We start from the raw sequence: 114,781 nt of genomic DNA, 5'->3' as shown, positions 1-114,781 counted from the left end.
TCCCAGATGACTAACGTTACCTCCTGGTGTTAAGAGCTTCCCTGCTGCATTAAGTCCTACCACGAGGCTGGTCTTCCGTATCCGCTTGAGATGATTATGGCTAGTATTGGAACACTCCCTCCTAATTAATGGGAGGGTTGATGATCTCATGTGTTTACCTGCAAGCAGTTTTGTTACTTTTTAATAAGTGGAGGCCTAGAGTGATGCAAAGCCACGGCGTCAAATGACTGCGGCTCTTCGTCACCTCCAACGGAGGACTGGGCTGTGGCCTGGGGACAGGCAGAGAGGGACAGCCGTGCTTGGCCGTGCTGCTGGTAACGTACACAGCCAGTTAACAACTCCTGGAGCCAGGTCCAGCAAGTCCCTTTGAAAGACAAACAATCAAGTAGCAGCTTTTCTCATGACACGCCTATAGGCAACCCTTCTTCATTCCCAAGATGCTGGCAGATTACCACAGTGATTCTTGCTGGCTTTCTTTGTTAGCAATTATGAACTTCTGTTCTTTTCTTTAACAACAGAAAATTTTCTGTTTTGCTAACGTGAAGCATCCCATGAACATCTTTAGATTTCAATTTCTGCTCATCTTTATCGCAATGGGGATGTGAGTGGAAAAAAAAGAGGAGAGGAGAGGAGAGGAGAGGAGAGGAGAGGAGAGGAGAGGAGAGGAGAGGAGAGGAGAGGAGAGGAGAGGAGAGGAGAGGAGAGGAGAGGAGAGGAGAGGAGAGGAGAGGAGAGGAGAGGAGAGGAGAGGAGAGGAGAGGAGAGGAGAGGAGAGGAGAGGAGAGGAGAGGAGAGGAGAGGAGAGGAGAGGAGAGGAGAGGAGAGGAGAGGAGAGGAGAGGAGAGGAGAGGAGAGGAGAGGAGAGGAGAGGAGAGGAGAGGAGAGGAGAGACATGGCAAACATCTCCCCTTTTGCATTACTCAGTCGTGGTGTCTGAAAAGACATACATCAAGCCCAGAAGTACAGCAGACTGGCCTCGGTACGGAAGCTGGAGCATCCTTGTAGAAATCTGTGAACTAGAAACTATGCACTTCCTTGTTTTGTTTTCTTTTGGGATTGCTAAGTAGTTTGCCTCGTGCATTATGGTGCCAATGAGGCAGATAATTCTCTCTCTGGTTAAGCCCCATGCAGAGGGTTGTTAATGCAACCAGACAAAACATCACGTGGCCCAACCTGGCTGATCCTAAGAAGCAGCCCATGCCCACAAAAGCCTTCAGGAGGCTTGAACCCTCCTACAGCAGCAGAGCGCACCAGAGCTGGCTCTGAACTACTGGCCTTACAGCTCTCCTAGCATCATTACTAGGCAGTTTCTCTGTCCAGAAAGTCCCCAAACCACCAAGGTCGGGAAACCCTGTGGGAGAAGTGAAACAAGCCCAAGCCGTACTATTTGCCCTAAGTGGTCCCTATGGGCAGCACCTGTGCAGGTGCCTTGCCACTTCTTCCTGCCCTGCCGACCCCAAAGATGCTCAGCCTCGTCCGTGGGGCTGGCCTTGCAGAGGAGGCTCAGCCTCTTTTTTGCGTGGGAGGAATGCTGTCTGTCCGGAGAAGATGCCTCCATTTATAGATCTCAGAAAGCATGTTTTCTTCATCAGTAAACAAACTGTGAGTCACTGGCAGTCACATGGGAGAAGATGAGATTACAAAGAATGTATAAGTAAATAAATTAGCTCCCTTTAGTCATGGCAACAACTCAGTGTTTCCACCCAAATGTTTTATTCCGATTCATCTTTCTGGCTTTATTTTTGTAACACTGTTGCCCTCGTACTTTGGGAAAACAAAATTCTAATAAAGATTGTGCAGAAATATATGTTTCAAAATGTGGTTCTTGTGTTTGACCACATTTGAAGGCCCGGTCTTTATTTTTTGACACCTATGTGCTGGGGGGACCTATAGGGGAAGGAACAGGGCTGTGACTCCCTCTTCCCTGGAAGTGCTGTGGGTGTTGCATGGGGCATTTGTCACTTGACCTTGGAAAGGACCTTTTACCCTATGGATATCTCTTGTTCAGTGTCCCCCTCCCCTCCAAAAAAAAGTGGGTGTATGAAGCTCTTTTTTACAGATACCACCCATAAGAACAGCTTTTGAGGTTTGCTGACCCCTGCCCCCAAGCACAGATGCCAGAATATTGCAGTCCCAAGAACCATGTATCTCTGGGGACATCTCCATCTATTTAAAAACACTCTTCTGTTCCAATCCATGTCCACTACATCTGAATTTTAGACTAGTAGATGCAAAGTACTTGGTTTTCCACAAATCCTGCAAAGATGGAAATCATGTGGGAGAGCTGGGTTTCTCTCCTTGTTTTAAGTTCACTTCTTTGAAAGGTTCTGCTACTAGGTAGCAAATAGTCTAAAAACTATGTAAGCTCTTGAATAAATTGAATATTTATTACACCTCCTATAACCTCAATCCATGTCAGAAGTGCTGTCTGAGGCATGGGAAGCTGGAAATTGTTGGAATCACATCCTGATTTAAATGTCTCTTAGTACAGTCCTCATCTATAGGCTGCTACAAGTGGATGTTACATTTTTCACTATGATGGGGAAAAGACTTCAGAGACCATTCTAGAGAACTGAATTATTTAAATATTACTTTTATTCATACATTTTCCCAAAGTGATTTTCCCATCAATTTTGTCCCTCTTTATGTGAGATTGAAGAAATTTAGGTAGATTGAAGAAATTTGGGGAGATGCACAGCCACTTACTCTAGTACGCTCTCCAATGTTTCCAGTAAAAGTAATGCCTCGTTATAAAGTAATAATATTTTTTTTTTACTACAACTGCTTTCATATCTGAGTGAAGTTATTGCGTATGCGTCTTCTTACCACAGAATTCACTTGATGCTATTCCAAGCAGTTGAAGTGATGGTGTTTTCTTGGTAAGAGAGACTGCAGAAGTATGCATGCAGCCAGCACAAATAACATAAATCTCTTCGTACTATAAATGAATCAGTTCGATTTGGTTTGAGTTTTCAGGTCAGTGCACTAAAAATACACTTTCACCTTTCGTTCCGCTGTATTTCCCTTATTTCCGATGGCAGTGTTTTATTGAAAATATTGTTTTCAGCCACCGAGAAGAGATGATAGGAAGGGAGGAGAGGGAAAACAGCAGCATGGAAGGGGCTTTAGCCCCTGTGAGTATCATCAGCTAGCGCAGAATTTGCAAACGTAGCAGGTAATGGGCCTGCAGCTGTCTCTTCCCTGCCATTTAGACAAGGAGTCTTGTTTTTCCCGGTCTTGTAAAGATCTTTAGGCTGCAATAAATTAAAACTACCCTGTCAAACTCTGAAAGCTCTCAAAACTGGGAGACAATGTTAGTAAAGGTTTAAACTAGGCACATAAGAGATTATTCATGCAGGAAACTTAAAAGGCTGTGGGATTTGTTCCAGTACGGTAGATAACTTTTTTCATTATTGGTGGTAGCAATAATCATCATCTTAGTTCCGTGGTTCAGTTTATGGCGGTCATAATTTATGATGAAAGAGTTTACTTTGAACAATAAAAGTGAGGGGACAGCAAAATTCTGCTAAAGGTAATTAACTCCAGCCATGCAGAGCTGAAGGCCACACTGCAGAGCGCAGTATGAGTAGCGAAGGGAAAAAATCTATATGGATGATGGGTTTTATCCTCTTTCTGCTGAGGAGGTTAACTTTAAAGTGTCTTTTTTTAAAAAAAAAAAAATTATTGACAGTCTGGATGAAACAATTTAAATACTACAAAACCATGTTTAGTTCCTGTTGTTGTTGATGACAAGGACATCTGACAACGAAATCTGAACAAGAACAGGTCAGGCGGAGCGATGTGTGGGTGAAAGCACTTCCTCTACCCAGAGCAGAGTAAGACAGACTGTGTGTAAACAAGTGATGATTCATTGTCTTTTCTTTGAATGAAAGGAGCTAATTTGGCTCTAAATTCTCTGTGCTTCAGTTTTGAGTGAAGAACTGATTCTCCAGCACCGTGAGATGCCTTCCTGGCAGACTGCAGCTGTTTGGACCCTCGGAAGGGACCAGACTGAATAAATCACAGATCCTGCCTTGATGCTTGTTGTTTGCTTTTATTTAGATTTTTTTTTTTCCTTTTTTTCTTTCAGGGATGGAAAATAGATCTTTATAAAGGAGTCTCATGGAGGAAAAAATAAATTAATACGTTTAAGGCAATCCATCTGATTTGAACTGTTCATTTAATAGAGAGGAAAGGGATTAAAAATAAACTCTCCAAAGGCTGGCTGTGGTAGATCAAGGAGGTAAGACTTTATCCATCTCTGCTTGTCAAGAGCTGATGCTGTTAGACTCCATGCTGCTGCATAAGACATATGTGGCATTAGTGGTTAAGGGATGGCTATTATCATTCATTCAGATTACAGATCAGGTAAGAAATTGATGACTAAGTTTATTTTTTAGAATATTTCTGAACTGAGAAAATCACTTGTAGCAAAAATAATTTTAATTCTCATTTTATAAATGCAGAATTATTTATCTTCCTGTTCAGACAATGGATGGGAGCAGTGGAATCAGGAGCTTTGCGGTGAATTTCATCTCTAATAATGAACTGCTTTCTGATCAAAGGCAACTCTCCTAACTGCTGTATGCCACAATTTCTTTGTCCTAAATGGAGCTCTATATAAAGTACACCTGCCTCGTGGGAAACTCCAGGAGAGAGCAGAACTGTATATACTGAAAATACTGCATTAGTGCTATTATAGCTGATATTCAGGTTGGTATTTTCTAGCCTAGGCATCTGAAACATTTTCCTCATTATTTTCTTTTGTCCTTATATGTGGCCTGTCCAGGCAGAATCAGTCAAGCATTGACACTGAAAGAAACAGAGGTGTTTGTGGTACAGTCACCAAAAAGACCAAGGTTCTTCTTCTATATATATTTAAAATCATTTGTAAATTTCATTTTTTATAAGGCTCTGGTATTTGCAGAATGTCTGGAAGAATTTTGTGCTTCCCTTTATTTTGTCTATCTCAAGGTGTTATATAGGATGCAAATGTACAAGCTATTTTCTGAGATTCCTGGACAGTCACAACATAGGGCAAAGGCCACCGTTAGTTACACTGGAAATGTAAAAACTTGTCAGCCTCAAAGTATTTGTTTAAGTACAGAAAGTTTATGCAGCTTATGGAAGCATAACTCTGCAAGGAAATTCAATTTCTGTAGCTTTTTTATCTCATTTCCTCAGTTACCCTGTCCTCCCCTGAGTTCTACCCTTTCTTTAGAAGCCCAGAGCAAACAGGGAAAAATGTATTGAATTTAATGGTTGACTTGGGAAATTTTTCCAAAAAGGAATGTTTGTCCATTATAACCGGCTGCGTGCTGCATTTATTTTATTTTATTTTGTTTTACTGGCTGGAAGGACGTGGGTACTTAAATATCCTCTCTTTCTCAAAATATTGTGGTTTGGCTGAGTGTTTCAGACTAAACTGAGGGGTTATATTGGTACTACAGATGAGTGTTTGCTTTGGTCCTTTCACCTGGGTGTTTCAGGCTGGTTAACGTGAGTGCTGGGGCTCACTGCCTGTTCCTCTGCCCAGACCCAAAATCATCCACAAAAGCTGTCATGGGTGGAAATTTGGAGATTGGTATTTCCGTGCTGCTTCTGCATTGTGCCTGGTGATCTCGTTTCCCCCCTCCCCAAGTTTTAACGTGCACGTGTTCATCCTATGCAATAGGTTTAACATTTTATACCTGGCCCATCATCCTAACATCTGAACTAGTGAGCACTTATTCCTGAAGCAAAATTTTCCTAGGTGTGAATAAGAGATGCATAGTTCCAGGATATATATCAAACGTAGAGGTGTCTTCTCTCTCTACCTGCCTGAGCTGTATGAGATGTATCTGAAGTTTATGGTCCTGTTTTATAGCAGATATATTTTATCTCCTCAGATTCAGTAAAAATGAATACAGCAATCAGTAATCATATTTGATTAATCATTTATATTCCAAATGGCAGCACTGCATCATATGGAATAGGAGGCAACATAACTAAAAAAAAGAAAAGCCAAAGTAAATTGCTTCTTGTGTATATACTATTTCTTCTAAGTCTGTCCTAGTGCGAACATCCCTCTTGAACGCTTTCCTTTATCAGACATACTGATTACATTGTTCATTCAGCAAGCAGTAAATGAATGGAAGTGTTATTAAACTCATTTGTTATATCAAAGCATTTGGATGGGGATATATGTTCTCTAAAAAATGAACCCTGGGAAGAACATTTTTTGAGTAGCAGCGAACAGATGAATTTTGCAGGAGAAGTTTGACTTTCCAGCTGGACACAGACACGATGCTCTGGCACTCTGGGGCTCCCTAAATACCTGGGACGAGGCTGGGATGCCTGCTTGGCGGGGTCAGGGCATTGCAGGGGCAAAGCAAGCCGCAAGCAAGCAGATGGGTAGGGTTACTGCCTGCTTCCCCTCATTCCCAGAATTAGGGTCAGCCACGTTCCACTGACTTATTTGTAGGAGAGGAGTTAGGGAAATTCATTTGCTAATCCTGCCCTCAGCCTCCCTCTTCTCTGGCTGCAATCTTCCCATAATTTCCAGATATAGGCTCTACCTCCCTCTCTACAGCTGTTTTTTGTATTTTTTATTTTTGCTAACAAAATGCTGCTCCCAAAGGCTAATGCTCAGACTTTTGTTTCTTCATTAGATCCACTTCCACCTGAAGTAGATAAAGAATTTGTTCCTAATACACGAGAATCTGTAAAATAAGACACTTGTGCTAGATTTTTCCTTGTCTAAATACAACTGTCAATTTAATCTGAAGAAATTAGACAGCTGCTCAAATAGCACACCAAATGTTCGAGAAGACTAGGGGGAATAGGAAGGTTGATTCTCCAGTTGCTCGTGAATCACAGACATGCACCTTAACTTCCAGTTGCTGTGAAACAGTTGGCAGAAGTCATTTTTGGACAGGATGGCTCACCATGCCCTCACAGGTAATCACGAGGGACAAGGTGGGGGCAGTGACTCTACAGGACATTGCTTTGGCTTCCTGATTGCATGAATGGAGCTTAATGACATGCTTAGGGCTTGACCCAATGAAAGGCTTAAGTGACTAACAAAAGACTCGTGTGTTATTAAGGTGCCTACACTCAGCATCCAAATCCACGCCTTGCTGTCTGACTCCAGGACACCGCCAGCTCCATGCCCAGGATGTCCCTGATGCTTTGTCTCTGAAGGCAAATACAAGATTTATGGGGCCAGAGTATGGGTGTGTGGTGTCATCGTTTAATGTACCAGGCCCTCACGTGGAAAAGAGTCAAATGCATGTGAAACCAAAGATGGATCCTAAGATGCCCATCTGTTTGTCTCCCTTCATTTTGGCTGGAGGAGCAGTGGTGGGATCTCCAGGAGATCCCCATGCCTCCAGGAGCTTCCTGCAGACAGTGCTGGCTGAGGACATCCTTATTGTCACCCTTTTTCCCAAGGATTTGCTTTCTCAAGTCCTGGAGAGCCAAAAAACTGCTTGGTGACCCCAAAGCTGGAGGTCCCACCCATGGCCACCGTACGGTCCCACTCTGCATCATGCAGTGACGCTGGCACTCATGTGTCGGCTCTGCACTTGAACCACTTGAGTTCAACAGCCTGGAAGAAAACAAAACAAACAGCAGCAAATCCCGTGCAGAATTATGCCTTGCAAGTGAGTTAACGAGGAAGGGTTAGGATGATGAACCAGAGGGACGGAGATGCCAGTCCTCTCCCCTCTCTCCCAAGCTAAGCATTTTGGTGGCAGCATCCACAGGCTCGCACGAGGCTCTAACGAGTGACGAATGTTGGTATAACTTTATTAAAAAAAGATGAACGAGCATTTTCCTGAATGTAGGCAGCTGTCCAAGGAGTGACATACGGCCTAGATGGTGGCTGCTGGGGGATATGTCCGTACTGGATACGTTCCCTCCTAGCTTCAAATAAACTTTTCATCCCAGAGTATAAACATTTATGATTTAATCTAGGAATTAGCCCTAGGGAAACCACAAATGTCTAGTGTAAAGTCTGCATTTGTTTCAAATAATCAATTGTTGTTGGTCAGCAAGTAATTAATCTGAATTAAAGAGGACTCGGTCTATTTGGGCCAAATGCATAGCTTTGCACTGCTGCAGGAAAAGGATTAGGACCAAAATACAGCTCTGAACAGGTCAGGCTGTTTGAAAAAAAGAAAAAGAAAAAGAAAAAGAAAAAGAAAAAGAAAAAGAAAAAGAAAAAGAAAAAGAAAAAGAAAAAGAAAAAGAAAAAGAAAAAGAAAAAGAAAAAGAAAAAGAAAAAGAAAAAGAAAAAGAAAAAGAAAAAGAAAAAAGAAAAAAGAAGAAGAAAAAGAGAAAAAAGTCAGTTGTGAGTTAATTCTTCAGCCATTTTCCTCTCTTTCTGAGCTGGCACTCCGTGATAGCATTTCCATTATGTGCTGTCCCTGGTGTATTGCTATCAAAGCACACAGAATTTTCCCATTGAGTGGAAAACTGGCAAGGCTTTCTTGTTTACAACTGCAAAGGTAACAACTCTGATAAAGTAATGGTCGTAGTTAGGCCACTTTTAGCCAAATTGTGGGAAAAATAACTTACCCTTCTGTTAGCCTGGCCAGTGGAGCTGAATGTGTTGTTCTCGAAACCGGGATGGATTTTGCTTTTCAGAGGCATCACCGCTCAGAGGGCTGCTCTCACTTAGTGACTTCCTGGCTCCTGCATATCAAAAAGCAAAAGGGGTCCCCCCGCAAGCATAGTTCAAGTTTTTCACTGTAATCGGTGCTCTCCGTAGGCTCAGCTTTGGCAAAAGAGCATGAGGCTGACTTCATTTCTGCACCACATGTTGAGGCAGAAAGTGAAACTCTGGGCTAGAGGGTGGCCAGGTGGTGGTAAAGATCTCAGAAGACTCCCACCACAGTCCCTGCTGGCCCTGCTTTCTGTTCCTTCTTCAGACCCAGGCTATTCAGAAGCCTAAGAAGAAACACAGAATTACCTACCAAAGCTTTCCCTTGGTGGGTGTCAAAGTGCTTCACATTTGTCGAGCCTCAAAACCCTGCTGCAAGGGGTTAAAACATCAGTGCTCTAATGATGAGCTAATGCAGTTTCTGAGTCTCCACATGGAGATACTTGGAAATTTCTGAGCAGCCAAACACCCAGACTGTCAACCACCACTATTCGGAGCTCATGACCCCAAATAAGCACTGTTCAAAGTGTGATAGGGGACTTATTTTTACTTATCTCCCAGTAAGAAAAAACAAAAACAAAAACAAAGTGCCAGTGATGGCCTGCACCGGGCAAAGAACAGCGTGGGGGCCAGCTGTTTAGGTCTCCATGAACAAAAACATCGAGACCCAAGGCACAATTCATTCCCTCCAGCCTGGCTACCTCCCAGGAATTCCTCTCCCGTGGGTATTTTGGTGGGGAGGGCCCGGTGACTGGGAAGTTTGGGGCAGGAATGGGGAGAATGCAGCCACTCCCCGTTATCGTTTTGCCTGCCCGCCCTCCCACAGCGTGAAGCCTTCCTCCCACAGGAACTCCAGCACTGGCAGCTGGCTACGGCCGTGCTGACAGGGATTTGGGGGATTTGGGGGGGGCTGCAGAGGCAGAGGACCTCCAGCTCTCTGTGGGCTTCCCTGTGGCCTACAGAGAAACTCCTGTGGTCAATGAACCTACTGCTTTGTGGGGCACGGGGAAAGGACATGGGCTGTTGGCTGATTGATCTGAGAAAGAACCATCAAGGCTTATTGGTATTGATATAAAGTAAACGAGCTGCAATTAAAGTTGCTTCACAATTTGCCCTGCCAGCTAAGGACCTCACCAACCTCGGCTAAAACCCCAGGAGAGCAGAAGGATACTGTGGTGGTGAGCTCTGCAGAAACCCCTCCAGCAGGCCAAGAGGAGAACACCACGTGGATGCTTGTGAGAAACAACTCATTTCACATACATTTAAATGTTAATGGGTTGGTGATTGAAAACTGAGAATAGGCCCAGTCATTAGTATTAGGTCAAATAGATCCTAAATGCATCGGACCATTGCATTTTCTTTCTGGTGTTTTGAGTAGTGCAGCACCTGCTCCGTGTCCCTCCTGCCTGATGGCAGAACCCGCGGTCTCTGCTGAAGAGGATTTGGCACTGAAAGAGTCGTGATATGTCAAATCAGGAATCTGCAGAACCATGTGCACCATTTGCCCAGAGTTGCCTATTTCTTGCCAGCAGCAGGATTTGTTCTCAGCAGTGCTGTCAGCTTCTCCTCCTCCTTTGGGAGATGGCACTGGCTCAGATGCACGTCCAGATTCTTGTTTCAGGTGCCCATCTAAGTTCACACAGTATGGTTCAACACAGCTTGACTTATATTAATATGACAAAACTATCTGCCTAATGAGTGTCAAAATTATAAATTCAGAAGATCCACCCCACCATATTTTTTTAAAAAAGCACATGATACACATCAGCTGAGTGCAGAAATTTTCAGCTAAATCAGAATTGACTGAGCTGCTGCAAGTCATAACACTAAAATATACTACCTGTATACAACACCCGCCGTGCTTTACATCTACAAATTAGCCCTCCATCATCCCAGTGAACTATAATCATATAAAAGAGCGCTCATATATATAATCATATAGGAGGGCTAAACTGCCAAAGCCTTACTGACTAAGCTAAAGCTATACAGCAGTTTGGTGACAGTGACAGATAGAAAACAAAGCCCAAGAACACTGATTTCTGAATTATTTCTCTTGTCTCTAGACAATACCTGTGTGTAATAGAGATCAGCTAAAAGAATTGTAGTGGAGCAGATCTGAGGTTAGATATGCTCAACCATTTGCTGTAGCCAGGTTGCTGTCTTTGCTATAGCTGTTGAAAAATGGATTGGTTTAAAGCTAAAAAAAAACAAAACACCCACAAACAACAACAGCAAAAAAAAAAGAAGAAACCTGTAACCATATTTTGCAACCTGATTATTTTTTCCAGCTCTTTTGTGACAACTAAAAAATAAATTTGTTCCTTAAAATTAACCATACAGCGCATGAGTTCCATTTAAAATGCAATCAGCATTTAAAATAAATCTTACTTTGTCTTGATTTCAGTTAACAACCTATATTTATCATTTTGTATAGCTTAAAAGTCTCACCATAGCCAATTTAACAATTCAATGTTTCCAGATTCTTTTATATAATATTTGTATTTGACCAGTGATTTTTACACTGCTGTCTTGTATTCAGTTTTCCTATTATGTATAATCAGTCAGCAATTTAAATTATAACTGATGGAGTCACAGGACAATTTCTCCTTCAATCGCGTTAGTTCCTTATACTATTTTTCTTTCAGCTAATTCTAATTTTAATTAGTTACAGCAGCAATTGATTGTGCTGATGTACTATTCAATTAATTCCGCAGTGGTGACTGAGGTTATTTGCTGAGTGACAGCAAAATACCAGAGTACACAGTATTTTACAATAATTATGTACCAGTTCTACTGGAAACAGCAGTATATCATCTTGTATATCCAAATGATGATTTTAAAGTCACACCTAGTTACACTCACTTCCAATGTTTCCCTGAGTAACAAGCCTTGCTTAAAAACATCCTTGACAAAAGATGTGACAGACGTTACATTTGTCACACATTGTCTTCCTCCAATCTTTTAAAACAATTTTCTCATTAGAAAACAAGGATGACTTCATTTGTTAAGTGTGGGAAGCGTAAGCTCTGTAAGATTAAGAAATAACTTTAAAAACTGGCCAAGCAATTCATCTTCAAGTCAAATTTTTCATCAGAGGCAGGTGCAGTCTTGGTTTGTTACTGCATATCCCTGGTGTTTTAGCTCTTATTACTGTAGATCTTGCAGATGCAGGGAAAATCATTCTTTCCACGATCACCTTACAGTTATGGGCTTTTTGTCTTTTCATCCTAGATTGAAATGTAGAATACAGATTGCAGTTTCCGATTGCCTGAATCAGACAAAGCAGAAATGGCTATGACCTGTGCAGCCCCTAGATGATGTTTGATCTGTGTGGATCGCAGACTAAAACACTGTGTGCCATTCAGTAACAGCCCACATTACATGCTCAGATACAAAACGTTGCATGAAGCTAAATTTCATAGCCAGCCTGTAACAGGAGAAAAACACTTTCAGTATCTGACCTGATTCAGAACCGCCAACCTCAAATATTCAGAAATGCAGTCAGGACACCAACCACGAGACCAACGTGAAGTCCTCATTTAAAAGCCCATTGATTTTTCTTTTATCTACAGGTTTCTAAGTTCATAGGGGTATCAGGCTTCCAGACTTACCCTGTCAGTCATGGAGGGTGAAAAAATTTTTTAAAGTTGAGTTTGTTGCATACCCTTATGCTTCTTGGAGCTGGGGCTCGAAGAGACACCAAATATTATGTATAGCGAAGGCAATACCACAATTGGTGATACAGTTTTCAAAGGCAGGGGCCTTAATTTTTTATAAAAGACATAGGACGGCTAAGAAAGAGTATTGGTTTCCTTCTCTGCAGTCTAAAGGTCGTGTCACCTCATGGGACTGCCGAGTTGCCTTCACTCACGACCTGCAGCTGCTTTTCCAACCTCTCGGCCCACACCACTGCCACCATCCCTTTGCTCCGTGTGCTGTGCAATCTCTAAATCAGTCAGGCAGCCTGCTGGGGCTCCGTGTGAGGTGTGACCTGCTCTGTTTCTCTTCCGTTGCTTCTCCCTGCCTGTTTTTCCCCTGGAGAAGGGACTACCAGCCTCCGGCCCCAAGAAAAGTCCAGCATGGGTCCGGCATCTCACCAACATCACCCACCTTGGTGGCAGGGCTCCACGTCCCGCGCAGCTCGCTCTCAACTCTTGCAAGGTGCTGCCAGGTGTCGTGGTTGTTCTTCTCCCTTGAGAGGTGGCTGGAAGATGCAGCACCCAGGTCGCTGCAGCCCGCTGAGCAGCCAGCTCCGGATAGGACTCGGTATTTAAATGCAAAGCGGAGATTACGCTGCAGAGTCAAACCATTTAGCAGCAGTATTTTGAATTTCAGAGCTATATGAAAGATCAGTTTTAACCTTTGAGAGGAGTTCAAAAGGCGTCCCTCAGCGCGCTTCCACTTTTAAATAAACAGCGGAATCAAGGGCCCTGACATTTCCAAAGCCCACAACACGGGTTTGTTTTCCTTGCAGAAATACACTGAATCTTAGCAACTGTCTACAAAAGATAACGACAGAATTTGTCATAATAAAATGTGATCCGCTGATAGATTTAGCTTGCAGTTTTACAGCACCTTTGGGTAGCTCTGGTCCATTGAATAGAAGAATTTGGATGTATGTGGAGCTCTGAGGACGCGTTCTCCCCCTCAATGTTTTTTGTAAATGTCATTGAAGATGCAGCAGTCATGCAGCAACTGCGAAAAGCAGCCGTGTTACTGTCAGGCTGAATTAGAATCATTGTGCAAATATACTTAAGTGACTCAGCAGTAACTAATTGAGTATTTGGGATCTATTCTCCCTTGGTAGTGGTCTTGTAATTCCTCATCATGTACAGGGGAATCAAGCAGATGCTTCAAGTAGAAACTATATGATGTGTAGCAATGCAAACCCTTTAAGGAGATTTTTTTTTTTTTTTGAGGGAGGGAAAACACACTGACACTGCTTTCAGTGTTTTAAAATTTACTTAATCATAAGCTGGTATTTTTTCTCAAAGGTGTTATTAAAATTAACCTTTTTTTTTCTTTTCAGAATAAAGAGAATTAGAAGCCACCCTGTGCTTTTTTTTTTTCCTTTTTTTTTTTTTTTTTTTTTTTCCAGAGTACCTTCTGTTCCTTCACCTCTCCATCATAGTATTACAACACTGCATGCATATATGGAGTTTACTAAAATATTGTTGCCTTTAAAAGGCAGTTTTGAAAAGCAGGAGTAACAGTTTTTAAAAGAGGTATACTTGGATTTAGGTATATTTTCCCTGCAGTGAACTAACACAGAGGGGCAAAATGCCTTTGCTGTCCATATCTGATCTGGGCTATGCCGTTTTCCAGATTTTAACAGAAAGATCTTCCTTCTGACATCCTCGCAGGAACTTCTCACATCACCCTTCAGGTACCTGTATTACCTCAGAGTCTAGATTGGGCAGCTGAGAACTGAAGTATCCGGGTAAAGGTGAGCGACTTGTGCAGAATGAGGAAGGAGACTTATCTCGGAGATGGCAATCCCATTCATGTCGCTCTGAATTGTAAACGTATGACATCTGCAGGACTGGAGTTTGTGGCAGAGATTACAGCTGCGTCACAGTCCTGGGGAACTTGCTCTGCTGGGCAATACACCACAGGTGGCATTACACAGGGAATGCAAACGGGTGGTCAAAAAGATAACAAAGGTAAAGAAAAAATAAAGAAATAAAAACAAAAAGATAAGAACATAGTTCTCCAGTGTTTTGTGCAAATCACTGCCATTAAGTAGTCACCTTTAGATTTGTAGTTTGCATGTAACCCTATTCTGAGTAGTGTGAGGCAGACTGCTTCTTTACCAAGATGGAGAGATATCTTCCTATTGCTTAACCACTTTTTCTTTTATTTTTACTATACAGTTATAGCCTTAGGCTGGGAGAAATATTCATGCTGTTCTCTCCTGTGTATATAGTTTCTAAGGACTGCGCCACTCTTATGCATATGCAAAAGTATATGCTTTGCATATTTACTTTCTTTATACAAAATAGCATGCCCACCGCATCATGCACTGCTTTCACTTCTGTGCACATTCCCCCAAATTTATCATCTTCTCATATATAGAACATAATTCTCATTCGAATCACAAGCAGTCAGATCTTTTTAATAACAGTTATTCCAGAGATAACAGCTAATTATGATATTTCAAAAAGTGTACATTAATATTTCAGTAGGCTCAACATTTTGAAATACTACTCAAAGCAACATTATGGTCTTTTTTGTTGGCGAAACAAAAGGATACTTCCAGCAGGCAATCTGAGCACCCTTCAACATATCACTCCAATCCCTTTCTATGGTGTCCTGTTTGTTACAAGACACAGTATGGCAAAACCAGCTTTAATGGATCATTTCTTAATGTAATTAGATATATTTAACAACAGTATGCTTCAGAGTCCTCAAATTAGTCCTTCGCCTGAAGACAATGTCTTCATTCAAATCCTGTCTCAGAACATTTTTCGTCCATAAATCCTATTAGCATTAATCTGCCTGAGCTAGGTGTGCTTCATCATTTTTATTTTTTATTTTTTTTCCTTCGGGTACCTGAGAAGCTTTGAGCTCTGCTGCCCATTTGGTGTGTTATGCTGGTAACATTTTTGGAGGTCTCTTTTGGACTGGAGACTTGGCACTGTCCTGCCACCCTCCCCTGCACAGCCTCAGCCCAGCAGCGTTGTAGAAAAAAAAAAAAGACAAGAAAAGAGATTCTTGCATGATGAAATTAGCAAGTTGTGGTAAGGAGGGACAAAACCTTAAAAAAAAAAAAAAAAAACACAAAACGGATTGTGCATTATAAATGTGAACTAGAGCTGGGTTATTCACCTCTCTACTATTGCCCCTACACTATATTTTATTCCAGGAACAAAAGACTTGTTTCCAAAAGTTGTTCAGCAGCCAGTCTCATCTAAATTTGGTGTAATCCTTCGCAGTTTGAAACCTGGAGGGAGGCTGAAGCGAGGCCTCACCTTGCGGTGAGGTGGAGGCTATGGAGCAGGGTGCTATTCCCCTTCCTGGGACCCCAAATATTTCCCAGCTGTGAAAAAGCAGAGTGAGATTATTGTTCAGAGGGGGAGCTTAACAACCCTCTGAGTCAGTCAAATCTGTGCACACAAGGACTTGAGTCTTTCTGTTCCTCCCTGAGGTGCTCACTAAGTCTTGGAAGAAACAAGAGGCCGCGCTTTTCTTTCGGTTTTATCTAGCAGGCATGTGAAAGGCAACTGGGGCTGCCGAAACCGTCAATTAAACGCTGTAAGAACACATAAAAGTTAAGAAGGGGAAGAGGGAATTATTCAAAGACTTCTGAACTATTTCAAACAGAAACACAGGCCAGTCTCGGGACATGTGTTTCTGTAACTGGTATGTGTAAAGAGTTGAAAACCTGCGTGAGGTTATCCCCAGTTTTTTCCCTCAGTTGGGGAAAGCAGGACAGCAGTTTCTCGGCACTGATGAGTTTATTTTGGATTTGCATGTGCCTTTCTACCTACTGGACCCTGTTGTCGATTCCACAAGGCCAAACCTTTTGTAGCTCACCACCTCAGCGAGCCACCCAGGGGTGGAGGTGCCCCATCTTGGAGGTGTCCAAGGCCAGGCTGGATGGGGCTCTGGGCAACCTGGTGTGGTGGGAGGTGTCCCTACAGAGGCAGAGGGTTGGAGTTGGGGTATTTTGGGGTCCCTTCGAACCCAAACTACGCATCTGTGGGGGTGGGATGGGGCTGGCAGTATGACAGAGGCACCACCACCTCATCCCTCCCCACCACCCTTTGGACATCCCACGCTGGGCCACGGGTGGCTGACCCACCGCGCGGCGTGGGGCAGCTTTTGGGACAAAAGCCTGCGGCTGGGGCTTTTATTTATTTATTATTTTTTGTGACTCTACTTCGAGGGGGGCGTCGGGGCGACAACTTCAACACAACGAGGGGACGGCTGAGGGGGGGGAGGGTACCGAGGTGCCCCCCTCAACTCGAGCACCGCCGAGGGGGGCACGGAGCCGCCCTGCCCGGCTCGGCACGGCTCAGCTCGGCTCGGCTCGGCCGGGCCTTCCTGCGGGGGGAGGAAGGGCGGCGCTCCCGCAGCGCCAGGGGGAGCCCGGGGAGCTCCTCCCGCGCCATCCCGGCAGCGGCAGCGGCAGGAAGGGCCGGGCGGGGGCGGGGGCTGGGGCCGGGGCCGTGCCTCTGCCGGGGCTGGAGGAGGAGGAGGAGGAGGAGGAGGAGGAGAAGGGGGGGGGGGGCGGCTGCCGGAGGAGGGGCCGGGGCTGGGGCCGCCGCCGCTGCCGCCGCCGGGCGCTGCGGGCTGAGGGCGGGCGGGGAGCGGAGGAGCCGCCGAGGCCTTGGACGCGTCCGGAGGAGGAAGAAGAAGGGAAAGGAGGGGGGAGGGAGCCGGCCCCCAGCCGAGCACGCAGCCCGCATCCGCTCCGGGGAAGGGAAGAGGGAAGCGGAGGAAAGAGGAGGAGAAGGAGGGGGGGGAGCGAGCGGGCACCGCCGCCGCCGAGGAGACAAAGAAGCGGAGCCCGCCCGGGCTGGGAGCCTCCTCCCCGCCCCGCTCCGCTCCGCTCCGCTCCCCGCCGGCCCGGCCGAGGTAAGCGCGGTGGCGGCGCTGCGGGACGGGCCCCGCGCCGCAAACTTGTGGCCAACGGGGTATGGGGGGGTGGGGGGGGGGGGGGGGGGTGTCTCCTGGGGGGGGGGGGGGCACCGCCCTCTTGCCCCCTCCCCCCCAACCTAATCCCAGTCCCAATCTTAATCGCAATCCCGGTCTGCATCCGGCGGCAGCCGCCGCTTTGTGCCCGCGGAGGGGTGTGGGGGGTCCGTGGGGTGCGGGGTCCCCAAAAGTTGCCGTGAGGGGGGACCCCGCTGGGGCCGCGTCCCCGTCCCACAAGGGGTGAAAGGCGGCGGGGTGCGGGGAATATTCTGGTACACCCCCCCCCCTCCCCCCCAAACACCATAGCCCTCTCTCCATCCCTGAGCTCCCACTTCAGAAGCCCGAAAAAGCGATGAGCAGGACCACGTCAGACCCCGAACCGCGAGGTTTCGCCGTCAGCAGGACGACAGAAAGCTTCAAAACCCCAAAAGTTAACAGCCCCCCCCCCCTCAAACACACACTCAGGGCAAGGGTGCCCACCACCTCGCTGGGTTTCGGGGTGCCTCCACAGACTAAATGTGGCCCCCGCTCGCCGCCCTCCTGTTCTTTTGTTAGTTTCCAACTTGGTCGCGTCCCAGCCTGCCTCCCCGAGCCGGACCCCGCTCCTTTTGTGTGCCGGGAGGCAACGCTTGCTCCCCAGGATCACACTGCTGCCGTCGTGGCCAGCCAACGGAGGAGAGCTGGGCTCATCGGAGGAGAGCTGGGCTTGGAGGAGAGCCGGGCTCATCGTCCACCAGCGTCCTCGACAGCCACGGAGCTCCCCGGCCTAGCCACGCGTGCCTGGTGTCACGGAGAGCCGGGGCCGGGAGCTTAACATGGAGGAGTTGGGAAGGGCTGGCAGGGCAGGAGCGCGGCAGGAATGTCTCCCGAGAGCGCTGCTCGCTTCTCTTCTCCTCCTGCTTTTGAGGAATCCTCAGCAGCCGGCACCGTGGCAGTGGCACCGTGTGAGCCCGAGGGGGGATCGTGGCTTCTGCTGGAAAATTGCTTTGTAGCTTCTCAGAAATAGCCAGGTTTACAGCTGGGGAAATTGGAAGTCTCAGGGTTGGCAGCCTCAAGCAGCCTCGTCCTCATAGCTGACTTTCTTGAAACTTTGACAGAAGATGTCGCTTTTGGGAGCAGTGAGTAGAGACAGAAGGCACCTGTACTGCTAAGATCAAGCCTGTAATTAGCAAATATTTTAATATAGGCCATGAAACAGATATAGACTCATTGCAACGTTAGCTCTCCTTGCAGCTTTTCTGTCGCTGTGCTGCTGTCTTTCATAGTAGCCTTTTACCTCTGCTAGATGGTATTTCTGATGTCTGTTGTGGTACAGTGGGACTCAGGATCTCTTGTGCTGTTTTTCTCCAAAACCAACAGCAGAGTTAGTCACTGATGGTTGCTTATATTGTGTCCTTGCTGCTGAATATATGATAAATCCCAAACTTCAGCCTTTGCCTAGCTGCTGCGATGGAAAGGGAACTTATCCCTTTTCTGTCCTTCCTCTCTTTTCTCTATAGTTTCCTGCCTAGCTGTGTGGGAGCATTGAGGAAAGGTGTTTGCTCTCTTATGTGTCACGTCACATCTACTGTGTGCTAAAGAAGAGGGACAAGGTCAGCAGCATCTGCTTTGTTTCCAGCCTTTGTATTTTATTTTTTTAGCGTGGTGTTGCTGTTGACATTTGTAATTCCTTTGCTCGTGGTTCTCATGGCTTTCCTTAGCAGTTACAGTAGTGACTCAAAAGTGATGTTTGGGCAGTATTGTTTGCCGGTCATAGCCTCAAGCAGCAGCAGCAGAACTACCTGAAGTGTCCTTCTTTTTCATGCCATACAAGCATAAAACCTGCTCCAGCCTCACAGAGGCAGGTGCTCTATCAATTTACCTGCTGCAGGATTGAAATGAAAACCAAGATGCCTTTGAATCTGATGCTTACGGATGTTCTAGAAAATGATTTCTGCTCGTGTTGAGGGCTTGCGGTTTCTGAACCATGGCTTTTCCCGTCCCCCGTGCTCTCCGAAAGGGGGGTTACTGGCAGGAGTTAGCAGAGGTGTTTGAAGGAAGGCACCACCAAACCCCAGATGCTGCCGCATTTTGGTTAGTGTGGTCAGACCTGAGGTGAGGTGCTGGACACACCGCTGAGCTGAAGTAGGTCATCGCACGTGGTCTGCTCTGCCAGTGCTGGGAGCGGAGGTGCGCTGCAGGCAAGCTGCTTTCTACTTCTGCTGAAATAATAAACTTCCAGGCAATACCCTTTAGCCTTCTATTTACCAGGAATACAGGAATGTTGCAAAACGATAGCTCCCACAGAGCCGGAGAGTCAAGGATCCCTGGTAGCTCCTGGATTGGAAGGCCTTCACAGGCAACAGGGATGGCGTTTGTCATGTGGCAGATAGGCAGATTGCATTGTTTCTTCCTCCTAAAGCACACAAGTGAGGCCTATATGATGAATTTAACTAGCATACTCTCATATGGTCTTTTGAAATAGGTGCTGGATGAGATCTGGTGACTTCTGCCTTCCGAAAAACAGCTTTCCTGTTTGTTTTGCTTTGTGAGTGCATAAAGGTTGGCCAGCCCAGGTATCCTAAGCTATTTCCTGTTTTAGGGCGCTCCATTTAGTTTTTTCTTCCCGATTCAATTAGATCCACTAGTTTCCTCATCGTAACTTAGCCATCGGTGTTCTGCCCAGTTAAACTGTTGCTCTGTTTCATGGTGGGTACAGTGATTCTTTCAATTGTTTTTTTTTTTTTTTTTCCCTAGAGTAATCATTTTTCCTCCGTCGTGAGGATTCTTAATTATTTCATAAATGCTAATGAAGTGAGTAAATTGGAAGTGCATTGAGATATGAAATACATACTTTTATATCCCATTAAATATATATGACACAACAAATGAATTTGTCTCCCACCGTTAACAAGCCGAGTTCCTGTTTTAAAACCAGCGTAAATAACTTGGTGTGCAGTGAGGTGCCTTGGCGGCGTACGTTCCTAAGCTTTGGGTAGAGTATTGTAAATTTGGGGAGTTCATATGGAGAGAAATAAATCCTGATTAGAGAACAGCAACCCGTTGCATTTTACATTATTACAGGTATTGCACAATAAACCGCTGTCGGTGAAGTTTTAGAAATACTCCTGTTGAGAAAAACGTCTGTTAGAGTGGAAGCTCGGACGTGGCAGCGTGCCCAATATCTGTTCGAAGGGGTAGAAACGCGCTGCGTGGCTTAGAGGCTTTTTCCCTCTATAGGTTGGTTGCCCTGCTTTTGGTCCTGATCTCATTAACAAACGTTAATATGGTGACATGTAACTAATAGTCACTAGTCTGTGAAGCACAGTGGAGTGAACATGCTGGGACTCCTGACAGATACCTGAATGCTGAAAAATGTTGCATCTCTCTTAGTCGTGAGAATACAGATGCAAAATGAACGCAATACAGGTGCACTTTTGATCTGAGCTGACGAAACTTGATCCAGTTTTACTCAACCTTGACTCATTTAAGTTATTGTCTGCAGACAGCTCACAGCTATATAAATAGCTATGGAAATGTGAAAACAGGTGTTGAGAGATACCACAGGTAGAGTGTAGCTGAAACTTTACTATGAAAACCTGCTATATTTAGGACATTCACCAAATCTGATAGTAACGAGAAGCAAAAGTCAAATGAAATACATTTTTAAAATTAAAAATGATTTTGAAATGAAAGTGGTAGCTCATTACCATAGTGTTTCATCAGGTTTCAGAAACATGTTTGATAGGTAAGGCATTTTCTTTGTCTGTCGCTTAGCAGGGACCTAAAGCATCATCTCTGGAGGAGTGTGGATAGTGTTTGCTGTGTCAGGGCTGGAGCGTTTAGCCAAGATGGATTAATAACCAAAAATAAATGAGCAGGCCTGCAGATTTCTTATCCCTTTTGTGGGAAGTCAAATTTTAGCCTTAACCCTGTTACGGTTCTTGAGGTCTAGAGTGTTGAGAGCATTTGTGGGGACTTTGATAAGGAGAAATGTCAGGGATATGGAAGCAGACAGCCCAGTTCACGAGAGGAGGATGCTGAGGCCCCTTGGTGAAGCAGGGGCGCTGAGGCGTGTCCCGTTAGGGTGCGAGGAGCTGCTCCCAGCTGCTCTCAGCCTGCTCGGCTGCCTTTTTCTATGGGTTACGCTAGGTCAGCTTGGTGCACATCTGGGGAAGCAGTCCAACTGCAGGACACAGGGAGCAGGGTTAGCAAAAAGGTCTGGTCTGCGTGGTGGTTTGGCCTTCTTTGTGTGCTTTTTTATTTAAAGAATATAAAAGCTGTTAAAAGCGAGCACAGTTCTCTTATGATTTAACTTCACTGTCCTTATATTAAAGAGTAGTCGCTGAGCAGAGTTTTAGAACTTGCCCTTCAGATTGGGAATAGATCACTGCAGGTTGGGAGTGTTTCAGAAGGGAATTGCATTTATTACATATGCAAAAGATAGGTTAAATCTATGGTTGTAAACATAGGATTCTCAAACTTGTCCAATTTAGGTTGACCAAAGTAATCCTTTTTTGTATACTGTTCAAGTTACTTCACTATGTAGGAATATAGCAGTCCCTTCTCAGGTTTAGGACAGAAGAGGAAAGGAAGAGAAGGACAGAAGAGGAACACTAAATCCAGCCAAAACTTACTGTACACACAGGGAGTTAAATTGTATAACTCCGAATTTCTTTAGGGCATTCTGGACTGAGCAAACATTTCAAGGAACAGCAATAAATTAAGCCTCCTGTTTAGCAAAGCCTGGCACTGATAACAGCAGGGAGGGATCCCAGGTATCGATCGGCGCGACCTCCTGCCTGTAATGAACGGGGGAGCACCCTCAGCACGGTGAGGTGTGGCTGTTTTTCCTTCCTGCCCTTGCAGTAGCCGTGTGTTGATTACCTTCCTTTTCTCCCATGCCCACTGTGGGTCCTGACGTGCTTCCAGTGCCACCTTGGGCTGCTGCCGCTTGTGATGAAGTTACTTCTGAGCTGACACCCCAACGCTGCTGCGGACGGAGGCGAGGGAATTATTTTGAACTTTGTAACGTGGAAGGAAAGATAGGCGGCTGCACGATAAGATAGATTCTTGTGGCGGATTGTGAGAGCTGTCACGACAACAAATCGCATGCTCGTTTCTCTGAATGGATGGTGCGCCTCCAAACATACGAAGGGTGTTGCCCAATTTGACAGGTCTGGAAGGATGACGTGCCGGGGATCCTGGAGGCTGGGGCTGGATGAATGTCTGGCTTCACAAAACTTATTGCAGGTTTTCCTTGGTTTCGAGCTCAGGTAGAAAAACGAGTGCCCTTTGGGTTTGTTTGTTTGTTTTGCCTTTTTTTTTTTTTTAATAGATTTAGTATTTGTTGAAAAGTTACTTAGTAATTTTAGTTTGAAAGTTTGCCAGATTAAGAGAAGAGAAAACACATTTGTACCTCATCTGGTCACTTTAAAGATCAGTATGTTTCAAATGCTTTCAGTGTTTTTATTAAGAACTTCAACAAAACCAGAAGGACAAGCGTTGAGTCCAGAGCAAGCACCTTATTTAATTATCTTTATTTTTTATTTATTTATTTTTTCAGGTAGTGTTCCTGCTGTCTTGCCAGGGAGTGTGCAAACACCCCTGTTAGGTGTGCTGCAGAGAGCAGGGCAGGGAGCTCACACTTGTATAGATGGAGCAGGGACGGTGGCACAGACGTTTGGTTTGGTTTATTTTTGGCCTCGGCTGTTGTTTATTCATAACGTTGCACTTTCAGTTAGACAGCTGGTTTTGGTTTAACCCGACTCCAGAAGTCTTGTAAAGCTCAATACAAACCTGTAAATACTGATGCTGTGGATTTCGGATGGGAATGTTATGCTGGGTTATAATCATGAAGGATCTGGCACTCTGGGGTAGCCCTGACTCAACTGATAGGCAAACAGCAGTTTTTAATGACTAGTATTTGACTTTTTTATTATTATTATTATTTTATTTTGAGTAGTGCTTTGTGTTTTTTTTTAGCAACACCGTCTGTGCCTGTACCACAAAAGAATTAAAAATAGGCACTATTTAGCTGCTGAAAAAAGTACCTTTTTTGTATCTTTAGTCTTTCCTACCAGAACTGCGTGGAACCCTGTTGATGCAGTAACTTTGGTACTGTAAGCGAAGGCACAGCATTTTTCCCAGTGAGTATTGAAATTTTGTGAAAGTCCTTGCTATTTTTGGAGCTTTGTGGTTTTAATTAAGAATGTTTTTGTTCCAGTCATAAAAGAAATTGGCTTCGGTATATCTTGCTTAAATTTGTTTTCCTTTAATCATTACATCTTGAATAAAAAAATATGTAGATGGTGTTTGTAGGTATAAAGGCTGAAATTTTTTACATCAAAAGAGAGTGTAAGCCTTTCAGAGCATAAACATATTGAGCTTCACCGTGTCTGTCTTTTAAAAAGGAAAAAAAAACAGGTTGAAAGAAGAACGATGATCAATATCCTTCCTTTATGTTTTCAGTTTGTAGGCACTCTTCCTGCTAGTGCTGTGGGGATAACAGAAATAATTATATTGTGGGCTATTCATAAATTCACACTGTTTTGAATTCCATTTAATTCAAATAGAGAAAGAAGTTAATGCTAATATCCCAAATAATTAATGCTATAATAAAGGATCTGCCTTCCACTTGACACTGAATGACTTATGTTCCATTACATCAAAAGGCTTGAATCATTTTGAGCATTCAATATTAAAAATCTAGTTCATGAATATTAGAAATTTAATCAGATAGCTCAGTGAGGACTGTGCGGATTGTATTGGGTTTAAACACGGGTAATAATAAAGCTTGTGTTTAGCACGAGTATCAAAATATGACACATCGTTTTTATGAGCTCGGAGGCTCTTAAGGGATGCGCGGGGAATCGTAATGAACTGTTACAGGCCTCCTATGACAGGAAACTATTGAAGTCTGCGCAATGTTGTTCTTGGGGCTTTGTGAGCCTTCTGCCGCCAGTACTACCTTGTCATCCTGACGGCTGTACTCCGCTAGGGTCTTTTCCATTTCTGCTGATCAGAGGTCCTGGCTGTTTATTTTGTTCAGATATTCCCTTTGTCGGCCCGGAATACCAGGAAGACAAGTTGTTAGAGCTTAGTCACAATGTTCTTGTTTTTTTTTTTTTTTTTTTTGTATTTTTTTTTTTGTATTTTTTGTATCCCAACTTTTCCTGTTGTTACTGCGGCCCTGTGAAAACGGAGGCATGTGCTTAGCTACCGCTAGTGGTCCTATTGAAATGCCTCCCTGTGTTTACAAAACACGAAGCTAAGCCCGTATGTCTTCTCAAGTCAAGAACCAAAATTGCACTGCTGGTCAACTATTTTTTTTTTCTTTTAAGCTATACATTCTTTAACTTGCCAAGACACGTATGCTAAATTATGTGCTGAACTTCTGTCGGCCGTGTCACACAGCCAGGCTCAATGCCTATCCACTAACTAATGACATAATCCTAAGCATTTCCATAAAATTAGTGGGGCTGCTGGTAGTTTATCCTTATTTAATGAACAATACAGTATTGAGATAGAAAAACAAGGAGGGATCAGGCAGTGGTTGATGGAGCGCCTGCTGAAGGTGATGGACAAAGAAAACTACTCATTGGGAAGGACAAGGACAAGGAATAGTTTAGCTTGGTGTTTAATTTCAAAATACGTAAACCTAGAATTTAAAACAGAAAAGCAGATGGTATGAAAGCAACTCAAAAAAAAAAAAGGTAAAAAGCACAGTACGAGAAAAGCCCTGAAAGGCTTTGAGAATCCTCTCTTCTGGAGGAATTGAGATGTGTGTTAATGCTGATTGGGGAAAGTTTTAAAAACTGGTTATTTCAACATGTTTTAACTATAATATGTTGTTTAATAGTGTAACTAGGCATAGTTGATAAGTCTTTTCATGTTGTCCTTGTGATTTATCTGCTTTGTTCTTTGTTTTTTGTACTTCTGGATGGATAATTTTAGTGGTCAAGTAGTTGGGCATCTGGATTCCTTGGAGGTAATACAAGCTACGTGCTCATGTTATGGTATCTGGCTGAATGGATATTGTCTTACTCTTCTGCAGAAATGGCATTCGTGTGTTAGTAAGTGTGTGTAGCAACAGAAGCAGCTTAGTATCCAGTAGTTGTGCTGTGCTTGCTAAGTAGCTAGTGTCATCTTAAATGCTGCATTCCTCAAAGATGGAAATCCTGAGTCTGATGCCAGAAAATCGTGAACGCAGGTAGTCAAGGTGGAGTTTTACCAGACTGGGTTATTTTTCTGGTAGTTCAGGCTGAGCACCTGTTGCTGTATTACCAAGTCCCTTCAGTTACAAAGAAATGGAGTAGGGGGTTGGTGTGCTGTGGCAAGTGCAGCCATAAAAAGTGGTGCATTCATTCAAACTGGCTTGTGGTTTTCAGTGTGTACGTGTCAAAATACTTCAGCATTGCAAAATAAAATCACTTGAATAGATAAATATAAGGTCAGAATATGGGTACTACAGGTTAACTTTGTTAATACAAATTCTGTAGTCTTTATTAAGCTTTTGTAAAAATTTGAAATCGTGTTTTACAGCCAGTCATAAACTGTTTCCATAACTGCCCTATTTAACAGGTAATACCTAAAGATGGGAATAGAGTGCATTTTAGATGCAACTCCTCAAGGTCTTGGCTAGAATCGTGCTTGTGTATTTAAAGAGTCATCTTTCTTTACCTCCACTTTCTGCTTGTGTCTTTAGCTAACTGTAGAAAGAGCACATTTTTGAGATGCCAGTACCAGCCTGGGAAGGAGCGTGCTCTTCAGCAAAATAATTGCTGGCTACCCGGCGGTTGTAAAGTCTCTTTTGCCACTGACTACATAAAGACCAGGTCGGCATTTCGAGTTCCAGCTGCAGCTGGCGGTTTAATGGTTGTTTTCCAGTGTACAAACTGGATGTGTTTGACAAAGGAGGGGTTAGGAATCAGTAACCGTGGGACTGCTGCGTGTCACCTCTGGTCTTCTCTGCTCGTGTGGGAGGTGCCTGTAAAGGTCCAGGTCAGGGCTCGTGAGCTGCCAGCACTTCAGAAACCAAGATCATGAAACGTAGCATCACACAGCTTCAGTCACATCCCCCAGCCAGCTGCCACCCAGCAGCTCTCAGCCCAGCTGGCTTGGGCCGGGGGGAAATAAATCCTATTTTGCCTTTCAGTCTGGGGAGTTTGTGAGTCTCTTCTTTCCTGCTTTTTTTTTTTTTGCGGTGTTTTTGTACGTAGCTGTGAGTGGGAATAGACTTGACAGCGAGTGCATGTATTTGGGGGTTGCCTATAATCCATTCGTATGGCAGAAATATTTTAGCAATTAAAAAAATCATTAAATGAAACTAAAAACCAACCAACCAAAAAAACCCCCTTTCTATCTAGTGTAGCATATTTCTGCTCATTTAAGAAGTAAATCAGCGCGAGCTGACTCAAACGCCACAGTTAAGATTTGTTAAAAATGCAGTGGGTGAGGTTTCTGAACTGAGCACAGCTCATCCACACTTTTGAACCCTCGTTTGCAACATTTCTGTAGAATTGTTTTAAGCTGGCTCCTTCTCCCCTTAATGCCTTCTGGCACTGCAGCAGGACGGTGGGATGGGCTCAGCTGGAAGGTGAGTCCCCACGTGCTTCAGTCCATAAGTGGCTTTCACCAAAGGAAAAGCAGTGCTTTCACACGGAGGAAGAATCGTGAGGTTTTATGTCGGGTTTGTATCGTTTTCAGCGCAGTTGTTTTAAAATGGCAGTAAATTTGCAGAAGGCTGAATCGGGGAGTGCTGTGTTTTTGTAGCAGTCCCGGGGAGCAGGCTGTGCGGCTCTGCAGCTGCGGTGCGAGCGCCGTGGCAGGACATTGTCTTTCCTCCCACCCCCTGCGGAAATCCCGCAGCTCCGTGCCCTAACCCCTCTTTCAGAGCATCCGTGTGTGCCTCCTGCCCCCAGCCTCCCTTCTGTTTCCTCCGCAGTCCCGTGTGGGCGCTGGGCATCGCCTTAGAAATGCACGTGTTGGGATTAATTCACTTTCCGAGTGGCTGTCGAGGAGCTGAATGGCATCCTGCTGGCGTGTCAGAAGCCCCTTGTCCAACAGCCCCTCGTAAAGCTTCTGTAGAGGCTGTTACTCGTATATCCTTCACGTCCAGGGAGTCATTCCTTGAAATTAACAGCTGCAAAGGGGATTTGGTTGGAGATATTTTTGTTCTTGCTGTGGTGGCTCACTATGCTGAGCATGTAGTGCCACACCAGCCACAGAAGCATGGTCGGCTGCTTGCTTCATCTGTTTGGGAGGAAAGTAAGCTAGATGTTCATTTTTTAGTAATATTCCTCTAGAACATTGTTATTATGAAAAGTCTGAAACATAGCCTTAGGTTTTCAGCTTGTAGATGGGCTTTAATATACTTCATGCCAGTCTCTGAGGCTCCTTAGTGCACTCTGAAACTTTACTTCTAAGGGTAGGTACAGGAAAGCGAGTTGGAAAATATAAAACTTGAGCTTAAAGAGACTGAAAAGAGGGATTCATGGTTTACGCTCATTAGTATTAAATCTTTTTGTAGCTTCAAAAAAATTTGAGCGTATTTTTAAGGTTGTTTTCTTCTATATTTATAAAAGGTGATTCTTGGTGTCTGCCATCTTTCACTGCAAAGTAGGCACAATGCAGGTGGCTAAGCTGTTGACCCATATAACCAACAACTTATATATCTTCAGCTAGTTTAGCTTCACGAGAAGAAGCAGCAGCAAAGTGATTTTTATATGAAGTCACTAGGTGAATAAACTTGTTCGTGAAGGAAGGGCTTTAATTTTTCTCTGGTATGTCTAATTTTTTATCATTATGTGTGGACTTACAGAATGTGCTCAGCTGAGATTGATCACTGGTGTGTGAAATGACCAAATTATAACAATGGAGAGTTTTCTGAGGTGGGTAATATATTTTCATATGTAGCTTCCAGCAATGAGTTTAATACACCGAAGGCCACATTTTCAGTGCTTCTGTTATTGAAATGTAGTGCTCTGATCGTTTTTCTACTGAACTTCAATTTAGAGCTTGATCTGGAAAACATCCAAGGAGAAAAGCATCAAAGGAAAATAATAATTGTCTCAGAATGCAGGAAGATCTTTAAGTATAAAATTAAAATATGCAGAAAGCTTTAAAAAAAATTTGCACAGAACACCTTAAAGGCTAAATCTGTAAGTGAGAAAGGAAAATAGCTTTACTGGCTTATACCTTGAAGTTGTAATAGTTTGCTAACCTTGGGTTCAGGAAGTGAACTTCTACGCTCTTACTGTTTATACCTTCGTTTCCCATCTTGAATCTTCTGGCTTTGCTTCAGCTCAGGGATTGTTACCATTTTAATGAGAGATCTCCAAGGAGTATATTATTACTTGCAGAGCTCTGGTTTGGTTCTCTGCTTCAGTTCAAAGCCACCAGTTGAACTCTTCCAAAAATGTAATAAACCGAGTTAGGATACTTAAACCACTTACGCATGAATATATTTAGTTAACTTTGCAGAGACTTAGATTTGGGATTTTGGGAAGAAAAAACACGTGAAGAAGAAAACGGTGGTTAAAAGAAGAGTATGCATAGCTGAGAATCAGTTCTGTCTTTTTAACCTTTTAGTTGTGGCATCGTAAGAATTGCTTTTCTAGATACTCCTGTCTAGGAGAGGTCCTTAGGACCCTGGTAGGTCCTGTATTGCTGTCCCAAATGTAGCCAGGCTGGTATCCTGTCACTGACAGCGGCTGCTAGCTTTTGCTTCAAAGGAAGGAAATCCTACAGACCAAAACCCCATTGTAAAGGGAAGACAATAATCTGCCTGCTGCAGAGGGGTATGATACTCCTGTATTTATTACATCTTAATTCTGCACTCAAAACTGTTGTCTTGCATCTTGTTTTATAAAACTTTGTCGTCCTATCCTCTTGTAGTTACTCTGGAGAGCCTAAGGACAGGCAGCTACCGCAGGCTTGTAGCCACTCGCGTGGCCAGGAGCCAGCCTAGGTGACGGCAGGGTTAAAATTTGGGTCCAGCTGCGTGCCCGTGCCCGTACGGGCAGCTGTAGTTGGAGCAATTCCGCCAACGGTGTGGAAACAGCAGTGGGAGGACGGCAGCGCCTGTGCAGCTTCATTATCTGGCTTCTCTTCTGCTTCCCACGCCGAGGGTTACGGAATATGATGGATGGTGAATTTCAAACCCATGGCCACCATGTCTTGCCATAAGAAGATATCCAGTAGGAATTTCTTCTGTCTTATCCAGAAACACCTCTGTGTATCGCACTGAAGTCTCTTTCATTTCAGCTTCCCGAGTGGGATTTTCCTTTCTTTGCAGCAGGTCTGGACGTGTCAGACGCAGTCTTGGGCTCTTCTTGAGTTGTTCTGGCAGCACCAGCAGGTGGTTTCCGTGCAACCTGCAAAACACATAGAAAGTGCTCTAAAGTGCAGGGGGTTTGTTTGTTTTTATTCCACCTTGCAACGAATCTTAAAGTCTTCAGGAAATCCAGCATACTTCACTTGTCTGCTGGGCACAGTAAAACTTTGCTGTAGCATGTGGAAACTGCTTTTCATCCCACCCACAGGCTCAGTATGCCTAAAAAGCCCAGATACTGGCTGAGGGGGAGAGGTCTGCTCATCAACCTAAATCTCAGCAGGCACGGTGACTTTTTTTTTTTTCACTTCTTCTTTTATTACAGAGGACTTGTCTGCCTGCTTTAGTTTCAACATTGTCTTTGCAGCTCAGCCCACACCTTTTTCCTGCTTTTCTAGGAATAGGTTCCCTAGATGGCAACATCAGCAGCTGGCAGCTCTGTGCTCATTACGCCTGGGGAAAAAAGCACCAGCTTTCTCAAACCCCACTGCCTCCAGCAGCAGCGAGTAGATGCGCTGTCATGGGGAGGAGATGCAAGTGGCAGCCACGCGGTAACCTCGTCTCTGGGGAGCTGGAGCAGCTGCGTGGATCCTGCTTTGGGACAGACGGGATTGATGAGGGTACGGCAACAGTGGGTGAGCAGTGGTAAATATCCCAGTCGCTGCTGCCATAAGGTGCTTTAGGTGCTCACGAGTGGTTTCTTTGGATAGAATAGAAGCGGTCTGCTTCCAAAACAAATGTTGCTGTGGAATATGCACACAGGAAGCTCTTCAAAGACTAGGATCCACCTGTCTGCAGTAAGATTTTCCTTAATTCAGGTGTGTGTGTTTCAAAAAACTAAGTACCACCCCATAGTACTTCTTGTCAGCAGAGTAACTACTTGCTGTTCATTTTCATCCTTGGGGTAAAAAGGTATTTATTTGCTAAGATAACTTAGTTTCAAAAGGTGACATAAGGAGAAAAAAGAAGGTAAAACTGAATGTGCCAGCAAAAAAAAATAAATAAATAAATCTTCATTTATGTCTGTTGGAAAATACCATGATTTGTGATTTTGAATTTGCTAAAGAAAGTGAGGAAGAAAGTCATTCCAGTCATGGAATGGGATTTGAATGCAGCTTGCTAATCTATATTTTTTTTTATTTTTTGAAAAAGGATCGTTTAATCACAGATTGCCAATACTGGAAGGCAGGCGTCCCTGCAAAGCAGAAGTTGTAGTACAAGGATGAACTAGTTGCTTCGTACCTACGGCGCAGGACTTGCTCATTTTGGCAACAGCAAGATGTTTAGTTCAGCTCAGCCAATTTTTGGAAACCTCACCCTAAATTGCTTAGCTCGGAGACTATGTGGTTCTTTCAGCCAGCAGGAGATCTTATTTCTTTCTCGGCTTAAAAAAATAAATAAAAATAATCAAAATTATATCTGTTTGCTAATTGTTCTGTAATTTTTGAGTGTTACTTCATAACGTGCACCATTAAACTTTGTATGCAGGAAGGGTGAGAAGTAATTATTTCTTCTTCAGTTGCTTCACGCTGAAATAGCCATAAAACTCTTGATCCCAATTCTCCACTCTTCTGTGGCGTGTAAATCATTTACTTGGTGGCACGAGTGCAACGCATTTGTATAATTTGGGTACCAATGTTTATGTATTATTTCTGCTTCAGTCTCACTTAAGGAAAGTGTAAATAACTTCACATCGTTGTAAAACAGTAGGGAAATGAGCCTCCACGAGGTAAGGCATTAGATTTATTTTCTGGGGCGAATGAAGAGGTGCTTTGAAGCCTGATCAAAGCCCGAGCTCTCCGGTTGTGTGCGGGATGAAGTCGCTGGCATTTGGGTAGAATCTGTTGGCTTCGGGAGTTGTGGGCTTTTTTATTATTATTATTGTATTTTTATTTTTTTTATAGGGATTTTATATTTCTGGAACCGCTACTCAACATATTTCTGGAAATGACAAATGCGCTGCCATATGGCACACCAGATTTCAAGCCACTCGGAGGTGCATGTGCGAATTTTAGAGTGCCTGGAAGAAATGAATGAAAACCACATTCTCAATTTTTATCTGTTGCGGAGCTCTGTAGGCAGATGATGGGGGAGGCTTTGAAGTAAATTCAGCTTGAGGGATTGCATGCTTATTTCTGAGCTGCAGCCCTAATGCAGCAAGGTGTAGATGTAATTTATGTGCCAAAATGCACGCTAATTTCGGGAGGGCTGTCGGCTCATGCGAGGCTGTGTTTATTCTCACAGATGCTGAGGAATAGGGAGCCCGTGCCCCGTGCTTCTTTTTGCTCCTGGCAGCTCCGTTACCATTTTCAGTCATTAATTTTCAGCCATTTCCATGGGTTAACCTTTCTTTCAGGCTTTAATGACTGAACTTAACTCTTACATATGGTCGAACTGTTATTTTTATATCCGCGTCTCCTTCAAAAGTACCCTATTGATTGTTTTTTCCTGAGTCGCTTTCTTAAGCTCTCGTTGGTTAGCAAAAGCTGAGGAAGTTCGTCCGGAGATCTTTGTCCCAGGGTTATTTTTAATCCTGGAGACTCTGTGAAAGCTTCTGAAATGTAGAAAAGATGTTTGGGGAATTTGGTTTAGGTTAGAAAAAGCACCTCAGTTGTATGAAGAGGAAACTAATAAGGGAGTTCATTATTAAGATGAGTTGCACACGTTTTTGACAGAGTTAAAGATGATGAATTTTAACATTTCATTTCTGTGTGAGGAGGGGGAAATCTCGTGGCATACGTAATTTGAATGATTAGTATTTTGCTTCAGAAGTCACTTAGCTGGTAGAATTTAATTCTGTCTTCCTTCAGCAGTAAGAGACGGTTCATTGGGGAAATGGTTCCTCTACTAAATCCTCTCCCCCCATTTTTTTTAGAGCTGTTTTACCTTGCCATGGTGGTTGTTCCTACCAGCTTCCAGCCCTGCTTGTAAGCTCACCGTTGTGTGTTCGACCACCTCCGTAGCTGGGTTCAGCGCCGTGTGCTCGTTCACTGCTGTTTCTGACCTTGGGAAGGAAATGTGGTTGTGCATTCCCACCGCAGAAGCAGCATCCACGTGGAGGGGTGCTGTAAAGTGATGCAGGGCAGTAACCGTGCACGTGTGTGGAGGTACCAGCAGTTCTTCCTTCCGTCGTGTCCCAGGGGAAAAATGTTTTTCTTATTCCTGGGAAATAATCGATTCGTTAAGCCTATGTTAATTAATACACCCGTTTGGCAAGGATGAAGCTTCTGCTCAGGACTGAGAAGCAGGAAGGTGTGGTGCCTGTAGGAGCACCAGGAGCCTCTTTGGGGCGTACACTGAAAGTTCCCCTAGTGCACCCCAGGGTGCCTTTCCCCACGTACAGGTACAGGTCACTGTTGTCCTTGCTCAGGGCACCTTATTCAGGATGGGCTGCCACTCAGCGTGCTGTTCCTGATGCTATAAGCAGGTCCCTTTGTGAGATGCAGCTCTCAGGCTTCCCTTTGTGCAGAAAAGCTGGTTGTAAAATAGCTTAAGGGCAATGTTAATACACCATGGGTTCGTTAGGAAGGCGTTTTTCTTTGTATCCTCATCCGAAAACTCTTCTCTCACTTTTTGTAGGAAAGCTGGGCATGTTAACCTTTTAAAAGAAACTCTTAAAATTGCCAAGTGAACATGGATTCAGCCATTGTATGCTGAACCTTTTCATCTTGTACCTTTGACTTGGATCAAAATTAACAACAAAAATCTCCACAGCTGTCTTCTGAAAGGCTGGCTTGAATACATTAATATCTTAGTTTGTGTTTCAGGATTAAATTTTAAGCTGTCAAATACAAAACTTCAGCTGAAACCTGTGTTATTTGGGTGCAGTATTCAGTGTAGGTGGTCTGCATTTTCTGTATTGTTTATAAATGTCTCTAAATTTATTGACTCTTAAACTTAGATGCATCAGAAAGGATGTCCTTCTCTAGGCTCTTACCTTTATTTTCTGTCAGATTGTTCTGAATACTTTTAAAAATTGGTTATAAATAGCATTTAAATGTCATCAGCTTAATTATCAAAACAAAACTGCACAGTGCTTCTGTATGTGCTTTCCTTTCCCTTGTCTGTACAAAGAATTACTAATTGCATAAAATCTTCCTGCATTTTTTTCAATGTCTTTTGGCTTACATTTTGACTGTTTTTGTCCTTTTTCTTCCTTAGTTTTTGCACCCCTCGACCTTGTTATTTATTTTCACACCACTATATTTTACGCCAGTCTCTCGCTTCGTACCTTATGCGAGGCGTGGGATCTTTACCAGTCGCTTATTAAAAGCCTAAATCTGCTATCTAAGCACTCATTTCAAAGACATCAGCGAGAAGCAATTTGGCAGATCTCTCTGCAATAAAATTAAGAAATGATTGCATGCCCATTCAAGCTTTAATCTAGATATTGCAGGTAATGACAGTAATGAAGATGGGAGAGTATGGTCTAGCAACCAGAATAGATCCCCTGTAGATTTGGTACTCTGCTTTACTCTTTGGTGCTGTTTGGAAAAGCCCTGGAGACCTGAAGCAGAACTCAGGCTGCCTTCGGGCAATCGATGTACAAATACTTTTAGTTCTGTAAGTTTTCTTTGAAGCAATAGTGTGTGTGTTGTTTTTTTTTTTAATTATCATTTGGTCGTAATTAGCCTGAGTCAGTCTCCCAGATTTTGGGGGAAATTGTACCCGACTGAGACCTACAGAAGTTCTGTAGTTTTTTGGGTGAGACTCTACAGTCTGTGTTTTTCAGTAATGTATTTATATAGGCATGCAGGATAACTTCAGAGTTTGCAGACGTGTTCCTTAGTCTGGTGGCTCCCTCCTTCAGTTGACTTCGTAAATTTGAGCAATAGGTGCCAAGAACTTTTTAAAGCTTGTGTTTGTCAGCTTGCATACTCCATTTACTCGTTAGCAGCTCTATTCTTTCAGCAGAAGGCCCAGCAGTTCTCTGAAAGTCATGGGAAATAATTTTTCTGCTTGTGGATATATTAAAAGGATTGATGGCGAAGCAACGCTGCCCTCCTTTGTGGTGATCCTTCCTTCGAGAATCTGAAGCTTTATTTTGCTGGAAGGAATTTTCTTACTTTCCTTTTAGAGGAAGCCTGCCAGCTTCTAGGTGGCAAATCTGAAATTGGCTTCAGAAACATAATTTATGCCAAGTGTTTAAGGCTTTGCTATATGTTTTATAATTGTAACACAGCTTTCTTCAAAACTACAGCGCTGATCAGTAATAGCCATACACATCCATGGTAGGAGATTTTGGTGGATATGCACTCCTGAGGGTTGCTTTTTTCCTGGTCTCCTATTTCCTTTGTGTTTCACAAAATGAGACTGTAATCTGGCTGTAGTAAAAGTCAGTAATCCGGAATTGGTCTGTTCCAGCTGTATTTTGAAATGCTGAATATGGTCTTACTCTTCTTGAGGTCATTAATATACTTCACCAGCAGGAGGGTTAAGGTAATTGTAGTTGAACAAATAAGTTTGCGCACGTAATTGTACTACAACTTAGTAAAATGTAAGGTGAGAATTGTTTTTTGGCAAAGCAACAAATTAATGGCATACCTCAAAAGGAGGCAGCATTAGGAAAGGTTGGACCTGGTGCTTAGGGACATGGTTTAGTGGATGATGTGGGTTGTAGGGTGATGGTTGGACCAGATGATCGTGGAGGTCTTTTCCAACCTTAATTTTTCTGTGATTCTGTGATGTATCATTCATTTTACGCTATTACTTTGTGGTGCTGTGTTTGGCTCTGATTTTTGGACCATCACCAGAATTTTGAATCCCGTTTGCGCAGGGTGTCTGTTCCTGAACTGATATCTTTTATAGTTCTTTGATACCATATGTCAGACGTGTTAAGAACTTGAAGCTTGTTTCACTGCTTTCTTGAGGTATCTGATGCTTCCAAAAATACAGGAACTATAATTTAAGCACTTAGAGCCTAAATACAGACTACAGTGTTACTGTCTTTGAAACTCCCTCAGTTTTACTGGGAACTGTTCATGTTTGTCAAGAGGAAAAACACTTGTGGCGTCTGTGATATTACTGATTTAAATGGAAGGCTCCTCCGATTGATTTTTGAGAACCAATTTTTTCTCGAGAGAGAAAGCTCTTGTTACAGGGTCAGTATTTACCAGCATAGGCTACTGAAGGAATGGTAAAATAAAATGAATGCAGCCGTGATGAACGTTCTCTAGAAACGAGGGGAAATCATTCCGCTTCCTTAGAAGGAAACCAGAATTTTCCCAGTCATTTAAATATGCAACTACCTTAAACTTAACGTTTTCGGTTCCTTATGAGATTTTAAAACTGGGAGATACCCTTAGCTGTGCTTTCAGGCAAGACGTTTGAGTCAGGAAGTTGACACCTCCGTATTTTTGTAGGCAAAGCCTACGTTCCTCAAGGGCTGTTACTTGGCCTTTCTGTTTTACTAAGTGTCCAGATTTGGGCACCGCTTTGGAAAGCAGACAGAATATGTTTACCTGGTGTTCGTGTTTTAACAACAGATTGTGTGTGTAAATGTCAGTGTGACATTTTTATTTCTAGCCCACACGACAAAGACGATTTAGTCAGGTCAGCTGCTAAAGAGTGAGCTGTTCAACAGGGCTCTTAGGCATCCTTCAGAGAGAGCTCCGAGTGTGGCAAGTGCTTACTGGTAAATGATGTTGAGATGTTTTTTTGTTTGTTTTTCCCCACTGAATTCCTGAAAAAAAAAGGGTATAGCTCTGAACATGTCTACCTAGTAGTTTGCTGGGTAGTGAGATAAGTTTGGAATGCTGTAATGAAAGTAGAGGGGCACGTGGTAGTAATATATCCATAAAGTAACTCCACTGAAGTGGCAAAATGTTCAGAGCTTCTGAAATTTCTGCAGATTTACTTTGCAATATTCAGCAATGAGAGATTTTCTTTTTTTTTTTTTTTTTTTTACAGCCGGACAGGGTAAGAGCTTACCTTAAAAAAAAAAAAAATTAAAATTAAAAAATCATATTACCTTTTTCTATGGGGTTTTGGCTTGCTCTCCCCTTTTCTACTTCCCAACCTGACGTTTCCCTGCATCGACGTGATTGCTTACCCAGGGGAGTTGAAAAGTAAATGACAAGCAAAAAACCAACCAATCGAAACCAAAGCATGATGCCTTTGAAATACAAGTTGAATTCAGTGGGTTGTGGTTGGTAGGTGTTCTTGAATTCTCCCTGGAACACGTGGCAGACAGAGACAATTTGGAGCTGCCTTTGTTATAAATTAAATTTTATTAAGCTGTGATTGCCACCTATATCATACTGTAAAGATGGCTGAAAAGCATGCTGGCGTTCGTTTTGTGCAGTTTATTGTCGCGCCGTATGGGACTTAAATGAGATCTAATAGAGCAGTAATTGGATTTGCAGTGCATGTATGACAGAGCAGGATTCATGATAGTGCTGCTCTGTGTGCTATGGAGAGCAAACGCAAAAATGAAATCTCTTGTAATAAAGAAGTGGCAACAAATAGATTCCTTGAGTATATTCTTGCTCCCTTAATAAATAAATTGGAAGCTGAAGAAATTTGTTCTCTAGGCTTTGCCTAAATGTGTCTGACAGGCTACCTGGCTGTATGGTTCACTTGGAAGGTATTTTTTGAGTAAACCGTATGGTGGGGTTTTTCCATTGTAAATGAGAATTAAGTAAATAATATTATCAGCAATTTTAGTTGAAATTAAAGTCTGATATTCCACATTAGGCTGTGGTATCAGAAAATGTGGCAAGTTTCTGATTTGAGTTTGGTCCAAGCTGGTAATACCCCAAATTGTTGGCTTGGAAAGGGCACTCTGCACATGCCTGTAGAAGTCACTTTGAGATTAAACATACTGAGCAGGTGAGGACCATAGCTGGTCTTTACAGGCACTGAGCTCAATTCAAACTGTCTGGAGTTGTATAGCACAACCCAGTGTTTGTGCGTTACCCATTTCTTTGCATTATTTTTTTTAAATTAGCTTCCCTTTCTCCTGAACTTGGTATCATGTTGATAGCAGAAGCACTCACCGTATATACGTAGTGAATTATGTTCTTACCTTTCAAAGTGTTTATTCTGGTGATCCGGGATCAGGGTTAGAAATGTGGTCTCAATCAACCTGGTGTATTTCATCATCATTCACTTTATTTATTTAAATATTCACTTATCTATTTGTAATTAAGATAAAGGTTTCTGGTTACTTTTTAGTTAGTAACAATTTATATTCCTTCAGTTGTTTGTCACCTGCATTTTTGTTAGTTTAGCAGCCAATCTGTTGGATAGCTTCATTTGAAACACTGATAAACTTGTACTTACCTATATTTTCAGAAGCAGTTACTTTAATACGCAAAAAAAAAAAAAGAAAAAGAAAAAAATCCTTCCCTTTTCTTTATCGAATTAAAAGGCTATTTGATAGTTGTGTGCTATAAAACCGCAAATAAACAGAACTCTGTGGTGAAGTTCAGCAAGCTGCAAATGCCACATAATTAAGCAGTAGCAGACACTTCCAAAGGTAGAAGGGAAATCAGTGGCTGGAATATTTAAAGGGGAAGAATATTACTGTTGTTTTGACTGCGTAAGCTTTAGATCAATGTAGTTGGTGTTTTTGGGAAGGTAATTCCAGTAGTCAGACATGCAGCCCTGCTGTACCAGAGCTCTCGGTTACTGCCTACCAGTAGCTTTCTAAAAGCCTATGGAAAATGTTGACAATCACTTGTAATTGTGGTTTGTAATAACAGCCTGAAATTGGAGTCTAGAAAAATACATTGGGAGGGGAAAAGAAGTTCTGGAAAAAAATACAGTGATACTGGAGGATGTAGAAGTAAGCAGAAATCTTTGAATTCCTGGAGTCAGTACACCTTATTTCTAAGAAACAAACCTGGAAGCTATTATCGTGGGGGGCAGATTTGGACACCGTAATTGGCTTTGACCTTTTGCCAGCTGTCTAGTGGTTCTTTTTGCCTCTCCCTTGTGTCCAGATAAATGTCATGCGTTCAGGTTTCTGTTCCCTTGTTCTGGTTTCGAGTGTGGAGCTGCTTATGTAGCTAATCTGTGCTTACGATTATTTCCACTTCTAACCCCAGTAGGACTCTCTTTTGGGGTATTCAGACAGAAATGACATAATTGGATTTCTGCCCAGATACTGTATATAGATAGCTTTGGAGATGTCGTTCATTTGACAGCTGCCATAGGAAATCTTGGGGTTTTGGCTATTGTTACAAGGCCTGCAAAATTCTCACTGCATTTTCATTTGTTGCCTTTTTTCACTGAAGTGGTGTGAATAAAATGAGTGGAACAAGACACCATCAGATGTGGGCAAGACAAGAAAGGGAGAAAATCAATGCTGAAAACATCAGAAGCAAAGCTGTTGCCAAATTTTATTTGGATATTATGAGATTTGGGAATATCTAGTTATCATTCAAACACCAGTAATAGCAGTGCCCGTGCTGCAGTAGTATCAGAGCTACGTGAAGGATTCTGTTCTTCCTGTCCACCCAAAGTGAAATTTCTCAGTAAGTTCAGAAAAAAAATGGTTCAACGGTTTCCGATCACAAATTTGGAAGAATAGAGGTGGTTTTAGGATCTCTGTTCTTGTGAAATAACTAAAAACTCAAGTTTTTGTTTCTTTTCTTGGATCTGATGAACCTCACAGTTTGGTTTTGATCTGCAAATTCGAGGTGCTGACTTTGGTGACTGCCATTCTGCAACGTCCAGAAAACCACAGAATCACAGAAAGGTTTGGGTTGGAAGGGACCTTAAAGCCCACCCAGTTTCATCCCCCTGCTATGGGCAGGGACACCTCCCACCAGACCAGGTTGCTCCAAGCCCCATCCAGCCTGGCCTTGAGCACCTCCAGGGATGGGGCAGCCACAGCTTCTCTGGGCAGCCTGTGCCAGGGCCTCACCACACTTAAAAGGAAGAATTTCTTCCTGATATCTGATCTAAACCTACCCTCTTTCAGTTGAGAACAAGGCCTGGTCTCAGCACTTCCCCCTTGCTATTAAAGCAGTTGATTGCCTCTTTGCTGGGGTTGTTTGGTTTTTGGCTCTCTCCCATATCCTCCAGGTGCACAGTGACTGTGTGTACAGGGATGCTGGAGGCATTGCTGCCAGAGATCTTTTTTTGAAGAGTATGCAAGCTCTGCCCTAGTCTATTCAGGCAAACTGAATAAAAATAAAAAGTGCAAGGGTGTAGGACTCGCATCAACAGACAGTAAATGGGAACCTGTTAATGAAACTGGGGAGAGCGGGATCCCATAATTAAATTGTAATATGTTCAAATAGCACCTGGTGGTAAAATCCAGCAATGCACTGATCAAAAGGATCTTTCTTGGGAGGTGCAGGACATTTTTGTCCCAACACAGTCATATATCCAAGGCTGGGAAACACTGACATTCCAGATTTAATATTTTTCCAAATGTCCTTTGATGGCTCAACTGAAGGAAAATTAAAAGCACAAAATCTGCTCTGTGCACTTCCTCTGACTCCCTTCATCTCCCTGGAGGCTTCAAAGACAACCACCGAGCTTGCTGTAGCCCTTCTAACATCGCTGTGTCTGTAGCTGTGGCACGGAGAGAGCCATGGCGCTGCTGTCCAAAGGCAGGCAGCTCTGCCATGGCCAGACAAGTGATGTCATTGAAAGCACGCATACAGAAAAAGGAAAGGTTTTCTTTCTGACTAAGAAATAATGAGTAATTTAGCAGAACAGGAGCTCTAATAAGGCTTACAGTTGGACTTTATCATTGAATTGCCACTGAGATGAGCATGCCTTGCTCTGTTCCACCATAATAGTCACCTGAAGGCTCTCTGGAGCCCCTCTTACAGTCCATTTTCTGTTACGTCTCACCCCAGAGCAAATCTTAATCTAATTGCCTAGATGGGAGATATCTTCGCTTACTTCAAACACGTGTCCCTAGCCAAGAGTGGTAACCAGGAGTGTCTGCTTCGTGTTGCTCTGATAATCTGCCAGTGACTAAGTGTTGCATCCTCCCGTGGTAGCTAATTCATCAGAATCTGTGGTTTTTCACTTCTCCAGAAGGCATCTGTGAATGCCTTTTTTTCAGTGGAGGCAAGCATTTTTACTCAGATGTGCAGATCACTAGATTACCGTAAAGACAATATCGACGTGCTCTTTGTAGACATCTTCCGCAAACCTGAAATCTGTGAGTATTGAATTAAAAGCTTGAATAGAGGCATTGGGAAGAATTGGTAGATTCAGTCGGTTCTGTATGTATGTTGGTGTATAGAACATTAAATGGTAAAGTTACCATAGAAAAAGTAGATTTGCTGGGGAGCTGCTTGGGCTGATCACCTATTAATCACCATGCAAGTCCTGAAATGATCTTCATGGAAAAGACTGTCCTTGTGTGGTTTTTACAAGCAATAAATTAAAATATCATCCAAAAAGAGGCTGAAGTTCCCACAGAGTAAATTGTTATGCCGTAAGTAGAAATACTGCCTTTTAGATTATAAGGTGCTAAAGAAAGTTAGTTTATCTAACTATAAATTCAAAGATGTTTATTAAAAATCAAATCCATAGCTTGAATAAAAAGGTATCCAGGTAAGGTAAGGAATCCAGGTAAGGTATCAAGGAAAGCAAATAATTACCTAGTGTTCAAACCACGGCCTGAGAACCTTGCTAAGCTAAGCACTACGTAAGGTTTGAAGCCTGATCCTTTCCTTCCTCAAAGATCCTGTGATACAGCGTTTAAGAACATCCTTGATAGGTGTTGTTGGGTTTCTGCTTATCTATCTGCAGCTCTAAGTGATGATTCAGGTCTTTCAGCGCACCTTTGTAAGGGTTTATGAGACGCCTAGAGCTGCCCTAAGCATTAATGGAGACCTTTGTTGCTTCTGTGGGCTTCAGGGATATGGATACGTGCACTTACACAGCAAGACTGCAAACTCTTAAATAAGGAAAATGAGAAAGGTTCTGAGCTCATATTTCATGGTAGAAAAGAGTAAGTAGCTGGATGGAGATAAAACGGAGTTGGAATTTTTTTTCCTTCCACCGATTGCTTTTGAATGGGAATGCTCAGCAAAACCCGGGCTGTTTTGGTGGCAAGCTGCCTTGCTTGTGTTCTTGCCGTGTGTCCTCTCAAAGCATTTGCACCCAAAGTGGGATGAGGCTCTCTGCCCTTGCTTCCGTGAGCTCTCCACTTCTGCTTTGTGGGTTTTTCTTTTTCTTGTGCAAGGACTGTACTGGAAGATTGCAGCTGAGCACAATCAAATTTGAATAAGTTCAATATCAATAAGTATCAAGGTGGAAAATCCTGCTTAAACCAGGATTTTTTTCTTTCTTGTAAAGGTTTGCATATTGTAGCGAGTTTGGGTAGTAATTTGATATCAGTATTAGGTTATTTAATAGCTCAAACTTTTGAGGGAAACTACTGGCTGAGATAAACACAAGAAATGCATGGTTCCCTTAGTAAAACAATGTGATTCGGTATGCTGTGTATGGTAGACTTGGCAGATAGTCAGTAATAGGCAGATGCATCATTCCTCATCATTTCTAGCAAAATTAGAAAGATGCGATTTATGCATGCACTTTGGATTGCAGCTTCAGAGGAAGCTGATAATGGAAGTTGTTTTTTGAAATATATTTAAAATAAATGTCAATATTATTTAGAAAACGAACTGCCTGTGTTTCAGTAGGGGTGTAGGAGTTGGTGGTTGTGCAAGTAGATGTAAAATATTTTTTTTGGTTTGGTTTGGTTATTGTTTTTGGAAACATACCATATCTGTGCCAGAATCTGCAGAGGGTACGGATTTGACTGCAGGATTTAAATGAGAATATAGGTCACTGCAGCCTCTTTGCTTGTGGTGGGGTCAGGTGTGACCCCACTGCATGCTTTCATTGTCTGTGTTCCTCCCCACACACACCAAAAAAGAAGAAAAAGTACAGGTATATTATGGTGAAAAAATAATGCTTGAGTGACCAGTGATACTTAAATTGCTGCTTCTTCACCACTGAGGGCAAGGACAGGAGGGGTACCACAGCTCCTACACCCCAGAGAGAGGTACAAAGATGCACAACCTACTGTCTGTGCCCTGTTTGGGAGATAAGCGTGTTTCTTAAGCTTACTGTCACGGCCTTTGGTAGTAGCTTCAAACCAGGACCATTAAGAAGACACATTTAAACGCTGAAGCTTGCCTTTGCTTCAAGGGCTAGTCTCATTTTTGCAGCTGGCATACAGGCTTAAATCTTTTCCAGCGTTTTAAGTACCTGGCAATCTTGTCTGCGTGCAAAGCATTGAATCTGTTCTTTTGTCTCATTTTACTTCCTTACATGCATTTTAAGGAGCCACAGTCTTAGAAAAGAAAAGCTTAGCCACACAGAAGACACTAGATTTTGTTTGTTTGCTTGCTTCAGGATGTCTTTGACATTGTTGTGTAACATAGAAACTTATGACATGAATCCAGTCTTGTTTTCTCTCTGTTGTATACCTGATGTAGTGCTCACTGCTTGCATTCACTTATCTGAGTTAAAGAATAGTTGCATATTTTAACTTTTACCATTATCTTAGTTTCGGAAGGTAATATTAACTGTGTTTTGTGAGGTAGGTTGTTATGTGTTATATATTATTATATTTATTATGTATTATATAAGTAGGTTGTTAGAATACTAAGAATATACCGGAATGTTGAATACATTTTATGGCTTCCTTTCCCTTCAGTCAAATTCAGGCACTGAGCTTTTGAGTGCTTATTGCTGATCTGTCTGCTCCTGCATGGCACTGGGTTGTGCTTGCCCAATTGTCTGTACAGTTAAAATATTTTGAGCATAGCATATTTTGATGTAACTTCAGTTGAAATATCTGCCTAATGGAGAAGTCTTAATGGAATACTTTAATAGCCCAAAGTGGTTACCTGCAATTGCTCTAGTGTATTTGAGTCAATTACAAAGGAAGGCAATATTTAATGTTGAAGTGGAGCTAGATGGTGTAATGAACTGGCAGATTGCCAGTATGATCTTCTCTGCAGGAGAATTTGTATTAATGTGGTGCTTTTCATTTGTTCTCCAGAAGGTCACCAGCAATACGTCAATTGTTGAATTTTATCATAGTTATCAGAGTCACTTGAATGACTTATCATTTGAGTTAAAATTCCCAGTCTGTGCAGTACAGGTTTATGGTCAGGTCATTTTTGTGTATTAGCATATTAAGTATCAAAGAGATTATTTTAGCTATTTCATGTCAGAATTTAAATAGAAGGTGGCCGGGTATTGGGAAAAGAGCCTGAGAGAATTGTCATTGAAATAGTTATTGTAAGGCTGAATCTGGATTTTAGCCATGGGGATAAAGAAAATGGGGCACATTATAGCACATTAGTGAAAGGAAAGGTGGTTAATAACTTTGGAGGTTGCTTTTAAAATAATCATTATGAGAGTACTAATTTATTCTTAGAGTTGTAATCTTCAAAGATTACACAGATATAAGGTGCTTATTTCATTAGATGCTACTAATTCTTATCTTTTGATCCTTGTTTGGAAGTACTGTCTTCAAACCCATTTTTGACTATTCAGAAGCGCTTCTAACTGTGGGACTTGAATAGTTCATGTGTTTGGAAGATTTTGGTCTAGCAAACAAATGAGTGACTGAGATTGCAGTTCATATCTAGACAGCTTTGGTTTTCTACCTTGTGTCTGTAACCACACCTGGCTCCTCTACTCTGCAGTTCCTGTTCTTAATGTTCATCTTCTGTACCTCTGTTGTGGACCTCACAGTAAGTGTAGGATGTTGACTGAGTCGTGACCTGTAAGGGACCTTGGTATATTGCTTGTGTGAGTGTTGACAGTCTTGTGATAGTACTGCCATTAGAGAACCACAGCACCATAGGATGGCAGAGGCTGTCAGGGCCCTGTGGAGGCCACCAGGCCCCAGCCCTGCCCCAGCAGGGCCACCCAGCGCAGGCTGCCCAGGCCCATCTCCAGGCGGCTTTGGAAGGCCTCCAAGGAGGAGACCCCACAGCCTCTCTGGGCAGCCTGTGCCAGGGCTCCTCACCCACACAGCACGGAGCTCCTGGGGCTCAGGGGGAGCCTCCTGGGGGCCAGGTTGTGCCCAGGACCTCTGGTCCTGGCACTGGGCACCTCTGACAAGAGCCTGGCTCCGTCCCCTCTGCAGCCTCCCCTCGGGTATTTACAGACATGGATGAGATCCCCTGAGCCTCCTCTTCCCCAGGCTGGGCAGTCCCAGCTCTCAGCCTCTCCTCACAGGAGAGCTGCTCCAGGCCCTCCATCACCTTGGTGGCCTCCCTTGGACTCTCTCCAGTAGGTCCAAGTCTCTCTTGTACTGGGGGGGGGAGGCAAAACTGGACCCAGCATTCCAGGCATGTCTTAGAGTTGAACTGAGATAAGACATATGGATGTGGCACACAGATGTGATACCAAAAGGTAGAGAAGAAAGACACTGATGATGTCTATAGAGAAGCCCACCCAGCTCTGTTGGGCAGCTGTGGCGGTGGCTGTCTGCCGTGCATTCATTTCCAAAGTTTCCTCGTGATTCACCAGTATGTCTTGTGGGCGGACGGTGACTTTTCCACATATATTCAAAATCTTTTTGAGTTTTGGGGAGTTTATGTTGTGTTCTCTAAGCTTAAATATTCCCAGTCCACCCTGGCTTTATCAGCAGATACAGCCTTCTGTAGTTTGGCTGCTGGAGCACCACCAACCAAACAAAAATCCCTACTCATGCTGCAAAGCCTGTGGTTCGGGGGCGAGCCGTCTCAAACCGTAACCATTGTTTCCATTCACTGTATGTGAGAACGAAGATCTCAAACATCTCTAACTGAAATGCTGTTTCAAGGAACATATTTGGTGTATAAGTGAATTCTCTGTGGTGCAGGTTTCCACCCTTAGTTTGAGTCACTTGGCAAGCTGCAGTGTTGCCGATGTAGCTTTCGGCAGGGGAGGTGTGATGGCAATAGATTCGTGTTTTGCGGGAAATGACTTAACAAGAGTCAGAGCAGAAATTTTCCTCTGGCTATTCTGTAATAAAATGAAGATTTTTACCGGGAGAAAACCAGAAAGAGAGGTCAAAATGCAATGGAATTGAGCCCTGAGAGGACAGACCAGTCTGCATCTTCTGTCTGTGCATCCAAATGTTAGTTCAGTCAAAGTGTCAGTAGGAGTGATTTTTTTGGTGTATTTTTCTCCTTTGACTCTTTGTGCTACTGCCATTAATGTGCTGAGGTACTTCTAATGTATGTTAATTGAGCTGTGAAAGTGGAGCCTTTCTTGCTGTAGAAAATAGCTGTTGTATTGAAATACAATCACGACTCTTTTTTCCTTATGTGTTTAGATAAGATTTGAACTTTTATTTTCACCAACTGTACTGCTTTTCCAGTTAACTAATAAATACAAGATTAATTTTTCAGGTATTGGTGATTATCAATCCTGGTTTTTCTGCTCACTTTCAGAGGCAAGCTCTGTACACTGACGTGTATTTGTGAAGTTGGAAGCAGTAATTGAGAAATATTGAGGTTTTTCTTCAGTGAATAGAACCCCAAACCAAGTCAGAAGCCTGGCACAGTATTTTATTTGTACATGTTGATGAGCAGTAGATGATTTGTGAGGTGGGAGGGGAAGAAAATGATCTTGTAACAGAATGATGTGATTTTTATTTTCTCTCTTTCTTCCCTTGTTATTAATGCTGTTCTTGCCTTATTGGCAGGAAAGGAAACATACTACAAAACATTTAGCCAGCAGGAAAACAGATTTACCCTGCCTCAGGGTTTTAATGATGCTTCATTTATTAAAGTATCTTTTCCCTTTACAATACATCTTGAGATCTGTCCTGTAATTTAGAATATAGGGCAAGTTCTCATGGAGAATAAGAAAACTGTAAGTGGGGAGGAAAATTGATTTGATAAAGTGTAGTTGTCTGTGTCTACTGAGAACTCGGTGAAAGCGCCATGCTGCAGCATACAAGGCATTTCAGCTCACACTAGTGCACAAAGGAAGAAGGGAGGGCAGGTGGTAGGTCATTCTCTTCTCCCATCTGCTCTCTGCTGTCACAGGTGTATTTTCATTCATGCAGTGAACAGAACTTCATCGCAAATTGGCCTCCTGCATTTTTTTTCCCTTGCATGTCAGGAGGGCGAGCAGCATCCTGCTTGCCTTGCAGCTGCAGTGGAGCTGGAGAGCAGGGACTCTCCTTTTATTCTTCACCCCGTAACAATTCTGACTTCAATGTTTATCAAACTGGGGTTCAGTGGTTCTCTTGCTCCCTTTGTTAAAGGGTGGAAGTCTGAATCTTGCTTTTAAATGTCTGTGGAAGGTATTTATAATACTTCATCAATACTTTTTTTTACCCCTCTTCCATTATGGTGCACTCACGAATTAGATTAATTCAAAACACAAGAAGAATTTCTGCTTTTAATTGAATTTCTTTATAGGATGCTTTTGTAGTGTGGCAACTGATTTGAATCTGTTCAGGGAAGATTTTGAACACAAACATTTGTGCATGCGCAGCCTCCAAGTGAGTCAGAGTTGTAACAGTGTGTCCTTACAAGCCAAGGGTTGAAGCACAGGAAGACATTCAGAATTTTTTCCTTCAGTTTGATTTGGATCTTCATGGATTTCCACAGCCTGAATTGGTCAGACATCCTATGGAGTTAGAAGTCTCATTAGAAAATAGAAACAAACCGTTTAAATACTTTGAAGTCTCTCGTGAAATGCTATATTTATGGCTAGAAATAGTTAAAAGAGCAGTCTGGGCCGGAGGGGACCTCTGGAAGTCGTGTGGTCCAGCCTGTGGCTCATTGGGGTTGCCAGAGCTGTGGCTCCATCGAGGTGAACTTTGAACCTCTCCAGGCAGAAGCTTCCAGAACACCTTGGATTACACACCATGTAATCAGTGGGGAAACCCTTCTTCTTCATGTCCAGCCAGGGCGTCCCTTAAGGGACTTCTCCACCGTCTGGCCAGCTTCCTGACCTCCCTCAGAGCTCGCTCGCTCTTGTCCTGGAGGGCCCCAAAGCATGCAGCCTAGCCCAGGCGCCATCTTGCAGGCGTCCCTTGGCTGGAGGCAGTCCATCCCTCAGGCCGCTGCCTGTGCTCGTGTCCCCTTACTTCGTAATCTCTTAACAGATTTGGATAGTTTGAAAATGAAATAGCCTTGATAATGATCTTCTAAGTTCAGTGCTAAAACTAAGATACGTGTTTGTTGTTTCAGATCCTTGCGTACGTAACTTTGTTGGAGAGTCCTGCCTTTCCCTGCCTGAATCCTTTTAACAGTGTGCCAAAGGTGAGTGATTCAGCTCTTATTTTTGTAACTAAAGATAAGGAGTTAACTAGATGTATTGCTTGGTTGTGCTTTCATGTGGTGTGGTACTTGTAATTTTTTTTCAAACTGCTGGATCATTTATTAAATAGCAGGTCTTTTTTCTTTCAGCAATCTGAGATAAGTCTTATTTAGCTCTTGCTTTTTTTTTTTTTTAAAGCAAGATGATTAGAAGATTTTTTTAAAAAAAGATTAGATTATTAATTAAGCACTAGATATTATTACAGCTGTTTTTGGCTCCTATGTCCTGTTACCTACTAGTTTGACTTCAGAGAGTTTTCCTCTAGAGGAGCTGTAGATGAAATATATTGGTGTGGTCAGTCCTAGCCTATTGCATATAGGCTCGGGCAGTATATAGATTGGTATTTCATTTCTTAAAACTAAGTAATAAATTATATAATACTGAAATGTTTGTATACCCCTGGTAGGCTTTTTGTCCTCTTTTTATGGTAAGAGTAGATCAGAACTGCATTTAAGATATAGAAAGTACCTTCTGGGCAGGCTCTGAGGACCTGAAGTAATGCTATGAAGCTGATATTTTCCATAGGATTCATTTCTGGGGCAATGTCTGGCTTCCTTTTGCTAATTCATGTACCTTGTTATCTGTTTCTAGTAACTGTAGTTGATCTCTGTGGTTTAGCGGAGATTTATTAACAGAAACTTTTATTAAAATGAAACATCATTACAACCGTACCAACAATACAGAAAAGGCAGAACAGTGGATGAACTTTCAGCATTGTACTGGCTGCAGCACAGAACAGGAAACCAGGAATCCTAGTTTTCAGTTTTACTTCATTACTTTAGCAGACAAATTTATTATTTCTTACTCAAGCTCTCTGTTTATAAAATAAAAATAACATTACCCTCTTCAGAAGGAAGTTATGATGGATAATTATTGACATTTTGGAGCCCTTAGATGGAAGGCAATGTATGAAGTCCTTGTGTGTCTTGATTTTGCTGTGAGCTGTGTTAAATGGTTGTTCAGTCAAGTGTTATCAGACATTAAAATTAGACTTAATTTGTTTTATAAAACGCAGTTGAACCAGTTAGAATTAAGAATTTAATCCAGTCTTAAACTTAACATCTACATATATTTTTGGAAATGTTTGGGTTTCCTTCAAGGTAGAAGAGGAAGTTCTGAAATACTTTGAAATGTGTGGGCTTTTACACTATATTTTCAGATCAGTTGATATTTGCCCATTATATTTAAAGATGCATTTATAACTCTAACTTTTGCAGCAGATCAGAGTGTATAGCCTTGAACAATAAATGAATATAACTGAAGATTAATGTTGAGAAGTTTTCTGTCTTAATTTTTAGATTAGAAATGCTGGTAAGTTTTTTGTTTGGTTGATTTTGTTTTTGTGCATTATGTAGGTAGCAGACCTACATAGTAAAATTAAAAAACTCTTGAAAAGTCTGTTAATGTAAATAGAAAACAAATATACAGTCCCAAAGACAGTGATTTGTTAAACTATGAATTTAGTCATAGTTAAATGACACTAACTTCCACTAAAATTTCAACTCAAAATTAAACCTTTTAACTATGGTCCAAATCTTGTATTAATTTCAAATGTTTAACATAAAACTATATCTTTCTCGTCTTATTTCTGAGATATTTGGCTTACTGAATATTTTTCCTACTCTTCAAAACAACAACTTAAGAAAACAAACAAAAAACAAAACACCACAAATACTGAAATTGAAAATGTATACAGCATATGAAGGTTTTATATACTTCCCAAACAGGCTGTAAGTAGATAAATAGTTCAGTAGGAGTAGGAGAGGAGGAACTTTGTCTGTCTTTGGACATCTCAGTTATTGCTCTGCTCTCTGTCTATCTGTATAGGTACCCAGGACATGTGCAATGTCCAGTCAGGCAATACTTTATTTCTGTAACAAAATTAGATTTAATTTCTGTATTAATATTTAACATCTTATCTGTCCTTTGTGTGCACACGTATAGCAAAGTGTGTGTTTCTGGTGCCCTGTATTCTGCTTGGTAAAGGTGATTGTGCAGAACACAGAGTGTTCTGATACCTTTCCAAAATGGAAATTAATGTTGTAGGTTCAGTAAAGCCTGTACCTGAAGTGCTTTGCAGAATCAGAATATAATTAAGCCTTTGCCCTTTGGTCAGCATTCACAAATTACACTGAAAACGTTCTTTAAACTTCACCGAACTGCAGACAATAGTGTGTCCTTACAGAGTTTTGTTGAGTCTGAGAGCTATGGCATAATTTGTATGTGGTTGCTGAATCCGCCGAGTCATCTTTTATCTAGCTGTGCACACTAGCTATTTTCAGCTACTTGTTTCTCTGGTTTTGCTTTTTGAAAAAAAGAGAACTGTATGGAAAGGCACCCTTTATTTTGTTGTTGCTTGTTTGATAAAACGTTCCGTCACTTCTGCAGTTACATTAGTATGAAGTTACCAAGTGTAATGTTCTGGCAATTTATTGCAGTCATTCAGCTGCTGCAAATCTGCAACTATCCTAAAAGCATTTAACAATTTCAGAATGTGGTACTGTTTGTAATGGTATTCTGTGCTTTCAAACTTGCTAGACATTCACTTACAGTGTCTTTAAATATAAAACAAACAAAAAGATTGCATCTTGTATTTCACAATAAAATCCTTTAAAAAGTGATCACAGTTTTAATATGTACCTTTCAGTGGTGATGTTTAGATAACATGCTTTGGGAAATTTTCTTCAATAATACAATTTTTTTGAATAAGCCTGCCTTCATACACCCTCATGGAATGTCCTGTTTGATTATTCAGGGATATATGTGTACACAGAAGGGAGATAGTTTGATGAGATGAGCGCTAAGCAGGTACAAGCAAAGTTTCCTCAGTCTTTCATACTCAGCAGGTTTGCCAAACTGAGATCAGATGTCAATGATTACAGTATCGTGACGCTTTGTGGAGAGCCAGGTTTGTATTGCAAGGCTCGTAGCATCTGAAAGATCTGTTGTCATCTTCTTGTGAAGAGGTAAAAGCACCACACAGATTTCAACTTGATGCAGCTATCTGTAATGCTGTATCAAAGTCTTTCTTGGTGTTTTTCTGTGGCTCAGTGTGTTTGTAGTTGTTCATGGATTTTTGAGGAGTTTAAGCCTGAGGAAAAGAGTAGCTGTTCTTAATGACCCGTATGAGTTGGTTTCATGGGAAGTTTTTATTCTGACAGTAATTAAGTGATTGAAAACTCTGGACTGATTAGATGTCTAGATTCCTTTTCTTAAGGAAAAAAAATCTCATGTAATTAGGTCTGTTATCCTCAGTTCCTGAAGTGTTGATTTTAAGCCTTCTGATGTAACTTCTAATGTTACTTAAAAACATTTACAGAAGTTTAGCATAGTGATGGAATTCAGTGAACACTGCTGCTTTTCTCGTGCTGGTGGCATAATGCTTTCTGATCTGGAGCTGTGGCTGGTAAAGAACACTTCCATTCCATTCCCTTGCCCTAGTAACAACTAATAGACCTCCAAATATCTTGACTTTGTCAATAAATTGCAGAAGAGGTTTTCATTGAATTAAGTCATTTTTTTTTTCCTCCAGAGTTTAACTATGTATTTTTTTGTTTCTCTTTGTAATCAGATTGTAGATTTTTTTTTTTTGCATGAAAGTATGATAAATACTGAGTATATAGGGAAAAAAGTATGCTTTTATTTACTAATAATATCAAAATAGACTAAGAGGCATTTGTTTATAGGTTTTTCCATTTTTTCTGATAGCTTCAGGTGCAATTTAAAGTTATGGATACCAACACTACCTGTTATGACCCCAAAACAGCCTTTGTGTTATACTCTAACTGTGATATGGATTCCTAGTCAATTCCTAGTCACAGAGAACAGTTTCCAACTTTCATCCGTAAGTGTAAATTCAGTTTAGAAAGAATGGAAAGATGACAACATTTTCCTTGGTGGAAGTAGCTTTGTGGTCTGATAGCCAGTATGGGCTTTGGCTGTCTTCTCATCCCGTGTGTCAGTTTTTTTCTGAGCCAAAAAAAAAGCTTTGCCTGATGAAAAGAATCTAGCATATTACTTAGCTTATGAACATTGCTGTGAATTAAGCTGTATGTTCTTTATATGCCTATACACATACACTCACACACAAATGAGCTAAGATTAAGTTTGTGCCTGTTCCTGAACTGACAATGAAATACTCAGTGTGCAAACCTGGTGACCTGACCAGTGCTAACTGGAATGCCATTGGAGCGGTTGAGCCCATGTTTCCTTCGTTACTAAATAAACACCTCCCTGCATTAAACCAGTTTCAGTGCAAAGGCTGGAGTACGCACTGCACTTCTGAGGGACAACTGGCGTGGTTTACAATATGATCTATAGAAAGAAACCCTTTCTGATAGCTTATGCAGTTAAGCTGCATTAGTGGAAGAGGATCCCGTGGTGCCGAAAGCATTTATTAGTTAGGTAAGTGTTGTACGTGGGGGCATCTGTCAGGAAAAGTCGACTGGAGGGCTTGGGATGTGTGGATTGCTGGTCTGTGTGCCAGCGCTGTGCGGGGTGATAAGGCTGTATCAGCGCCGGGGCAGTTCAGTAATCCGCAGCCCTCCTAAAGGAGGAAACAGATTAGCAAGGCAGCTGAGGCTGGCGTTACCAAGTTTGCTCCAAGATCTAGTTACCCAAAGAGCTCTGGCCTGCCCTTGAAGGCACTGCTGTTATCTGCTGCTTGCAAAGTTTTCCTGGAGATGCCCTCCCCTCGGTTTTCTGAGGGATGCCACATGTGTTTCAGGGCTCTGCGCTTCGGGAGCTTTGGATTTGGGGCTTCACAGAGCTGGGAACACAGGCCAGCATTGGCATTGGGCCTTGTTATCAAATCAGCTGAAGAATTGTTTCTCCATTTGGTAATTGCTGGAAGACGGTTCTTCTGTTTGCGAGGTTTTGAGGGAACTTTAAGTGATTCATTGTTTGCATTCAAAAAGAAAAAAGCCAGAATAAAAATGCAGCTAAAACTATACAGCGCATGTTTTCAGTAGTGCTCTTAACATGTTCTGTATCCAAATACATATCATTTGAATTTTATATTAAATTTATATGTTATAAATGAAATGATATATTAAATGTATTATGATATTAAAAAACAAGTTTACTTCCTTCTTTCTTTTAATGAATGGGAAGGGACTGTACATGCAGTTCATCTTATTTCACATCTGGTGGACAATCTTTTATGTGTTGAAGAATTCTTGGTAACTGCTAAAGTTGGTAGACTTCAAAAAGCAAAACGTTCAAAAATTGCCGTGATATATTTGCTGTGGAATTCTGTTGCTAATAACTCGGTTAATTAATCTTGGATTACAATTACTGTTTGCACTGCAGTAACAAAGCTGGGATTGTGCTAAGCAGAGGGGACTGAGAAAATGAGCTTGTCCTGTTGTGTATTTTTTTTAAGCCAGTAGTAGTAGTAAGAAGCACAGAATACCATGCATACAGATACAAACCTTTTAAGTTCTATTTTTCTGTCCCTGGTTTTAAGTTTATTGTAGGCTCCTTGCAGTCTCTTGGGTTCTACACTCCTTCCCTTTGTGCATGCCCTTTTGTTTCAGAGATCCCCTGCAGCTCTCATCCTATCCCTCTTTAATTTGGAGGCTGTTTCTCATGTCAGCTGCTCTTAGTTGTTCCTCATAATAGAGCCTCTGTGCAACATAATGCCTACCTGTTCTGCCACCTTTTTTTTTTTTCCTCCTCCTTTCTTTTGAATGCTTTTGGAGCATGCAACAGCTGCATGCGCAGTCATTCCAGCAGGCCCCCTGCTACCATCTTTGCTGTTTGCATTTTTATTTCCTTGCTGGTCTGAGTCCTTGCATTTCTTCCTAGCATTTCTTTTTCCTCTCTGACCCCTTGTTCCCACTAACCTAGAAAACCTACCCATAGCCCAATACTTTTTTTTATTACTGGGAAATACTGACATCTTAACACATCCCTATGTGCAAGCTGAGCTTTACCTCTGGTGCAAGTAGGCTGCAGGAGGCAGCATCAGAGAAATCCTTTACCTGAAGCAGCTGGTAGTTTGGGGATCTGGATTTTCCCAAGAGGCTGATGCTGACTTCTCTGTCTTGCACCAGAATCATAGAGTCTTTGTCCATTGGTGCCTAGAACATGCCCTGGTAAGTTAAGGTGTCTTGTATCATCAGTTCTCAAGTTACCACGTACCCTTCCAAAAATGCTGTTGGGATGAGGCTTAGGCCTCTCTTTACATTTGATTAATGAATTTGTCTTTCAAGATTAAACAGTCAGAGGAAGTATTGGGTTTTGTTCTTAGTTCTCCCTGAAGATTGCTGAACAGCATTTTCTACCAGCCCTGGATTTGTATAGGACCTGGAAAGGTCTGTTCCATTGTTTCTGGACAGAGTACTGCTTTATAATGAAAGACTGAGGTATTTCATGAGGTAAAGCGTTTATCTCAAAATCAAAGGGTGTGACATCCTTAGTTTCACTTAAAAGTTTTCACTGGAACAATAAACCTTTTATTTATACATATGTGTGTGTGTATACATCTATATATAAATGTTTATAAAACTGATTTGGAAAACTACCTTGTAAACGAGACTTCGACAGTTGTGCTCTTTGGAAGTGGAAAGTTGCCATCAGTGGAAGGACGGAAAGTTGCCTTCTCACATGCTGACTTGCATTTCAGGCACTCTTTGGGAGCACAGCTGCTACAACCTACTTTGTAAAACTTACACATATCTGGAGAGCCGTAAGGTGTGCTCCTTCTTCCATGTACTACCATCATCTTGTGGCCAAAATGGTGGTGGTGGTGGGCTCTGGTCCCATATGTGTGCATGTGTCTTAATTGTGTGAGGAACAGCTGCTGCTATTCTTAGGATAAAAAGGTGGCAGCAGAGCTATCCGTAGGCTGCTGTGGTTTAGGAGAAGCTGAGGAAAATGATAGCACAAAGCAAAACCCAGGTCAAATCCTGGCCTGTAAGTGGTGGCTGGGCATCTCTGCCTCCCGAGCCAGTAACATGACTAATTCTCTCGAATCCTTAAAAATAAGAGCAAGAAACACTGAAGGAGGTGTTTGATGCAATGCACATGACTGCTTACGTTTGTGGAACCAAAACTTGGTTTCAGGGTTGAGAATTTTTAAACCTAAATGTGTTACACACAGGAGGAGCAAAAACATGGTGTCAATTAACACCTTAGGCCAAGAACCGTTCCTCAGAGCTTAACTTTCAACAAGGAGCTCAAGAACAAGAGCAAATAAACTAAAAATGCTTTGCATTAGTCACTGGAAACATTCACAAGCTCTGTGATCCAGGAAAGGAGGTGTTTTTGTACGTGTCCTTAAGTTCTCCCTGATGTCAAGGTGGGCAGGGGGTGCTTTTATCTTTTCCCCACCCACCCTGTGTTCATCACCTTAAGATAAGTTGTGAATTTTTATATGCTTAAAGGTATATTCTTCATATACTTAGCATGCTATTTTCTGGTGAGCCAAGGGCTTGTTGCTTTCCACTCCTTTCAGATGCTTCTCTGTAACTCCAGTATTTGTGTGTGAATTCTCATGAAAAGTTAGTCGTTGAGGCCCCAGACAGATTTGATAACACCACTGGCTTCTTCACGAGGTCAAAGATACAGATAACAAAGAAATGCTCTACTTCTGCTGTAATATTCTTTACAGCAGAGTTGTGGTGTTTTACTCTTGCATTTTTAGTGCAAGCAATACTAAAGTACTATAAGAAGCTGTTGAGCACTCAATACTTTATGTGGCTCCCAACTAAATTTATATGTGAAACAATGATGGTAGAGTCACTTTTATTGAAATGCAGCAGCAATATAAATTTTTATTTGTATTCATCTAGAAGGAATAAGTCTGTAGCTAAACTTCCAGTTTTCAGAGCTGTGTGATTCTGAACTTGTTTTTCTTCTATTTAACTTTGTTTCTAGCACAGATACTGTTCTTCAGAGACTCTCTCATGTTTGGAAATATGGCTACTACTGTTCTCCTTTCACATTTGTTGATGCGTTTTATTGTTATCTGGTGGGAGGAAGGATGAAAATGTGTGGTGAGTGCACGAGTATAGGACATCCCATCCATGTAAGAGTATGTGAGATTTCTAAATGAAAGGGGATGCAATGTAGCAGCCAAAGCCAAACGTTTAATTTTGAACTGGTTTCCTTATTGCAGGCGGATTTCACTCAGAAGTGAGCTGAGGAGAAGTTTCTGGCAGAAGATAAAACAGTAGGAGGATATTTAGAGGAGTTTGGGAAGACTCAATTTTGTTCAAGCATGGGCGTTGAGAGTAGGAATAAAGAAGAAAAAAGAGCCCAGCCCTGCCAGGCAGTGTTGGTCTCTGTTGGATATATATTTCATTGATAGAAACGTAGGCTCTTTTAATGACTTATTCTTGGTTAACTGTTTGTATGGAACAAGGCAGATACTCCTAGTCTCTGCCTGGTGAAAGTTGGCTTTCAGAATCTCAGCTTCTGGAGCAGTGGAGAATCACATTAGGGCTAACAGCAGAGCACTGACTTTCTATGTTATCTGTGTAAACGGTGTTAGAGCAGCTGACCCTTGAACTGAGAGGTAAGAGTTCAGTATCAAGTGCACTCCTTAGCATGCTCACGCGTTCTCTGGAGCGCATTCTACAGAAATGCTTTAATAACGTCCCTGTTCTGTGAATGGTGTTGCTTTTTGGTGCTGCCTTGTAGCCCTCCCCTTTGAGGAATTTACAGAGGCTTCCTGCTGTAGTCATGTGGCAGAGCATTCACAAGTGCTGTTTCTTCTGGAAGAGGAACTCATTCGAACTGGAGGAGGACACGTAAGAAATAATTTTCTTAAATACATGAATGCTGCTGACATTCCAGACCAAGAGCTCTGTCTTGACTTCAAATTTAAATGATTTTAAGATCTACAGGACAGGTTGGTTTGAAGCCTCTTTTATTGGGAAAAGGGGGATGGCTAGAGTTTCATCTGCATTTGTGTTTTGGGAGTAGTAAGAGTTTTGACTCTGCAAAGTTATTAGCTCAAACGGGAGCAGAGAACTTCAGAGGGAGACTCAGGCAGCCCTTTTTCACCTGTGCTTATGCTTTTTGGGTTGTGCAGCATTAGCAAAGTGGTCACTGATTTGATCAGCAAGTTACTTGTGGTGATGTAGCAGTGCTTATATCTCACACAACATGCAAGAAGGTCTCTTCATTTAAATCATGCCTTCTCTGTGTACATCTCTTATCAGGAAATTAAAAAGATGGGTTTCTGAGTAACTGTCTTGGGTCTGATTTTCTTCAGAACGAAGCACAAATTTACACAGGAATAAATTTAATGGCATTAGCTGTCTTTTAATGAAATCTAATACAACATCTTTCCAGCTACCTCTTTGATTACACATGGAATAAAGAATGATGATATCTTATATCTAGTGATTATTTTAACCTGTAGCAGTCAAAGACCTTGATTCTGGAAAGTAGCTTTCTGTCTAGAGAAACTTTGTGCTAGATTTGGGCAATAGGTGTTAGGGTAACCATGAGCTCTGGTGAGATTCTGCACAGAATTGTGCTGTGAGAGTTCACTAAAGAAATATTTGTCTTCCCCCCACCACACACACACCTTTTATATTGGATAAAAATCCTGTTCCAGGCAACTTAGTAAAATAAATAAATAAAACCATAAGCGTAAAAATTGATTCAATATTTGAAATAGCAGCAAACTGGAAAGCTCACGGGAACAGAGGCTGGACAGGGACTTTAAAGTGCTCAGTTCTCTGTGAAACAGAAAGTTAAAAATTGTTTTAATTTACATATTTTTCAAAATATGTCATTAGGTAGATTGAATGAGGGTTTCTGTACAGTGACGGATAAATTGCTTAAAACTGTAAAAGGAGCATTGCCTAGAAATTAAAAATGTCCTTTTTTTTTTTTTTTTTTTCTTAAACAACTTTTATTGGTGGGAATAAATGCTCTTTTGAACTGAAAAAAACATCTCTTCCTCTTCCTAGTTAGAATATATGATTTTTCTATTGGGGAACAGAAGGTCAGCAGTTCAATTTTATTTTCAGCGTTTTATAGACAGTTTAAAGTGAAATCCCTGGAAAAGTAGGTAGCAGTGTTTCAAGGGATTAGCTGTAAAACGTAGCAATCTACAGTGATTCTGAGCTGTGTCCTTCTGTGTAGGATCAAGGTTAAACTTCTTACATTTGAGGACTGTTCTTTGTTCGTACAGTGCATAAATGTACTAGCCCTTCTAATGAAATATAATTCATACAGATCATTGAATGTTTGAGCTAAGGGAAGAGAAGAAACAATGGAAGCAAATCATTCAAACGCTTCTTTCTGAGTCCTTGAAGGAATTAAAGCGTGCGTCCTTTATAAAATTTCATAACCTTTGCCGTGTCCTAGGTGGCTGACTTGAAATTTCAAGGCGAGAGGGAAGCCTTATTGATGGCTGCTGTGAAAGTGAGACCATCAGTGCATGAGCAGCAGCAAGCTTAATTGGTTATTCCGCAGAGTGTGTTTCGTCAGTCTGTCGTGTAGGTAGTGCTACCTAAATGTTGACTTGAAAGCAGTGTCTGTTTTTCTGTGACTTTGTGTGTTTGGCTTCCCACACCCCGCTTTTGTAAGGGACCAGGGAGAGGTTTGTTTGGGAAGTGATTTCTCATCTCATCTCATCTAAACACTTCATGGGTGTTGTGTTCTTCCAGGATATTCCCCTCTTTTCTATGTTTTGGTTTTCGGCTATTTCCAAATTTGCAAGTAGGCTTAAGTCTTGTCTGCTGGGAGGAACCAGGAACTAACAGTCTAAACACCAGCAAACATTAAGGTTGTCCATAGCTCTGACTTTTAGAAACAGCCATAAAATAATTCTGAGATTGGGCCATTCATCGCTGCTGCTGTTTATAGAACAGAGGCAAGGGCTTGTTGTCCACCTCCAACCCCCAAAAAAGTTTCCTTTAGTTAATAACCAGCTCAGCTGCACTGAGTGGCTTTTCAAGAAGTGCTTTTAAAAGAAATCAGTACAAGGTAAGCTGCTGCTCTTTTCTGTTGCTGTTGCCATATTTACCTAAGAGTAAGGCAGAGGCTGTGGTTCTGGTTGGTTTACTCCGCAGCCAAAAAAGATCTCTTCTTCGCGGTGGCCTCGTGCTGCGTGCAGCTGAAGAGCCTGAAGACCTCCTCTCTGCATGCTGTGGGGTTGCACCATCGCTATCCAGAGTGCAGAAAAGCATTGCTCGTGATGGCAGCCCGTTCAGAACAAAGCCAGAAGCAGCTCCTCGCCTGGTTGCGGAGAAAGTCACAGCACAGCAGCTCAGCTGCAGTAGCTGCAGCTGCACAGGGCTCAGGGGGGGTGGAGGAGAGAGCCCCCAGCCCGAGGAGCAGGGCCTGGCTCTGAAGGCAGGTGGGGCGAGCACAGGGAGCTGGGGGCAGAGGAAATAATGGGTAAGAAGTGATGCAAGCTGGCTATCTGTGGTTGGAGGTGCTTTAGTGTCAGGTGTTTTTTTTTTTTTTCTTTTATTTCTTGCAGCAGACTGAGACCAGAGCTAAACTGATGCTCGTTGTGTTCTCTGGTAAGTGTATAATAGAGGGACAGGAAGAGATGCAATTTTGTGTGGTCTTTAAGATACAGAGAAATACCTACTTCCAAAAACGCCATCTGGGTTGGCTGAAGCACTTCTAAAGTCATCTACAAAAATACAAAAAAACTCCATTTTCTGCCTGGTCTCCAGAAGATTGCTAGGAATGGCTGTTAATAATTGTTATGAAAGATTAACTAATGAAATAAAAATGCAAGTAATGACAGATTTCTAAAGGAAAAAGAGAGAGACAAAACCACTAAGCTGAAATATGGTGTTCTGTTTTTTTTTTTTTTGGTTGCTGGATTGGTTTTAAATTCCTGAAGGTTGTCCTTGGGTGATCGCTTAATAGTGATCTCATCGGTAGGGAAGGACTTGAGATTGCTTTTTATTACAAACCCCTTGTCTTGTGCATAGGTGACCATCCTCTGTTAGCTAAGACCTAAGGGATTGATTTCTCCATAACTTCTATTATTTTTATTTTGTTTTAAGCATAGGTAAGTTATAAGGTGCTGAACTTTAATGTGTGTTAATGTGCTCCCAGCTTGTTCCTGTAGAATCCCAGCTTTTGTCTTTTGAAATCTGAAATTTAAATCACCTGTCAGAAGCTAAAAATGAACACTGCCTACCTCACAATAGGCATGCTGTTCCAGGGAGGGTAGAGAAATACCCTTTTCAAGTAAGGCATCAGAAAATTTGTAGAACTTCGCCTTCCCAGAACAGCTCGGTGCTTGTCACATAAACAGGAAAAGAAGCGTTTTGCGTTCCGTGTTTTAGCGTGTCGGGTTTGTTATGTGTTTGTGTCTTGGAGTGTCCCAGACCAGGAAATTTTGGGTCATAGCAGTATCGTTAGTTGGAAAAAAAAATAAATGTGAAATCGGGAAGATGGTATGGAGGTTATGACGTGAAGCAGAGTGAACGCCCCATACAATTAGGGCATCACTGCGTGAATTTATAGGAGGCTGAACTGGGGTTGGTGCTCTTGGTCGCTGCAGAGGCCTCTCTGGTAACTGCCCAGTGTTTTCTCTCTCTACCTTCAGGTAGAGAAGTAACACTTTAACCTGTTGCTTTTTCAGATAAATGGTACCAATTTATTCCCTGTTCCCAGAGGTGAGAGCTGGGGAGCTGGATCCGGCCCCACCGGGCCCAGTCCCCCTGCGGCGGCCGTCCTTAGGGCCTCACCTCACGCTTTGCGGGCCGTGCTGCTCTCCTCAACGGGGAGCCCACGTGTTGAACGAGCCTTTGGTCTGTCCCTGCTCGCTTCCTCTGGACGGGCTGATTCATGGGGCAGGCTTCACGAGAACATTGTCTGTGAGGCTTCTCTCAAACGCTTTTCTGCAGCGTGTTGTTACATGAACGTGCACGAAGCGAGGCTTCTCGCCGAGTGGTAAAAGGCCGCACGGGCTCCTTGGCAGGAAGGAAGATTTTTCTGGGTGTGTTTCGTTTGTATTCTTCTCTGCTCCTTTATGCAGCTTTTCAAAAGGCTTCTAAACCACTCTTAAGGCAGAAAACAAGCTTAACTTTTGTGCTCTATTGGAGCTAGGCAGAAATTCGTTACCGCCAAACCAGTCTTGAGGTTTCCTGTTTGCAGTTGTTTTGTAACCCAAGATGCAAGGCACCGTGGTGTAGCTCGGCGTATTAGAGATGGGGACACCAGATACACGGTAGGGCAGAGAGGAGCAAGAGCTGGTTAAAGGCTGTCAGAGGCATCCGTTTGAAGAAACAAAAAACAAAACCTCACAGCACTGTGCCATTAAACAATAGATGACAAAAAAGGGGAAGAGGGTTCGAGATGTGTGTGGGCAGGGGTTTTGATAGCATCACGATAATGTTACTTAGCTGGCTTAGTTTTGAATTGCTGCTTGATTAAGACTAATCCTTCACTTTTTTTGAAGATGCACAGCCCAATTATGCGTCAGTAAGAACTGGCGTCTTAATAATAAAAAAAAAAAAAAAAAAGGCACTTTAGTCTTTAGAGTAGACCAGAAATGGATCATTGCAGTGAACAGGCCAAAAAAAATCTCAGACGTAATTAACCAGTCCACCAGGTTGTATCGCCCTCCCTCAAGCATTTATCTGCAGTTATTCTTTTTGTTCTCCAGGTGACTCAAAGCTGAGTGCTATTGTGTTGTTGTACCTGAGAGCAAATGGCTCAGGGCCTTCTGGAAACATTGGCATTTTCTGCTGAGCCTGCCTGGGAAGTTATTCCTTGGAGCTGCCAGTCAGCTCCTGGATGTGGACTTAGGTAGATGCATAGACCTAAATCAGCAGCTGAAATTAAATATATACATTTATATCATTATGCCTGTCTTCCTGAAAACCCTTTTAATAAATACTAACTACACATCTGTAATATGTTGATACTCTATATGTTTTTTTGTGGGATTCTTTGTCTCTTCTTTATTTTTCTGGAGTTAGGCTTAAGCTGACTGCTTGGCAGTGTTACCAAAGACATTCAATTTGTGCTTTCGAATTAGTGGCACAGATTTAATTCTCTGGAACTTCTTCACAGCTCCACATTTTCTTCAGAGTTGATACTGAAACTGTAAAAGCTTTGTGGGCAGTTCTGCTATCTTAGGGTGTATTTGAGGATTAAGTGTTTAATTATTCTTACTATTTTTATTACCCTGTTTAATGACAGAACAGAAAATAGTTGTCACTGTAGGATAATCCCACAGTGTAGAAATACGTATTGAACACTTTTTTTTTTTTAAATCATGTTTAATTTTTCTTAAATCGTGTCTAAGAAACTTAATATTCTAATTTTATGTGAATTCTATTGCTAATGTTAAATTTATGCCAGACACATTTTAAGAATGTTTTGCAGTTCTTCGTTAGATGGGCTGTACTCGTTTTGATACTACAGTTTGCATTTCCAGAAAAGTTTGTGCTGGTTGTTGTCAGGCTTTTCTTTTTAGAAACAAGGAGCAAAGGGGAGGGGACACAGAAAATCTTCAGTGCTTTTGATCTCTTGTTTTTAAAAAATAGGCTGTCCTTTTAACCATATAATAGTTCTTTCATAAATGCAAAATTGTGAGAGTAGTTTAGAGAATGTAATAAAACATTCTTCCTTCAGAGTTAATCAACTTATTTACATCTTTGTTCACATTTGTTCATTACAGTTTCCATTCATCATTGTTTTCAGCTCTTGGAAACTGACCTCCTCCTTAAGCCTCCTTCAGCTTCTATTGGTTGTGACTGTTTGGCTATCAAATGCACATCAAATTAAATTTAATGATAATCACTTGCACTTACTTAGCTATCACTTTTAGCTCAGTAGTCAGAGCATCCTAATAAGACCTAGCATTGAAATATCCCCAAACTAATTGTCACACTTGTTTTAAAAGTCAGCAACTTTAGGCAGTCCGGGTATGTTTTTATACTCAACCATGCATTCTGTGCTAGTATTTATCACTTTCCTCCGTCCCCAGTCTGAAGCCTCCTTAAATTTCTGTTTTGTTTTGTCTGTTTGCGTATTTTATATGTTCTGATAGTGTTCTAGGAATGTTTCACTGGTTTCCAGTGAGATGTGTACATATTTGTATGTATGTGAGATATGTATGAGATTATTTATGTGTGTATATATATGTTTGCAACAGGTTTTGATATCTGTAGTTACATAGTGGTGCTTTCAGAATGTGTATAGATATTTAAGCATTCAAATTCTGCTGTTCCTCAGTCACTAAATTAAAGTGTGAAGAGAGGTCTTTGTTCATTTTCAGCTTTTTCTTAACTCCCCCTTTGATAAAAACAATGCATCCATTGGTTTTAAATCTCCAGTTGTGAGGTTGTATTTCGATGGTCAGCCGCAGTTCTTGAATTTAAAGCTTGAGATTGAGGGCTGCTGAGCTCAAGTCCAACAAAGCATCAAACGTGAGTCTCCATTGTGTTTTCTCTTCTATCCTGTTGCAGATTTTTCTGCTCAGGTATCTGTTTGACACCTCAAAACTGCATAGTCAGATAGTGAATGTTTGGTCACTAAAGCTATTTAGTCGAAACTTTCTTTAAAGAAAATGGTGGGGGAAGTATCCTTGCTATAATTTTTGTTGTACTGACCTCTTTCCAAAGGAATAATGTCTCCTGAGGTTGACTGACACACATTACATGCAGTATTAAAGTGTTAAGCTGCAGAAGCAGTTAAAAAAGGTGGCATTTATGTGATCCACCTCCACTTCTCTGAGCTCCACCGAAGAGCTGCCATGACAAAGCATGGAAAGGATTTTATCAGTTTCAGCAAAGGGCTGCTATTTGCTGTAATTTGGGTCAGTTTGTTTACTCTTCCTAAACTTCTGCATTTTGAGACATCCTTTTAGCGATCATTAGAAGTATGACGTTGTGCTTGTTTTTTGGTAACCTTGGCTTTTGAATGAAGGAGATGGTATTTTTTTGTTTGTTTTTGTTTTTCCCCAAACATACATACTTAAACATCAGAAATGCTATATTCTACTGGAAATATCTAACAGCATGTCCAAAAAGTGTATTCTTTTCCACAAGTTTTCATTTGAATGTGCTTTTCTGTTCTTCTTAATTCTTTCTGAATTTGGTCTTTGACTTCAGTGCTTTCCTGATCCCCACAAGTGTAGTGAAACTTACTCTTAATGTAGAACAGCACTTTATTGAACCCCTTCAGTATGGAATGGATAGTTTATCCATCCAGGTGCACATGTAAAACAAACAAACAAACAAAAGAAACCACACATCCAACAAATAAAAACAACCTTAAGTGAAGATGAAGCTTTGAACCTCCTGACGCAGTAGGCAGGCTGGTGTAGATGGCATCTTCATAAATAGGAAGTCTTCAGTGTAATAGAGTATGTTTCAGATGAAGTGATACAATAAAAGCTATTTTATTAATTACTGAATGCAGCAGGCCCATCCACTTACTGTGAAAGAGTCCCAGTTGGAAGACGGGTTTCGAATGTTTATTTTCCACAGCTGTGTTGCCTTGGAGGACCAAGCGTTGCTCATTTGCTGTGGCCTGTGGAAGAGGAAGTGAGGGGTCAGTGGGTGGCTGGGTCTTCAGCAGCACAGGCTGCAGGCTCAAAACCCAGTTTTAAAGTTTCAGGGTAGGAGAAGGTTGTTCAGCCCTCAGGTCTCAGGGAAAACTCTGCTGTTTCATTAGTTAGCTTTTCATTCCTCTAAGACCCAAGAGAGTTGACTTAATATTGTATAGTGATTGTCTTATGCACATCAGTGTCACCTAGGAGCCTCAGTATCAGTTCAGCATAATGCCTCTCTTTTCTTAGGAGCACATCCAATTCCAGAACAGCCTGTTATGTGCATTGTCACCGCCTATTAATAGCATTTTTGCTTGTTCCCTTGCTGAGGGATTACATTTCAGCCATTACTGTCAGTCATTTTTCAGTCACGTTCCTTTTTGCAAACTGAATCGTGCGCAGGGGGAGAGCAACCGCTCCTTTTCTCAGGGTGCCTTCAGAGCTCAGCCGTGCCTCCTGCGCATGCTGTCCTCACTAACCCCGTGTGTCCCTGCACAGCCCCCAGCCTTCCTCCTGCAGGCATGAGAAGGTGATGTTTTGCTGCCTCTTGGGCCCAGGCATTCAGCTGGTGGCTCTCTGTGCCTGTGTCAGGCTCAAGCAGAAGGTTCCTGTTCGAATGGCATACCAGAGTGGACCCATCCCTATTTATCGCTGTGGAAGAAGCCCATTATTCCTGTCTGGGGAGGAAAACAAAGAATCCTGGCCTGGGGAGCTCCGTAGAGAGTGAGATCTGTGTAACAACTTCAGGAAGTCTTGTATTGACAATGCTATCAACTGAGCATTTATTTCATATGGCAAATCACTAGCAGCTTTACAAGTTTGTGGGAGCACACTAAGTTTCTCGACGCTGAAGTTCCCATGAATAGTCTTAAATATTGCTTGCATGGTTCAGTGCTAAGAGCATTGGTTCCAAAGACCATAAGTGGGTGGTTGTCTTTTTTTTTTTTTTTTTCCCAACACTGTTAAATTCTTGAAGCACTGGTAGTTATTGGATGTCACCTCTTTTCCAGGTTTTCCTATGATAAAGGAGCAGCAGTATCAGATGTTTGCCTTGTCCTGCCACAGGGTTAGCTAATGTCCCTCATCTGTTTGAGCAGACTTCAGTACAGTCTATTTAAAACTGGCTTTGTCTTGGCTGGGATTTTGTTCACTGCCATCCTAGCCTAGCAGAGTGTCCAGCCTCAGGGGTGTATTTGTGTTAGAACATTTGCATGTGGGCTTCTGGAGTGGTGCAGCTGCCACTGAAGGAGGACCTTGTCTCCTAACCAAGCCATCAGCTGGAGAGAAGAGACACAAAGTGTTTAGAACAGCTGAGCTCGGTCCAATGCTTGCAGGCAGGTATTCGGAGTGTTGTTGCAGTTTTTCTGGAAACTGATTCAGAACCATCCAGATTTAGGACCAGAGTGGAAACTCTGGTAGCTGTTGTTTTTATGCATGAATTAGAAATCCATTCTCAATAACGCAGTTTTTTTTTTTCCATCTCACTTTTGCTTGTCTTCCTTCCCCAAGGCGTGTGTTTTTCTGTAGCTGCCAAAAGCTGCTCTTTTACTTCTAGCTAAATAATTTTTTTAAATAATTTTCTTGTACCCAAAGACATTTTCCGTGACATTTATACATCAGTAAGTTCTGTCTTCAGTTCAAAGACTGCAGCTCTTTTAGAATCACACAACATCGTGCTGGTTTGCTGTTGAGGTGTTTTATCTTTGGTTTTATCTGCTAATGGCTGCTTGGGTGAAGCACGGTGCAGATGTTACCTCTCGAGTTAGCTGCTGCCTCAGGAGCCGTAGACACAGAAGTTTGTGGAAGGATACCCTGGAATTTCGATGGTAGCATTGATAGCATTAATGAAATTGTTGTTATAGTGGAGTTGCTTGAGGTCCCCCTAAGAAGACCACTCGTCGTTTCAGTGCAGTACCCACTGCTCAGAGTTTTCTCCTGCAGAGCAGGGCACTGTAATCATCGTTTTCAACTTCTCCATGCTTCATTTTTAACTTCTGGCTGTAATCTCCAGAAAGAAACGTGATGTGTTTTCTAGAGAAATCAGGTTTAAACAGCCTAGTTTTCTGGAAAACAGCTAGCTTTTATTTTTGGGCCTCTTGCAGCTGTGTTGGGGGTATAACCACAGCTTGCCCGGTTGCTCTTGTGTTTCGGTGCTTAAGCCTGAGCAGTGAGGGGTGTGCTCCCGTCCAGTTGGAAGCCTTGCCACTTACCACTCGTTTTTATTGTTAGAGCTGGATGCCATCTCCAAAAGCCCTTGTCTGCTGAACAGGCTTGGCTTTAGCTTTTATAGTCCATGAATATTCAGTGAAAGCACAGAACTTGTGGCTTCCAGCTGATCAGTTACAACATTTTGGCAAATACAGCGTTGGTAAAACCAAGTAGCTTACTAGCCCTGCTAACAAGGAAGGCAGAAGAGGGGTTGGGAGTGTTACGTCCTGTAGCTAACACTGAGATCATCTGTTGAAGGTGTGGGTTGTGGATACAGTAAGCTGAAAACCCAAGGCCACACACACGCTTTTTTAAAGCAAAACAACCCTTTGTAGTGAGAAGCGGCTGTGTTGCATTCGATGAACTCGGCGCTCCTTGCATAGGTATTTCAAAGCTTTTTATCGGCGCTTTCTGAAGCGCGAGATGCTGTCGTATCTGATGTGAGGAGGAGGTTTGGTCATTCAGTGTTAGGACTTCTGAGCTTTTTGCAGAGGAACGTGCCAGAAGCTTGCACGCTCCTAGCAGCAATGGGTTTTCTTGGTATGAAAGAGTCGTGTTAACATTAGAGTCTACGGGGGCTGCGGTGGTTTTGGTTGTGCAGTCTAAAAGCAATATACTGAAGAATTTTTGCCTTCTGAGTGCATGTCAAACTTAGATGGGACACTGAGAAGCTTTGGAAGATTGCATTGTTTTTTGTTCCTTACGTTTTCCCCCAGATCGAGTTATGTCCTTGCTTCTAACCCTTTGTTCGGCACATTGCTGTGTGGCAGAAACATTTCAAAACCATTTATTCTGCAGCCCCCCTCCTGGAGAACAAATGTGGCCTTATTCACGTCCAAGAAAATCTTAGCTCTGCAAATGTCACAGGAAGAACTGGATTGTCCTCGATAGAGCAAGTCGAATGAAGTAACCCTAAGAAAGTAACTTCAAGAACTTTAATACTGGTCCCTCACACTTAAAAGAAAAAAGAAAATAACAAAGTAAACCCCTCAAAATGTATGCAGACAGCTTTAAGTGGACAAATGTTTAACTGCAGTTGTATGATTCCTTTTTTATAGAGGGTCAAAATGTGTCATTCCTGTCCCCTGTTGGGCAGAGATGCTTATGCTATTAACATGAAGCAAAACCCAGATTGCTTGACTGAGTTGGGCTGTGTTTGAGCACGGCACCTGAGCAGCTTGGCTTTCCTGCATGTCTACAGACACAAGGGGTCTGCTTGTGACGTGGTGACAGTTTTCATTCAGAGTGGCAGTCCTGTGTAACACCAAGCTGGAGCTGTGGAAATCCTGTCCCGAGGGAGTTTCCAAGGACCCTATAGTTGACCTCATCAGCCCTGACGCATGTTTTCTTCTTGCACTCTGTTCTTGCCCAATGCTTTGGGGAAAGCTCAGTGACCCTTAGAGCAGCAGACAGCTCAGGGATTTTTTTTGTTTTTAGCTTTAGAGGAATGGGAGGAGTTCAATAGTTTTCCATCAATCATTAGTGCAATGTTATACCTAACGTGTTATTTTTAATTATCAGATTGTAATGTAGATAGATAATTTCAACCTGCCTATGTTGTGAAAATAACCAGTTTAGAAGCAGAACCTGTGTGGGAGCACCAGCAGCCAGCTGCACTGAGAGAGCTCTCTCTCTCTCCATGTTCTCCATACCCCCAGGAACAGTGTGGATTGACCATTTTACAATTGCCGAGATAAAACGAATCAATGTAGATTGGGGAGAGAGTTTATATCGACAGCACCGGCATCCAGCACACGCTTGATTGCAGTCTCCCTGTGGCTACATCAGCGCATCGATCCGCAGGCAATCTGCCCCCTGCATGCGAGTCAGAAACCAGGGCGCGTTATGGGAGACGGCGCTCCAGAGCTCAGGCTCTGCTGTCTTTGTCACTGTCAGGCAGCACTGCTGTTTTAGGAAGGGATTTTTTTAAGGGTATAATGATTTTTCTTGTAAATATCACAATTCTATATGCACCACAGTCATTTTGAGCTGGAAGACTTCTGTTTCTTCTTTATTGTTCAAAACATCACAGCTTCCTTTTGAATTCATCTTGGGGCTGTCAGCTGTGAAGACCCGCACTCAAATTGTGTTTGTAACTGCTGTACATTCCTCGGCATTTTCTGTTTGGAAAGGTGAGCGTTCACTTACAAATTGCAGAACAGAATGCAATATCACTTCTGAGGAGAAGTGGTGTAACTTACGTGCTGAACAGAACAATTTCTGAATGACATGATGGATTTTAAATTCTCTGACAAGTAGACTATTAAAGCGTCCGTGTTTACCACGGGCTAGTGGACTGGTAAGAATTAAGCAACAAAGTCAAATCATGCAAAAAAGATCTTTGGCCATGAATAATTTGAAGTACTCAGGAAACTGCTTCTACTAAACTGTTATTTATTGTAAATGCACAGCTTTCGCTTTTTAGAAAAGTAGTCTGCTACACTGATCTTCAAATAAATTCTCATCTCCCACTCTTTCCTGACCTCCTCCTCCACCCCCAAAAGCAAACAAACAAAAACCCAGCAATCAGAGAACTTGAAGCGACTTCTCAGAAGTTTTTCAAAGAATTTCTGGAAAAAAATGATTTAACAAGAAGTGGTTGAAGGAATTGGGACTGTTTAGTGGAGAAGAGGAGGCTGAGAGGAGACTGCAGCGAGGACAGTGTCAGTCTCTTCTCTCAGGGCACAAGCGATAGGATATGGGGAAGCAGCCTCAAGTTGCATTAGGGGAGGTTTAAATTGGATATCAGGAAGAATTTTCCATGGAGAGGGTGGTCAGGCACTGGAATGGGCTGCCTGGAGAGGCAGTGGAGTCCCCATCCCTGGAGGTATTTGAGAGACGTGGGGACGTGGCACTAAGGGCCATGGTTTAGTGATGGGGCTCAGCAGGTCGCTTGATGGTTGGACTGGGTGATCATGAGGGTCTTTTCCAATTTTGATGATTCTGTGATTCTAATTTAGGGGATAAAAGTAACCCTGTTTTGGTCAGCATTATAAAGTGCTGGCATGTCGGTGGTACTGGCGTGGGACTCCTCTCTTCCTTGCTCGCTGTCGTGCTCGCTGATTGTCACAGAGCTGCTCTGTTCCTGGCAATTACCTGATGTGTAGGAAGATGTGGAGGCATGCAGCTGACAAATAGCTTCTGAAAAGACAGTTTTTGCTACAGATAAGTCAAAAAGACTGCTTGTTTGGGCTTCTCTGGCACTCTGGAGAAGTTTAGAGTAGGGAAGAAATGGCAGTAGGTCCAGGAAAACACAGTGAGTGCTCCTCTTGGCAGCAAAGCAGAAGCAAAGGCTTCTCCTAAAACGGCACTCGTGTGCTGCCTTTACAAGGTGAGTTGGACAAAGACTTACTGCAACAGTACCCTCGTGGTGGCAGAGATTTCCCCACTAAAATACATTACCCCATGTATTGAATGCTGAAATACTCCTAACTTCCTACCTAAAAAAGGATAACTTTAAATGCAGAGAGCTTCTAAGTAATATGTCTGCATGAGTATGAGTGTAGGACTTGTGTATTAAGTATGAAAACTAGGGTGGAAGGGAATACATCTTTGAAATACTGCTATATTTTTCTCTCAAATCAGGACTTCAAATGCCAGGTTTGGGATAGTCTTATAACTATATTTGCAAAAACTGAATGGGGATTATAACTTACACTATATTAATATGTATCTGAATAATATTTCATATACAGCAAAGAACTTATGACTAAACTTCCTTATCAGGGTGTTGTCATATTTCAGTGGCAGAAAAAGCAAGAAAGGTCAGTGGTACTTTCCTTATTTTTAAAGGAGTTCCCTTCTGAGATTTTTATCTCTCTGTGGCTTTCTTGTTTTTCCCTTCCCTTTTCTGGCCTATTTCAGAAGAACTTGAAAAATTTGAGCAAGACTTGCATGATGTAATGTATTGATAAACATGTTACATTATTTTGTTGCAGAAGGACTCCATGAAAGATGACAGAAGAAGTTATTGTTATTGCAAAGTGGGATTACACTGCACAGCAGGACCAAGAACTTGACATCAAGAAAAATGAACGTCTTTGGCTATTAGATGATTCAAAGACATGGTGGAGGGTAAGAAACGCGGCCAACAAAACGGGATATGTGCCATCAAACTATGTGGAGCGAAAAAACAGCTTGAAGAAAGGTTCTCTGGTTAAAAATCTGAAAGACACATTGGGTAAGTCCTTTTATATTTTGGAATTTTAGTAGGCTTGCTGAGCTTCAGATTGGCAATGTGCGTGTAAATATTTTTAACATGCTTTTTTTCTTAGGTGACATTGGATGACTGAGGGGGGAAGGAAGGAGAGAGTGTGTGGGGTGGGGGAGAATGATGTGGCCTGTAACTGGTTTTCTCACATCCCATCCGGGAGAATAATGTTTTACTTCTGTTCCAGTTTGTTAGAGGTCATATGTTTGCAGTGGCTGAAGATCAGTGTTTTCATTGAGATGCAAACAGCAGAGTCCTCTCCTCTCATGCCAAGTCCTCTCACTCAGAAATACAAGGGTGTAGATGGGTTGTTCAGCATAGCTACCAGAGCAAAGCCAGATCACTTCGTGAATGGGGTGATGTAGTGTGGCCATGCACAGTGTCAGGGGGTTCTGCTTCTGTGGTCTGAGATGACAATCCTTCTGCTTACAAGTTCTTAATACGTGCTCTGTTTTATATTTGCACATATTTTTTTCTTGACAGTGTATCATCTTATGTTATAACATACCTTTCAAACACGTTGAGTGTATTTGGAAGAAATGTACTTGAAAGTCAGGTGAAATGAGTTTTTCTTGGTTTTGCAGTGATTTTTTAGTGACTGAAAATTGAAGGGCTTTGCATAGGGCTGTTAACAGTTAAACGCAGTGATAAGTGGTTATTTTATGTACAGAGGCCAAAAATCCTGCTAGTGGTGTTTTAGGATGTAATAAATAAAGCAATGTACCCAGAGGTGTTTTGGAGATGTTTTTGCATGTGTTTGGATTTCTGCCTGTGTTCTGCAAACTCTTGCGTAGGGAAAACTCATTCTGCTGCATTTTTCTGTAGAAAGTATCAGCTCGTTAGTAGAAAAATAGTGTTTGGATTGAACTTCTTAGAAAATGAAAAGGTTCATTAAAACCTTTAAAGTAACATGGCAAGAGCTCATGCAGGTTTACTTTGGGTGTCAAGTGCTAGTGTTGTTGTCCAACAGCTTCGATTTCTTGGTTGCTTTGTCCTTACCACTGCTGAGCTGCCGTGAAGCATGTGGAAATCGAGGACAGAATGGGTTGCAGGCTATCACCAAATGTACAGTGGTAATATTTAAAACAATAGACCTTTCCGCAGTTTTTCTTGTGATAGATTCATTAAAACACCAGAAAATGTGATTATGCCTCTCCGAAGAGTTGTACACAGAATAAGCTCCAACAGGAGTTAACTAGTTGAAATCCAAATCCCAGCTGGGATTTGAAGCTCCTTTCTGTGGACTTATTTTAAATATCTATGTGTGTGTACACACGTGTGTATATATTTTCTGAAAGTTATGTTATGAACCAGTTGCATTTCCATTGTGATAATGCACCAAAGTGTTAGAGTAAAATGTGCAGAGCATTTACCAGGTGAAAATGAACATACTTGTTATTTATACCCAACAGCAATGTGTTCCTCGGTTCCTTCTCTTTTCTGTGAAGGAACGCAGAAGCATCCTAGCATGCGGTCACGTTTACCGCTTTGACCCAAAGGGAGGTGCACGCTGCAGGGCACTTTGTTGCGTTAAGGCAGTGACCAACAAGATGGTGTGAGAAAGAGCCTCAGTGGTTTCGTGTCTGAACCTGCCCTCGTGTCACGTCTTTAACCCTCAGCACAGACTTTGAAGTTCTGAAGGACCACAACTGCAATCTGCCGATCCTCCTGTGCCTGTAATTTTATCTGTGTGTTAAGTTTATTCAGTAGAGGCCAAAAAAAAACAACAGAAGCCAGGGTTTTTCTTTTGGAGTGACCACGTGTACCTGCTAAGTGTACGGAGTGCAGAGCAGCTCTCATGCTACATCCTGTGATGGTGAGAAACTGCCTTAGCCATGTGTAGCCCACAAATTGGCTCACGTTAAACGTGACATCCCCTCACACACAGAAATGCAGATGCTTGAGTTTTCTTTCTTTATGGTTTTAGTAAAGTGAACTGCTTAGCATAACGAAACTTCAATCTGTGCCATGTACCAGACATCTGTACAATTTTCTTTTTGCCTTTCCTGAGCTGAAGTCCATCAGTAAATCTTACTGTACAGCAAGACGGGCAAGGCCTAAGGACTAATTTCCCATTCAGAACGAGGAGAGTGCGTGTCCTTCCTTAGAGGATCCTTTGTTCTGAGTGAGCAGCAAGAATGTGCTTTTTTGTGCTTTTCTTTTCTTTTTTTTAATTGAAGACTAATGTTTGATCTAGTGAAGCAGTTTTGGGAAGTTTTGCTGAGTCCAAGGAAACAAATTCTCAGGTTCTCCTTAGAGGACTATGTCGAATGCCTCTCCTAAGATCACAAGAAAATTCACATTTAAAAACTCACTGACCAAGCACGGATGGGAACGGTGGTCATGGGTGTCAGTCCTGGCGCTCCAGGGTTGTGACCCGGAGATCTGCTTCTCCCTACCTCATTCTTAATTTAGAGCATGGCTCTGTATTTAAACACAGCTTGTGTGAAAGCACTGTTATCACACAAGTGATGCAGTGCCTTGTGCAGTACAGCACAGAACCACAGAAGGGTTTGGGTTGGACGCGACCTTAAAGATCATCTAATTCCAACCCCCTGCCATGGGCAGAGACACCTCCCACCAGACCAGGTTGCCCAAAGCCCCGTCCAGCCTGGCCCTGAGCACCTCCAGGGATGGGGCAGCCACCTCATATGTTTGCCTGTAACTCTTTGCCAGTCTTACAGTTATCCCCAGCAGTGGCTGATTTATACTTCCCAGTTGTCAGTAAATAAGAAAACGCCAGTCATAGTTCAAATTGTGACAGACCCCATAAGATCTACGGCTGTTTAATTAATAGCCTCCGTAGTTGGCTGTTGAAGATGCATCAGCTAAAGAGTTCTTAATCCGTGTAATGTGTGTTCTGATGAAAGTTTATGGCACCAGTTAATGCATCGGTGTCTCATACAGGAAAAGCCAAGTGCGCAACGAAAGTTTTATTACCTCTATGCAATCGCCTTTATCAGGAAAAAAGATTTAATCTCATCATAGATTTAACTCATGCATGTTTGATGATAAAAACTGATTTTCCTAAAACTGTTGACTGTCATTAATTGGTTTTCAGACCCTTAACACTTTATTAATGGAATCCCATCAGCTTTGCTGTTCGGTGTGGGTTTCAGGGGAGGTTAATGAGCGCGTGCATACCTGGGACATGCAGCTTGCTGTTTTAAAGTACCTCCCTTTTTTCAGCACTGTAGTAGTCTTCTGGAACTTCCCTTGTACTCCAGCATCTTGCAAAAAGAATAGCAGCAAATAAAACGCCTTCAGAGCCAGCTCTTTTAAATGTATTGGATGCACATTAAAAGGCTGATTAACACTTGTTGGCATACATTCGTTAAATCAGTTACTTCTGGACAGAAAAACCAGCTCACCTCATATCCCCCATGACCCCCAGTAATTTCTGAAAAGATATCCTACTCTTTTTGCGAAACAAGAGCCTTTTATGCACCAGTAACCTTTTTTTTTTTCTCCTCCTAAGGGCTTACTCTGTTATTTTCTATCTTCTTTCAGTCCCAACATAAGGGAAATTTTCCCAAACTTCTCAGCTTCCTAAAATGACTTTAAGAGATTTCAACACTTGCAATTTTTATGTTGATGGTTGTCTTTTTTCATCTTTTTTTCTATCTGATATTACTTCTGTATGCTTAAGTCTCTTTCTCAAGTGAACTCTCCTAGCACGTAGCTACAACTGACCATTTTAATTAAGGAAATGTAGAGTATAGGCCACCTACTAAGTATTTTAAATGATTTAACTTCTCATTCCCTTCTCTGTCTTAACTGAGTAATGCTGAAAGTAGAAAGTTAATGGCAATTTAGCCATGTCAAATTACTGTCTTGTGTTTGCTCATATTGAATGAAATCTGGTAATTATTACTATTCTTTAGGCAAAAGCCAGCTTCCAGGCCTGTGATTAAAATTTCATTTTCATTCATTATAAAAAAGTTTAAAATAGTTTCCTCGTACAGTATTTATTTTGCGGGGTATTGCGTAAAGTATTTATTTCTTACACATTTCAGTTAAGTCATACTAAGCAAGAGACCTTCAGCAAACATATTCCGAACTGAGATCTTCTGTAATAATTATTCCCATGTGTTGGAAAGTTTGAAGGGATCCTGGTTCTGGTTAGATCCGAATGGGTGTTTGCCAGTGCTGCCCCAGAGTTGTCTCCAAGTTCTCCGAATCTACAGCCACAAGATCCCTTTTCTGTGGCATCAGTGATCTGCATCTCCTGGTTCATCTCTGTCATTCTGAATAGAAGCAGGACCTGAAGAAAACAAAAATATTTAAGAACTTGCTTGTGTAAGCAAAAAAAAACACTTCATTATTTTTTTTTATGCATTTACAGCTCATTTTCCTAGCACCAGTACAGCTCCTCTTGACAGCAGCCTGCCAAAAGTGAGTGATGAGGGGGGTCAGGAAGCACTGTGCCAGTGTTTCATGTGAATCCATGATTTCCTGTCCATTGCTTTTGCTTCACAACCAGTACAGTATGCTGGTAGTTTCTAAAGGTGCCTCACCTTGCTTCCTTTAATAAGCAGTCACATTAAAAAGCAAAAGAACTTAGACTTTTTTTTTTTTGTGGTGTTCTTGATGTTTTGTTTTAACAGATGCCAAATGAAAGAAAACAAAAGTTTATTAAAAGGCAGAGAGATTGGACATCAACATTTCAGGACAAGTGTACGTGGTATGCGTAGGAACAATAGAGACATGCTGGGGAAGAGTATAGATAATGAAGGGCAAGTAAGTCATCTTGTTAAGATGTGAGGGAAGTGTTCAAGTTGAGAGACTCCTCAAATTTCTTCTTTTCTCAGCTTATGTGTGTCAGCAGAACGTTTCAGTAACTGTTTTTGATTCAGTTGGCTCAGGATGCCGGATGTTTCACATGGAAAGTAAGAATTGCCAGATGAGATGCAAAGCACAGCAGAGAGTCCCTCCTTGCATCACCGTTCCGTGTGCGTTATTTCAGCGTGTTGGGAGTGTACGGGATGGTTTCCTGTGTTTGTCAACCTCCGGGCTGTGCACCCATGTCAGTCTGGAGATCTGTGCATCAGTTCCCGAGTACTTATATATCATCACTTCTAGAAATCATTGGGTTTGCACCTCTCCCCTCCCAAAATTGTTTTCCTTTATGTAATTATATAAAAAGCTTTTTTTTCCACACGTATTCTTAACATTTTCCTATATGAGGGCAAATTAATGCAGCCTTTCTGGAAACTGCCAGGAGAGGTGGTTTGTTTTTTTTCTTTAAACAACCTCTTTTTTAGTAAAATGTAGAAAACCAGAATCATTTCTAATGCATTGCTTTCTTTAACACTGGAAAGCACTGTTGATTAAGAGGCTTGGCGTACTTCCTTTTTTTAGTACAAATATTTCAACTCAAAGCTAAACCATTGCCATGAAATCTTAATTCCACGAATATGTCATCAGCCTTTAACTTGTGTGGGGGTCAGTCTTTATTTCTTGTTTTGGCTTTGAGGATTTAAAAAACAAACAAACAGGGAAAAAATGAACTCTTAGTGGCCAAACTTGGGTAATTCTGGCATGTTATTCCCTACTTTTTTTTTTTCTTTTCTACCCAGATTCTGACAGATGCTAGCAGCAGCTGAAGGTTTTTTCAACCAGCACATGCCCAAGATTATTTTTTTCTTTTCCTGTTTGATTATTCCCAGTTAGGCTGCTATGTTTTAGCCAAAATACCTCTCAAAGTTTGACCCTTCTTGACTCAGTTTCTGGTTTCAGAAAACAGCTCCTCCATCTGTAGTTAAACCTCATGTAAAAAATTGTTGCCTTACCTGATTTGTTCCAGCTTCCATTTGGCTGTCACTCTCCATAACTCCTTCCCCTGGATTTAAGAGCTATCTTTAAGAGCTCTTCTTTGTTCAAGGTTGTATTCTGACATTCGTCAAATCACTCCTGAATCTTTTATTGAGTCCTGAAATTAGATTACAACTTAAGTGTTTCATTGGTGAAATTCGCTTGCTTGACTTTTCCCTGTTGTGTTTCTTACCTGAACGTTTTCCACTTTTTCAACACTATTTTAGAAACTGTAATCGTGAGAAATGCATGCAGTATTTCTGTCACGCGCCTGGCTATAAATTGTCTTCCATAAACTTAGCTTGATAAATTTGTGGTCATTTATCTACAAACTGCCATAGCGCTATTAGCTGTGGTATCATGGAAAATACATTAAATTAGCAATATGACAGGATGGTCAAGTACTGCTTTGAAAATACTTTTATTAGTTCTTAATAAGCTGTTTTCAATTCCAATATTTTCTGGACACCTTCTGGTAAAATTTACTACAGAATAAAAAAAATGATGAGTGTAAGAATAAACACATTCTTATTGTATAATAAATTCATTTGTGTACATCACGGTCTCTTAAACCTTGCAGAGCTCGTTTTAATAAAAACAGCCCTGCCTTATAAGCCAAACATGAGTTATTTTATTCTCTTCAGAACTGAGCTCCCAGTGCTGTTGGACTTCCTTGTTGCAGTCGTGTAAGAAGTGGTAGTCTTTCCACTCAAGAGCAGGCATTTAATAAATCTGATCCTTTAAATCAAAACAACATTCTGATCTTCTCTGCAGAACGGAGCTGGTTGTCAAGTTATTAGTCATCTATAAAGATTTCAAAGAAAGAATGATAGGAAGTCTTTTGTTTAGCCAAGCATGCGATGCTGTTTCCCACAGCCTTCTCCTGGAGAAACCGGCTGCTCATGGCTCGGACGGATGTGCGGCGTGCTGGGGAAGAAGCTGGCTGGATGGCTGGGCTCAGAGGTCGCTGTGAATGAAGTGCAGTCCAGTTGGCAGCCAGTCACAAGTGCTGTTCCCCAGGGCTCGGTACCGAGGCCAGTCTGTTAAAATTTTTATTTGAAGAAATAGTGAAGAAATAGTCTCGAGTTGTTCCAGGGGAGGTTGAGATTTGGTATTCAGAAGATTTTTTTCATAGAAAGGGTGGTCAAGCACTGGAATGGGCTGCCCGGGGAGGTGGTGGAGTTGCCATCCTTGGAGGTATTTAAGAGACATGTTCATCAGGTGCTTAGGGATGTGGTTTAGAGGTGGGCTTGGCAGTTGCAGTTAGGTGGATGGTTGGACCTGATGACCTTAAGTGTCCAACTTAAATGATTCTAGGATTTCTATGGAATTTCTAGCTGGAATTAGCAGTAAAATTGTCCCGTAGGAAAACAACAGGAAGCATTTTTCTTATATCACTTGATAATGCTTCTAAGCTTTCTGGTTTGTCAGAAAATGTAGGCATACAGTGGCAATAGTGGTGTCTTGTTGTGTCTCTGGGAGGACTACGTAAATCAGTGTGTATTGGCACTGCTAAGCAACGGCTGTACAGGAATTTAGGCTCAGATTTAGAGAAAAGCAGCAGTGGAGGTTTTCATATGCAGTACAAGTTCTTGCTAAGCTTCCTTGAACGTGTGGGTTAAAGTCGCTTATTCCATAGCTGCATTTCCTTAACAGAAGCACTTCTGCTGCTGCACCACATCCTGCTTTGTACTTGCATTACTCAAAATAAGTGTGCTGGTTTGTGAGTTGGCAAAAGTACTAACTCCCCTGGTGATGAAATTGAGGAACGTGATGTGGTGGTGGTGGCAAAAGCAGATGGAGACTGGCTAGGTGTGGTGTCTTTAGTGCTTTTAAAGAGGAAGCTGGAACAATTGCATTTTTTTTTCTATATTAACAACAATAATAAGCCATTGGATGCCAAGAAGGGAGAAATGGGAGTCGCTTGCAATGACTTCACAACGCTGGGAATACGGCTCTTCCATCCCCATCTGTAGCATGCAGGGTTAGGAGCTAGCGGTGCTGATACCACTAGTGGTAGCAGATGATGTGCTGGAAATATGTGTGCCTCATGATCATCATCAAAGCCTAAGTTTGCCTTAAACAGCTATTTTTAGTCCATTGATGACCTTCGAAGGCCTGGAGACAACGAACAGCAGTAGCTCTGTCCACGGGCCATGATACAAGAGGATACTGCTGACATGGTAGGTCTGCTGTCTCAGTGCTTGGTATATACGTAATGGCAGAAGAATGTATTCATTGTGTGCTAGAATGCAAAAGAAAATTAGAAATTCATGGGTAAGGACATACTATATGCCTGTAAAAAAAAAAAAAATCGCATAACTTTTATGCCAAGTAAACTATGTCCAGTAAAAATAGCACTAAACAAACTGAAGTCCGTGTTGCGTGGAACTAAACCCAGACTTTCTCAAAAAATACCAGGTTATAATTTCTAAAAGAACATGTGCTAAGGAGGAAAAACCCCTGAAACTCCAGAGCAGGCTACTGGGGAAAAACCACCAAAAGTGTCACTTTTTTTGTTACCTGCAGCCAAAAGACTTGAAAGTAAAGCAAGCAGGTAACCGGCAGAACTGAAGGCACAGAGCACTGCTGCTCCTCACGCCGGATGCGTGCAGGAGGCCCTTTATCTGATGCAAGGTGTGAAGTTGGAGGTGGTGGCAGCAGAAGCTGAGCCTGCCACTTGTTGCAGTGCCCCTGAGCTCCAGCGTTAGCTGGCACCTGGAGCACAGCTCGGCTGAGCACCCTGTGGTGGCTTCTTTGGCACTGCCGCTGCCCTAAACTCTCACAGTGCGAGGGCCTTGCTGGTGCCTCTTCGAGCCTCTTAGGTTTCAACACCTGTTTGCCTTTGGCCTTGTAGCAAGCCCCAAAGTGAGACCCCAGCTCGTGGCTCCCCGTGGAGCAGAGGCATCCCAGGCAGTCTCTGGTTTGCCATGCGGAGCTGTGACCCTGTGCAGCCTGAGGGGCCGTGGCTGACGCAAGCCCCGTGTGTGCGAGGTGCGTGAGGAGCACTCTCAGGATCACCACTTCCCAGCACATGCCACTGACTCAAAGGGTGAGCTATTTTTCTCTCTCGCTGGGGCAGTGGCTGCTCTTCATGCTCTTGTAGCATCACGGGAGGATTTCCTCTGATTCAGATACAAGTATTTCCTTCAGCGTGAATCCTCAAGTCATTCTTTCAGTATTATTGGATCTCTTTGGTGATTTTTCTTTTCCTTTTCTTGAGGCCTCAGGCTGCGTTACATTACATCTTCCAGGAGCTCTCAGAGCATCAGTTTTTCTTTTTCTGTGCACGAGCCCACTCAGGTTCCATAGGTCTCTGTCCCTTGGATTTTTTTTTTTGGAAGACTTGGACAATAGGTGCCCATCCACTGATGTACTTTCATGCTGCACAAAGTTTCTAAACTAGCACTCATGCCAAAAAGCAATTGGGTTTTGTCTTAGCACGTACAAGAGAAGATTTCCTTCCTTTTCCGGAGTCTCAGAGATGTTTTGTGCTGTGGAGTGTGCCATCGAGCAGCAATCTAAATTCAGGCTATGTGTGCAAGAACACAGCAGATGAAAAACCTGGTATGCACCTCTTGTTTTGAGAAATAGGATTTCTAGTGACCAAGATGGCTCTCCTTAAGAGGCACTTCAACATTAAATACGACTGTTTGCTTACAAGTATTTTTAGTGTATTTTTAGTTGGTGTCCACATCACAAAAAGATTCAGGCAGACGCATCTCTTAATGTGGATGAGCGTTGGCTTTGACCAGGTGGGTGTTCAGGGTGCTGTTCCTGCTAGGTGAGGACTTGTTGCAGAAGCTTGAAACAGAAAAATTACTTAGGACTTTGGCTACAGACCATATAAACTACATATAGTCATTGCTGTCAATCCTGTTTAGCAATCTTTGGAACCTTTTAAATGGATGGGGGGAAAAAAAAAAGGAAAAAAAAGAAAGAAAACATATTTTCATATAGGGGAAAAATGCCATTCATAGGAAAATACAGAGGAGGAGACGGGCTGTTTTGGTAAGTGAGCCATTTTCCCCTGTGACTTCTCCCTCTGTAGCAGGAAGGTTTTGCATATGTAGTAGCAAGTAACTTGAGAGCCCTTGATTAACGAAGCTGCGGACATTGATGTTCAGAGAGGAAGTTAGTAAAGAAAAGGTGGGATTTACTTTGCTTTCCTTTCATAAAAGGGGCTTTGAATGAAATTGCACTGTCTGTGAGATGCTCCTAAATGGTTTCCAAGGAGAGAGGAAAAAAAACGCCTTGGATTTTCTTGTACATTGCTACTTAGTGCTTGCAAATCTTAGTTTATTATAGCATTGTCAGTCTGACCTTCTCGTAAAGTGCTGCGGATTTACATCATGCTTGGTTTTGATTCTTGTACCCTCAGGTGTTGGGTATGGGCCAGATGGACTAAAACATTCTTAACAGGAAAACTTGCTGATCGTGGCAGCTTCACGATGGGCTACCTTATGCTGCTTGATGCTGAGAGTTTCCTCTTACTCAGTCCGTGTTTGCATCATCATCTCCAAACTTTTTTTTTTTTTTTTTTTTTTTTGAGCTGAGGAGCTGTATGATGAGTATCTTGTAATTTATCTTATTAGATTTGGGCTTGATGATCTGAACTTCAGTCTGTATCTGTAACACCTATTAAGCCTTCCATTTTCACATGTAGAATTGAGAACAAATTTGAGCTAACAATAGTGAAAATTCACCTGTATCCAAAAAATAATTATTCCCTCTCAGTTATCTTCAAGAGCCTTCAAGCTGGAGGGTCATCCCATTAAGGCTATTTGTACACCTTTAGCAAATACCTTTCTATTTACAGTACTATTTTAAAAAATAAAGAAAGGTTGTGTGCGTTCATGGTAGCAAGTTGGATTTCTATCCAAAGCTATTTCATTTGTATCCGCTTCTACTTCATCTAATAAATGTGAGCTATCTGAATGCAAATCATTTTTACATTAAATGCTGCAGGCAGATGGGAAATGCAATCTATTTTAATCTATTTTATTTTAATACATATATATTAATATATATAAAAGATACATACTGAGGGATAGGCACATGTATTGGGGTAGACACACTGGAGCACCTCCTGCATACTTGTTTTTGTTGGTTTTGGAGGGAGGTCTGTCAAGATTCAGTGAATATTTGTGAAGGAGAGACAAATCTGCAGCTCTCGTTCTCTACATCAAGGGAAGAGAAGGTGCTTGGAAACCCTATGGGGCTACCGTGCCTTCTTCCCATACCTTACAAATCCTTTTCTCTTCACCTATTCTTAGAATTATAGGGTTAAGGTAGTCCTGGTTATTTTTTTCTTATCAGGGCATCCTACAAAAACCAGTGGGGCACCCTCAATCAGATTACAAAGGAGGTGGAAACATTTTAAAACGATCCTGTTGGAAAGCGAAGACTCTGTTTTAAAGTAGGCTGTCTTTGAGTTCGTAGGCAGAAATGGGAACCACAGACATTGGTGACTTTGACAAAGCCCGTTCATTTTATGTGCCTTTTTTTGGTTCCACAGGGAATTTAAGATCCCAAGGCCCTTTCGAGTTTCCCCAGTAAGACTTAATCCACTCCACTTCTGCACTGGAGTAAGAACAGACACAAGGCCGTTGATGGAAGCCTTTTAACCTAAACGAAAAGAATTAAAGTAGTTGTTTTTCGTGCAGTTGTCGGGTTGATTTCTCGTGGAAAGCTCCGTAGCACACAGCGTTTGATATGTGGGAAACTTTGACAATGCCTCTTCCTGTATTTGGAGGGGAGGGTGGGGGTGGGCAGCCAGCAATAAAGCAGCCGGGCTGTAGAAATGTCAGAACTTGGCGCTGACATTTAAAGAAGAGTTTCCATTTTCTGATTTGTCCTAGCGAGACTTTTCTTGATATTGAGCTTCTTAAAGAGCACAGGAAAAAAAAAAATCGTTACTAGAGCTGTGAGACTTCGTTTCTGTAGCACAAATTCAGCTGAAGATTTTTGGGAGGGAATTTACAGCAGTGAATTCCTTTTAAAAGTGTGCTGTTGATGGAGATCATCTGAAATACCGCCTGTCCCGTATGGACACTTGGCCTTCGAGCGTTGCTTCAGGAGCTGGAGGGGGAGAAGAAGGTGGGAGGTTGCAGATTGGACATGTGCAGAAACTTTTTTCTTCCCCTTCAATGTAAGAAACTTCAGTCTACCGAATGCCTTTTTAATAATGAAGCAAAGTTAATTTACAGTTTTAAAGATAATAACCACTAGCGTAAAGCTCCAGGAACGTGTGATCTGCACATTCCGGCTGTCAAAGAGTTATATATTTACCTCTGTAGTGGCTGAATTCATTTAAGCAGTTACATTAAATTGGTTTATGTATTTCTGAAGAATTGTCCTGAAAAGTTAATTACTTCTTTCTTGAAATAATTCGGGTTTTGTTTAAGAAAGGCACTGTACATTTTGCATAATTATTAGCTGTATGCATTAATATGCACTTATTCGGAGCCGTAGTCAAAGGAAATGAATAACTTATTTGGTAAACAGAAAGGGGGAATTGTTTTAGCTCCATGTGTGTGAAGCCACACAGAATTGCAATTCTGTTTAAATGCAAAAAAAAAAAAAAAAAAATCTTGATTTTAAGTACCTTTAAAATTAGCTAAAATGCTGATTAAATAAATGTGTTTTTTGACGAACTTGCTCATTCCTGCTGCATCTAACGCCAAAGAAATAATTAGAAAATTGCACGGGAATCTCTGGTTACCCTGTCTTATAGGATTTTAGAAGTAGAAGATCTGTTCTGTATATATGGTTTTATGTTTGGGGGAAAGAAAACTTTATTTCCATTTCAGCTGAAATTAATTTCTTAACTTTTTATGTAAGTCACTGAAATCGATGGAAATGTTTTCCCAAACAATGTTTCACTAACTCGTTTAGAGATTACTGTTGCTATTAAGGATTTAAATGAGCTCTTGCTCTAGGTATTTATACCAGGATTTCTGCTAGCTCATTTGGCTTCCTTACGTTTTTCAGCCTCAAACATGTTTTGCTTGAACATAAATATAAGTTGTCTTAATAGATTATGTAACACTACATTGTTCAGCTCTGGAGTGCCTGGTTTCAATTTGATTTATAATGGGTTTACTTTCAAGACGAAAAATAATATTTAAAAAAAAAAATCAGATTAAAATGAAAATAGTTTCATGAAAAAGTAGTACTCTGCTCATGTTTTTTGTGATGGTTTCTGTGCTGAATTTTGAACTGTAAAGCAAATAGTACTGTTTAAAGCCTTTTATTCTAAAAGGAGAGCACACAAATTGAAATGTATTAAAAGATGTATGAAAAAATTTACAAGAAAGTTTACTTTTTTAATTCAGAAAATTACCAGTGATATAAAGAAATTTCAGTTATTATTTGCAACTCCAGTGGGAGATCCTTTTATTTAAATTATATTTTTTCCCCATAAATATATTTTAAATCATCATTGATGTTTAAAATCTGAGTTTTGCATGAGTTGTGGTGGAGTGGGTAAGATTTAAGGCAGTAGTTGAAGACATCATTGTTTTCCCATCTCTTTTCATACTTTCCTTTTCATGCGTTAGTCCTTTTGTTATTGACCAGCAGTGTTGAAATGAAGCATCTTTCTGAAAGGCGTTGTCACCGAGCCCAAATTGGGAAGTTGGGCAATAGCTCTAATCACATGAAATCACTGAGTCACCCAGCCCTGCAGACCACAAGGCTCAAGTCCCAAGACCAGGACTGGCGACAGTGGAGAACCGAAGAAGATTTCGGTGTTTGGCTGATGCATCAAGATCGGGGGGGTTGCGTTATCTCACTACAATCAGGCCAGTTTTTGACAGAGCCTTGCATAATGCGTTGATTTGGGTTACTAACCTGGTTACAGAAGTCTCTTTGGGTGAGGAGCCCTGGCACAGGCTGCCCAGAGAGGCTGTGGGGTCTCCTCCTTGGAGGCCTTCCAAAGCCGCCTGGAGATGGGCCTGGGCAGCCTGCGCTGGGTGGCCCTGCTGGGGCAGGGCTGGGGCCTGGTGGCCTCCACAGGGCCCTGACAGCATCTGCCATTCCTTGTGACTGGTACAGGATATCTGAAGGACACCATTTAGTAGAAATCTAGTCGCTTAAAGAGGAAGTCATTTCCAAGAACTCTGTTGTTTTGAGGCACTTCTGTTGTTGTTGCAGTGTTTTTAAGAGTTTAAAGTTCACTCACTTGAGGAACGGGGGAGGCCAATGGAAAAAAAATGTCTTTAATTGTTCTTGATATTTTAATAAGTTTTTGGCGGTTTCTTAAGTAATCATACGTAGCATATTTAGTGACATGGTCTCTTTCAATGAGTTCTCGATTGAGAAATTCTGGTTGGGAAACAGTTTAGCATTGCCTTGATGATTTCTCAAAGCAATACAGCTTTTCTCTATTACAGCTTTTTTATTCAAGGTCATCTTTTTTTTTTTTCTTTTCTGTACTGTAAAGTTGATAAGTTGATTTGGTATACAGTAAGCTACAGAATATATTTTTGTCTGTGCTTTATGTATTAAAGTCAGGGAATGTTTTAGAAAGAATAGGTTGTAAGAATTCATATGACACTAGTTTCACTAGCCAAATATGTTTCAGAAATGGGCTTTGGGAGCTGTCTGGCTTGATACACGTAAGATGGGAGGAATGGATAAGTCGGTATCTGCGGTATGAAACAGCCTTCAAATTCCTTTGGAAAAGAAATGCAGCTGTATTTGGTCTATTTAAAGTTAAGCTAGATGAGAGCCGTAGTAAAACTTAGGGAGCAGTCTTGGCACCCCAAGACTGGGATGCTGGGCAATTTGACTGCAAATACCTCCAGTGTGCAGCGCACGTTGTTCTTCAAGAGAACTCAATAAAATAAATGGAAGTATTGATAAGCCAGCGGAGATGCATTACGCAGCCACATCAGTGAATCTGGGCTTTTCACCTCTGGGGACGAGGAGAAGCAGTTACGATGCAGAACGTGGCTGCTCATCACTTTCAGGCAAAGGCGGCAGCGTGCAGGAGCATGAAAAGCCTTCGCAAATAACTCTTACTGAAACGAAGCAAATAGATCTGCGTTGTAAATGGGCGTTTGTCTGGCAAAGACGGTGAGTAATATAAACCACGATTAGCAAGTGGAATAGAAGTTTTCAGAAAGGGCTTTTTTTCTGCCACTAGTATACAAGCGTTGTGTGTACATTTGGTAAAGTAGGATGCAATTTTAAGCCAGTTCAACCTTTTACCCTAAGCAGCAGTTTTCAGAACAGCGTGTAGCCAAGCAGCCTCGCTTTAGTGCCTTCAGTGGAGGCAGGAGGAGGAAAGAGAAATCCTCTTTTTGGTTTCTAGGCTGGATTGCTCAGGTAAGGAGCATCTCTACTGACTGTCTGCCAGTCAGCAAAGCTTTGGGCATGTTGTGTGGCCAGGGGCAGCAGATGAGGGTTGGGGAATTAACAGAGCCACAGCATTGGGTCTGAGGGGTGATGGGGAGGAAATTCCCCTTTTGTGAAGTTCAGGATACAACTGCAGGACGCCCAGGTGCCGCAGCAAGGACAAGCTGGTAGCGAAAGGGTGCAAAGTTGGGCTTTCCCAATGAGGCAGGGGAGACAGGAAGCAAATTCAAAGGAAGGAGGTCTTCCTCCATGCTGCTGCTCAGAAAGCAGCCTGCTCTGTAAAGCTGCGACAGAGAGAGGAAAGGAAGGGGGTAGGTGGGGTGGGAGGCACGCATCTGGGTCTCCCTAGTGGTGTTGGGGCCAGATGGCTTGGTTCTCTGTAGAGAGAAGAAAGATTTGCAGCGGATCCCTTCTGTGGATGGAAACATACTCTAAAAACGGTGCTAGCCAGTTTGGGTTTTGTTTTATTTTATCTCAGCAATATATCCACCTAAACATTAAAGCTGCTCACAGTACTTGGCAACTTGTTCGTAAGAAATAAAAATGAATTAGTTTAGCATGGGGCAACTGTAAGTTACGGGCAGTGTTATTTCCTGCTAGGCACCCTAACACGACAGGGGCTCTCTGCTGTGCCCCCACTCGTTTTCTCCTCACGTGAAAGCCAATCCATCGTTCTGGATTTCTCTTCACAACGATCAGTTGTGTTACACAGGATTGTCGTTTCAGGTGAGCTGCAACCAGTGAGTTGGTCTGTGCAAATACTGTTGTGTTTTAATGCCAGCACATCTGCTAGTGCAACAAGGACAGGAAGAAGACCAAAATGATGGCTGCACTCACAAGAGTACTCAGGTCATCCAGATGTGACTCCTGAAGTGCCCAAATGTTCAGTTTGCCATGAAATTTCCTCACATGGGCTTCATTCAGTTTGGAGGCAGGAATAGGGGAACCCTTACAAATAGCTATAAATGAAGATTTATGATAGTAACAAGCAATTACAGTGTTGATTCTTCTACAGATTACACTTAGAGTGTGCTTTTTTAATGGTGTTGTGATTTCTGTTATGGGTGTATGTGAGATTTACACTGGCCCTAACTTCATTCTTGCTCGGCCACCCTACTGACTGGTATTTTTAGTCTCGTTTCCCAAGGAAGCGAGGCTTGCGCTCGTCATGCTGTCACACAGTCAGCTGTCACTGGCCATCCATCTGCCTGCCCTCGATAACTCCGCCAGTTTCAAGCAAACCTGACAGACCGGTGGGGCCAAAGGAGGGACTTCTGCGCAGCTCAGAGGCTGGGAGGGTCGCTGTGGTGTCCCCTCTTGACACCAGCAAGCCCAGCCCCAGCAAGCCTGGCTTGTGGCTCTGCTGCGGGAGCCACAGCGAGCCGTGCACAGAGTGTGGCCAGCCGGCAAAACCCCAAGTGTGGAGATGGAGGCGGCTTTGGAGGCAGTTTGGAGGCTGCAGCAGGGGGTGCATGTGTCAGCAGGACGCGGGGATGCCAAGGCAGCCGGCTGGTAAGGGGGCTGTGGCTGAGAGACGGGGCAGGCAGTGGGGAATGGTGCGGCAGGCGGTGCGAGGAGAAAAACAGGAGCAGATTTCTGCACTCTGCTCGCAGAACAACCTGCTTCCTCTTCTGCCATAGACGCAGCTACGGGTGGTACAACCTCACGTTAAAAATAGCAGCGGATAACGCCACGTGTGCCTCCGCTGTGCTTGGCTACCGATGGGGCTCGGGGTGGTCCTCACCTTAACCAGGCTGGTTGGAAGCCAAGGCTTCGCTGCACCTCGCTGCTATTGCAGAGGGCGTGTTGTCAGCCTTAAAATGCTTGGCTAGAGCTCAAACTGAAAAACTCTCTTTGCCCTAACTTATAAAGAAAACCATCAAAATTCCTGTGTTTTTTTTCTTTCCTACACGGTCATGGTTTGTTTTGAATGGGGAGGATGGAAAGGCATCTTTATAATGTCAGGCACAGCACTGGAAAGTTTGTGGAAAAAGATGCAGCTTATGAAACTCCAAGGAAGTGCGCGGTTGATAACCTTTTCCTAAACATTTAGTCACCTTTATCAGACTTCAGGTTGATGATTTTTTTTTGACAATTTTTTTCTAACTGTTTGTTTACATTTTGTTTGTTTGTTTTCTGTAGATACTTCTGCTCATGGCATTCTCTTATCATACTGCATCCCTGTATTTTCTAGTTATCTCTGTACTCTGACTTTTAAGTAGTCATATTTTGGCCAGCCACTCCATCATCCGCTCCCTTTTTTCACTTTATTAGTTCTCCTGCCATAACCCGAGGTATGGTGCTGCACATCTCCCTTATAAAGCTCATCAAAGCCTAAGCTTTTAATTGAAAACGTTCAATGTTAGCACAGGGCTTTATGTGGGATGGATCTGTTGAGATGCAGTTGCTTGTTTTGCATGAGGTTGTGACAAGGATTTCCTAACTAAACACCCCTCAAGTTATGTTTGATTATGTTACCCCAACTTAATGCCCCACAGTTGTGCTATTACACCTCCTTGCCTTTTGGTTGAAAATGCTCTCTGAACTGATGAAAAATTTCACTCTTGGCAGAGATCTGCCCCTGGCCAATTTCCGATTAGGGCTCGCTTGGAGTAAAGGCGCCGTTTTCCTGCGATTGTCTCCCCCAGCACAATAAGTGGGTCGCTGTCATTTTGCCCGAAAGGGCAGCCACCGGCTCTCAGCTCCAATTATCTGCTCAGAATTACATTAGGATGTAAGCAGGCTCCAACAGGAAGCAAGGAACTGCTCGGGAAGGTCAGGAAACTCTTTAGGATCATCGTCATTTTCTGCCGTCTTCCGAGATGTTAAGGCTGGGAGTTAACATGGTTAGCACTTACAGCAGGCACTACATTTGTGGTCACGTCTCCACTGTTGGTGTGTGGTGTTTGGCTAAACCTGTGAAATATGCCTGATAGTTTCAATTGCTCTAAACAAAACAAAAAAAAAATAGTTTTGCAGAATTTATTTATTGTATGCCAGCTCCAAAGTGATCTGGCAGTTGGACTTGGATCTCCGCAGGTCCCTTCCAAATGAGCTATTCTGCTCTGTAAGTGTGGACATGTATATATAGAAATATAAAATGCACACGCTCTTCAGCAGTGGCATGGCCCGATTTAACTGGCCCCGAATTGCTAAAACAAAATTGCATGCATCTCCTTCCAGTGAGATTATTTAAAGAAACAAAAGTCCTGTCCTTTTCATGCAGTCTTCCATAATCAGTTTGCATTCATCGCCTCTCAAGTGAGTCTCTCTTCTCCCGGCAAGGATCTCGAAGCACGAAGAAAAGTACAAAAGCCCTGATTTCTGTGTTGATTTTTTGTTGCGTTCTGTCCAAGGCATGACATTTCGGGTGTTGCTTGGTTTGTGATTTAATGAGATTTCATCTTTTGTATTTATCTTCTCAACTTTTAGAGCTGGGTTTCAGGCTACTTTACTCACTTTATCTCTCTGTTTATATATAAGCTGTTAAGCAGTCCTTGCTGCAAAAGTTGGGAAGTGAATTGTGCAGCCCTCCTTCCGTATGTAAACTTACATTAGCGTGGCCCCTAAAGAAAAGTTACGTGTTTAATGATACTGGTGTTTATCCTGTGTTGTATTTCATGCTGTAATTGAAGCCACAAGTGTTATGGGGGAACTTGCACATTGTAGGAGGAGCGTACCCAAATAGTCACCTTCACTGTGAGGTCTGCACTTCTACCATACGTGGCTGGGCTTTGGAGGAGGATGCGAAGGATTCACAAGAGGGCTTGCAGCTGGACATGGTCGCAGCTGTAGCTGCCTGGGGACTGAAGCAAAGAATGAAGAAAGCAGAACGTAATCTGTAGAGAAATGAAAGTTTTATCGCTCTCCTCGTTTATTTTTGCAGAGGGTTTTTGTTTTCCTGTTTTGCTTGAGCCAGATTAAAGCTATCACTGAAATGAAAAGGCATGATCAGTTGACTGGGTTGTTAGATATAACACCAAGCTATGCAAAGCTTCCAGTGATTCATAATGTTCATAATGAAGAAAGTATGTGTTTTAAAGTGTGTGTTAAGGCTCTGGTGCTGTCGGGAAGGGAAGAGAGCGATTTTAATGCCAGTTGCACCATGCCTAATGGTGTGTAAGCTTGATGTTAAAGATTATCTCTCAAACGTGTTGACGTTTCCTGACTGTCTGCAGGGTTGGAAATGAGCTCTCCGATACCGAGATGAGATGCGGAGTGACGCAGGAGCCGTCCGCGGCATGGGGAGGACGCTGAGTGACCGCTTCACGCTTCTGTCTTTTCTTTAACAGGCTTGGGAAAAACGAAGAGGAAGACGAGCGCGCGCGACGCCTCGCCCACTCCCAGCACCGATGCGGAGTACCCGTCCAACGGCAGCAGCGCGGACCGCATCTACGACCTCAACATTCCCGCCTACGTCAAGTTCGCCTACGTGGCGGAGAGAGAGGATGAACTGTCCCTCGTCAAGGGGTCCCGGGTCATCGTCATGGAGAAGTGCAGCGACGGCTGGTGGAGAGGGAGCTACAACGGGCAGATCGGCTGGTTTCCTTCGAACTATGTGGTGGAGGAAGTTGAGGAGGCCACTGCAGATTCACCGAGCTTCCTGAGCTTGAGGAAAGGCGCTTCCATGAGTAACGGCCAGGGCACCAAAGTTCTCCACGTTGTTCAGACACTGTACCCATTCAGCTCCGTCACAGAAGAAGAGCTCAATTTTGAAAAAGGGGAAACAATGGAAGTCATTGAAAAGCCAGAAAACGACCCAGAATGGTGGAAATGTAAAAATTCCAGAGGGCAAATTGGTCTTGTTCCTAAAAACTATGTAGTAATCGTTAGCGATGGTCCCACCATTAACACTTCCCATCCACCTCAGATAAGCTACACGGGACCATCTTCCACCGGACGATTTGCTGGAAGAGAGTGGTATTATGGGAATGTTACCCGACATCAAGCAGAATGTGCCCTAAATGAGAGGGGAGTGGAAGGAGACTTCCTTGTTAGAGATAGTGAATCCTCGGTAAGTGCTGTTCGGCGCCGCGGTCTTTGTAAGACATAATTTTTGGCTTAACAGCTGTGGAAGCTCATAATGACCATTTCCCTAAAAAAAAAAAAAAAAAAAAAGGGGGGGGGGGGCTTTTAATCCATAAAGAAACAAGCAATGCTTCGCTGCTACAAACTGATGCGTGTACTGAGTGCGAGAATCAGTCTCTCACAGAAATTCAGTGACATTTACACTGAAATTTAACAGCTACGGACTGTATTATCCAGGGCTTCTTAATTAGCAGACAAGAAACTAGATATTTAAAGCTTCCATCCGACTTTTCCTGTGTTCCTCATATGCAGTCCTTCTGAAATTTACGGCACTCCCAAGGAAAAAAATAAGATCTTGCAAATTGCAAATTTAGTATTTAATTTGAATTTAAAGGCAATTTAAAATGGGATGTTTGCATTGATCAGTTTTGTTTTGCCTTTAATTAACATAGGTTAATAGTGTAGGTTATATAAACTATTGATTAAAAACATTTTCATGTGTTTCTGCTCTACTTAGATGATTTAGGTTGTAATAGGATAAAATTATTATTGTATCTAACTGTTAAGATTATGATGCGCAACAAAAAAGGCCAAGTGAGTAGCTCGTATTACTTGGAAGTTGAGCCTTGATGACATCAGAGGGATGTAAGTAATGCTGATTAGGGATTAGTATAATTCTGAAAGTTCAAATTTAAAGTTAGACTGAAAGGCCTTTCATGTACGCTGAAGCCAGGGAAAGCATAGTTAAAGCACCCACAATTTAATTATCCCTTTGCTGTGATTTTTAAAAGATGACAGGTTTTGATAATTCCCAAACAAACACCTTTCTAACACTCCATTTATCTTCAAAATAATCTATTTTTGTAATCTTAATTTGGGATCTGGGCTTCTCAGCATTCATCGCTTCAACTGTAGGACCATTATTCCATGAGGACAAATTGTTTCATACCTAAGTATTTAGCTGCTTCAGGTCTAAAAATTTGAAATCAATACAGTTATATCCGCTCAGCCTTTTAATTTGAGGGGATACAGCTGCCAAAATATAGGAGGCTACAGACATCTATCTTTATGCTATAGTTGTTGCAAGTTTCCCCCCTATTGTGGGTTGTGCTGGTTGGCAGCGCGGGTTGCAAATAAAAATTAAAGCAGCGTCAACTGCCTTGAACTTAATTTAAAGCGGAGTCAACTTCTTGGCTCCGCTGTGTCTTCAGGAGACTGTATTGATTGCATAAATCACCTGTGGTTAGAACTGGTGGTAGTCTTTATCATAAGTGCCTGTGAACGGAGGAGAAGCTGCTCCCGTGGAGTGTTCCTCACAGAAGTGATTTCATTAACCAGTCAATAGGACGCGGTGGCATCGCTGTGGCGTGAGACGAAGAACAGGCTCTGAGTAACAGGGAGAAAGATGCTTGAGCTCAAATCTGCAAGTAAAGATCCTTTTGGTTCTCGATATATTCTGAAGCATATTTCACATCTTTCACTCGCTGATTTTGTTCTCAAATTATAACTTCTACTACTCCAAAAAGGTCCCAGGATGAAGTCAAAATTTCAGGTAGTACTGAGGCAGGTTGAGACAGGTAGCACACATTTCATCCCCTCATAATAAGACTTCTTTCCCCTCCTTAAATAAACTAAAAGGCAGCTTTCTAGTCCAGGGGAATATCTTCTGAATTAACAGAGCCTGTATTTTTAATATAACAACTAAAATTTGGAATTGGCTAGCATGTTGGCTCCTGGCGAGAGAGATGAACAGAGGCTTCTAGTGATGGTAGAAAAACAGCTTAAAGACAAAGAAATTGTTCTGTAGAATATTCTAAATCCAAATGAAACAATGCTTTCTGATTTCAGAAAAACATTGGTATTTCACCATTACTGTTTCTTTATTTCCTGAAATTTTGACATTGTATTGATGAAAATAGAAATCTGTAACATTCCAGTTTTTCTGGACAGAGAAAACTGTCTGAGTAAGTTTCAGGCATCATTTCTCAATTGATTTTCTCTGCAGCAGACAGGTAGCTGTCAGACTACTACTTTCTTTTGAAGCTCTCTTGTTGAGTTCCTATTAGTTAACTGTAATCACAAAATGAAGACAAATGCAAGTAAATCAGGGGAGACCGGGGGAAAAACAGGTTAAATGAAAATAAATCAGAGGAGATCCAGAAGGGAGGGAAAAAAAGAAATTTAGAAAACATGACTTATGAACAGAGGCTGACAGAACAGGGTTTGTTTAGCCAACAAGAGTGAGATAGGGCACAGAGTTTTCCAAACTGGCAAGCTACTGGAGGATGCTGGTGAGCATAAATTGGTCTGCAGAAGTCCTGATGTCCCTTCAGCCCAGCACCCTGACTGCCAGGTCTGCCTGTCCAGCAGATGGAGGCCGACTTTCAGATCCGGATGCTGCATTTTGGGTTACCCTGGCTGGTAGTGGCCAATGCTCTTGGACAGTTTGAAGATGGATGCATTGCTTAAAATACAGAAATGCTCACCCATTTCTCGGTGTGTGCTGTGTCACACTGGCCGCTACGTTACACTTCATTTCCTTGTGCGTAGCAGCCTACATCCTGAGTAAACTAATTTCCTTGAAAGGACACAGCAACCTTTTAATTTAACATGGCATTGTAACACTGAACACACTGGTGTTCAAAGCATTTCCAGACTTGTTCTCTTCTTTGTTACTGGGGAAATCGTTGCTTTGTGAGGCAAAAGATTCATTCAGACTGCGGTGTTCCCAGCATCTAACACCTCTGGGAATCCCAGAGAGTTTACTCCGTTCACATTACAGCAAGGTTTTTTTACACAAAGTAAGAAATAATCTGATTTGAAGAACTCATCTTTTTTCTTTTTCCAATCTTGATCTGGTCTTGCAGATCCTGAACGTGGCTCTTTTAAGCAATGAGAGGCTTTGTAGTTAGGCATGAAGCTGCCTGCTTTCTTGTGATGGTGCTTGGGACTTTCAATTTTTGTTAGGTTTAAAGAAATATTTTACTATATCCCAAGATTTTTTCTGCCCTAATCTTTTATGTATGTTATATTATCATGTCATTTCTTAATGTACATTAATTAGAAAAGTCTGCCAGATTGTTTTCATTTTTCTGTAAGTACCAGGAATCATCTAATAAGCTAATGGATGCACTCGATAGCATCAGGGGAAATCTCACTGAGAAGGACAGGGCTGAGCAGAAGGAAGTTGTTGGCTCTCCCTTTGCTCCATCTTCTACCAGATCAGTGCTTCCCCTGACATTAAAGCTGAAGGTATAGGGTTTTTCCCTTTCTGAAGAGGCCCATAGATAAACGTGAGTCATCCTGGTGTTCTTGTGCCTGATCTTTATAATAACATAACATAATTACAGGAAGTCTTTCTTAGATTTTTTTTTTTGAGTTCTGTGCTTGCTGCTAGCTATGAGGAGCTCTGTTTGGATAGGTGAGGGTTTATGTTCTTCTGCATTCCCCTGAGTGAGCAGGAGACTGTCATTTTTTTCCATTTAAAACTTGACTCTATGCAATATTTTACAATATTTCTCTAGATTTGACTTACCAGGTGTTTGCCTCCCAGCCAGATTCCTTTAACCAAAACTGCTGTCCTCGGTTGTGCTCAGATCTAAGGGGTGCTGCTGCACTGGAGAATACCCTGAGATGAACTCTTGGGCAGTCTGATTATCTTCATTAATTACGAAATGCTATTATTAGAATCACAAACCTGTTTGAACCATTTAAGCCCGCAGTTTATGTAACAGGCACAGTTACCTGCTGCTGAGATTTCTGCCAGCTCTGGTACACGGAGGTAATGTCACCTTAGCTTTTGGTGTGGAGACTGAGGCAGGGCACAGAAGATGGCTTTATTTGTGCTTCCTGTTGCAGGCTGCTCAGCCGATTTAAGAAAATAAAAGGTTTGTCTCTTCTAAGTAGCACTCTTTAACAACTAAGGCAGATTTAATCTCTGCAGAGTCTCTGTAGAGCCACTTTTTACCCATTCTGAATTGCAAGGAGTCAGGTTTGTGCTTTCACTGCAGCACGTGCACAAGACAACGTCTGGGCTGATCCTTTTGGATGGGTGATAGCTGTGCTTTGAAGATCCAGGACTTGGGTTCTGCTGGGAGAGGAGCAAATCTGGAAGGAAGATCCTACTGCTGCCCTGAGGTCCGAAGGGAGCTTCTGCCAGCACTTGCGGGCTCCTTGGGCTCTGCTGCGGCTGGGCCTGAAATTGTGCAGGGCCCCCAGAGAGGCAGGGCTGCTTCCTAGCGACAGCAGAGGACCGAGGCGTTGGCTGGGAGCTTGTATGCTTTTTGAGGTGCTAATTCGGTAGCATTTGGGGTGTCCCGTGTTATTATCCTAGAGTCTGAATCCTGCCAGTGTCAGGTAGAAGCGATGAAACGCGGCAGCTGTTCAAAACCTGCAGCACTTGCCGTGCTCCGTGACATGCTGTGATTGACAACTGCAGCAGAGAGATGGAGGGAGTCTAGCTTTCAAACAGGCTCGAGGATATATCCCAGTGGTTTATTTCAGTGAAAGAGCAGGAATTTTATTAGGACTGCGTTTGAAACTGATGGAGCTGGTTCACGTTTCCTACCTGTGTAACATTTACTTGAGGCCATGGTGGATGTTACAGAAAGAAGAAAGGTATTTGTGTGTATCTGAATAGGACGGGAGGGGTAGATAAGCAAAGTCTAAACCCTCCCAGATTGTTTTTTCCAGCCTTGCCACAGACCTTTGAGCTATGACTTGCTTTTTTTTTTTTTTTTTTTTTTAATGTCTATGTGACTGAATTAGGAGGAGGAGCGAGGGAAACCTGGGCTTGTAACGTGAAGGAGCTGGGGAGCAGGCTCACGGATTAACCTGCAAAATGAGAAAATCTTCCATGGAGGGAAAGGTGGTGCTAGGTGAAAATGGACTGAATGGGAAAGTTAAGGGATGGGATCAGTAAAAGGCTTTCAGAACGGGGTATTTTCCCAGCGTCACCACTTAGGATAAAAGTGTCTTGTTTGATTCTCAAATGGAGATTTTACAATCTCCTGCTTTGCTTTGTTTTCCCTTGTAAGACCAACGAAGTAAAATAAAGGAACATTTTCCTGCCTGATGCCTCCTACATGCACCAGCAGCCTGTTGTTGCCTTAATCCTTAAGCAAGAGTTAAAATAAAGGTTTCTGAAAGAACATGAGAAATTTTACACCTGGACTGAGGAGCTGCAAACGCGTAACAGCTGATCTTCAACAGTCTGTGGTAGGAATCGATTTAACTTCAGGTCTAGGTCTCCCCAGTGATGACAGTTGAACAATATTCCCAGGTTCCCTGCCACGGGGCTGTGCTCTGCACTTCTGTTGCATTGTCATCAGGAGCCCCGTAGCTCGCAGGGATTGAAGCTTAACTTCTGATGCGCCTTTGTTCAGCGTGCGTGAGGCTTTTAGCCCTGGAAAAGTTCGTGTGCAAACATCCGAATGGAGCAATTAATTGAAGAGGGAGAAGGGAGAAAAAAAATTGGCCAGCAGTTGAAACAAAATAGCTTAAACAGTAAATAAAATAAACAGGCTTGGAGCAGATCCAAGGAGGACAGCAGGGAACCGATTCAAGCTGCATCGAACCAGCATACTTTGGAACAGCAGTGTTAAAAGCACTACTTGATCTGCAGATTTTTTTTCTTTTTTTCTTTTTTTTTTTTTTTGAGATAATCTTTTTAATCATTTTGCATATTTGTTACAGTGGGAAAGTACCAAAATAAAAGGAAACGCAAGGCCCGGGTGCTTTTGCTGTTTGTTCTCGTATCCTAATTGGAGGCCAAGAAGGGGTTTCGGGGCTTTTGCAACAGCTGTTCAGGCTCCTCCATCTCCTCGCACCGGATGATGACTCTCAAAAGAGTTAGATCAGCCTTTCCGCTATTTTAAAAATTAAATTAGGGGATGAAAAGAGCAACTTTGTAACATATATTCCGGGAAAAAAAATCAGCAATAACGATATCTTCTCTTTATGCACGAATCTAATTAGCATCTCAGAGGCTGGGAAGAATGGACAGCAGTTCGGGAGGACATTCATTCATTAAAGTGCACAACCAAAATGGCAGGAAATGGGTTTAACATGTTGTGCAGGCCACCTCACAAAGATCTGAGCCTGGGAGAGAGGTCTAGGGGCTGCTCCAGCACCTCTCTGTCAGTGCTGCGACCTTGCAGGGCTAAAGGCTACGATTCGTAGCGAGTGCAAGGAAGTTGGAGAACCCCATACTGTTAGCATACTGGAAACAACTGCTCGGTTAGAAAACATTACAGATTTGTGAAGCACAAAATGATTATTTTGGTTTTTAACCGTTGTCATAAAGACTTTTCCTGTTTCTAACACCAAACAAAGCATGGTTTTGGTTCAGGTTATGAACTTCCATTTTAAATGAGGGCCCTCCAGCTGCTGGTTTTCCTCTGACATAGGATCACCGTCAGAAGCACCAGCATCCCAGGGCTTGCTCAGAGCTTCGTGAGTGTGCACACCTCTGCTTCAGCCCCAAGCAGCGGTGCTGAGAGCCTCATGGGCCTCGTTCTGCCTGGGCGAGGGTGCTGAGCAGGGTGGGAGCCGGGGAGCTGTCACCTTCCTCCCCTTCTGCCTCTGAGTGTGGTGCAGCAAGGGGAAGGGTCTCGTCCCTTCTCCTCCTTAAAGCAACCTGTTGTGAAGACCTAAGAAATTTACCGTGCGAAATTACTCCGTTCTGGATAATTTAATTAGTGCTGAAACTTTGTCTTCTGCGGGTGGGGGCTTGACGGTGCGTTTCGTGTTTTAATTCTGGAGCTTTATCGTCTTAAGAAAAAGGTGTGCTCAGTAGGAGAAATTATTTCTCATACATGTGGTGATGAAGATAAAAGGTGCCTTTTTTTTAATTCTTTTGCAATACAAAGCAAGAACGGCCCTCTAGTGGTCACGGATTTAAAAAAAAATAAAAAAATAAGAAGTGATAGTGGGATTTTCTTCACCTCACCCAAGCAATATTGCAATAATTGGTCTCTCCAGGGCACTCTAACTAGCAAAGAAACCAAAATGATGAAAGTTTTTTCTCTTCTGCTTGACATTCTCGTGCTTCTAGATGGAGGAACTAAGATAATTTTTGCAATTTAGTCAGGTAATTGGCAACTTCAGACTGTGCATCTGGGGAGCTTTCACTTAACTGACTTAACTGTGCATGTTAATAACAATGGCAATTATTTATTGAATAATAGACTATCGGGTTTCTTAAGTAGCTAAAGCACTGAGCTGTGGAGCACAAAGGCTAGCATAAATTACACCATCAGCTATATTACACGGTTTGTTCCCGAAACAGCAAAATCGTGCCTTCTTTTTGTTGACTTTTGTGTAATCCTCTGTTTCTTTTCTTTTTTTTTGAATTCTTCTCAACAGCCCAGTGACTTCTCGGTATCTCTAAAGGCATCGGGGAAGAACAAACATTTCAAGGTGCAGCTCGTGGACAATGTCTATTGTATTGGGCAGCGTCGCTTTAATACTATGGATGAGTTGGTGGAACACTACAAAAAGGCTCCCATCTTCACCAGTGAACACGGGGAAAAGCTATATCTTGTGAAAGCACTTCAGTGACGTTGAAGATGGACTCGGCCGCCCAGGCCTCTTCTAACTTCCAAGCCTTAGGTCCTAAATTCACTTTTATAGAGCAGAGCAATATCTGAAGCAGGCTTAAGGAGTAGGCTCTTTCCAACGTGTTTGCTCTGTTGGTTGTTATTTGTCCTTTTTCGTTTGCCTACCTTTGTGTTTCAGTTCTGTCCATCTCAGATCCCCTCCTTTCAGGTCGAGCCCTTCACCAGGTGGCTGTTGCCAGCGCTCGCCTCCGGGAGCGAGTTCTGAACCCCCCTCCTCTGCCTGTGTACGTTTACGGAGGTAGCTTGGATGAAGGAGGGGGGTTTGCAATTCAACCCAGTGTTACCCCCTTCCAGCGGCTCCCGCAGACAGAACTCTTCGCTGAGAGACACCGGGCACAGCTTGAATGCACTGAGGCTGCAGCTGAGTGAGTGAGACGCAGTAGACATGACGGTTGTGGCTGTGAGTTCTGTAGCTCTTTTGCTTCCCATATTACAGAAACTCCTAGCTCCTAGAAGCACTCTTTACACTGTACTCTGCTATTACATTGCCTCTCTGACTCTTCGCAAAGAGTACACTAATTAAAAGCGTTTTGTAATAGTACTTCCTAAACTACTATGGTAAGATTGTAGTAAAAGAAAACTATCTAGTGTATTTTGGTCTGTAATTGCAACAAAGAGAAATTTTATTTGAAAGTTGATTACTAGAGAAAGAATCATTGAAATGTAAAGACTGAATGTTTTGGTAATCTACAACCAAATGTGCCATCCACATAATGCTTTTTCCTCTTGCCCTTCTGCTTGTTTGAATTAAACAATTATGTATTTAATTCTCAAAGTAATATGTATCTGTAGCTGATTGTTGACACTAATACAGAAGATTAATAAAAAAAAAATGATCTTGGGCTGGGTGGGGCGGGCTACCAACACTATATATATATTTGCTTTACAGAAAGAAATCTTCAGGTTTTACAGAGGATGGTGTGATTGGTAGGAAGAGACACACAGAATGTTTATGAAGAAAATGCATTTCTCTCTTTTCTTTACATTTAAACTCCTTTATGGTTTAAATATACAGTCTTTAGATGGCACACTCCTGAGACTGAAGAAGGGGATCTTAGGATCTCCTAAATCTTGCATACTCAGTTTTTTGGATATTGTAATAAAAAAGGTATTATGTCACGATGGAGTACTGCATTTATCCTTGGGTGGTAGTCCCGATATTCCTTTAGTAAGGTGAACTGGAGTAAAGTCTGAGTTTGTTTCTCTTGGAATTTGTGTGACATAAAACAAAAAAAATTGCCACCGTGGAGTACAGTTTGACACAAGGCAGCATCTAATGACCTCCATGCTCATTCTTTCTGTGACAAGTCTGTTCATAGCTTTAATGAAAACTGCAAGAGGGAGATGTTTTCTAGTACATTTTCTCGATTAAAACACGTTCCTTACAGATTTTATATTTCAGCCAGTAGTATTATGTGCACAGCTGCAGCATAGGAAGAGCAGACACCAGCCTGCTGTGGTGCAAACCATACCACTGCCAGGAGACCACACTGGTACCTCTGGGAGTGCCATCACCCTCTTGCTCAGCCCTGGCAGGCAGGTACAATTTGTCAAGTTCTACATGCATATTATTTACCCAATGCTCTTGAAATCTTGTTTCTGTAAGATTATCCAAAATAACAACTGTAGTTTTCTTTTTTTGTGTTAAGTAAAAACTGGGCACTGAAACTCCTGCTTGGTCCAGCCTCGTGAAGGAAAGCAGGGATTCAGGGCAGCCCAGAACAGTCGTGTGTTATTCTGGCAAGCACTACCTATGGCCGTGTTCTGGGAACAGAGCAGCTTTCCTTGGGGAGTTGGTGAGAAGCGCCAGTTGTTTACAGTCTGCTTGCAGAAGGACAGCACAGTGGCTTCCTTCTGAATCTTCACAAGTGAATTCTGCAGAGAAGGTAGTTTTTTTTGCTATCTAACATCTAGTTCTTTATTTAGGTAAATCTAAGCGTGTACCTTGAGCATGGCAGTGATGTTATGAAAGTCAATTATACACTTGCTATGTTGTTGTCTTTTAAACAAACAAAAAATCCACTTTTTTTTTTCTAGCTTCTTTATACAAGCTCTGGTAGTTCCTAACTCCTTTCTAGTCTTGCTAACTTAGAACTAAATCAAATAGACTTCCAAGTGAAGCTTTTAGCGTATGCTTTATGCTTTGAGGGTTTTTTAATCTTGTTGAATTTTGTTTGTTTTTTCACCTGGTGCCTTGTGAAGAGCTTCTGTGTATAGAGGTGCAAATTGTTGAAGTATTTTGTTTTGGAAGCAGTTAGTTAATTTATGACCCAGCACTGTGAACGACTAGCTCAAATTATTATTTTTTTTTGAAACAAGCTTCATCTTGTTTTTGCCCACGCTGTATTTAATCAACATGCTGTCTATTCAGCGAGCTCATTAATAGGTCTTCAGTCGTTCCCAGTCTTTGCTAATTAAGATAGGTTTCTGCAAGTTTTGCTGCCTTTTTGACCTCATTCTCTGGATTGGGCCTTAAGCATTAAAAATCTTCAGTGGTAACAGCTTAATAAAGGTGTAGTATGACATGGATTTTTTCCCCCCTCATTTTCTACCTCCCTTTCCTATCTTTTGACAAAACTGCACTCCTGGTTTTTGACTACTTAAAGCCTCTTTGCCAAACCTAGGGCCTGGTTTTGTAAGATTATAGGAATTGTGGTTAACTGAGTTTCTTCAACTGCAGATTTCATTAAAGGCTCAAATAATTTCTGACGACAAAAAGTGGTCAAATCCTGTCACCTCTGAACTTGCACATCCTTGCTCTTCAATTCTGTAGTACTCTTTTCCTAAGGATGTTATATTTAAAGGATGCTGTGGTTACTGTTCTTCCTAAACATCTTAGTCCTTGGTCTAAGCTTTTATGCTGTGGAGTCTTACAAAAGTATGTGTATACACAAAGTTTCCAGATGGGTGTGGAGTAGGGCCTGGCTATCACCAGTGCTTTGTTTTATTTTTGGAGGGAAGACAAAGAGATGTTTTGCTTCTATTTTCTGGCCGCTTTGGAGGTGTGTGTGTAGCTCGGAGCTGGTGCTGGTTGTCAAAGTGCTTCCGCTGCCATACTGCTGTTACTGATGGTGGTATTTGGCCAAAGAGCTGGGAGAGCTTCAGGATTTACTCTGTTTTGCAGATGAATGCACACAAGCTTCTCCTTAGACCCCAAGCCAGGCAGTTTCTAGCCAGCTCCAGACTGGAAGAAGCGTGAGCCTGGAGCACGCCGCTGAGTCTCAGCCCACAAGGCTTGAGGAGAAGTACAGCAGAAACTGTTTTAAGACAGCTCTGCAGCTTTCAGCTGATTTAGGGTGTCTGTCAGCAAAATACGACACAGTTCGGTTCCAGATAGCCACGGCTGACCTGATTCAGTTCTGAGGTAGTCACACAGCAGTTGCAGGCAGATTACTGAAGGATTAAGCGAAGGAGGAACCAAGAGCATGCCAGGTAAACTGACTTTGGTCCAACTGTACTGTAAAAGCAAAGGGTTTGCTTAGCCTTCCCTTTTGGGAGAGAAGAGGTGGTTGGGTAATTAACATGAATATGGACTGTATGAATGGACTATAAAGTCATGGTCTTTAATAATTCTATTTAGTGTTTTCTCAGATTTATTTATCTTACAAATTTGTCTGAAATTTTAAGTTTACAGTTGTTCTTCCAAGCCTTTATTGTAGCTTTCCTATATTGTAAAGCTCACTGCCTGGTTTAATGGTTTCACTAAGGGCAAATCGAGATCTACACTTAGATGATGAGTTTTGTTATATCAAAGCTGAAACATTATAAAACCACTGTACAATTTTTCTTAGAAAAAAAATGACCAGGTTTTCCCTAAATTCTAAATAAATAAAACCAGAAAAGGGACCACGCTTCTTTTGGGATTAAGTCTGGCATTTTGCTTGGCAAAACCTGATAAGTAATTGGAAGGACATTTGTTTCTTCTTGGTCTTAAACAAGTTCAGTTCAGTAATTTGGAAGTAAGAGAAACCTGCGCAATCTCTCCGGAGTCTGAATCTGATGAGTTCTGTGTTCTTACTCCAGGAGGGTAGGCTGACTCATTTTTAAATGGAAACTTGTTAACACATTCATCCTGATAAGCTGTGAAAGATAAATTGCTGAAGTAACTCTCAGCTCTTGAAAATTGCACCGTGAGCCTTCCTACTCCTTTCTCTTCAGTCCTAACAAAATGTGCTGCTGGTTTTTAAGTGGAAAAGTGTAAAGCAGCAAGAGTGCAGAAGGCACAGGCCTTGGTAGTTCTATAGATCACCTGGACCACATGAATAAAGGGTCTCAGGATGCAAGGAAGATTGTCTGGTTTAGTTGGGTATTCATATCTGCAGCAGTTGGATATAATATATAAATACAGAGAATGTTTATGGACCAGAAATTACCTAATGTGGAAGATTATAGCCTAAGCCATATTATATAGAGGTTATATTTTCTGGTCCTTTGCTGCTTTAACATTTTAAAACACCAGTTTCTCTTCCATGTTTTCTTGATGCTTCTTTTCTTTTCATAAAACAGATTTTTGTCTCCTCTGTTGTTTGAGGTACCTACCCAAGCTCCTATGCAGAAGCTGACTAAGAGAAGTGGCATTTAACCGTTCACGTATTAGACAAGTTTTTCTTTGCTTTTTCTTTCCTATGTGGTAATACTAAGTGGTTTAGGAGTGGGAGGTTTAAAAAAAAAAAAAGTATTTAAATTGACAGATTATCTTCAGTAGTGGGAGTCCACAGTTATGAGGAAAAAGTTACAGGTAAGAAATGTTCTCTTCTATTTCCTTGAGTGAATTCAGTTTGGAATTCAGCTTGACATCATATGGCACTGATGCATGAAGCATTAGAAAGGTTCACAAATTAATGTGTCACATGTTAAACCTCGCTGCTGTATCTCTTACTAATGAAACAAAGCATTGTGTGGTTTTTGAACACCTTGAAAGGTGGTTTTGCCCTGAGAGTGACCACTAGCTGTATTTCACAGATAAAATCATAATAAGTTTAAAAAAAAAAAAGTTAATCTCAACGTCACACTCAGAAAACAATGCTGATCTTCAAAAGGGAACAACTTCAATTTTGATTTTTTTTTGGGGGGGTGGAGGGAAACACTTGTGGAAGGAAGGCCTATGAAGATGTGTTTTGCTTCAGTTTTCAAACCAAATTCTGCATCTGAAGAAATTTTCTGTTGCCTTCTGAGAAGCATCTCTTCAGGTGTGAGCCAGTTCACAGATAAAAACTGAATTAGCCTCCCAGCTGTAATGGAAACTGTGATAGTGAATAATGGGTTACATTATTATTATTTTTTTATTTTGATTTCCATCAGATAGGATACATATTCCTATATGGTAATTGATCAGTGGATACTGTGGGTTACTGTCTTAGCTTTTCACCTGAGTTCAACTTGGTAAAGTTGAAATAAGCTTGGTAATGATTATTTATTTTTTGTTCCTTTTTATGTTGCAGAACCAGTAGTGCATTCAGAGCAATTACAATTTGTAATGCAAAGAAGTCCTTCAGTTGTGGTGGCTGGTATGTTTAGAATACTAAGTCTGTAGATGATGATAATACAGCAAAGAAGGAGTCAAGGGTAAGGGCACCAGCAGACAGGCAGCGTGAACAGGCTCCTGGGATCATGAAGCAAGTATCTGAAGGTTTCTGTAGAACGTTTATTTCCATCTGAATATACACAGCTAGTGTCTGAAAGTGAATACGAGTACTGATTATTATTTTTTTTTTTTGTGCCAGCTTTCCTACTGAAAATCCTTTTAGGTTTATATCCCAGTAAAAAGTGGGATACTCGGTGTTTACCTGACTTTGCACTGGTGTCAGCCTGACCTCGTGCTGGCATAACCTGTCTCCATTAAGACAAAGTGATTGTCTTAGAGCAAATTGCCATAATGCAGTCACGGTGCTTGTACAACTGGCTAGGCACAGAGTTGAGGTGAAGAGCAAGCTGATAAATGAATGTTCACCAGTAATAGATGGGTACCGTGGAGGAGTCTTTTAATCAGGTTACTTTTCGGTCCTTTACCCTGGCTAACTGAACAAGTTAGCCAATGCTGTCAGTATTGTCATTTCTGATACAATATATCACACGCCTACATTGTCAGCCTTCTGATGCTGTTTGGTCTTACCTCTTCTGCAAAAGGGAGAGGTCTGAAGGTGTTTCAGACGTTAGCCGTCTTAGCTCAGTCCTCTGCCACGTGGTGAATGTTTGTCAGAGTGCCAATCATCAATCATGGTCCCCTTGATGGTAATAACATCTCCTGTTTTTAACTGTGATCCTGGAGACTCATGTCTCTAAATTAACATTAGATTTGTTGTTGTTCTTTTTTTTTTTTTCTCCCTATTCTGTTTCCTATTCATTCCTCTCTCTTTTCTTTTCATCCCCCCTGACGCTTTTTCCTTGAAAATGCACATGCATTTGTCTTTGGCATTCCTCTTGCTCCCTGGAAAGTCATCTTGTCGGTTCTGAAACTTTGTAAACCACCTGCAGTGACGGAGTTTTCATTGAATGGTGGCTTAACAAGAAGTAATGCCATTCTTGCTGAATGGCACAATCCTCTGGTGAGGTAAGTAAGAACTGGCAGTGATTTCCTTTTAAATGCTCGTCCTTTGAAGCACTTCATGCTAATGGAATGAACTCTGGCCATTTTTCAAAAAAAAAAAAAAAGGGGGGGGGAACGAGTTCAGTTCTAGTTTAAGTTGATTTGTTTTCTTATTTTTCTGTTAGTGCAGTGGTTTTATTTTGATGATTAGTCAGATGAATGATTTTGTTTGTGTGTTTTCTAACGCAGTTCCGTGTGGACTGACACTGCTTCCATTCAAGTGGTTGAGTTTCCAGAAATCCTGCTTCTCCTGTGCTTAGCTCTTCTCTACTGACTTCCTGCCCCATTGCACGTGGTCTCCAAGACCACCTTCTTTCCTTCCCTCTATTTAATCTATTAATCTTGAAATCTTAATCTATTTAAATGGGCCAAGTGGCTGCAACTCTGCAACAGGGAGGGGGAAAAGATGTCAGTGTTTACCCCAAAAGTCTCACATCACACTCATCAAAACGGGCTGTGAAATTCGGGCATTGTGCTGGTATTTTAGGGGAGGAGGAGTACAGCTACATTTGGTTTGTTATAAAGAAAGGAATTTAGTGCCCATCCCTCCTTTTCTGCTTGCCTAAGCTTCTTCTCCCTAACCTACTGGACGGTATTTGCTGGCACTGAGGAGAGGAAATGCAAAGGAGTCCTCCAAGAGAGCTGCAATTCAGCAGTAGCTGGTTTTGTGAGATCCGGTTTGCTTGAAGTGCATTGATGCATGGTTAGCCTGACATAGTGGAGATGTTCTCCTGGCATATAAATAACTTTTAACACTGTGCTGTAGCTGTAAATGATAGTCCGTGCAGTTTATTGGGACTATTATAATTATGGGGCCTGCTATAAATCCTCAGTCAAGAACCATATACGGAAAACAAAACCCTTTAATTAAAAAAAAAAGAAAAAAAATGCCCTCAGCCCACGTACAAAAGGAAGGAACAACTCAAACTGAAGAGAGCAGCCAAAATAATTGCAGCGTACGGTATAATAATGATGGAAAGCAGACAAAGAGCATGCACCGAGGAGCCGTGGAGATGAAGTATCATCAAGGGCTGGTGACAGATAGCGCTATTAGGAGCACCCTGGCCCACCCCAACGCGCTGGTACGTGCGTTGGCACCGCAGAGCAGGAGGGAAGCTGCGGGCGATTGCACAAGGCGTTTGCTAAGAGCGCAGACGCCGTGGGCCCGAGCGGGAGGAAATGCAGTTTTGTTCTGAAGCGGTTCTTGCTTTCTCTCTTGAGATGCAGAGACTGGCTATAAACAACAGCAGGCTTGAATAAGCAATCAGTCTCTGCTTCTGCAGCAGGAAATGAAGACATCTAAGAAATCCCCTTTGTCCCAGATAGATGCGTGCATGCAGGCTTACTTTTCGCCCATTTCAAAGCCTTCTTCAGATTTGAATCGCTCCAGAATTAACTTGCTTCTCCTTGCAGAGTCCGTACACACCTTCCTGCGGCAGTGTGATCGCTGGGGAAAGGTTTGATTGCATTTGGACATGTGTGCAGGCTTGCCCTGGGCTGCAGCAGGGTGACTAATTCTGGATGAGCTCAGTGCTCTCTGAAGGGAGGGCCAGTGTTGGAACAAATGCAGTTGTGCCCACAATTGCCTTCAAAGTCCTCTCTTCTTCCACCTTCCCAACCACCCGGGTTGCTTTGGGAAGCATATCCCTTCGGCTTCTCTGATCTGTTTGGCAGCTCTGCTGCTTGTCCAAATTTATCCCAACTTTTAAGTCTGCTGCCTGGAAGTAAACCTTGATCCTGCTTCTCTTCACGCCAGCCTTTCCCACTGGATATGGAAAATTACCGGCTTTGTAGTCGTACACATGCCAGCCACAGAACCTGGTTTGCCACTGCTGTAACCAGGTGGACATGCGATGCGATGCCTGAAAAGCACCAAATTCACTGTGGTGCTTTTGGTAAAGCTGGAGAACATAATTGTGAATCTTCTCCTTACCTTCTGTAGGTTGGATTTCTTTTTTTTTTTTCATCTTCACTTGTGAACCTAAATATGTCTTTCTTGTTACTGGTATTGACCGAACCTGTCTCTTTGCTGGTTCCCCATCTGTTCTGGTCCTACATGCTGGTCCTACTACAATCTTAAGGTAAATGCTTCCAATTTGCACTCACCGCGTGTACTGAATATGCAAACAGGTTAACATCAGCGAGACTCTTCTCTTGTACAGCCATTCAAGCGCAGACACAAAACTGCTGACCCCCAGTGCTGCTGTCTACGCTGGTACGCACACAGGTTCCTCTGCATATATTTTCTGAACACTTTTCTTTCAGGTGTTAGAACATGATAGCGTTTACTTAATCTTTGGAGTGTTTTTATAGACTTCTACCTGAACCTTTGTGTATGTCGCTGTTTTCCACACGTAGGTGCTGCGTGCAGATTCATGTCCTTCGGCTGGTACCAAAACATTGGTCATGTTTTAGTTTTAATAGACAGCGGACATGAACTGAGACACAAAACCAGAAACCAATTTGTAAAGAGAATCACAGCATTCATGAGGTACCCTCAGAGAGCACCAACATTCACCGTGCGTGTTTTCCAAGGACTTACACCAAGGCAGGTTGAAATTTAATGGAAAGATCAAAGGGACTACAGTTGGCTTGGGATCAAACTCCAGTACAATTTGTTTCTTACTGACTTCGGTTTGATATCAGAAAAGTACTAAGGCGTTCACCTTTATGATTTTAAGAGGCCTAATTTTAGGGGATAGAGGGCATCAGAAATGTAAACTTCTGTTCTGAGAATCTGACTGAATCATGTTTTCTAAACTATTATCCAGGAAGTATATTTCTTTTATCAATGGGGCAAAAAGGGTAAAAAGTGGAGACGGTGCCAAACTGGCAAAGAAAATGTCCTATGAAAGAGGATTTCATGCTTGCTTTACTATGAACTGTTGCAGTGTTCTTTAACTGAACCTGACTTTCTGGGGTTTCTGCTGTACAATCGCTATGGCCTTTTCCAGATTTTCCAGGTATTAAAATTCAGCCCTCCAGCTCCAGAGCTCCCTTTCTTGATGCTGTTTTATCCTTGCTAGAGGAGAGTGTTCTAAATGATAGATATGTTTTTATCAGACAAAACCTTCTTCCTAGTAAGAATTTAAAGAGTATCACACTTCTGGACATACAGACCTCAGATTGGAGGAAAAAAAGGATGCTATTGCTTTCATGTTTTATTTATTTCAAGTTTCAAATGAAGGAATGCCTGTGTGTTATCATGCCTGCACTCTTGAACCTTACATTCACATCCCATAGGGAATTTGCACATTTTGTTCACCTATTAAAAAAAAAAAAAAAAAAAGTAAAGAAACCTATTTCCATCAATTCTTCTGGAATTATACAGCAGACAGTCCCAGTTTCAGGCCTTGTGTTCGAGGTAATCACTTGTTACATTACTGTAGTGAAAACTTCATGGATATGTGAATCAGCTACAAAAGCCGATTATGAGTGATGGGTTTCAATTTGTTTATCTCCTGGGTTTTGATTTTTGTCTTTGTTATGAGCTAGTGATAGAGCATAAAGCTTAGATGAAGTCTGGCAGTTTCAGGGTTGTCCCTCTGGGTTTCTCTTTGTTTCCCCTTCACAGTTCTTGCTGCTTAGCAATGCTCTTTTCTTCTCTGCTGGTTGGGTCTGACTGGATTCACACCTTTATGCTGCAGTATTTATTCCAGAATTCATTATAGGATTTTTAGTATCAGAGCTTGACTACCTAAAGAGAAGAACGGTGATTTTTTTTGTGCAGGGATCAGGTTCTGGCGACCGCTTGCAGAAGGATCTAGCTGGTTTACACCTGTTTATCTGTTGCAAACCAGTCTTCTTTTTCCTTCCTTTTGCTGCTACTTTCCCACGTCTTCAGTGACTCACAGCCTCCTACACTGAGGTCTACTGGGACTGCCAGAGATGGCTTTGTTATTAGATGATGTTTCTTGATGACCCAAGTTTTCCTTGTAATCCAATTCCAGCGAGGCGCTGGTGTCAGGCCTCTGGGTCTCTGGGGACTGGCTGGAGTTGCACACACTTAAGAGAAGCTTGTTCAATGTGACCTAAAAGCTCAGAAGTCTCAAAGCAATTGTCGGTTGTCAGTTCTGGGCCCCAAAACACGAGTTACTGGAGCACTGCTCTTACATGCCCAGGCTCTTCTGGACGTGTCATCTCGCCCTGTGCTCTGCAGCTCTGCTTGCCTGTGCACGAGCTTGATGCTTCCTCTTTGTGTGCAGGGTCACCATCTTGTTTGGAACGGGCATTTGTGTTGGTTAACCTCAAATGTCCACACCACCCCTGATGTATCCGATATCATGGCCTTCTCTAGTGTCTGTGCAAAGAAGCATGACTTTGGTGGCCTGTGGGTGAGATACCACTACAAAACCTCCAAAGACTTTTGCTTGCATCAGGTAGATGAACATTCACCTTCCTGACAGAGTGGTGTGTTTCCATTAGTTATGATAATGAATAAAAATATCCAAGATTGCTTCTGTACAGTGTAAACTTCTTACAGAGAAGCCAACACACATAACCTAAAAACAAACAAACAAACAGAAAAAAAAAAAAAGAGAAAATTTAAAATGGAATTATAAAGCTAAGTGGCACTATGTATCTTCTGCTACCTGCTGTTAGAGCTTGCATTTCATCCACATGTTTTACAGCACGACGTATGGATATTGTTGGTCTCTGTTTTTCACCACTGCATAGCTGGTGTGTTCCTCCATTGCGAGAGCGGCCTTCAAAGTGATGAATTGCAATACAGAATGGACCTGAAATTGCACCGATGCAGAATTGCTTCATATAGCTTGCTGATTTGCTGTCATTCAGTTAATTAGCAGAGCTATTAATCATGTGGTTTTGCTGCTGATCTGAGCCCCGCTTTAGAAGGTGAAGAAGGATGCAGAGGCTGTTCAAGATGAATCTGAACCATGCAGTTCCCTCTTTAGGTGCATACTGTAAAGATGCAAGGGAATTAATTCCATTGCTGATTCTGGCACAAACTGGATTTAGAGCAAATTGAGAAACTTCGGCTGATGCTCAGTGTTTTATTGTGTGTCAGACAAACCCAGAAATTTTCTCCATGACAACTGTGTGTGCTGTTGACTGATGAAATATTTTACCCACTTCTACAGTGGGAGGTTTTTTAATTAAAGAGAATAGGTAGCATGTACTATATCAAATGCTTTAATTCTGAAAACTTGGAAATGAGAATTAATAGATCTGCGCAGAAGTGTGCTTACAGGGGATTAATGACTTCTGTTAAGCTGGTGATTATTCATTTCTATTTGAATACATTGCTCAGAGATCGCACTCAGAATCCCAAAATAATAATGGGAATGTGGGGGCTCGAAGGTAGGAAAGTCAAGACTGAATTGCTTTTCCCTCCAAAGGCTTGGAATTAAAAACCTTTGGCTGTTGCTTTGGATAATGGTTACTGCCATTTCAGCCCTGTGCTTGGGGCAGATCAAACCCACCTTACACCCCACAATACAGAGATAGGGCTTAAAGAGAGTGGTAAAAATAAGAGGTGACAAACAGAACAGCCCTATTTCGTTTGGGTAGTTGGAGGAAATGCACAATGAAGATTTGCCTGAGGTTTCCATGGGCTTTGGTGTCATCCAGCTCTGTCCAGAGTTGTCCCACGGGTTCAGGGAGCTGGGTCAGACCTAGTTCAGCTGGGTGGTTGGCACAACCCCTTTTCTTGTGTCTTGCATCATCCAGAATGAAAGAAATTGCCCTCCCAGTTTTAGGATTGGGATTGAAAACAAATTGGCTGTAGTAAGCGATACAAGTAAGCCCTTTGAAGGAGGTGCTCTGTAGAATAGTATTTGAAGAAGAGCAGAGCATGGGGTAAGGATAAGGGAAAACCAAGGTTTTTGAGGCAGCTGAGACATTAATGCTGAGGGGTTGCTCAATGAAGAGTACGTAACTGAGGCAGTGCCATATTCTCAACTACATTAAGGCAGATTTTGTTTTTCCTAGTGTATTTTTTGCTCTGTCAAATAAAACGTTCCCATCCGCTAACCATCCGTCTCAGCCCTCGTTAAAGTTGGTGGGAGCCTTTCTGCTGACTGAAACGCCTGTTGGGTCAGCCCCGAGCCTCCACGCTGGGCGTAGCGGGTGCATCCTTTCTGCTCAGAGGTGAGCAGGACTAATTTGATGGCTGCAGGGTCTGAGCGAAATCCCAGCCCTGCAGCATCCAAGGGTGAGACTCCCATTAACTTCAGTAGTGCCGGGATTTTGCCACGAGACTCGACAGGGAACAAAATCACTGCGGTGAGAGGCAGCGGGCTGTCTGACAACAGAGATGCGAGGTGTGCTTTATCTGGGGCCGGGATGCCGAAGCCTAAATCCTTTTTGCTGATGAAATTTCACGCTGCCGTTTCCTTTGATGCATGGGAGCAATGGAAACACGAGTGAATTACGTACCGCTGGAGCTGCTTGTTTTCTACAGAGAGAATTTCTGGAATGGTACGTGGTGTGGGTTTTATTTCCAAAACACGCTCCCTCTGCAGTTTTCCCCTTTATCCAGAGGTGGCTGTATATAATGCGCAGCGGATAGCTGGAATATGCTACTCCTCTATTCAGCTTCCAGCAGTAGAGACCGTGTCCCAGATCCATGCACAGATGGAAGAAATAACAAAGCAAGAGTTAAAATAAAAAAATAAGAAATTTGGAAGAAAATAAACTTCTGAGAAAGTAATGAGCTGTACCCCTCCAGCTGTGCTATCTGCAGGGAAATGATGTATTTTCGAATTGGAAAGAGATGTGTGTGTAAGAAGGAGGTAAAAAAAAAAAAAAAAAATGATTGGAAACACATGCGAGTGGAAAGGGTTTTCACCAAAGTCTCCCCCAGCCTGAACAGAAAGCTGTCCATTATAATAATTGCAGTGTAAGCCCCAGAAATGTGCTGTGCTGGAAGGTCAGATCCCTCCCCGGAGAGAGCGCCCGGCAGAGACGAATGTAAAAAGGAGGCGCAGCAGTTCAGGGGCAGGTCAGCGCAGAGCTCCCAGCTTTTAAGCAACTCGTGTAGGATTTTCTAGAAAGGGCTGAAAATCTATCTCCCTTAAGCACTTGAAGTTGAACTCCAAAACCCAAGGGGGCTTTGTTTTGAAGCTGCTTTGTGGTCGTCGATACCTCCTCCCGGCCTGCTTGCCAGCCTGGGCCTCGCTGCTGAGAGGGGCTCCTCTGCCCTGGACCCCTCCCAAAACAGGAGGGGCTGTGACCGTGTTGAGTCCCCTTATTTCAACGTGGTCTTAAAGGAAATGGTGTCCTCTGTAGCCACCAAGATTGCCATCCCTTGGGAAGAGCGTGTAGGCCCAGCTACCCCATTGCAGGGCCTGTGTTTGGCCTTCCAGCCTGGGTCCTCCTGTGTTAAATGGCTCATCCCTTCAAGTACTTTTCCGTCAGCAGCCCCAGCTGTGGTGTTTGTGTGTAGGATTGGTAAAAGGGGAAGGTTTTTCCCCCTCCTTTTCCGTGTGGTAGTGCTGAATGCGTTCCTCCCCCCCTTCCCTACTGGCACCATCCATTTTCCCTCCTGCAGCACCCGGACAGCATGACTTCATCCGCTTGATTATCTCGAGTCCCGGGAATGCTGGCTTCGTCCCAAAACCACGGGAATGTGCTGAGCAAACACCCCTCCTCGGCAGCCGGCAGCGGGGCTCGCGGCTGAAAGCCTCCTCTGCAGGCAAACTTCCCCGGAGCTGCTTTTCTCTGAGATCATCCGTACTGACACGGGCTCGCCTCATCTCTCTGCCGAGCTGCACCGAACACCACGAGGGCAGCGTCATGGCCAGACAAAAGGGCTGTTGTTCGGGAGCGTGTTTGTGTAGCTTTCTAGGACAGCCCGCTCGCACAAAAGCGGGCATTCGCTCTGCCTTAAAGTGCAGCTCCCTCTTCTACACCAGCGGCGTGCTTTCTGGCCCTGCCAGCAGATCCACTGAAGCCTGTGGCTGACTTAAAAATGTTACGAGGGAAGGGGGGGTGCCTGTTCTCCGAGAGCTTTGGCAATGTGAGCTTCTCCTTCAGCAGAGCCGAGCCTTTCCCTCAGCTCCTTCCTGTAGGGCAACAGGGAAGGGAAGGGAAGGGAAGGGAAGGGAAGGGAAGGGAAGGGAAGGGAAGGGAAGGGAAGGGAAGGGAAGGGAAGGGAAGGGAAGGGAAGGGAAGGGAAGGGAAGGGAAGGGAAGGGAAGGGAAGGGAAGGGAAGTTTTTACAGCGTGCCCTGACCCTCAACCTGTGAAGAGCATCTTGAATTTCCTCCCCTAATATTCCAGAAACACAGGCCTGCTGCTCTCCTTACCGCAGTGGAGGTGAATAATGCAGATGGCAATTGCAAATGCTTTCCAAATCTCAGTCGAGCATGTGCTTATTAGTCTGAGCAGTGTCAAGGTCCTGTCAGGCAGCGAAACCCCTGCAGGGTTAGGAGCTGCCAGTGCATGTGAGGACATTTGCTGCTTTCTGCCACAATTCTCAGGGTGTGTGTGAAGCTGAGCATTGCCCTGGTGTCACAGGGATCGCTGCCAGCAAAGCTTTTTGGGGGTGAATAAATCAGCCTGCTCAAATTAGGAAGGGATCTAAGGTCTTGCTCGTAACCCAAATCGAGTAAAACAAAGCTTTTATTTTGGTCTAATTTAGAAGAGGTTTAACTCTGTTTGGCGTGAAGCCCTCTAAGCTCCCTCCTAGTCCGTCATGCAGGTGTCAAAGAAATTTCTATAGCTCAGTCAGAAAAGCTTTCAGCTGTTCTCAACCAGCAGTTATTCCTGTGGAGCCGAGAGGATGAGTTTGGGCAGCACCAAAACCCACCTCTCAGGAACCTTTCAGGTGGAAATGTTGAACAAACCCTTAGGGATTGCTCTTGAGACTCATATTGAAGCCAATGCTTCAAGTCCAGGGCTTTGTATGCTCTAGAAAATAGGAGATGGAGCTGTAACACAGAAGACGAAAGTCAAGTATTTTTCCATCGAGACAGCAAGGTTACACAGGACAGCTGCTGCCTAACGTTTTACAATCATCAAATGTAAGGAATTTGTATTAAGGACCTGGAGAGAAGAGCTCTTTGGAGCTCTGAACCCTGCATTTTAGTTACCGAGTGGAAAAAAAGCTTTTTGTTAACATTTTATGAAAATGGAGTGATGGTGGTCGATACAAGTCTTGACATTGATCCAAAACAAAATAATGGAATGACTGAAATAAGACTGAATAAAGAGCTAAAGGAGGACCACTTGGTTAATGTCAGTCTATCTACCTGAGCTTCAGGAAAACAGATTTTGTCAAAAAATGGTGCATTTTACTGAGATTGCAAGCTTTCCTGATAAAAGGCGCGGTAGAGTTGGAGCACGACTCCTTTGCATCTTGATCAAGAGACAAAACGAACAACATCCAACAGAAAGTGGTTTCGACACCGACAGGCCTCCGCGCGGAGATGGATGGAGGGAATCATCTCCGAGCTGGTGTGTGTTTAGCATGGGTCCCCAGGGGTCATTTGTTGGCGTTTCACTATTTAACACTTGCGTCGATAGCTCGCTGGAAAACAAAGCCATTACCGATAATGCTTGCAGATGTGCACGCAGGCTGGAGACTGCTGAGGTAACGAATAACTCGGCTCGCTGAGGAGCCATCTGGATT

At 42.4% G+C, this 114,781-nt stretch overlaps 1 protein-coding gene and 1 long non-coding RNA gene across 7 annotated transcripts in view; both read left to right on the top strand.

The window, feature by feature from the left end:
* Positions 1-16,886: 16,886 nt before the first annotated feature.
* NCK2 (NCK adaptor protein 2) lies at positions 16,887-99,720 on the top strand. 3 transcript variants are annotated; one of them, XM_068679648.1, is made up of 5 exons: positions 16,887-17,224; positions 47,735-47,806; positions 70,506-70,747; positions 90,247-90,968; positions 98,348-99,720. In XM_068679648.1, exons 3-5 carry the CDS (start codon positions 70,522-70,524, stop codon positions 98,540-98,542), a joined length of 1,143 nt encoding a protein of 380 aa, XP_068535749.1. In that variant the 5' UTR covers positions 16,887-17,224; positions 47,735-47,806; positions 70,506-70,521; the 3' UTR covers positions 98,543-99,720. The 3 variants fall into 3 exon arrangements, with proteins under 3 accessions (XP_068535749.1, XP_068535764.1, XP_068535760.1); XM_068679663.1 differs by lacking the exons at positions 16,887-17,224; positions 47,735-47,806; positions 70,506-70,747 and adding an exon at positions 82,697-82,742; XM_068679659.1 differs by lacking the exons at positions 16,887-17,224; positions 47,735-47,806; positions 70,506-70,747 and adding an exon at positions 89,719-89,788.
* Positions 99,721-107,141: 7,421 nt separating this feature from the next.
* Positions 107,142-114,781, top strand: part of LOC137855502 (uncharacterized) — a 17,682-nt gene continuing 10,042 nt past the window's right edge. For 3 of the 4 annotated variants that reach the window (XR_011095773.1, XR_011095775.1, XR_011095776.1), the window contains exon 1: positions 113,343-114,781. This exon is cut by the window's right edge and continues 1,113 nt beyond it. This is a non-coding gene — a long non-coding RNA (uncharacterized lncRNA). Of the gene's footprint in view, positions 113,169-113,342 lie in introns of those variants that run through there. The other variant, XR_011095767.1, reaches the window with a different exon arrangement.

This window comes from Anas acuta, chromosome 1, assembly GCF_963932015.1.
Source record: "Anas acuta chromosome 1, bAnaAcu1.1, whole genome shotgun sequence".
Lineage (NCBI taxonomy): Eukaryota > Metazoa > Chordata > Aves > Anseriformes > Anatidae > Anas > Anas acuta.
The sequence above is the reverse complement of the archived record's forward strand: the minus strand, read 5'-3'. Positions and strand labels throughout refer to the sequence as shown.

Coding starts and splice junctions, on each gene's coding strand:
- NCK2 (XM_068679648.1), top strand. CDS start 70,522: ATGACAGAAGAAGTTATTGTTATTGCAAAGTGGGATTACACTGCACAG. Junction 70,748..90,246: donor AAATCTGAAAGACACATTGG/GTAAGTCCTTTT, acceptor TTTCTTTAACAG/GCTTGGGAAAAACGAAGAGG. Junction 90,969..98,347: donor TTAGAGATAGTGAATCCTCG/GTAAGTGCTGTT, acceptor TCTTCTCAACAG/CCCAGTGACTTCTCGGTATC.